The sequence below is a fragment of the Aptenodytes patagonicus genome, chromosome 1 (assembly GCF_965638725.1).
Source record: "Aptenodytes patagonicus chromosome 1, bAptPat1.pri.cur, whole genome shotgun sequence".
NCBI lineage: Eukaryota > Metazoa > Chordata > Aves > Sphenisciformes > Spheniscidae > Aptenodytes > Aptenodytes patagonicus.
The window spans coordinates 216,132,478-216,276,656 of NC_134949.1; the positions used below are offsets into that span (position 1 = coordinate 216,132,478).

Sequence of the window (144,179 nt, forward strand, 5' to 3'; positions counted from 1 at the left end):
GCACTCTCTTAGTTGTCCTTGCTACTTTCAGAAGCACAGACAGGAACAGAGGAAAATGCATGCTGCCAAGGTGAACTTACTCACAGGATTTATCCTATGAGTTCCTTACAAAACACAACGTAAAGTGCCGTAAGACGGTAGTTTGCACAAATACTGCAGTAGTGGCCAAATGAATGTGCACAGCTTTATCACTGCAAATGTGGTCCCAATCTCCTATACCTCACCATTTATGCAAAATTTATTTTGATAACAAAAGATTGCTAAGAGTCTGAAACACTTCTAGGATAAAGTAATGCTCCCAGTTCAGAAACAAGAATTTTCATGTCCCCTCTCTTCAGAGAGTTTTGTGGCTGCTGTGCCACAAACCTTTGTGTCTCTGCCAGACTTTTTTTGGGGGGACTTGAACAAACCAAACAAGGACCACTCCAACTCCTTCTGTAGTCAATGCGAACGACTCCAGTTGACTTCAGTAAGATTGGTTCAGGCCCTTAATCTCCCTGAACATACTTCCATTTGAACAAGCAGCAGACATTGATATTACAAGAGAAAAGGAGGGTGACATGAATCTATTTCCAAACAAAAGAGATTTACAGGCCAGTTGAAATTACAGCACATTCATTTTCTTTAAAGTTAATGAGCGGCATGATCCAATAATAATTGTATCTTACGCTTTTCATAAAGCTCTTAAGGCATTTCATAATGAATTAACAGCTCAAGCACGTCATCATTACAGAACATTTTGCAATAATCCATTAGGAATTAATGTAGAGTAAGCTTTCCATCATCACTAAACAAACCGCTACACAGCTAGAATCCATGCCAAGCAGACAGGCTTTGAATTTTCTAATGAAGATTATACATTCCCTGCAAACATATTGCCAGGACTTTCTATTCTCCTCCTCGCCACCACCTGCAATTTTTTTTATGTTTAGCCATTTCTCTGTACTCTGGTGAAATTATTAAAATCCAGTGTTTCTGTGCTGCATTACCTTTAATTCAGATATTTAGGACAAGATGGATCACAGAAAATGCAATATGGAGTAGTTATACTCATGGATTGAAAATCAGTCCTTAGAGTGACTTCATGTATTTCTGAAGTCTTTCTTAACAGCTCTGTGAGTAAGACTCCCAAATAAACTTTTGCTGCCTCTTCTTAAATCTTGCTACTCCTCCTATTTTTTCCTGTTAACAGTTCTGGACATATCCCTACCTCCTCAGATCAAACACAGCAAAGAGGGAGAGAACACCTATGTAGGTTTTTCCAAGCTATTGTCAGAGCTAGCAATTAAGTGCTTGGCTCTTACAGGTATTTTAGGGCAGCAGTAATGCAAGCAGGCTCCTTATATTCCAGAGATAATGTCTGGATATAAATTCAAGCTTGCACCTAAACAGCTCCCTCGCCTGGCAATAGCAGGCTACTCCCTCTCCACCTAAGGTATTTGTGGCTTTCCACACTCATCTGCCCAGCAACAGTTTGTCCCTTCCTACCTGCAGCAACAGTCTAATGTAAGCATCTTGCCCTGAGATCAGCAGGAGGAACTTACAGTATGATTTACAAGGAAAAAAAGCCTCTTCTTCAAAGATTAAAACTCCTTTAGATGTCTGACATTGGGCCCCCACGCTGACAGCATCACACAGGATGTAACTTTTAAGCCATTTAAGCGAGACATGTTTTTGTTTTACAAAGACAGCACACAGTCTATTATTAACATTTTGCATGAGAGACATGGCAGTTTCCCCACTGTTATGCCAGACAATATGGTTTGATTGCTTCTGCCTCCTGTCAAGTCTCCAACTGGAAATGTGTAATATGAAATGAAGTGCAGCAAAACAGATAAGGATGTGCTGAAGTAGTTAAAACAATACTGGGGTAATTAAGGATTGGTATCTAGACTAGAAACAAAATAAGCCACTGTTTGGATGGTTTGATTAACAGTGCAGGATTGTAAGGCTACCAATGACACATACTCTGTACAAAGTGGAAGGAGAAAAATCATCTTAAAATAGGGAAGTTTGACACTAAATGGTGCACACTGGGAATATTTAATTTATTTAAAGGTTTTCTGGAAAGATTCTCCTCCAAGCAGAAACAGGAATAGAAAATGGTTCTTGAGCAGCTATAGCAGCAAGTTATATAGTGAGAGGCCACTCTGATCTTTTTGCTAACATGTACTGCATTGTTATTATGCACTTAGACCTGTGGCAAATGTAGCAATAACGAAGGAGACTGAATGCCAGTGGCAGAAAAAACTAGCAGCAACTGACTACATAAAACATGAGGAATTCCTCCTGTGCATGCCACATTTCTTAAAAAAAGCCAAGAGCTCCTTCTTTCCCTGCACCAAAAAATGATGAAGTACTGCCTAGAAGAGCAGTGCTGAACTATGGATTGCTCTTATTAATGCTGTATCATGCAACTTCAAAAAACAAGCTGCTTTGCTCCGGAAGGCACCAGAATCCAAGCAATGGAGTGAAGCTTACTGCTAGGTATCTGATCCATAACTCCTGTTCTTTTGCAACTCTTTCAGATATTACATTTGCCCTCAGTACCCTGTAACCTTACAAGGATTGGTCCCCTCCTGTGTCCAGCTGCACTTCTTTGGCTATCAAAGATAGTCATTAATTCCCGAGTCTTTAATTCTATATTTACAAAGTAATCCCTCTTCTTTGGAGAAGAAATACAGTCTGTGCCAACTGTTAAGTTACACCCATAGCCATGCAGTGTATGCAGTGTATGTGGGAAAAGGGGAAAGGGTGGAAGCATAGATTCCCATTGGCTTCAAATGGGATATATAAGCAATAAAGGAAACAAACCCTCCTTCAAAAAGATCAAGGAAAAATGAATGAAACAATTCCTTCCAAAAGATATATTACCTCTCTTCTCCCTCCTGCTAATCATGCCTTGTCTTGTGCACAGTCATCATCTCTCTTTTTGATGAGGGAGATATTCATGCAGTGTAGCCTCGCTCAACCTGAGAATATTCCTACTTTATTTCCCAAAGTGAATGTATCAATTGAACCAACTTGTCAGCTGGAAATTGCTGTGCGTGAGCCAACCCCAGCTTTCTGTGTTGTCAACTGAATGATGCACATTGCTGACAGGCTCGACAAAACAGGCCGTTTCACAGTTGTGAACTGCAGAGTGATTGAGCCAATGTAGATTTCCAGTAGTATGCTTTCCTAAAGAGCTACTGCTTTGCGTGTGCGGTGTGACCAGGTGGATGATCTGCTCAGCCTGGTGGCAGAGCTGAAGGAGGAAGTGGAAAGGTTAAGGAGTCCGGGAGTGTGAGAGGGAGATAGATTGGTGGAGCCGCACCCTACTGTCCCTGAGGCAGAGGCAGCAGATGGAGGCTCCGCGAGAAGCAGAGGATCTCCTGCCCTCTTGCCACCAGGTAGAAAGAGGGGACCCAAGCGATGGGGGGGGGAATGGAAACAGGTCCCTGCTTGGGGTGCCAGGCGAACCCCCGCCTGGCCTCCCTCACCTTCTTGGTTGCCCTTACACAACAGATATGGGGCCCTGGAACTTGAGGGCCAGGCAAATGAGGATGTAGACGAAGGTCCATCCAGGAGGTTCCCTAGGGTGAGGCAGTCAGCCCCACACATTATGACTGCCGCTGCTAAGAAAAAAAGGAGAGTAATTGTTGCAGGCGATTCCCTTCTGAGGGGAACAGAGGGCCCGATATGCCGACCAGACCCATCCCACAGGGAAGTCTGCTGCCTCCCTGGAGCCCGGGTCAGAGACATTACTAGGAAACTCCCTGGTCTGGTACAGCCTTCTGACTACTACCCACTATTGGTTATACAGGCTGGCAGTGATGAGGTTCCAGAGAGAAGTCCTGCAGTGATCAAAAGGGACTTCAGGGCACTGGGGCGACTGGTTGAAGGATCGGGAGCACAGGTAGTGTCTTCCTCAATCCCTACAGTGGCAGGGAAGGATACTGAAAGGAACAGGAAAACACACCTGATCAACACGTGGCTCAGGGGCTGGTGCCATCAGAGGAATTTTGGCTTTTTTGATCGTGGGGAGGTTTACACGGCACCAGGCCTGCTGGCGACAGATGGAGTTCAGCTGTCTCACAGGGGGAAAAGGATCATCGCTCATGAATTGGCAGGGCTCATTGAGAGGGCTTTAAACTAGGTTTGAAGGGGGAAGGGGATAAAACCAGGCTCACTAGAGATGAGCCTAGGGGTAGCATGCCAATGCTGGGGGCAAAATCGATAGCCCAGCTCAAGTGCATCTACAACAGTGCACGCAGCATGGGCGGCAAACAGGAGGAACTGGAAGCCATTGCGCAGCGGGAGAGATATGACTTAGTCACCATCACAGAAACATGGTGGGGTGACTCTCACAATTGGAGTGCTGCAATGGATGGCTACAAACTCTTCAGAAGGGACAGGTGAGGAAGGAGAGGCGGTGGGGTGGCCCTGTACGTTAGGGAGTGTTTCGATTGTCTAGAGCTCAATGATTGTGATGATGAGACGGTCGAGTGTTTATGGGTAAGGATGAGGGGGAAGGCCAATGAGGCAGATATCCTGCTGGGAGTCTGTTACAGACCACCCAACCAGGATGAAGGGGTGGATGAAGCGTTCTACAAGCGGCTGGCAGAAGTCTCACAATCGCTAGCCCTTGTTCTCATGGGGGACTTCAACTTCCCGGATGTCTGCTGGAAATACAACACGGCAGAGAGGAAGCAGTCTAGGAGGTTCCTGGAGTGTGTGGAAGACAACTTCCTGACACAGCTGGTAAGTGAGCCTACCAGGGGAGGTGCCTTGCTCGACCTGCTCTTTACTAACAGAGAAGGACTGGTGGGAGATGTGGTGGTCGGAGGCCGTCTTGGGCGTAGCGACCATGAAATGGTGGAATTCTCAACTCTCGGTGAAGTAAGGAGGGGGGCCAGCAAAACCGCAACCATGGACTTCTGGAGGGCGGACTTTGGCCTGTTCAGGACGCTGGTTGAGAGAGTCCCTTGGGAGACGGTCCTGAAGGGCAAAGGGGTCCAGGAAGGCTGGACGTTCTTCAAGAAGGAAGTCTTAAAGGCGCAGGAGCAGGCTGTCCCCATATGCCGTAAGAAGAACGGGCGGGGAAGATGACTGGCCTGGCTGAACGGGGAGCTCTTGCTGGGACTCAGGAAAAAAAGGAGAGTTTACCACTTGTGGAAGAAGGGGCAGGCGACTCAAGAAGAGTACAGGGATCTCGTTAGGTCGTGCAGAGAGAAAATGAGAAAGGCAAAAGCCCAGCTAGAACGCAATCTGGCCGCTGTCATTAGAGACAACAAAAAATGTTTTTACAAGTATATTAATGACAAGAAGAGAGCCAAGGAGAATCTCCATCCTTTACTGCATGCGGGGGGAACATTGTCACCGAGGATGAGGAAAAGGCTGAGGTACTCAATGCCTTCTTTGCCTCAGCCTTTAACAGGCAGACCAGTTATCCTCAGGGTACTTGGCCCCCTGAGCTGGAAGACAGGGACAGCGAGCAGGATGAACCCCCCATAATCCAAGAGGAAGCAGTCAATGACCTGCTACGCCACCTGGACGCTCACAAGTCTATGGGGCCAGATGGGATCCACCCGAGAGTGCTGAGGGAGCTGGCGGAGGTGCTCGCCAAGCCACTCTCCATCATTTATCAGAGGTCCTGGTTAACGGGGGAGGTCCCAGATGACTGGAGGCTTGCCAATGTGACGCCCATCTACAAGAAGGGCCGGAAGGAGGATCCGGGGAACTACAGGCCTGTCAGCCTGACCTCGGTGCCGGGGAAGATTATGGAGCGGTTCATCTTGAGGGCCCTCACAAGGCACGTGCGGGACAACCAGGGGATCAGGCCCAGCCAGCACGGGTTCGTGAGAGGCAGGTCCTGCTTGACCAACCTGATCTCCTTCTATGACCAGGTGACCCGCCTCGTGGATGAGGGAAAGGCTAGATGTGGTCTACCTGGACTTCAGTAAGGCCTTTGACACCGTCTCCCACAGCATTCTCCTAGAGAAGCTGGCAGCTCACGGCTTAGACAGGTGTACTCTGCGCTGGGTAAAAAATCGGCTGGACGACCGGGCCCAGAGAGTTGTGGTGAATGGAGTTCAATCCAGTTGGCGGCCGGTCACGAGCGGTGTTCCCCAGGGCTCAGTTTTGGGGCCGGTCTTGTTCAATATCTTTATCAATGATCTGGATGAGGGGATTGAGTGCACCCTCAGTAAGTTTGCAGACGACACCAAGTTGGGCGGGAGTGTTGATGTGCTCGAGGGTAGGAAGGCTCTGCAGAGGGACCTGGACAGGCTGGATCGATGGGCCCAGGCCAACTGTATGAGGTTCAACAAGGCCAAGTGCCGGGTCCTGCACCTGGGTCACAACAACCCCATGCAGCACTACAGGCTTGGGGAAGAGTGGCTGGAAAGCTGCCTGTCGGAAAAGGACCTGGGGGTGCTGGTCAACAGCCGGCTGAACATGAGCCGGCAGTGTGCCCAGGCGGCCAAGAAGGCCAATGGCACCCTGGCCTGTATCAGAAATAGTGTGGCCAGCAGGAGTAGGGCAGTGATCGTGCCCCTGTACTCGGCACTGGTGAGGCCGCACCTCGAATCCTGTGTTCAGTTTTGGGCCCCTCACTACAAGGAGGACGTTGAGGTGCTGGAGCGTGTCCAGAGAAGGGCAACGAGGCTGGTGAGGGGTCTGGAGAACAAGTCTGATGAGGAGTGGCTGAGGGAACTGGGGTTGTTTAGCCTGGAGAAAAGAAGGCTCAGGGGAGACTTCATCGCTCTCTCCAACTACCTGAAAGGAGGTTGTAGTGAGGTGGGTGTCGGTCTCTTCTCCCAAGTAACAAGTGATAGGACGAGAGGAAATGGCCTCAAGTTGTGCCAGGGGAGGTTTAGATTGGACATGAGGAAAAATTTCTTTAGTGAAGGAGTGGTTAAACATTGGACCAGGCTGCCCAGGGAAGCGGTGGAGTCCCCATCCCTGGAGGTATTTAAAAGACGTGTAGATGCGGCACTTAGGGACATGGTTTAGTGGGCATGGTGGTGTTGGGTCGACGGTTGGACTCGATGATCTTAGAGGTCTTTTCCAACTTTAATGATTCTATGAGTCTATGATTTGCATTCCCCTCGTGACACAGCGAGCGTTAGGGACGGTCTACCCTCCTTCCTTCTGTGTGAAAAAGAAAATACTGCAGTGATTATTTCTAAATAACGATTAACACCAGAGGAAAGCATATTAATATCAGCAGTGGTCTTGCAACTAGTGCACTGCTAGGAGGCTGCTTAGATTAGGTTCAAGGCTAAGCTCTGCTAGGCCTGCTGGATGCTCCCAGTAAGTGTTTTACCTAACAGCTTGCTGATAAGGATCTGAGTTTGAATGCAGCCCGGGACACAAGTGCCCCAGTTGCTTCTTTTGCCTTAAAGGTTTGAGCTTGTTTTCCCATGAAAGTGACATAATGTCCAAGTTATAGAGCACTCTGAATGTCTCTCTTGGCCACCTGTGCTGAAGCTGTTCCACTCTGCGTAGAATAATTAATATTCACAGGGACCTGTGAGAGTATGGCTTGCAATTTGGTGATTAAGGTAGGCATCTGGAGAGGGGATAGGGTTTCTCGTCTGTTCTCCAGGAAGTATATGAGGTTTAATTTACTAAGTATGTGATTGAAAATTTAAGATGAATGATAGGCAGGCAATGCACAATGACACAGACTTAAATTTGGTTATAACGCTACTCAGAGACAAACTGCCGTGGTAAAGGAGCATCTTTACCACTTGCTTCTCCGATGTGGATCTCAGTTGGATTCTGGTGCCTTCTGAAGTGACTTCAAACTGTCATCAGTACAACACTCCAAGGTAATCCACATTTTTGTAGTACCAGATGCAACTGCACAGGTGTAGTGCAGTGGAGTAACTTCCTCAAACTACAACTAAAGGAGAGGAATCAGGCAGCTACATGCTCCTTGGGTGCACAGAGGGTTGTTCAATCATTTAAATCAGCTCCCATTACATTGCTGGGCAACAAAGTCAGGATATGGAAAGCTTCAGTAGGTCTCTAAGATGAAGAGAAACCTGTTGTCAGTTGTTGGGATTTTTTTTTTTGTAATGATCTTGACACACAACACTTAGCAAAAATGTTTGATTCAAGCTTCAGAAATTAGTAGAAGATTCCCATTGATTTCAGAGGGCGACAGAAATTACTCACTCCAAAACATCAGTCTTCACCTTTGAGAATCAGTGATAAACTAGACCAGTCACACTTTTTAATCTAAATGATTTTCTTTGGAAAGTGCCATTTCTACAGAAGTGGGGGTTTTATATGAAACTATCAATTTCAAAACAGTTTCTATTAGGAAATAGTGAAAATCTTCCTCCTTCAGTATTCTCCAAATGCGAAATGTTGATTTTTAAATTCAATACTGTTTGCCATTTAGTGACAAAGCTCATATAAAAGAAGTTTAAATTGAAACAAAATATTTGGAACAGATTAAGGTAAAACACAGGAACTCATCTAAAATTGATTTCTTTTTATTTAACAATTTAACAGAGACAATTCTCATCCCACTCATCTCCCTGCCCTCAAAAAAAGGAGAAGAAGCTTTTGTCCCACTTGGAATAATGAAAACTTCTGTCCCATTGGGAATAAGAAGAGCTTATTTCCGGATTTTCACAGACTGAAAAAAATATTTCCCAGCCAACTCTACCAAATAGACTACTGTGTCTCAGAGCTGTAAATACAGTTCGCAGATCTTGCATCTGGTTTTTGTTTGCAATGATGGTAAGATATCTGTATAGGTAAGTCAGGTTTTCCATGACAACAGTGTGTACTTCTACATTTCCAGCTAGTGGTGGTTCTTGAAAACACAAGAATAAGAGAATACAGAAAAAGAACCTTACAGAAAAAATAGCAAGAATCTAAAGAGGCAGAATTAGGTAATGCATAGAGTAGCTGAGCTTGTTCAAGTAGGTAATTGTATTAGTATTGACTCAGTGTAACCATCTCTCTTTCATAAACGAATGCTTTGCATGACTGGTTTTCTGTGAGTATAAATGCATTGGATTTTTTCTTGTTACTGAATTTTCTAGAAAAAAACCCAACTACATAGATGGAGGTGAAGAGAGCTAATCCCTAATATTTTATATGAGAGGAAGTATGAAACATACATAGCAGTGAATCCAAATGTAACTAGGGATTATTCAAACTGCTAGGGTGCATAATCATGCTTATCTCCACTGGAAAAAGGTCCGAAACCAGAACTCCAAATCTGAAGCCATCAGGAACGTACCATTTCAAATGCCCCCACCCCCGACTGTGAGCTTCCATGTGGGTCCAGTTTCAAAACAGAATTTCATGCCCACCTCACCTTTGTGATATTACTCCTGTAGGCCCTGCTCATGCTGAATAGCACCTTCTTATGCAAGTTATTAAACTGAAGGAGAAGGCAGTAAGAGTATCTCCCCCCTTCACTTCTCGCAACACTGCAAAAAAAGTGCAATATATACCTTTGCATTATAAATATAAAACCTTGGGGGAAAAAAAAAGAAAGGTTATGAACTTGGCCTCTGGGATCCACAGGACTGAATTGGTAAGAACGTCCACAGAGATAGTATTAGATATTATATCCATGGATACAGTGTGGAGAAAGACTTTGGAATTTAGCCCAGAAAGAACTGCCGATACAAGACAGAGTTCCTTATGCTTCTTCTAAAATCTCTAAGTCTGATATTAATAAATAAAAAGGTTTTTAGGCTGGAATTAAACTTGCATAGTTTTATGAGGGACAGGTCTTTCATAAAACTATGCAAGTTTAATTCCAGCCTAGTTCAATTTGCATGACAATATAACCCTCAGACTCTGCCCAAGCTTTTGAGAAATGTGGTAGTTGGGAAGGTCTCTACAGTCAAGTCACAAACTTAGAATCATAGAATCATTGAGGTTGGAAAAGACCTCTAAGATCATCGAGTCCAACCGTTGACCCAACACCACCATGCCCACTAAACCATGTCCCTAAGTGCCACATCTATACGTCTTTTAAATACTTCCAGGGATGGTGACTCAGAACTTCTTTTCAGTAGGGGTTAAACAGGAACCAAACATTCTCTTTTTATCATCTTATGTATGAAAATGTCTTATAGTGACATCATTAGTGATATCACTGGAGCCAGCCGACCTACAGCCAGAATCTACTCCACTCCTCCACCCAATTGTAAGCATAATCCCCCGACCCCTCCCTTCTGACATAAACACATATGTCCACCTTACAGTCCAAGCCTGACTGATCTCTCTTTCTAGGCCCAAAGCTGGCTTGTGAACAAGACATCCCAGCCAGCCAGCCTGAAATCTTCACCCTCTCCAGCCACCATTCCATGCAATCCAGCATCTCACTTTTGATGGTTTTGGTGGAGGAAAAGATAAATAGAAGTACATCTGTCCAGTTCTGCCCAGGCAAGTGAAGGGGCAAGGAAAACTTCCTAATCATTTCAGGAAATCATCTGAAGTCCTGAGAGATGAGATTTAATGACAGACATTGGCCTAATACAGAACTGCAAGTACTATGAGCAAAGCAAGGACTACAGACACAATTCTGCTCACTATGCCATGACCCATGAAGAAAGGAAACGCTTCACAGATTCATAGTTTCTGAGACTAAAAGGAACTGCAATGTCTCCAGCCCATAACCTCAGCACATGGGCTGTAAATTTCTTCCAGATGATTAATGCATATTTTGTAAAAAAGATATTAACTCCTACTTTTAAAAAACCTAAGTTATAATGATCTACTGCTTCCTTGTTAAGGCACCGTACTGTTTAATTATTCTCGCAGATTGCATTTTATTTCAAGGTTGAATCTATCCCACTCTGACTTAAAGCTTTTGGATTTTGCAATGTCATCAAATGTGAAGGCCCATCACAAAGAATTATAGTGATATCTATGTCAAAAAAGCACAGGACCCATCTCTCTTCTAAACATGCTAAGCACAAAGCTGGATAATACTGCTATGTGATTTTCTAATGTTATCTGGGGATACCTACACTGCCTTCCTATTACTTCCCTAGTCACTGTAAGGTGATCATCAGGGAAGCAGGAGGAAGCAGAAGGCTCCGTTATGTGTCAGAAAGAATAAAGGACATACTGTAAACAGTATCTATGTGCCAAATGCTACTGGCTCTTTCAACAGATCATTGAGCAGTCAACAGCTCCGGTCTGGAATTAGGCTGATTGTTTAGAGAAAAAGTCCTCAACTGAATCAGCCGTTTGGATATTTGGCTGCTATGACTTAGGAAAAATACAAAAGACCTCACAGCATTAGTATGTTTATATATATAAGGGAGGCAAATTATCTGCTGAAAGTCATGGAACTGCACATTTAACTTTTAAAACTAAAAGCTTTCTACACTTAAGTTTCTCCAAAACATTTTGTCCTCTAACACTGAAGATAACATCAACAGCAACAGAAGAAGTTGATGGCTGGTGTGAGAATCCTAAAGGAAGTGACAGTAGGTGTTTGCCAGTTAAGTATATTTTTATGTCAAGAAGAAAAAATAGAAAATGTCAAACTATACCTAAAAGTAACTACAAATGTGTAAGCTAATAGAATTAATTTGCACTTCATTCTTCAAAAGTCTCAGCTCTTCCTGTAAATAGTCAACTTCCTTCAATTCCTAAAAGATCAATAGGAGTTGAAAGCATTTTGTAACTTGCAGGAAGTTGCTCAGCACTACACCATGGTGTTCATAGTGCAGATTTTGAAAGTCTGGCTGGTATGACAGGTTCTTCAGAGAGAAAGACATCTTGAAGCAAAGAAAATCTTTTCTCAAGCGTATGTCTTCAGGGATTCACCAGAAGTCACATAACTGTTAATATATTTATGATGATTGAATGTGAAAATGTTATACATAGACATCAACTTTCAAAACGGTTGTGATTTAGAGAGCTGCAGGTGTTGCTTTTGTAAATTTCATATAGTTCAGTGCCAAAAGAGGAGACAGCATGAAAAATTATAAGCAGATCTACTAAAGCATTTATATCAATAGTCTGTACTGAAGAAAGCTTTGTCAATGTCTGTGACTTATCTTTCCACTTCTGTAAAACATGGTACTGATGTAACTGTCTAATCTGACTTTTAGTCACAATATTTAGCTACCTGAAAGATAAAGTATAATGTAACACTATACATTTCTGCTCTTTCAGTCTCTCTCAGCTTTGGAACTGTGAGCCTTTGAAAGCAGATGACATACTCAATTATTATCAAGTAAATTTTTTATCTGTCATTTGATCACTTGTGACAGCGAATGAAATGTAAAAAGAATAAATGTGCACTATAGAATTAGCCTGCAAAATATAATAGTTATTGTAGTATATCCAACATACAAAATGTAAATTATCTGTCAGAAGTTTCTGAATAATATTTTTATGCTTTTCAGATAAGATCAGCCAAAGTTCTGGTGATGTCACATTTCTACAGTATCTTTCAGAATATTATACATCCTGTCCTGCTGAAAAAGAAATTCTTATGTCCAAGAGTCCTGCTGGAGTTCTAGGGAAAAAGGATAGTGTCTTACTGTGTTTCAGTCTTAGCTTCAAATGTTCATAGATCAGAATTTCTCCTTGTGTAAATCAATGTAATTTCACTGACTTCAATGGAGCTGTACCAAGTTAATAGCAGCTGATGAAGCCAGTCTTTTGTTTTCTATCACAATTCACATTTTCTTCTAAAGGTTATTTTAGGCTCTACACTGAGCAAACCGTTGTGACTATGAAACTGTTATCCAGAGTTCAGAAGAAAAGAGTTCTGCAGGATGGTGACAGTGCAAACCATTTCTTTTACCTTGTCAATATGGACCAGCTTTCCGTTTGAAGAACTTATCCCATAGTTTGTAAAGTCAGAAGAAAGCCCTGTGATAATTTACTCTTGACTTTCTGTATACAGAGGTCATCACAACTTCTGGGCTCAATTCTTGTGTGAACTACAGCAATTTTTTTAGGAAAGCATCCTGTCTCAATTTAGACATTACCAGTATTGCCACTTTTAAAGTCATACTGGATGTATATTACTCTCCCTATTTATTTGCTTGCATGTTTTTAATCTCATTCTTAGTGTGAATATGTTGAGCTCTAACTTGCATCTGGGATCCTGAAGAGTCTGTTCCTGAAGTCTTGTTCCCCACATAGGTACTTCCAGTTCACAGCTGATTCGCTCCTTAAAGCATCTCTTTGATACACTTGTTCTACCATAGTTACATTGAGCTCCAAGAGTCTCCTCTCCAGAAGAGAAAGAGTAATATAGTCTCTGGGACAGTTCAGAGAGTGACACCTATCATGAAGTCATCTCTGAGAATACACTTTAAGAGCCAGGTGGATTTCTCATTTTTCAGGGACTACCAAACTACTTTCAGACAGTAACAACTAATGGTCACTTGTGTTCTGAGGTAGCTGCTGAGCTAGAAAAGAAGGCATTCGTTATCCATTACCTCAGGTACCATTGTTACCAGGACAAAAAATTTCTGGGCCTTATCTTTCAGTACTGAAATTACTCAGAGTTTGTCTTCGACTTCACTGGCAACAGAGAAGTCTCGTAAGATAGAATTCATTTCATCCCACTTTAAATGTCTAAATCTGATCTACTTTTTATAGTCAGTAAAAGATAAATAGGCATTTCCATAGCACATCCCTCCCATCCAAAACTTGACAGATGAGTATCACCTAGCTTGAGTGTTTCAGGTAACTCTACAGGAGATTTGCATGTTAAATCTCTCTAACATGAGCGAGAGACTGTGATGATGCGACTCAGGGGAGGTCCCACAGAAGTATGGTATGAACAGAGAATAAGGAAAACAAGAGCCCAGAGTAAATCTGAAGAAAGTGTGGAACCAAAAAAGAAATCAAAGAAGGGCAAAGGAGTTCTTGAAAAGCAAAGATATCAGCAAAACCCAGAGGTGGAACTGCACAGAGGTGGGAAGGATTTGCTCTAAGAGTGCTGTGGCTCCAGCACCCTTTGGAGAAAAAGAAGTCCAGAACTGCTGGAGTTTGTGAAAATAACAAATACAAAGAGACTCGACAAGCAACATTTGTTTCTTATTATCAGGAATATTTTGCCAGTTGGGAAAGATATCATCTGGAAAGTTTTGCCACTGTAAGTTCTCAGGGAAAGAAAAAATTCTCCAGGGAAAGGCCCTCATAGAGTATACATATATGCACCATTACAATTACATTTTGCATTTGAACTTGTAACTACTACCACAGTTATTGCACTTCAGTTACTGTTTATGTGTGATTTTTTCTCTCCATACACACACACATGTAAAAATATATGTATTTATTAAAAGACTAAGCTGCCACTGTAACACAAGTAGGATACAACAAAAGGAAAAAATACTGAATTCGGTAATAGCATTTTCCATCTTTTTACAGTACTACACATAAAATCTATAAATTCTGAGCAGGTTTAAGGGGAGATTACTGCACACTGATAGCTCAACATGAAAAGGCTTTTTTTCTAGATTCAAAATAAAATAATAAAGATTATTATATAATCCTGGCGTAGATTTTTACATCTACAGCCAAAAGACGTGCAGGTTTATTAAAGAACAGTGCAATGTCTTAAAATGTGAACCGAACCTTTTACTGAGCTGTACTGCAGACTCCACTGCTGCAATCAATACTCCAAACAGCCCTATTTTTCTTGGGCAAAAAACATACATATACCTGACATTTGAGGAAGCCAGGTGAATAAATCAATAGCTAAACAAAAATGTACTTAATCATATCTATTCTGGACAGATGCAGATTGGAAACTCCTATATGGTCCACGTATTGCCTTCTGCTTAAAGCTTAGAAATGAATCTGTGTTTCCTAAATGACAATGTCCTGTTGCTACAGCATTGCTGAAGCTAGAGTGATTACAGTAGCAATTAACTGTGTGCCAGCCAGCATGAGACAGATCTATTGTTCAAACTTAAGTTCAGGTATAGTTTGTTGTTAGAGTACTTTAGCACAAATACATAACTTAATAACCAACAAATTACGTACTTTATAAGTGTAACAGCTTTACTGGAATATGTAGGAAAGATTCACACATTCATTTTAACCTTAAATCTACTGGGCTGCATTTTCTTACCTAGAGCCAGCCCAAGGAGGAAATTAATATATACACATAGTTTATCTTTCCGTAATGGTTTTAAGCGGTGACCATTATTGGACATTTCTCATGGCGCTGCAGATGATCATTAAACATGCATAACAGCCCTACTAAATTATTATAGATAACTCTAATGCCAAAAATTTCTATGTTCCAAGGCATGTTTGTGCACAGAACGGCTGCTATGCTTAAAGGTGCTCCTTTACTTGACATTACTTCATAAAGCCCTTTGAGATAACCGCAGCGCGAGAGCTGTTTTAGAAAAACACAATTTTATTTCTTCTCTGCTTTAGCCCTAAGCGGTTCAGCATTATTTGAACATCAGCAACAGCCCTTCTTTACAACTTCAAAGTCAGATTCTAATCTCAAATTGGCAGTACACCTCGAGATTAAAAATCTGCCCACCGCTGGAAGAAATAGATGTTTTCAGCAGAAAGATGAGCAATAGGAGCTAACAACACAACAGTCTAATATGACTCAATTAGAAGGTATATTAAGATTACACTAAGGTGCCTGACATGAACGCTCTTACTGGAAACACTTTAAGAAAGGCATGAGGGAAAGGACAACACCATTAAGCTTTGGAAGAGTTTTGTGGCTGTTATTAACCTGGAAGAAGGGTGAGATTCCTCCCAACTGACCTTTTCAGCAAAAACCTCCGTGTCAGACGCTCTGCAACCATGAAGCCCAGGTAATGTATTTTAGTTTCAAAATGTGTAATCCTGAAAAGAAGAAAATGCAAATAGATGTCTGAGGTCTTTTATTTTCTACTGGTTACAGCTACTGTCTGTTTAGGAACACGGTGAGATGTCTCTTCTCCTCAGTAAGAAAGAAGAGTATCTCTGTGGTGGAGCCAGCCTAAACCATGGAAACTGGGAAGCAGCTACAGGTGTTTTGGGGTCCTGCCAGTACAGAGATAACAGCAGTTCGGGCTGGGTGCGACAGGGTCCCTCAAATTCAGTCCTCCCGCTGTCCCCAGTCAGCCCCTGTTCCTGGAGGATGTGGAGACTGCTCTCCATTTTTATTTTAGGCCCATTATTGCAGAGTTTGATCAACTCAACAAGCACTTCCATCCTGCTGATATGCAAGAAAGCAACTGCTGTTGTGATTTCACCGATTTTGGCATTCTCCTTTTTAATTCACCAATAAATGCAACATTGCATGGCTTGGAGTAATGCTTTCTGTGCAGCACCGTATGAGATTTGCACTTGGACTGCCAATGATTTCCACACTCACCTCTCTAACCCCCTCCCGCGCACCTGTCCCACACAGCCAGCGGGACGACACCTGAGGGGTCCCAGGCGGGAGGGGGGTCGGGTGTAACTCACCCAACTTCACGGACAGCCGGGGGTTCCCTTCAGGCGGGCACTGCTCGCCCCCCCTGCGGGCCGCCGGCTCTCGCCCGCCGCAGCGGCCGCTGAGGGGCGGCGGCGCCGGCGACTCCCTGCGCCTCGTCCCTCAGCTTCCCGCCCTCGCGGCTGAGCTCCCCTCAGCGCCCCGCGCCGCCACAAGGAGGAGGCGGGCCGCGTCCCCTCAGCGGCGGCAGCGCAGCCGCGGCTGAGGGGGACTCGGACGAGGCTTGGGGGCAGCGGGTCCCTCGGCGTGCGGCAGAGGGCGCCCCGCATTCCGCCAGAGCGGGGGCGGGAGGAGCCTCCGGCGCGGCGCGGCGCGGCTCGGCTCGGCTCGGCGCGGCGCGGCCGGGGAGGGAGCTGCCACGTCCTCTGCGCGGAGGGAAGCCAGCCCGCGCCTCAGCCCCACGTGTGGCGGAGCGGGGAAGTTGCCGGCAGCCAGCTCGGACTCTGCCCCTCTCCCGTCCCTTCCCGTCCCTCGGGTGAGCGCAACTCCAAGTAAGGGCGCGCGGCGGCCCGCTCCCGGCCGCTGTCCCGGGGGAGGCCGGCGGGGTGGTGGGTGCGGGCGGCAGCGGCGTGCTGGAGGCATTGGGAAGGGGGCGGCGGGCAGCTCTGAGGGGGCGCGGGTCGAGCCTGCGGTATCCCCGGGGGAGCCGCGGGACAGCGGGCTCGGCTCCCGGGCGGGCCAACTTCCTGCGGACTTTGGCTCCGAGCGCTCTTTCCCGGGGCAGCGGGAGCGGCCCGGGGTCCGGCGGCCGGGGCGCCGCGGTTAAAACCGGAAAGTTTTAAAAGCCCGTGTGCGGGCTGGGCGCCGTGGCGGAGAGCCGGGAGGCGAGAGTGGCTCGGCGGCGGCGGGCGGGGGAGAACCGCCGCCTCGGCGTGTGTGGCGAAGGGGGGGCCGCGGCCGGCGGGCGGCTCGGGGCGCCTTCCCGGCGTCTCTCCGCGGGGCGGCCCGGCTGGCGGCCGGCCCCGAGCCTTGAAGCAAAACCGCCTCGGGTAGAGACCCCGCCGCGGAGGAGGCCCGGGGGCGGCCCGGGCAGCGCCGGGGTCCCGCCGCTCTGGGCGGGGAGCTCAGGTGTGCCGCCGGCTTAGCGGAGCGGGAGGCGCGCCGCCGGGCCACGCCGTTGGGGTTGAACCGCAGCCCCTGAGAAGCACTGCTGAGAGATTAGTGAGGAAAATAACTCTTAAAAATACTCGCAGAAGACTTTCAGGTTCTGTGTTTTTGCTTTTTTTTTTTTTTTCTTCTCAATTTCGGTTCTCCAGTCGCGAGTACAATTGTGCTGAGAAACGACCGAGACCTGTGTTTAAGCAGCCTATTGAAAAAAAATCTCAGGAGAGCATTAAAAGGTGACCCAGGAAAAAAATCAAGATAATCCGTTCTGAATGTAAAAATGTGGCTTTTGTCTCTTTTTTTAAGCACCGTGTCTTCATTTGTGTGTGTTTTGTCCCTGCGATGTGCTGATGTGAGTTCGGTTCATAGCTTTTTGGTTTTTCTTATTGTTGGTTACCTAAAAAAAAAAATTAATATATTTTCTGTTATGTTTCTAAACCCGTTATGGTTCAAACCTTCTTTTAAAATAGTAGAGAAAATAAATGTTCTCATGTTACAGAGATTGGGATTTCGGGGTCCCGATCCTGCCTGAAATTTGTATGAGCTTTTTTTTAATTGGTCTGTGTGGTACCACCCTGGGCTGGGACCTCCTGGGGTTACCGTGTTTCTCTCAATTTTGGAAATGTGATTGTCAGTTATTTTTAGCTTTGTTAAAAATTTTCTCCTTTAAACGAACCAGAATTCTTGTAGGAATTCTCTGATGCCTGGTTAAAAAAAAGTGAAATGAGTTTCTCATTAGTACATTTTTAATAACTTTTTGCTCTCCCTCTCTCTCTTAACTGCCTTTTAGTGGCCTATTTATAACATACAGACCTCCTAGACTGAAGAAGAAAGCTGATTTTAGACTGTTCTCAACCTTTGTAGGTAGAAATTTCACTGATCTTTGTCAGATAAATGAACTGCTGCTTGTCACAGCAATTTTAGCTGCTGCTTTCCCTCATGCTTTGTGGGAAACGTAGAAGGGACATCTTCCAACAAGAATTTTGGGTGCAGCTGTCAAATATCCCTTATCGCTTGGGAAACTCTAGGAACTACCTGTTTCTTTAGTGTTTTTTCCAGCATGGACTTGCACAGGTCTCTTATTCTGCTCCTCGAGAGGGTTTTGGCAGAGCTGTTGACCATAAATGCAGGCTGATACAGAAAAGCATGGACAGCACTGGCAGGCATACAGAGATATAAAGACAAGCCATTTACAGAGCCGGACATCTTTGGACACTGCCAGGGTGGACATTGGAAAGCCTTCCTTCTAGGGAGTCCTTAGCTTGCTTAACACTGTTTTGGGATGTGATTGGTGTTCACAGACTGATGGGACTGCTTTGTGTGAGACATAAGAGATTTAGCAGTGGCCACATGCCCACACCTCCTGTCTGTGGAACACCACCTGAGCTTTGAAGCTACCCCAGAGTGTCAGTCTTCAGTGGAAATTGCCCTGAGTGAGGTGACAACCTTCAGTCACACTCCCTAGCTGACACTGGTTCATTGCTGCTTGTTTGGAGGTGTGTACAGTAACAGTGAGAGAGTGGACTGTTTCCTCGCCGCTTGCTGCTATATCTGTATGCTAGCAAAATAATTTCGATTTTTTTTTTTTTTTTAAATCTAATCGTGTTTTTCCATGCATTAAATAGACAGTGAAGTGCTTTTGTATATATATAAAGATGCTGATTAGGTGATATGAGCTGGCTTATTGGACAGTAGATAGACTATATACTAAATCTTTTGGCCATGGCACTTAATGTGTGATGTAATGCAGTTTCCTTTTCATTTTTGTTACAAATCTTCCTCCTCCCATCATCTTTCTCCCTTGCCTGTTACTTTGAAGCCCAACAAGGCTTGTCCCGATGGTGTGTGCGCTACCAAGAAGCAGTGGTGTTGAGCAGCTGAAAGAATTTCTCCATGAAGAGTCATAGGAGACCTGTGCCGACTCAGCAGGTAGCACTGCTGTCATGGGGACTGCACTCAGTGAGATACATGGATCTTTTACAGTGGTATCAGGGTTTGAGGGAACTGAGCACTAATTCTCTCTGCTGAATTGGGCTGGGTTTTGCTTTTACTGTTACAGCTGTGCCCCAGCTGCTCCCAAAGCCATCAGAGCCCTTCGAGAATGGATCTGGCATCTCTCGATTCAACTACTTTGGTCCAGGTGCTCCAGAATAAAATGATCTCTTTCTCCGTACTAGTCTCTCCATCATGCACTGGAAGAAGCCTCTATGGGTGGATTGATGTCCTTGATGTCCAATAGCAATTTCTGTTGCATGCCAATCTGTATGTCTGTTTTTTGACTGATTGTGGAAATTCTATCATGCTTGGAGAAATGTCCCGCAAAGAGATCTTGGCTGTTGTCTGGAGATCCCCTAAGGTTGATTGCTGTACAGGGCCACCAGAGTAATGGCAGGGCTGCTCTGTAAGACCACAAGTTCTGTAACCAGGTGGCATTTTTTTCATGAGGTAAGAGATCTTGAGGGGTCTCCATGATTGTGCTGTTCTGTGTTGCTCCCTTTTTGTTTTGTTTTGTTTTTTTAATTATTGCAGTATTAGCTTTCCAGTAAGTGCTCCGTAAAGCTGAGAAGTTACCTTCCTTTCTGCCCATTATGGGAAAGAGTTATGTTGACAGATGTGGGCTCTGCGAGGATTTGCTGAGCTCTTAATCCTGTTTGTGGCTAATAGGCCATGCTAATGTGGAAGGGCATCTCTTTCAGTACATAAAGGTCTTAACTGCTTGCTACCTTAGGGAAATGTGCTGTTAAAATGCTGTAATTGTCTTACCAGTAGTGGCAGGCCATGAGGCTGTCGATGTAAAACTGCAACAGTGCAGGCCTCCTCCCCCACTTTTTTTTTTTGAGAGAGATTTTTACTTGTTAAGACAAACCCTAAAATAATTGCTGTAGGCAATAGAGGAAGTAGGCTTTGTATGTTGAATGTGGCAAACAGCCAGAGATCAGATATTTGTGAGCCCTTTAGGCATATGTGTATCTTGAGGGGATGGGAATGTGCGATAATATTCTCTTTGCTGTCTTTTGCCCCACCACTAGTTTAGTTTCAGGGTTTTTTTTGTCTTTTCCATCCTACTTTGTTTGATTTCTTGTACACCGTTTTTAGTTGCAAAGAAGTTAGTCACTCCTTTCTCCCTTTAAAATGCAAGCTCTGTGCTTTTAGATGTCAATGTGACTAGAAGTTTCTGACCACTTTTGTCATTAGAAGTCTCGTAGAATTTCTCGAAGCATAGGGCATGCCCCAATCGAATTATTCTGTATTAAAGTTCTGAAAGTATAAGCATAATTTTAAGTATATTAGCAACTTGGCAGAGACTTCTCTGTCTAGTCCATCAGTATGCTGGTCAAAACTTAATATAAATAAATAGTGTGCAGTGATAGAACTTTCCCCTGCAGTTTCATGTGAGTGTAGAAAACACCACTTTCCACCCCATATAATTAATGTATGCTATTTAAGCAGCTACTTTATTAAAGATGGGGGCTACGTTCTTGGAATCAAAGGAGTTACGTTGTGTAGTTTGCTGGTGAAATTCTTCGGGTCTGAAAAGCTTCTGAGCAAAGTAACTGCTTGCGTTCCTGTTTGCTAAGATGCAATATTAAAGGCATGTGCAAGATGGGGACCTTAGTTCCATGTTAACCAAGTGTTTGTTGGAGGATGTTGATAAAACCAGAAATTGGAGCTGGGTTTGTGGATGCAAGACGGAGGGTAAGTGATTTGTGACGCTGACTTGCAGTATGTGAGACACTTGATTTCTGGGTTTCTCTTGAGCAGAGGTTGCTAACAGTGCCAAAATACTTGTATTTTCGCCTTTATATCAAGTCCTATCTATAGTAGCTGCAAGGGAAGGCTTCTTCTGTGTCCATAATGTATTCTTTCTCTAATTGACTTATAAAAATTAGATACAATAATAGGGAGACTCAGTGAAAGTGTCAATCTTGAGGAATTTTTTTTTTTTTTTAAACAGGTGGTAACCATAATGCTGGGCTTTTCTCAGTCCTTTGCAGGTGCCTGTGGACTTCCTGAGGTGAAGGGATGGAGAAAAGGAGTCTGACTGCATGCAGAGTGGGTGGGTTCTGGCCCACTCAGGTGGGTATTGACTTTCTGCATTATGGCAGAAGGTCAGAGGAGAGGAGTGTACAAGTTTTTGTGAAATGGCCAGATGTGCAGTAGCAGGAATGCTGAAGCTCATTATCGGACTTACCAATGCCTGTGAACCAGGCTAGAACGTGAGCTCGTGACTGGTGCCTTAAGCCTTAGTGCCAGCTAGCCTCTTATCTGCTCCTTTTCATGATTTTTATTTTATCTTGTTTGGATTGCACGTTTTCCATTAGACTTTTTCTAATGATCCTTTTCTTTGCACTATAGTTATCTGTATTTTTCTTTCCTTTTTACCCCCAGCTGTTCTTTGTCAGTTTGTCTGATTTTTTTTTTTTTAAATTACATCGTTAGATTTTTCTCCTTCTGTGCAAACCCCCCCCATGTTGTTTATATTTGTTCTTCCTTTATTCATCATCTTATATTTTTCCCTTTTTAACTCTTATCCTTAGAGGAACCAGTTTTACTCTTGGAGACCAGCCCTTTCTTATTGATTGCCAGCTGCTTTTATTGAAACTAATTTGCATTCTCTGCTCTTATTGTGCTAGACAGAGGACTAGTGATTTTGAGTAAAGCTCTTTCCCCAAAGGCTTTGCTCGGAAATTGTCTCTGTATTTCACAAAAAGAGTGGAAAATAAAGAGCAGCATCAGTGCAAAAGCTGCTTCTGCCTAAACCAATGTGTTTGTGTCTTTGTCACGTGAAGAGTAGAAATGTGGCCTGCCCTGCTGCAGGCACAGATGACTTCTGCAGGCTGAAATGAGCTGGTGGGGTGGGGGGAGTGCAGAATGATGTGGCCTTATATTTACTTATATGGGCAGTCCTTAGACACCGGCAGTAACAAACCCAATCCATTTTGATTGGGACTGTGTATTGCCTTGGTACCTCTGTTTACAAGCACTTGTGTAGCTGTGATTTTTTTTTTTTTTTTTTTTTTTTTTGCCATAGGCTACTCTAAAAAAAATTACTAAAGAGTAAAGATATACTACAGTTAAAGAGTTGAAGAGCTGTGGCTGTGTGATGGTAAACTTGGAAAAAAATTAAATCAGAACAGGTGGCTGGGGGGGCTTTAATGCTCGAAGTACTATCTGCCTTCAGATAGGCTCTTTGATAAGGGTCTTTAATAAGGCTCCTTGAGCCTTATTAATTGCTGTTGTGGTTTGACCTCAGCTGGCAACTGAGCACCACACAGCCGCTCGCTCACTCCCCCCACCCTGGTGGGATGGGGGAGAGAATTGGAAGAGTAAAAGTGGGAAAACTCATGGGTTGAGATAAGAACAGTTTAATAATTGAAATGAAATAAAGTAAAATAGTAATAGTAATAATAATAATACTAGCAGAATATACAAAGCAAGTGATGCACGATGCAGTTGCTCACCACCCACCGACCGATGTCCAGCCAGTCCCTGAGCAGCAGTCACCCAGCCGATTCCCCCCAGCTTATATACTGAGCATGACATCACATGGTACGCAATGTCCCTTTGGCCAGTTTGGGTCAGCTGTCCTGGCTGTGCCCCCTCCCAGCCTCTTCGCTGGCAGAGTATGGGAAGCTGAGAAGTCATTGACTTAGTATAAACACTGCTTAGCAACAACTAAAACACCAGTGTGTTATCACATTATTCTCATGCTAAATCCAAAACACAGCACTATGCCAGCTACTAGGAAGAAAATTAACTCCATCCCAGCCAAAACCAGGACAATTGCTAAATATAAAACCCTTGCGTTCAAGCTATGTTGATTTTGGGCTTTGTATCATGCTAGAGGTATGGATAATCATGATTTGGCTGTACCAAACCTCAGGGTGCGTATCTGTCTCCTTCTCAGACTGCTTTCTGTTTATAAATATGTCTCACTGCGTTTTCACCCAATGTCAGTTTGTTTTTGTTTGACACCTTGGCTCTGTTTGTACATTGGGAAAGGAGTTCTCTGACCATGGTACGGTGCTTAGTATCAGGTCTGGAGAGGAGATGTGCTGTATAAATCCGTTATTAAAACTCACTGAAGTGCTTTGCTTCTAAAATGTTTGTTCCTAGCAAGGCTGCTTACTGGTAGTTAGATGTCAATAGCATCTTACACTTTATGTAGCATTGTTGTGTCATGAAAGGTCTGTTGCTTGACTTTGACACCCAACTAGACGAATAACAAAAATAAGGAATTGTTCAGGTGAAGCTGCAGGATGCAGCTTTTAGTTACAAAAGTGCACCCTCAAACATAGCTTAGGTACATGGCTGTCATGATACAAGTAAGATTCAAGATCCCAGAGCCTTTTATTGGACCTTACTGGTGCCAGTATAAAATATGGCTCTGAGCCTGCAGCCGTGCCACAAGAAAGCTCAGGGAATTCACCAGTAGTTGTTTGTTTTTGCAAACTTATGTCTGCTTAGAAACCAATATGCTTATTGTACTGCGTCTTGCCATCAACCCACCACACCCACCAGCATGGTGCAGCCTACTTTGGATGGGAGAGCATACAGTTAAATTAGCATAGCTTAGGACAGAAACTAAAGGATAAATGTCTTAAATGGCTTGAGGGGTTTAGGTGGCTGTCCTGGTTTCGGCAGGGATAGAGTTAATTTCCTTTCTAGTAGCTGGTACAGTGTTTTGGATTTAGGATGAGAACAAAGTTGATAACACACCGGTGTTTTAGTTGTTGCTAGGTAATGCTTACACTAGCCAAGGACTTTTCAGCTTCCCATGCTCTACTGACTGAGGAGGCTGGAGGTGCACAAGAAGCTGGGAGGGGGCACAGCCAAACTGGCCAAAGGGACATTCCATACCATGTGACGTCATGCTCAGTACATAAACTGGGAAAAGCTGGCCGGGGGGGCCGCTGCTCGGGGACTGGCTGGGCATCGGTCAGCGGGTGGTGAGCAATTGTGCTGTGCATCACTTGTTTTGTGTATTATTATTATTATTATCATATTATTATTATCATTTTATTTCAATTATTAAACTGTTTTTATCTCAACCCACGAGTCTTTCTAACTTGTGCTCTTCCAATTCTCTCCCCCATCCCACCGGGTGGGGGGGAGTGAGCGAGCGGCTGCGTGGTGCTTAATTGCTGACTGAGATTAAACCACGACAGTGGCGATGCTGCATAGCATCAGAAAAACTCAAGTTTACTGAATTGATGCTGTTTAAAGGACTGGCTTGTAGTTTACACTATTTAATCCGTGAAGTATGTTTGAATGCTTGGAGACTTGGAGTTACTTGTGAAGGACTTTAGCATGGAGGAAAGGGGTGCATGTCAACTCCTTACCTAAATGTTTGGGTTTGATACCATTATTCAGAAGTCTTGATGCTGGTTCTTGCTGCTGAATTGAGATTATTTCAGTCTGCAGAGCGAGCCTTAGCCAGTTTCCCTCCATTGTTTAAGTCTTTCGCACAGTGGTAAGAGAAATATTTAACAGGATAGGAAACAGTTTCTGTAAAAGTAAGATTTGCTCTGAAGTCTGATTGCCTGAACTATTTTTAAGTGTTCTACATTTCTAAAAGTTGAAGCTGACTTACTTCTTTCTGTTGCTAATTTATTTAGCATGTTAACTCATTGTACAGTAATCTCCAACAAACACACTTTTGCTTTTTTTTAAATGACTTTATAAATTGGGGAAGAGAAACGGAAATATTTGTATACAATCATTTTATTGTTTTTTCCATGTCTCCCAGCTATAGCAGTCTCCCACTCAGCCTTCCTGAGTGGGAGAAAGTGAGACCTTTCTGTTCTGTGTCCAAACAGAACAAAATGCAGAAGCCAGTAGCAGAAGGAGTGAGAATCCATTTGACTTTTCAAATCCTTGCGTTTGTTAATAACAGGATGGGTTATTACTATTGAACATGATGATTTTTTTTAAAAAGAAAGTTATTACATTTAGTGTGTGCTTAAGAGGGAGCAAGGGGAGTTCCAAACACCCAAAGAAGCCTGTAGGAATAAATCTTTGGAGCAAATTCAGTAACAAGCAGAAATATTCAAGTTGGCCTGTATGTCTTAACATTGACTTTCTCCTGGACTAATTATGCCCCTCCTAACACTGATAGGGTGTAGCTATACAATGCCTGGCAGACTGACCTACACTTCTCTGCCCACGCTCAAATAATTAGACAGGAGTTGGATCTTCTCTGTAAGCCTTCTAGCTTTGTTACTTCGGTGCTGTGCTCAATTTAAAATGCAGTCCTGAGAGACTGGCCTTTTTTAGCTTAGACACAGTACCAGTCTAAGGAATCCCTGCAGTTTTTGAACTGGAGCTGGTTTGCATCTGATCTTCTCTGAACAGGTGTGAGGAAGATTGGGTCTGCCTGTGGTGTACCACCCGGTCATGCCCCATGACTGGTTCTGGTAAATCAAAGCTGTTGACAGCTGGCTTAGCTGTTTTTTCATGTTCCCTTCCTCATTCTCTGTGTATGCTCCTGAGATGCCCAACTGCCAGTGGGAGGTTAGTCTCAGCTGTCCTTTGTGACTTTGAAAAATTTCTGTGGGGTTTTTTGGGAGGGGGTAGTGGGGTTTTTTTGGTTGGTTTGGGGTTTTGGGGGGGGGGGGGTTGGAAGAAGGTATCTGTGCACTTGTTGCTTAAAATTTTAATATCTGGATGTGTTTCCTTGGCAAAGACTGGTTTTCCAGTGCCTCTTGCAACAGTGAAAAGAACCCACTGACCCCTAAAGCTTTTCTACTTAATGCGCTTCCTTGACCTTTTCAACCACTTCATGCTTTTGCAAGGACATAATCCTGGATATTTTACATATCCCATGTTGCTGAACTAAATCACAATTTGGGGGTTTTGAGGGGTATGAGCTTTGATGATAAATGCATACTTTTTCCCCGGTATAACTTTATCCTCTGTGCTGGGCACTCCTGAAGGAGAAATTCAGCGTGAAAGGTCTTCTGACAGTTTTGGCTTTAGCAACCCTTAGAAGCACAGGAGAGGAAGAATTAAAGGAAAGAGCTGCAGTGTGCAGAGTCTGAAGAATTAACGTCAGTATTTTCAGTCCCTTTTTTGTATAATGTAAGGAAAGAGGTAACTGGAGGAAGAAATCTTTCCCGTGGTAGTAGCAGAGAAGCACAGACAGTATTTGAGAGCCAGATAAGGCCCCACAAGCAGCAGAAGCATATTACACTGCAGAAGGTTTCTGGGCTGTGATCAGTGTTCTAAAATACAGTTTAAGAAACAGTCAACAAAATGTTTTCCAGGGGTTGAAAAGACTTCCAGGTAGTGATGCCTCTTCATCTGTAAGCTTCAAATGTATTTGATAATCCCCATATAATGCAATTCAAAAGTATTTTTAAGCTTAACTTTATTTTAATTAAAAAGAGGCATCACAGCAGGATATTCCACATTGCATGTTTGCTGAACAACGTATATTATCTGGATAAATGACTGAAAACTTTGCTATATGGAGTTTATTTGCTGCTGTCTTCTGTGCCAAATTTTAGTTGTTGCTGGTTTTTTTTCTGTTTTTGTGAAATGAATGGGTATGAATTTTTCTCTGACTATTTTCATTCTGTGAATGTTTTTATTGTCTGAAAATAATATGATGCTGTGCTACTAAAAATAAAGAAAATTTAGGTTGTAGGCATGTAGTGTAATGTAATCTGCTTTTTTTCCCCCCTGTAAGAATTACAGTAGATGCTGAAGGTTTGTTAAGCTTGGGGAGGGATATAGTTGCTTTTCAAAATAAATACTATTTATGAAAGTTTATTTCAGGTTATCTACCGGAGAGTGAACATGCAAGAAGGGGGTATATAATGCTTTCTTTGGAACATACCTTTGCTAAATATATTTTTAAAGGTTGCTAATCTGTTTCCTGCCTAGGAAACCAAGGAAGTTAAAGAGAGAAGGAGATTACGGACATATCTGTTACTTCAATGCTGTGGCGTTTCTATGACTTCCATCTCCTACGCAGTTACAAGCTCTGCAGGAAAGGGATATGCAACTTGTGTTGAAAACTTTCAGGTTTCCTGTTTCTCTGAGCAAGCTGGTTTCTGGCTGAGCCAGTTAACTTTTACTGCTGGGCAATCTCTCCCTATTTTCCATTGCCCTGGAAAATTTGTGGTCTCCACTGTTCCTGACCACCTTGGATAGGTAGTGATCTCTTCCCTCCAGACTCACAATACCAGCAGTGTAGTGGCATCAGCTATGTGCAAGTCCCTTTGAATTCTGCTGTCAGTTGTAGTTCTTGTGAATAAAGTGTTGCTGTTACGGAATTCCAGGGAGCCCTGAATATAAAGGTATCAATTACGTGTCAACACAACAGCATCTATCATTGAAATTGGGTATCATTTATTTGGCATCAGCATAGCAAAGATTTGGCTGACAGCCAGGGTAAAATATTCCAGCAGAAACGGCTGCAACAGGAGCCATCTCTGAAGTAATTCTCTGATATTCAGGTGCTCTAACATCATCTTTTAATAAATTCTTAAGACATTAGGGACCTTAAGCAAAAAGCCTTTCAGATTGCACGTTCTTGTCTACTTTTATTTCTTTTTCATGTCCAATTTTTTTTTTTTTTTGTTCCTGCTCTCGGAAGAGATACATACAAGGTTGTGGGGTGTATCTGTCCTGTGATTTAATACCCTTTTTTGGCTTTCCATTTCATATTCCAACACTTGTTTACATAAAAATTCCAAATGAATGCTTTCAGTGATGGCTTCTTTGGGGAAACTTTGCTTAACTGTGAAAGAGGCAAGGCTTTCAAAATAGGAGAGTAAGAAATTTATATCCCTTTTCTCTTAAAAGATATGTAGTTGTTTGGGTTTTTTCTATTCTTTCTTTTTCTCATTAACTTAGTCTCTCTAATCTTCCTTGCTTTTTCTTAGACCTTATCTAAATAAGTTCCCAGAGATGTGAGTCAAAACAGTAATTTCAGAAAGTTAGGAAAGTTCCGAGTTCCATAAGACACCCCGTTTGTCATGGGCATAATTGCTATGGTTCAGTAAATCTTTTAGAGTACCTGTGGGAAATCGGAAACTTAGATCACTTTGCTTTTATGGATGATCCTCATCATACTTGAAGGAGGTAAAGAAGTAACTCTTCTGTTTAATGGTATAGCTTGTAATAGTCAGCTAGTTGATTCTGTTGTAAACAACTTTTTAAAAATTAAAATGGGAAGATCAGAGCTGGAAAGCAGAAAATATGGCAGAAAGACTTGGGATCATGTAACATATCCAAATGTTTACCTCGTGTCTTTTCACTGACTAGGCTCCAGACAGTCCCTGTCCCTTCATCAAATTAAAGTTTTTCATTTGTGTGCTAAAGAAACTCTTTTCTAGGAAAGTGTTAAGAACAATAAAGAGATAAAAGTAGTTGGGAGAAAATATGCATTGGATTTTCAGTGCTGGAAGAAAAGCTTGTAGAATAAAGATGAGCTGGGTTTTTTTAAGGTTTTTGCTTTTGTTGGTGTTGTGTGTCGTGTCGTCGTCCCGTTCCCCCCCCTCCCCCCCCCCCCCCCCCCCCCGCAAGGTTCCCAAGGTTTGAAGTCCTGTGAAGTTCAGTTTCTCTCTGAGGGGAGAGAACAATGAAAGGGAGGGAGGTCTGTCATAATTCTCTGCCTTTTAAATGGGTTGGTTTCTCTTTGGGTAGAAAAGAAATAGTAAATTTGGATTAACTCTTAACTTCATAGTCTCAAAAGAAATCACAAATCTAGAGTTAAGTAATGAAACCTTGTTAGGAAAATCAATGCTACCTTTATCCAAGCTCAGTTTATTCAAAAGGTCAGCTTTGTTGCTGCCCTGGCATAGCTCTAATTTAATGATTAACCTCTTTGTGACTGTTCATGTAACTTCTGGCTTTCCATCTGGTACTTTATATAAGCATAAGCCAAGGTGATAACAGAATGCTGTAGTAGAGTGGTATGTGCTATTTTGGGAGAAATCTCCTTCCAAATCCTATATGCAGTATGCATCAGCCCCAGTGAAACTGAGAGAAGGCCATTAAGAAATCCGATTAGCTGTCTGCTCTCTAGATGAGTTAATATCTCTGTCCAGTGGTAATCAGTGATGTCTAACTGGTAGCTTATCTGGTAATAGTGCTGTCGCCTTTTATAGAGGTACCTTCTCTTGCAGTTCTGCCAGGCATGTGTATTCCATTTCAGCCACGTATAACATTGAGCATCGAAGTGATACCCTATAATAAATTTTAAAATCCTCTTCAGTGCTGAACCTGGCACTGCCTTGTTCTGTTGTGTTGCCCTTCCATTCAGCAGATTTCCTTGCAAGGTCTAAAAGTGTCATGTAAGCGGTAGCATACAAGAGGAGGGAGAGTATGCTTTGTGTGAAAGCAGCACTGAAAAGTGCAGCATTAGGTTCAAGGTTCAAAGCAAAGTATTGTCAAGTACTAGACAGTGCGCTTGCTCTAGCGGTAATCATCTCTGTAATTTTCTGCAGGTTAAAAAAAAAATCCATATAATTCTGGGAAGTAAATATGAAAAAGATTTCAAAAGTAGCTTTAGTTAATGTAATAGCCTGTAAAGTCTAAATTGTTTTCCTGTTAAAATGGAGAATGTAAGGAAGAGCAATTCTAGCAGTCTTTGATGTATTTATCTCCATAAAATACAGATCTGCTGTCTGTTCCATATCCATAGATGCTCATGTCCATGGAGAGACCTGGCTGAAACCTGTAGATCACTGTAGTAGCAACTGAGACAAGTTGCCAGATGGGAACTGAACTTCTCATCAGCTCTTGCCACTTGTACATAGTCCTGTATCTTTTTGAAGGTGTCTTCTGTTGGTAGTTGTTGCTTCCCATCAGTGTTTGTTCATCTTTCCTTTCACTTGAAGGAGGTGAATTTTGACTGCAGCTGTCCTGATGGGTTTTTTAAGTGCTGTACACTTTTGCTCTTGGGTTCTGTCAAGTTGCTGTGATCTTAGCCAGTGCTTTCTCCTGATTTTGTATTTCATTCTAAACTTGCTATTCTGAAATACATTAATATTGTGTCATTTCTGTCTAGAGGTTTATGAACAATTTTGACCCGTTGCTAGCATCCCCGGTTGATTGAAACTTTAGCGTGCACTCAAGGAAAGTGAGATGATATATATGGTACAGTACAGTAGATAAAAGGCAATGCTTCTCCTTTCCCCTTCTCAAAAATCTGTTTCGTGATTGTGGTTCTAGTTTCAAGGCTTGGTTAATTTGTGAAAAAAAATCTTGTTTCTCTGTTGGACAGAGGGGTAAACAATGGCTGATGGTCTGTATCATAGGAGGAGTAAGTGAATCTAGATATCTTCTGATATCTCTAGCCCTTTGTAGGAAAAAGGTGGTTCTCAGAGTCCTGCTGGAGGTGTTGTGTACTGTCTTCTCCTCCAAATGCACAGAATGTGCTTCTTGAGTCTCTTGGGTTTTGGAGAGCCCATGCTCGAGAGTATGGGTGCATTACACTTGGCTTTATTTAGAATATTCAGGTTCTGGACTGGTTCGTAAGAGACTCTGTTAAACCACTGCCTGGTTTTCTGTCCAGATATTTGGTTTATTTGCCTCTCTGTTGAACCTCCATCCCTTTTCTTAGTCTCCCCTCTTCCTCCCTGTTCAAATTAGTGGCAGTTTTTGAGGAAAATAACATTTTCCTTTTCCTTTATGCTTGCACTAGAAATTCAAGGGACAAAATGCCCCTTCTTCACTCTTAGGAGTGAAGTGCTATTTTATAGTATCCTCAGATTAAACACTGGGGTTGCTGAATCTACTTCTGGCAACCGCAGCTCTTGCATTGAGGAACAGCCTGTTTGGAGCACTGTTTGCAAAACCATTTCAGTACATCTCACTATTACCAAGTCAGTACTGCAACCTTATGTAAGCCAGTCTCCATCCACTTAACTCCAGGACATATTTGATGATTAATATTTATATAAAACTTTCATGTTTCCACAGTGAGAGTGTCTCACTCTCAAAAGAAAAGGTGGCTTTTTCCCTGTTGACTCGGTGTGAAAAAGCTTGCAAAGGCTTTCAGCAGCACTGCGTCTGAGACAGGCATCAGCAGAAAAACTAAGGTCGTCTTTAATTCGGTATTTCATTTTGTGAAATTGCCTACTCTGAGAGAAATAAAACATTTACATGTATATTAACCAATGTTTGCCAGCTCTTGGAATAAAGCCAGTTCTCTCAGGGCCAAACAAATGCTCTGAGCGAATGAGTAATAATCTGCTATTGTCACTCCTAATTTATGGATGGGTAGATAGAGCAATGTTTGCCATTTTAAGTTGTCCTATTCGTTTGAAAGACTAAAAATCATGATTAGCTATCAGCTTGGAATATCTATAGCATGTCTGTTTAAAGCTGATTTACTCGATATAGCTGTTGCAAAAGTTCAAAACTTCCCCACGTGATAAGAAGTAATTGTGGAAGAGGATGAGAATGCATGAAGGTTACAGATGTTTTGGGATAGTAATTTGGAAGCTGCAGCCAGAGGCTGAAAAGATATATGGCATCTCCTCTTTTTAAATTACATGTAAGGTCCCCGTGCCTCGTTTATTTTCTGAGGAAATCTGTATCATCTCTCTCATGTTAATAGAAAGTTAAGAATCTATGGATTCCCAAAATAATGGCTGTATTGAGCTTTTGTCGTTGATAGATAAGTAAGAGGAGGGCGTAATACTGAGTACCTTACAATGAAGTTTTCATAGAATCATTGAGGTTGGAAAAGACCTCTAAGATCATCGAGTCCAACCATCGACCCAACACCACCATGCCCACTAAACCATGTCCCTAAGTGCCTCATCTACATGTCTTTTAAATACTTCCAGGGATGGGGACTCAACCACTTCCCTGGGCAGCCTGTTCCAATGTTTAACCACTCTTTCAGTAAAGAAATTTTTCCTTACGTCCAATCTAAACCTCCCCTGGTGCAACTTGAGGCCATTTCCTCTCGTCCTATCGCTTGTTACTTGGGAGAAGAGACCGACACCCACCTCGCTACAACCTCCTTTCAGGGAGTTGTAGAGAGCAATGAGGTCTCCCCTCAGCCTCCTTTTCTCCAGGCTAAACAACCCCAGTTCCCTCAGCCGCTCCTCATAAGACTTGTTCTCCAGACCCCTCACCAGCCTCGTTGCCCTTCTCTGGACACGCTCCAGCACCTCAACGTCCTCCTTGTAGTGAGGGGCCCAAAACTGAACACAGGATTCGAGGTGCGGCCTCACCAGTGCCGAGTACAGGGGCACGATCACTTCCCTACTCCTGCTGGCCACACTAGTTCTGATACAGGCCAGGATGCCATTGGCCTTCTTGGCCGCCTGGGCACACTGCCGGCTCATGTTCAGCCGGCTGTCGACCAGCACCCCCAGGTCCTTTTCCGCCAGGCAGCTTTCCAGCCACTCTTCCCCAAGCCTGTAGCGCTGCATGGGGTTGTTGTGGCTGAAGTGCAGGACCCGGCACTTGGCCTTGTTGAACCTCATACAGTTGGCCTGGGCCCATCGATCCAGCCTGTCCAGGTCCCTCTGCAGAGCCTTCCTACCCTCGAGCAGATCAACACTCCCGCCCAACTTGGTGTCGTCTGCAAACTTACTGAGGGTGCACTCGATCCCCTCATCCAGATCATCGATAAAGATATTGAACAAGACCAGCCCCAAAACTGAGCCCTGGGGAACACCACCAACTGGATGTAACTCCATTCACCAGAACTCTCTGGGCCCAGCAAGAATATTCTCTTTTTGTTGAGAAAGATGTGTGTTTTTAAAGGGGGCGCTTAAAATCCCGCCCCTTTAAGGCCCATATTAAATGTTGCAGAGAGGCAAATAGCATGGCATCCCTCTGAAGTAGGAGTTTAAGGTGTTGAGAGTCTCTCTGGAGATGGAATTGTCCTCAGTATGTCCTGTGAAGTCTTCTGTGAGATCTCCTGGCAGGTTGTGGAGGAGTGTGCTATATATATCACGCCTAAATACATAGGTAGAAGACGGATGAGAAGTACAAACCTTGCTTGTCAGCCACTAAGAGTAAATAAACACAGTGCAGAGATGAGAACGATAATTGATGTCAGTCTTCTCCGATGGATTGACTCTTCCATCTGCTTCTTTTAGTCTTTATTTCACTTCCATGCAGCTTTTCTTCCATGTGGTGGTTTCTTTCCTTTTGTTTCCCTTCCTGTCTTGCACACTAAGGGGGCTTTCCTGCTCTTTCTCTCTGGGCTGCATTATCTCCCTTGCCTGCTTGTTTTGCTGCATTACAATTTTTAATTTTTTTTTTTCTTTCCCCCCACTGCATTAAACTTCCTATCTGTGGTCTTGTTAAATGAAATAACAGCAAGAGCGGTTGGTGCTGATGTTGCAGATACTAGGATGTCCAAAGCCCAGGGTGCAGCCATTAATATTCTGTCTGTAAGCTGTGGAAGACAGACTCTGAAGAGACGCCTAAGGACATGATTCCTCAGCCCCTCTGAAAGGTCAGACGTAGAACTTAACTTCTGTATTGTGCAGCCTTAGCTGTCACTTGGTGTTCACAGGCACTTAGAGAAGATTAAAAACTAATATATCCCCGGTTTGAGAGAAGGTTGAATAATATGTGATCCAAACCCTACGTCTACTGGATCACGGGCAGACGCCTTTAAATACCCATTCCCTGCGCACCCACAGTTCCCAAACCATCCATGGGCCCCAATGCTGACTTGACTTCCATTGTTATGGGTTCAGGGTACAACTTGAAGTGGTTTGATTGTTGAGTGCCTGCTGTTGCATTGACGAGGGATCTACTGAATGCACCAGAAGACATACTACCGAATTTGGCTGATGTGAACAATGAAGCAAAATGAGTAGTATTTTTAAGAGCTGGTCAGCAGCATCTTAATAAAAATGGGAGGTTGGGGGAGAAGCAACCACACCACAAAAGCAACAAAAAAACCCCCTAAAGACAAAAAAAAACCAAACCCAAAGACCAAAAAAACCCAACCAACCCACCCACCAGCTTGGAGCAATGGTTCTTGAAATTGCTCTAAAATATGAAACTATTAAGATTAATCTGAATTAATCTATACAAAGTAAGAAAGATGCCTGCTTAGATCTCAGCAGCAGCAGGTGCTTGCAGTATTATAAATGGAAAGCAATACAAATTGAGGTGCTTATTAAATTTGCCTTTATGATGCTTTGAAGAATTGCAGTGGAACAGAAAAGAAAAATTACCAAAGGCTCTGGCTTGGAAGGGTGACTTAAATAGCTGTGCTGCCAAAGGAAACGGAACATAAACTAGGATAAGTGATAGACTTGTTCAAAAAAGGTTATCTAACAGTGATTTGTCCCTGGCGTGGAGAGATTGGCCGAGAGCTTTGGAGGGATGTGATTGAACAGGGGAGGGCTTAATTTTTTTGGACAGTTTTAATATGGTATTGAATTTTAATATATTTTCCAGGAGATTGCACTGTAATCCTTTCTAGCACTTAGTTTTCTCAAGTTTTTCCTTGTTTCCCCTTTCCCCTTCCTCCAGCTGACAAAAACTAAGTCTGTGGGAAATGTTCATGTTTGGGAAATGGGCTCATTCAGAATTTTTGCTGCCTTTTTGGATGAGGCTTCGGTAAGGATCCTGTATGTCGTTCAGCATTTTCTAAAATTCTTGAAACACTGTAGGGCCTCTGCAGAGAGGTGGCTGAGCAGAGCAGCTAACAAATCATCGAGTAAACCAGATCAGAGCAGCAGGCTCAACTGGCAGAGAGACTATTAAAAGTGAATCAAAATCTGCAATGTTTTTTTCTTTACTAAGATAGTCAAATTGATTTAATTTGGCAGGGAACATACTAGGCAATCATAGCGTGGGAAAATCGGTACTTTGGGGAGCAGTGAATTGCTCTGCGTGAGATCCAAGATCCTACTTTTCAATGTACCAAAACGCAAGTACGCTTGCTGGTGGAGAGGTCTGTGGTGGCACAGTGTTGCTCCCGCACCCTTCTTGTCTCAGTTACTCTTTTGGAAAATGCCTGGCGTACAAACAGTGAAGGCATCTAGGTTAGAAATGGTGATAACACACGTGTGCATGCAGAACAGGCAGAGTCATTATCGCAGAGCTAAGGGGGAAAGGGAACGTGTGCGGACAACAGGACTCCTGGCATCTACTCCCAGATCTCCCGGGCACTGCACGTGTGGGCTTGCATAAGCTAAAGTGGCTTGTATGCCATACCAACCATTTAATATATTTTACCTGCGATTAGGAATTCAGTTGCATCCATATGCTTATGAGTTGCACGAAAAAGATGGTGTAAGCAGTGCACGAGCATGACTACCCTTGGAAAAGTTTGAATCTGTTCAGCAGGAGGTGAAGCTGGTATCTTGTGCTAAGCTGGCTGGGGTTAATGCACGATTGCGTATCATCAGTGACTCTCTGAGAGCACTGTGAATATAGCGGATTGCTTTAAAAACAACCCAAGTGGAAAGGAAGGCTGTACAAGAAGAAGTGAGACGGGAGAATGTGAATACTGTTACGTAGGGAGATGTAATGTTCTGGTCTTGATAAGTGCTTTAAAAGAAGGTCACTTGTACTTTACGGTGGTTGAACTACGGTACTGATCGATAGCTGTTTGCTGAACATTGTTGAGGAACTTCTGAGACATCCTTCTCTGACTGCCTGGGCTTGCTCGTAATGGACTTCGTTACATACACGGCTCCATAGCATTTGCTTTTGCTTCTGAGTTTTTAAGCCGGTGGAAAGTCCTGGCAGCAGGACCGTAAATAGGAGTGTACATAAATAGGTGGTGCAAGAACCAGTGTTGCAGAACTGATTAGGCAAAACCAGGCTTGTGTTTAGAGGGTGGCTTTGCTGGGAAACTCCCTTTGGTTAGACTGTGCAAAACTTTTTTTCTTTCTGTCCCTGTAATTTTATTAAGTCTTAATTAAACTTTCTGCAATTAAATTAGTTTACATTAATGTCACACTGTCTTATTATGTGTATATTGACAGACACTAACATGGATTTGATCAGCCTAATCCAGCTGTATGTAATTATGTGCCTTTTCCTTAAATAATTGCAAACAGAATCTATCAATCATGGCAGGAAAGCCTGCTGCTTTATTATAACGTGGGATTGTTTAGTGAAATGTAATAAGGTTTAATCTGGGAAGTAAACAGAATGAGATTTTAATGACACCAGTGATAGGAAGAAAAAACTCTCCCCACCCATCCTGTGTTGCAAGTCTCAGTTCTTATCTTCCCTTCCCCCCAGAAAAGGTGTCCTGATTGCATTGTTGTCATGCTGATGTTGAGAACATTTCTGTAATTTGAAAGGAATTTGGGAAAGGTGCAGATTTCTGCCTGCCAGAGGAAGAGCTCTAGCCTAAACCTGTGGTGCTGTTCCAATGTAAGGTGGAGGTTTTTATTTCATTCATTGATAACTTGATTACCCGGATTGAACGAGAGCGTGTAGAAGGCAACAGAGGTGGGAATGAAATCTGCCAAACCGCAGCACTGCACAAGCATTAAAACACTTGCCCTGCTTGGAAAACAAGTAAGGGAGTAACACAGGCACCCACTTCAATGACTGTATTTGGGTTGATTTCTGTGTGATTTAGTTACTCGCCAGTGTCATGCAGTCCTCCCCTGGCACGTGTACAAGCAGGGAGTGACAGGCACGGTGCCAGCAGTCTTTCCTCAGCCTCCTACTGGAAAACCATTTGTGCCAACAAAAGCTTGAAAAACCAGAACTTCAGACAAGCCCTGAAGGGCGTGAGTTTGAGATCTGAACCCCTCATTCAGCGTGCTCTGGCGTTGTATCCAGCTTGCTTTAAATCTACGAATACCTCCAAGTTACTTCATAAAATAAAATGGTAAGTGCCACTGTCAGTGAAGTGCTGTCCACTTTCCCCTGCAGGCCTGTCTCGGGAGGGTTTCAGGAGTCCAGGTACACACCTATCTTACTTTCTCCTATTGCAGGTAGTTCTGTATCTTGAGCTGGAAGAGGGAGATTTCCCTTTGTGCCTTCTGAAGAAACAAACCGTTTCACAAATAGTTTAAGTCCAGCATACACAGATTGTCTTGTGGTGAGGAGGCGCAGATGTTGTTTCTAGATGTTGCCCTGGTATCTTGGGAGCTGTTCTTTCAGCTTTTCTGTCGGTCACTCTCCATCGTTCCCCTCTCTGGTGCACACACATACACACACACACACAAGTACGCACACACCCCTGCTGCCTCAGGCTCATCCCTTGCCTTTGTGTTTTTTGTGGGTTTAGATTTAACAATCCGTTCTTGCTGTGGGCATGGATTTTTTTGTCTGCCAAGTTTTAGCCTGGCCCAAATTTTTCAGTGCCAGAATTTTAATGACAGTACAATTATAATGAAAAGCAGTGACAGTCCCTCAACTCTCCTGTTTGCATTACAAAACTGTAACATCAGGCTTCGGACTTGCTGGCATTCTGCCTGGCGTGTGTCTCAGGGATCTGTTTCAAACACGTTTATAGTGATGCTGCCTCACAGACTGACTGTACGAGACCGCATGCTGGATCGTAGGAAAGGAGTGTTTCCCACCTAGGTCATTATCAGCTCAGAGGATGAGCGCTGCTACCCTCTGGTGACAGTTCAGCTTGTGGTGTGAGTTAGCAGCGACAGTCCAGGTCTCAGTGGGCTTGTGACCCTGACAGAGCTGTACTGGAAAACAGAAATGTTATTTTCACACCGGATTCCTATTGCTGCACCTTCTTGCAGATGCCAAACGCTTGGGGTTGGTCTGGGCGAGCAGCACATTAATTTTGAGGAGCTCCAACACCAGCAACTCATTTATTTTTATTTATTTATTTAGTATAGCTATTTAGAAACTGACTGAATTTCCGTAAGTACAATGGAAAGATAAATGTTTTGTATCCAAAGGAGTCTTGTCAGGAACAGCTGAGAAAATTACTTTTTAAGAAAACAGCTGAGCAAACACATAATACCGAGTCATGTGCTAGGTGGTGTGGTTTACTGCATTTATGCGCAAGATCATCTGTAGCTGTATAGATGGCAAATGGCAAGCTCTTCTCTTACAGCCTCCCCTAGGAATTGAATTCATGCAGTGACAGAAATTACGTGTTTGTTGTTTTTGTGTTTTCAGTAAGCATTAGTCGTATTTCTTCATTGGACTGCGTATTGCAAAAGTTGTCTTGATGCTGGTTATCTACAAAGAAAAATACGAGTTATTTATCCACCTGTTCATGGAGCAAAAGGATTTGCCTTTTTTTTTAAATTGAATTCTGTTCTGTTTCTTTGCTGCATTCAGGGCAGATAGGATTGCACTGCAACACCGTATGCACCAAAAACACCGTCACCTCATCTCTGTGTAACAATGCCTTCCCAGATGCAGAGATCCATGGCTTTTTGTTTCTAATACAAATTACTTGCTATATCCAAGTCCTCAGAATTGTGAAAATGGTATTGAAATAGCTTTTTGCTTTGGCGGCCTTGCTCTTTCTGACTTTCTGGCAGCATTCAATGCTGGCTTTCATATTTCAAATGCTGTGAGTAGTTTGGAGACTCTCAAAGCTACATTTACAGTAAATGTGATGTAGTAACGATGGGTCAATTCAGATTTAGGTCTGTAATTTGGAAAAAAAGCCACCACCCCTCACTAAAAAATGTTAAACTGACTTCAAACAGAATCTTAATAGTTCCATATTGTTATGTGTGTAATTAAAAGCTTTTACCCTTGAAAACAGGATTGTTTTGATTTGCTAATCATAATTCCTTGCTACAGTCAAACAGACTGAGGTAAATTTTTACGATACTAAGAATTGGCCTCATGCTGTAATATGAAAATCCATTTTTCACAGAACAAAAAATTTTCTCTTAATGCTTTTCTTCATTTTTAGCACACTCTGAAATCATGACAGATAGTGTCACCGAAACATGAAGATCTCAAATTTAGCATTGCAAGCATTACCTTCAGCTATGCATCAATTCTGCTGCACAGCTTCTGTTTAAAAGAAATGAGCATTTGACAGTGCAGAAGCCAAAGTTACTTGTGTGGTTGTTCCTGCAGAGTCCTTGCTCGCTTAGGTTGCTCTTGTTTCGTTAGGGGGACGGCTTGTACAAATGAAAACTTTCTTTTTTAAGCAGGTCGTAATCATTTCCCCTTGTTAGTGGTCGCACAGAGCTGTGTTTTGGTACCTAAAGAACTGTCCCGCAAGTGGAATATTCACTTCATCGTGGGGCAGCTTTTGTGTTGCTGAAAGTGGGTTGGCTGGAGAGGTTTGGGGGGAGGGAGGGAGGATGTGACTGGGATTAAAGTGTTTTGTTAATCGGCTGGGCAGGCTTGCTCTTTAGGGTTCAGCTCTCTTAGTCAAGTTGGCAAATCTCTGCTCTATCCCTCTTTGTCACCCACACAAGTGATTACATGGAACATTTTGCTCCTTTAGAGCCTGTCAAATAATGAAGATTTTTTTAAACTATCATTTTACATTTAGTGCTTACAATGGAGTGTCGTAATTGTGCTTGAATGTGATGGAAATAGTGCTGGACAAGCACTACTGCAGTTGCATGAAAGCTGTTGCAATCAGGCTTCCCTCCCCGCCCCCCTCAAAAGCCCCTCCTCAGAGCCAGGGTTGCAAGGCATTAGGTGCCTAATGCATCTGACACAAACACGGGAGCAGATTTAGCTTCTGTCTCGGTGTGGGAGTTGGGTGCAAACTGGCCTAAGTGCTCATGTAAATCCTACCCAGGTAGCAGCCATCCGAAGGGATGAAGGCATTCTTCAAAAAAGATGTGAGGATTGTTATTTTTCTCTCTTATACCTGCCAAAACTGAAACACAAGGAAAAAAACAAATGGCGGAGTTGGACCTGTGTGGATGGAAAGGCTGCGTGCAGAACTGAGGTCTCTGGAGACCCCATCTGTGCGCAAGTATTCCTGTTTGTAAATCTGTCCCAAGCTCCTACTGAAATACTTTTTAAAATTCCCATTTAGCTGCATCTCTAGCTGGCCAGATCACCTTAGAAATTGGTGACCTTGCTGATGCTACTCGAGGAATGGCCAGACCTTACAGCTGCAGGAAAGAAAGTTCTCCATGCAAAATGTGTTATTTAATTTCAAGGTAAAATCAGTAATGGAGTAATGATTTAAAAAAAAAAAAAAAAAGTCTTCCATGGGGTAAAACAAGTCTTGTCCTTTATTAAATAGTACCCAGGATTTGCGTAACAGTATTACATGCAGTTCAATCATTTATTAAAAAAAAACCCCAAACATTTGCATGGTTTCAAAGGTAGGAGATAACATGTTACCTGTTGCTTAGACTCCACTTTAATTAAGGGTAGAAGCAAGAATTATTTTACTTCAGCCAGCTTGTTGGTCCCAGGCTCCCCATGCTGGCTGGGGCAGCACATCAAGTTTCCTTCTGCTCTGACAGGAGCTGCCATCTCCTTGCGGTGGCCACTGGCTCGGCCGCAGTGAAGTTGAAGTTGCACGAGGTAAGGGAGGATTAAAGCCTCATGTGTAGGAGACCCTGCACAGCTGCTCCTGGCTGCCCAGAGCTGCTGCGTCCATTCTGCTGGGGACCACGCAAGTGAAGCACTCTGTGCGTGTGGCCTGGGACTTCGGCAGCACTGCAAGGAACAATCCTCTTTCACTGGTGGGAAGGGTGGTCTCTATCACGAGACCAGGGAGTCCTCCTGTTTTAACAGCTGCTCAGTGTTTAGAATCATAGAATCATAGAATCATTGAGGTTGGAAAAGACCTCTAAGATCATCGAGTCCAACCGTCAACCCAACACCACCATGCCCACTAAACCATGTCCCTAAGCGCCTCATCTACACGTCTTTTAAATACCTCCAGGGATGGGGACTCCACCACTTCCCTGGGCAGCCTGTTCCAATGTTTAACCACTCTTTCAGTAAAGACATTTTTCCTTACATCCAATCTAAACCTCCCCTGCCGCAACTTGAGGCCATTTCCTCTCGTCCTATCGCTTGTTACTTCGGAGAAAAGACCAACACCCACCTCGCTACAACCTCCTTTCAGGTAGTTGTAGAGAGCGATGAGGTCTCCCCTCAGCCTCCTCTTCTCCAGGCTGAACAGTCCCAGTTCCCTCAGCCGCTCCTCATAAGACTTGTTCTCCAGACCCCTCACCAGCCTCGTTGCCCTTCTCTGGACACACTCCAGCACCTCAACGTCCTCCTTGTAGTGAGGGGCCCAAAACTGAACACAGGATTCGAGGTGCGGCCTCACCAGTGCCGAGTACAGGGGCACGATCACTTCTCTACTCCTACTGGCCACACTAGTTCTGATACAGGCCAGGATGCCATTGGCCTTCTTGGCCGCCTGGGCACACTGCCGGCTCATGTTCAGCCGGCTGTCGACCAACACCCCCAGGTCCTTCTCTGCTGGGCAGCTTTCCAGCCACTCTTCCCCAAGCCTGTAGCGCTGCATGGGGTTGTTGTGGCCAAAGTGCAGGACCCGGCACTTGGCCTTGTTGAACCTCATACAGTTGGCCTCGGCCCATCGATCCAGCCTGTCCAGGTCCCTCTGCAGAGCCTTCCTACCCTCGAGCAGATCAACACTCCCGCCCAACTTGGTGTCATCTGCAAACTGACTGAGGGTGCACTCAATCCCCTCATCCAGATCATCAATAAAGATATTGAACAAGACCAGCCCCAAAACTGAGCCCTGGGGAACACCGCTCGTGACCGGCCGTCAACTGGATGTAACTCCATTCACCACAACTCTCTGGGCCCGGCTGTCCAGCCAGTTTTTGACCCAGCGCAGAGTCCACCTGTCTAAGCCGTGAGCCGTGAGCCGTTTAGTACTGGTTCCCTGCTAACCAGGCTTCCTCTTGCCCCTTGGGTCCTCACCACCTCCTCCTCCTTCCATCTCTTGGACCTGACTCTTCTTCCAGCCTCCGTACAGCAGCTCTGGCTGCAGCACCCTAAAGTAATCAGCCCAGTAGCAGAAATAAGTAACAAGCTGATAAGATTGTTGGGTTTAGTTCTTCTTGACTCTGGTGCTGGTGTGTCCTGGTGATTGGGAACTACTGGTTTTGGGGCTTTTTAACGCTAAAATAATCTGAAGAGTATTGTCTGCTTAGGTGTCTTGTGTCCTTTTTCCCCACTGCTGGCAGGCAATTTGAATACAGTGTGTCCTGATTGTCTGCTGGTTTGTTGTCTGGTTTTGGGTTTTTTTTTTAATGTGTGAGTAACATCCATGGCCCTAGGGGAAAATTTAAATGATAGAAATTAATTCTTGTCAGATTGTTTGAGTTTCAAGATGTTTTGCTGTTTCAGAAATGTTACAGTATCAGGTTAGACCAGGTTAGTCCAAATTGGCTTGCAAACAATTGTAATTTTGGATTAGGAGAAAAATTATTCAGTTTAACATGGCTAATACATTCATGCTGGAAGGTTGGTGATAAGTTCTTTAGACGTCTAGACGTGCAATTACACTAAATGCAGATAAACTAAATCTTTTGTGCATGTAGAAGGAGATGCAATACTCGGCAAGTGCTGGTGTAGCCCAAGTCAGGGCTGGTTCCTGGTTCGCAGAAACAGCCGTGTATAGTGTGAGGAGCTTTTAATTGCTGATCACTAATGGTCAGGGTTAATTTTACAAAAAAAAGGAGGCAGCAGATTGCCATAAATTCTGGCTGGAAGATTGTTGATTTGTTTTGAAGGCTACCAGTCTCCACAAGTTTCACTACAGCCTTCTGGTACAAAATAATCCCTGCTTAACCGTAGTTGACTCACTTTAAGATGCTGGCAAATGCTTCAGCATTGGTATGAGTGACTTCAGCAGGTCCACTGATACATGCTTTTAGGTTTTGAGGTTAGCTCTGCAAAAACAGTTCAGAGTAACAACCCAGAAGGTAGAATGAAGAGCACTTTTATATAAAAAAAGCAGTTCGGGTGATGGGTTAGGAGGAATGTAACTTCTTTAGACGTCAAGCCAGGGTACTAAATTAGTGAATTTTTATTATGTTGAAGAATGGTGTCTTTAGGTTTGTCTTCGGTAGCTTGAACTTCTTAATGTTCTATTCTGCTTGAAACCTTAGCTTTTCAGTGTCAAGTTGGAGCACTGCAGTGTCAGAGAGAAGAGGTAGGCTCTGTGAAATGGATGTTTCAAACAAATATACCAAGTCAACACTCATTTTCTTGACTTGGCAGTCAAGATGGTTTCTTTCTAGCCTGCAGGTTCCTGCTTTTGGGGGAAACTTTGCTATAGTGAACTTAAAAATAATCTCATCACCCCATGCAATTTTATTACCAAATTTTAAATTGCAAAATTCATAAAAGGAAGGTGAAGTTACAGTCTGGCTAGTGCCAGACTTCTGTCATGCTGTTGTGGACTGCGGATATTCCACTTTTGCTAGAGTCTGTTAATCCTTTCTATGCTATTTCTACAAATGTCCCAGTTGAGGGAGTCGCTGACTTTCCAGTAAAGGCAGTAGTTGAACTAGTTTGGTGATCATTTCCAGCCTTGGCAGATGCTTGGGCCAGGTTGAGCAGTTAATAGAAACAGGAAGCAGCCCTAGGGGGATGCATACAGTCTGCAGCAGTGAGCCCTCTCCTGTTTGGGGGAAACTAGGAATGGAAAGGAGACTCTTGGCTTCCATTTGAGGAGAAAAAGCGAGTTTCCAGTTCTTCTGCAGCGTGAAGTTAGCTGGTCACGAAGGTTAGAGGTTTGCACAAGATTGAAGTAACTATGGGACATCACTTTCTTCACTTTTTTGTTGCCCTTCTGATAGTGACTTGCTCTGACATGTTTTAAATGGGCAGTGCTAACTAGACTGTTAATTACACCCATCCCAATGCTGTATTATTTCCTTCCTCTCTTCGCTTGAGCTTGACCTTGCCAGTGCGCAAACAGGATGATTATTGGCTGAAGGAGGACGTAGCTCAGTAATGTGAGATAGTTTGTTCTCATGGGCCGTGCATGCCGCAGGGAACAAGACCCTAACGTTGTAATCCTGGCTCTGGCACTGACTTGCTGTACTTTATGTATCTGTTTCTTCCTTTCCATAATTGTCAGTAGTCACCTGCATTCCAGTGGAGTCCATGGGTGGCCGGTAAGAGGCCTGGCAGTGGACGAGGGTAGCTGTGGCTCTCTTACTCCAGTTGCATGACATGGGCCGTAAAATTTTGTCTTATGCAACTGAGCATTGGTTTTTAAGTACTGTTTCATACCAACGTGAACATAGCAGCATGTACGACATCCCGGACCTTTTCCTGCAGGGGAGTGTTGTCTCTTGCAGCAACTGTCTAATACTGGCACTCATGTCTGGGCTCCGTAGCGGCAGCAGGGGCCTGGCAGCAACTTGCAGAGATTCACTGCATCTGTTTCATGCTTCAGTCAAGATGAACCCTAAGGCTCATCTCTCTGAAAACTGTGGGCCAGTTTCTGTGCAAGTCCGTCTCTGCCAGTAGTAAAGCCAAGTAACCCAGTCTACTGGAAACGTTTTTGGAGATTGATGCCAGATTCCCAAACTGGAGAGCATCAGCTTGCAATTCAAGTGGTGCTGACATTTGCGAGAAGGCTTTCTGTTCTAAGCCGTCAGATGTTAGCTAGTGTATGTAATTAACTTGGTATAATTTTGCTTCAGAATGAAATATTCATTCAAAAGAGACTTAAAAAAAAAAAACATCCTGATGTTTTTAATGTCTGGGTAGCAAGTGATGCTGCGTAGAGCAAGGCATACATTTATTGTTAGAGAGATTGGTTTCATGGCAACTCCTGTTTGTTACTATGGTACAGAGAAAGTCCCAAAGGCTTTTACTGTCCATCACTTCTTGGGTCTTGTGAGTAATACGGATACAAAACCCACTGACGTACATTAACAGTGGAGACAGAAAACAATATGAAAATACTGTAGCCTGAAATACTCTGGTTGTCTAGTTATCCCAAAGGGCAAATGTAAAACTTTATTTTGCATAGTAATTTTTCTAGAGTTTGGTAACAAAGCTTGTGACCAGAGCAGGAGGAGAACGGAACAGAAATGGAAGGGGTAAAACAGAGATTTCTTTTGCCTCAGAAGAAAGTCAAGAGTTCATTAGAGAAGTGATAAACAACAAAACCAAACCAGAAACCCATAGCCTGCAGAAGGTGGAATACCAAAGGTTCTGCCCTGAGTCAGTAAGAGAGCTGAGGATTTGCTGAGAAGAAAGAGTTATGAAAGTTTAGAAATGAGGTAGTCCCATTGGATTAAAAGACTGGAACAGGGTGTCGTGTGTAGTTGCTCCATCCAATTCCTATTTACTTCCCCATTATGAAGTTCACTGACCACTTCTGGTCTCTCTAAATCTGTTACATATTTCGATTCTAATGCTGCAGCTTGCAGAAGGAATTGGTTCTTTCTAAGACTTGAACTTTATTGTTTCCTCTTTTGAAAATAATTCCAGTCACCAAAATCTCCCTTTTATGCTTTATCAAAACTGAAATTAAGTGTTTGCCTTGGAGTCCAGGTTGAATTGGCAAAGATTATGATCAGAAGAAACAACTGCTTGAAAGATGTGTGTGCATGGGATGCAGAATCGGTGAATCCAGCTGAACACTGAGATCCTGTCACACTCAATGGCTTTTTTGTTGTTGGGGTTTTTTTGTTTGTTTGTTTTGTTTTTTAGATTGTATCCAGGAAGGACCACGTAAAGACAGAAATATTGACCCATTGATTTGCTCTTGGTTTCCCAGTACCACATGGTTGCTCTGATAGTCTGGTCACTTCCATAAGTTTCAGATAGTAGAGTTATTCGGCATTTTACCCTAATCGATGCAGTATCTCGCCAGCCTAATCGGCTGGATGAGATTCACAGCAGGCAGGTTGCTGCTGTTATGAGAAAGGATGAAAACTCCTTTGTAGCTGCACATAACCTATAGGTGGGGATTCTTGTTTTGTATGTAAGCATTTTATTTCGGTTTTGCTTCTGTGGTCACGCTGACAAATAAGGTTGAGTGCTAATACCAACAGAAAGCATCCCGCTTTCACTGAAAACCACTTCTCTTTTTAAAAGTAGTCCTAAGACAACTTGTAGCACTGACCAGAGATGACACATCAAGAGGAAATCATGTCTGTGGTGAACTGAGCGAGCTTTGCAGCTTTGCTTGTTGACACATGCTCCTCACCTACAGCAGCACGCTAAAATCATCTTCGTATTTTGATATAAAGAAGGAGGAAAGGAAAGAGGCAGTTACATTTTTAATGTAACTGTACATTACTAATTTCTTCGTATGTTTTCTTCTGAGTATGTTAGGGAGTGATGGAAAGACATCAGTTCATAGTTTACTTTCAATTCAACTCAATATTTGACACCAGTAATTGTTACCCTCCAACTTTGTGTTTAGATACGTCTGGCCTGTACCCAGCTATTGTGCCGCTGCAGAAATGGGGGATGTGGCAGAGGAAAGTAGCCAAACAGTTGGCATCTTCCCTCCTCCTCCCTGCACAGTCAGTGAATTACATAGCTGTAGGCAGCTTGGGGGCAAAAAACTGAGGGTATGGAAATATTAAGCACCTACTAATTCTCCTTATTTCAGAGAGGCTTTCATATCGTGCGGTGTTTTTGTTTATCACTTCGTAGATACTTCTGCTTTTAAAATTTGGTCTTGTAAATGCTTCAGAGTGACTACCTTATTAATGACTGCTTGTCTACAACAGTGATTTGTAAGCAGGCTGGTTATCATTTGGGACCTTTTTCTTATAAAAATGACAGCTGTAATAAGAGTGATAGCACAGTCATGTTATGATTTAGACTTTGTTCTATGGCAGCAGAGCCAGAAGTGTAAGTTAAGCAGCTCTTTCCTTAGAATACCCTTTATGCCAATAAATACCTGGTGAGGATGATAAACGCTTAATGCTTTTCCTTATGGCAGGGCGCGTGCTTGCCCCTCCTCGTTCTGTAGGTTTGTGGGGAGACACGGACCTTCAGCTGGGAGCCTGCTGCTGTTAGAAGAGGGGGCAGCGTCTGTGTTGACGCAAGACTAATTCATACTATTTTCATTAAGTCTTTAGCTGTGTTATCTTGTTCGCCTTAGAGGATAAAATGTGTGGTGCTGGGCTTTGTTTCTGGCTTAAGAGTGCAAGTTCAGTGCTTTTGGACAAACACGCACAGCGTGATGAACTGCTGTAGTTTTTACGGGGAAAGTGTTATCGACGAGCTGAGCAAGCGCACTGTGATTCTGTTTCCTTGAAAGAAGCTGCATAGATATTGGTGCCAGTTGGATAAAAGATTTACCAAGTGGAGCTGCAAAAGGTTTTAATAACTGGAATATGTGTAGATTTTGCTCAAAAGAATTTTTTTTTTCCCTTCTGTTCTAGTTTCTTGCACAGCCGACCACTTGAAGGAGAAGGAATTCTTCAACCTCTTGTTTCAAAAGACCTTGGACTATTTTCTGCTGCTCAACTCCCTTCATTCCCCCTTTTCAGTGAACAAAAGGTCCTAAGAGGAGGATGAGGCAGCTGAGAGGAAAACCCAAAAAAGAGACCTCCAAAGATAAAAAGGAGAGAAAACAGGCGATGCAAGAGGCCCGGCAACAAATCACCACGGTTGTGCTTCCCACGCTGGCTGTTGTAGTACTGCTGATTGTTGTGTTTGTTTATGTGGCGACTCGTCCAAATACAACTGAATGACGCAGCTTTTTAGACTTTCTAGCTTTGGGGTATTAATAATTTTATCAAGAGCCAAAAGGAACTCTCTGCCACTCTTTTAGTACTTTGCAAAGGAACTTGCTGGTATTTGCAGTCTTTCTCTTGGTTAGGGTCCCGCAGTTTCTCTTTAGGAATGTAACATAAAACGTATTAGTGAATGTGCCAGTACGTTTTATGGTCCGGTTCATGTGCCTTTCACACTTTTAAAATGGTGGTTTTCTTAAATCTGTTTGAAGCTCTATCTTGTAAAAGGTAATTGTGTTCTGCTATAAGTTTGTAACAAATCAGCTTTCAGCTTTTATCACTGTTATGGGTAACGTTGCTCCCATGAGCTCTTGTATGTCTATTCCAGAACTTCCAAAGAAGTACATTTCTTCTTTGTACTTACTGTCATATGAAGTGCTTTGATTCAGAAAGGATATATTTATTTTTTGAATAAAAGAGAGAAGTCTTACTTGGAAACTTTGAATTATTTTGCAAAAAATGTGACTTATTGTGAAAGCCTACATTGTGTGATAATTTTTTCATTAAACACTATATGGTTCACTCAAAAAGAATTTCTTTGTGCTGTGAGATGCCAACATGCAAAGTGAATACTTCAGGATCTGCCAGAAGGAATCTTACGGAAGTTGGAAAGGGCACTTCTACCAGTTTATGGTGAAGTAACTAATAACAAACTACATAAACACAGATAGTTGTTTATCTGAATGTTAAATATTTAAATCTGTATAAAGTAGCAATAAAAAGGTGATTTTGGATATAGCCCTTGATTTTTTTTAACCTTTTTTTTTTTTTTAAAGGAAGGAAAAGTACCATTAGTATAACTTAGGTCTCTAATCTGCTGTCCTGTGACATCCCCCTCTCCCCCTCACTTAAAGGAAGCTGTGAGCGCAGCTTAGGCAGTTTTATTCTAAGAAATCAAACTATAAACTGATCAAAATGGTTCAATAATCCTGTGTTCTTCTACAGCTCTTTATCATCCAGATAAATAAGGCACGCTCAGTAAGCATTAAGCTTCAGAAGACTTTGGGGAGGGAGTTTGAGAACTCTTAACTGCTGTTTAAATACAGGCCAAGCAAGGAAGAATGTGATGCTGCAGCGCGCTGAAGTGTAGCAGGAAGTATTTCTGTGACAAAAGTCAAGGACCCCTCGAATCTTCACTTCAGGTGCTGTCTTTTGGCATGGGGATAGTCCCAGGGAAGTCAGTGGGACTGTTCTTATGCGTGGCAGCCAAAGACCGTGCCTTGCTTCCTGCGTTAACCCTGTGTATTGTTCCTGTGCAGAACGCTACTGCCAACCAAAGTTGTGTCGCAAAAAAATAACTTGGGCAAGCACATGCAATTCCCTGCAGTAGACATTGCTCTAAGGCACGTGTTCCCAAAGCGCGGTGAGTCTATGGCCAGCTATGAACTAACCCGGTTCAGAATGAGCCAGATACCCAATGATGCTGGGATGGTCACAGCTAATGACGCTTGCTGTGCCACCGCTGTTGGTAGTGCCTAGAATTAAACTGGCCCTGCAGACTAAGATGTTTTTGAAATACAAAATTTGCTAAAAACTTGAAGAGTTTGGATGACCTGTTAGATTGGCTTTTTCTCTCCGCAACTTGCAGCACAGTTGGAATATATGCACAACAAACTACACAGACAATATGGTCATGGTGTAATGCCCAGAAGAGCGTGTGCCTACCGAGTGACCGGCGGGAAGGCTGCTGTGGAACCCCTGTGCTCACCGAGCCGTGCACAGAGACTGAAACTTATCTGTGCTTTAGGACTGAGAACGCTTCCTGCAGCTGGAGAGATCTGAAATGATGCATCTGTGAAAGTAATTGCTTAGTCTGTGTTGTCTCCCAGCTGTTTCTGTTCTCCCAGGCACCAAATCCTTTTTGTCCTATTTTTATTTTATCCTCAGTCAGGGGTGGCTGCGACAGAGCTCTGATCGTTGGCCCTCTTTTGAAAGGAGGTGTTCGGCTTGAATGAAATTTGTGCCTGAGGAAGTGAACAAAAGTGTGTGTTGTTTAAATACGGGCGTTCTGCAGGGTACTTGGCGTCTTGGGCATCTAGAATAGAAGCAAACTTTCCGCTAACCTCTCCCATAGATTCCTCTTGCTCATCTTCCTCTTCCATAGATCCTTAACCAAGGTTTTCCTGTCCCTGCTTGTTCTGTGATACTTTCTGATGGCTCTGACAAAGTCCCTGCCACTTTCCCATCTCTGAGGAGCGGATTTGTTTCCATCCGTTCCACCCGCAGGGCTTTTTTATCAGCCCAAGCAATAACTTCATAATTCGGAAAGCCTTCCCTGAAACTGTTCAGAGTCCTTATGTGAGGTTTTTTCCTCTTCATTTTCTGCAAGAGTTGAGTCTGTGACACGTAAGAGCAATTAACTGGCTGATAACAACTAAATAGGTAAAGGTCAGTTGGGTTAGGTAATATTTAAGATTGCTTCTCTAATGAGATGTTTCATTTCTGCTGCTTTTCCTTATGCCCTCCCTTTGCCTCTTGTCATCTGTGAATTCTTCAGGACACAATAATAATCTTTTCAGAGCCAAATGTTTATTAATACGAACCTATGGCTTAATGCTAATAAGAGACATTGTGTATTTCAATTCCCTGAAATGTGCAATTTTACTGAGTGCTAATTGAGAGGAAAATAGTGTTACGCATTCTGAATTGTTCCTTATGCAGAAGCTAGAATTGATTTCACAGTTTGAAGCTTTAAAAAAAATGTTTTCTTTTTTTTCTAGTAAACAATGAAGTTGGATTCTGACATTTTCTACCAAATTCCCTTTTACTAGTATCGGATGTGAGAATGCGCGTTTGGAAAAATGGTATGAGGCCTCTGTAGACAGAAACTGTCAAAAATGACTGGGAAATAATCGGGAAGTAAATTAATGGCAGTTGCCCAAATACCAACTCCTGTGAACTTCTCAGCCAAAGGTGTACTGTGTCTCTGTTTTTTTAACTGTATGTATTACTCCAAGTGTCAGTTGCCTTCAAAAATATTTTAGAAATAGGGTTTCAAACCTTTTCCCAGCATACAGTAGCTTGTGGGCAAAATTGAATGATTTATTACAAGCATTTTACCAGAAAACTCATGCTGAGATACTTATGATATGGTTTCCAAGAGTGCTTGTTATCAGGTGAAGTCATTAAAAACCTGCCATTGCCTTCTGATAAATCAAGTTATAGAAGCAATTTCTTAAAACCAGTTTTCCAAAGCATAAATCAAATGAGTCAAATACTTAAAGATCAAGGTTTGAATGGAGTTTTATAAATCTCTTCGAAAGTGCTAAGAAAATAAAGGAATCATGTCAAGTATTCTCGCAACGGGTAAATGCCCATCTGTGTTAGAAATGGCCCCAGCTCCCCAAAACCAAGCGAGAGAAGCCAGCGACACTGCCCGTGGTCTGAAGGAAGAACTACACATATTTCCAGAGCTCAGAGAAATTGGCTCTCGGTCTTCCGTTTCAATCCATCGACAAGAAAATGTTTACTTAGTCACACCTTGACGTTCAGAAAACAGCGCTTTTAAATACACGCGGCAGAGAAAATGCCCCATTCTTTTTTCAGATTATGCGTGTTCGGTGCCTGAGCGGTACGCATGCAGGTTTGAACATTCCCGTAGCTCTGGAAGATGTGAACTGGAGCCTGCACTTTCATTCTCTGGTTTGGATCTGCGTCACAGAGACGTCTCTTACCAGGAGAAGTTTCCTACCAGGGCAAGTAGTTCCAGTTCACGGGCTGTGCAGCAGTAAAGCAAAGTCCTGCCATCCATGTCCCAGCCGAGCGTCTTTGTCGTCACTACAGAGGGAGCTGTCAGCTAATGTTTTCTTCTATGCACCACCTTTATTTGGTTGAAAAGTTTCAACCAAAAAAATTCTTGTTACGGTGCTTACGTGGGATACCGAGGACCAGGACTTCTGTAGGATTCCTTGCTCCATCTGGGGTTGTAGAAGGGTTCACGTCAAGTAAATCCTACATCTGTCACAGGAAATTCAGTGGCGGGGTGGTTTAGGACTGTTCTTTGCAAGCAAACATGCTCGTAAGGTAGCTGGGCAAACACATTCTTGATAAATCTGTTTCAAAGCCCCTAGCAGTTTGGTTAAGAGTAGATTAGACGAACAAACCGATCGGTTTGTTGGTTTAGGAAGGGACACTGGAGCGCAGCGTATCAGTGTCTAGGGGCATTGCTCAATCCACTAGCCGAAATTTAGATGCAGTACATTAAATTACAGCCTACTTAGGGATTTGAGGGTGTCCATGTGATTTAATAGCAACTCAGACACAGTGAACTTTGAGTGAGGAAAAACCACCACACAGTTCCCACATTGGTTTGGCCAATTCAAGCGAGCTCTGCTATGAACAATCTTTAACCTAGCATTTTCCCAGCAGACTGCTGCATCCGAGGGGAAAAAAAACCTTCCCTCGCACAAGGCAGTCGGTGTAAAAGCTAGCGGATGGCTATTTTGCATAGAATTATATGGGAAAAAAAGTGATTGTGAATGATACAATTGGCTGTTGTAGGTTGTAAAGCCAGACGGGAACGTAACCCCACCACCCATGTAATACAGGGTAGGGACCTTCCCCCAGTGCCCTCCGCCTCCTTCCAGCTGTTTGCTCTCTGGGAGACCCACGGGCAGAAAGCAGCAGGACTGAATGGAGTTCAGCACGAACCTGAGCGGGCTGTGTAAATAAAACTGGTGACTGGCATGACGTAGCACGGATGTACAGTCACCTGGGGCTCATCTCATTAGACAGTCTGTTGATGACTTCTTTCTCATTCCCACTGGTGGTGGTTAGTCTAGTTTTGAATTATTAAGTGGTGGTGGGCTTGATTCTGTGTGCTATTGTACCGCCGTTAAATCAGGAATTCTAACCAGTTACACTACGATAAAGCCAGAACAGTGAGGCTGGGGATTTAGGCACTTTCTGTAGGGTCTCTGATCACAGCAGAGATTTATTAGCCTCGGAGTGGGTAAGCTAAAGCCATTGTTTAAGTCTACCCATCGGAAAAGCAAGAAAGCTGATTCTTCATAATGTTTGTCCATTTTTGTGTTCATTTGGCACTGTGTTTTGCTGCTGTTGTTTGCATTCCTCTCTGCATGGTTCAGAGTACCCGCCGTCTCTTTGACACTCTCCCATTCTTACACTCCTAAACTTCCCATACAAAAGGAGAGAGTAAGAAATGGTAGGAAGAAAATGCACTAAATACCCAACTTTCATGCGAGCCACTTTTAAATGTTTCTGTTCAGTTCCTGTCGTTTCACCGACAGCCCCATCAGCGTAAGTTTTGGGAAATGAATTGGACAGCAATGGTCTGGCAGCTCTTATACCACCACCGATTTCAAAATTACATCTCGATGAAACATGCTGGCAACTGTGTGTATATGACCTCTGTTTTTCCTTCGGTGGAAAAAGCTGGTGGCAGCCTGAACCATTGCTCTTTTTATTTAAAACAAGTCTTTCAACTGGGAGTGAAAAAAATGCTTTTTGGTAAAGCTTTGAAAAATCATAAAAGAAGTCCAGCAGCTTACAAGAATTTTCCATTGCCCAGCTACTCACAAAGTAGAATAGAAATTTTCTGTGTTTTGGCTAATCCTTAGCTCCCGAACATGGCACCTTGTCCTGTCAAATGAACTTATGATTAATAATTCACTTTTTTTCATTTTTATTGGTGCTTTCAGACATTTATAGCCTTGGACCTTTCTGATTATTCCTTTTTTTGACAATATACATACATCCCCGATCCCTGTTCATAAGGTATATCACTTCTCAGTCTTTATTATTTCTGCTGTCCATCATTCTTTAAACAGTTTTCCAAATAACTTGAAACGTGGTACATGCTGTACACACTATTTTTGGCACGATAACATCAGGAATATGTATTTTCCTTCAGAAACCTCTCACCAGTTCAATCAAGTTTCTACCTTTTAACGCGGTTAAAGTATTCAGAACCAGCGGCGTGGCTCTGACTGTATCGGGCAGCAACGGGCTCTTGCTTAAATCGGGGATCGTCAGATGAGGAACTTCTGCTGATTTTGGCTGGCGAAGAGACGGGTGACCTTTCAGGTAAGTATGTGTTAAAAAAATGGCACTTTGAGCCATACTGGCTCAGGACGTTTGTGGCATAATATGCTCTGAGCAGGAAATAACAGTAAACAAGTCGGCTGTTCAGATACAGGCACTTTGCAGTTTTCAGTGCTTTTCACGGGGAGTTTATTATACGGCGTTACACAAAAGCCCAGCTGAAACTAACTCTGTTGTTTCATTCGCCAAAGTTAGTAGCTTGGCCAGATCTTAAAAAGCTTTAGAAAAAAATCTTGCTCATTTTTTGATAATTTCATTCATTCGTTCTGTATCATCACACAGACCTGTGTCATGAGAGGGATCCTCAGGCCTGCACCGGACTCGGACACATACGTTTCTTTGAAGATCTGGAGCAAGCTGTCTTGCTGTATGTTTAAATCTTGCAGTAGGAAAAGAATCTGGCTAACTGGCTAATATCCCGTATTTTTCTTCTCTCGCCCTTCTGAAAGACAACATTTTGCTGTGTTTTTGCTTCTACAGATCTTTCTCAGCTTAGAATTTAGCTTTGTTTCCAGAGGTTCCTAAATGTCTTCATTAGTTCTTTTAAAACTCCCAGATACATCTCCCCTTGAGGATGCACATATATTTAGTTTGTTCAGATGTCCTTCCGTCATCTTTTTATTCAGTCCTCGTTCCTCCAGCTGAGTCTAGTAATTTTCCTGAATTTTCCTGTAAAAGGTTCTTTGATGTCCTCGTTTTCATTACTCATTTTATTGCAAACGGAGCCAAACCGGTATTTAAAATCTTGGTATTTTGTGTAAGTGTGATGTAGTGTACTTTGTCTTAATGGAAATATAGCTTCCAAAAACAATTTACATTTTTGCTGTGGTCTTGAATATTAACAAGACTTCTTTTACTCACAAACCGGAGCTGTTTGACAGTCTGGTATTATTTTTATCCAGATTCTTCCAGGAAGTTGGCAACAGTATATGCTGGAAAGCACTTCTACAGTATCTCTTTCACTGAAATTGGTGGTTCATCAACACTGTCTGTAATTTCTGTTTCGCTTGCACAGCAACAGAATTCAGTATGAATTGCAAATAAAAGGAATCTCAACATTATGCAGTTTCTCGGCACATGGAGTTGAATTAACTCTGCTCAGTTTTATAATGTTTTCTTAAGTTGTAGAAAAATAGAAATAATTTAGGCCCTTACCTCAAACAAGTTGGCTGAAGTTAAAGGTTTTTTCCCTATTCCAATGTAGTTAAACAATGAGCCAACATAGTATCGAAACATCAGTACCAAAACAGGTGCTTCTGAAGACAGGATTTAAAAATCGTAAAGCATTAATGTAAAGCATGTAAAGCACTCAAGATCAGGCTCTGCCCCAGGTGAAGTCTGTAGGTCTGGTAAAAGGAGCAATAGTGGCTTCAAAATACGTGCTTTGTCTATTCATGTTCCTCTTATGGACCCACATGGCTTAGAGCATAAGAAAGAGCGAGCTCAAACTTCTCATTTCAAGATGAGTCCCAAGGGCTATTTCTATAGCCAGGAATTGAAAGCATCTTTCTTAATTCACAGTGCTGCAACAGGGTCTCTGCTGCACACAATTTCACTATGCAAACCAACCTGTATATTTTAGAATATGTTTAGAGTACGATATTTTGTAATATAGTCAGGTTACAATACACCTAAATCCGTAGGATAATGATTATCTTATCGAAACCGTGGTGTTAAAAATACATGCTATTGGCAATGTGCCTAAATACATTAAGCAGCTAGTTTTAGTTTTAGTTTAGTTTAGTTTTAGTTTAGTTTTAGTTCTAAGAAACTCATGGGTGATTACTTGGTTTTATTTTCTTAATTGCGTGACTGGCTTAAGTATGCCTGCTTTGCTGTATCCTGGCATATTTTTTTAGAGTATTTTCAGAGTGTCTTTGCAGTTCTTCAAGGTGTGAATTCAAACGTTCTTCAAACTCTCTGGTATGTTTCTCCTCCTCTTGAAGGAACTTTTCTGTTGTTGCAAGGAAGGACATCTCAGGGGGAGACTGAGCAATGAATAGAAAATCACGGTTAGTAAAAGCCAGCAAGTACTACAACATGTTTGCATTATCAGCTTTTAGATTTGAAAAACATCTTCACCTATCGCAGCTAATAACGCTATAATGCTTTATATCTCTCCAAGAAAACATGAATTTGGGCATGCATTTTTAAAGGCATTCAGGTGCCTAAATGACGTAATGTGAACATGAAGATTGAATATCTGTGATATTCACAGCATTAGGATGTAGATTTGCCATTAAAAATTTAAATATCCCATTAGACAGAATTAAGCTGCTTCAGAACCTCCAAAATCTTTGGATCAGCTAAAGGTGATGTTCGTCACTCGTATAATTTAGACCAGGACCGAGGACAACAATCTGGTTTTTGGAAGTACAGAATATAACTAGTGTTGGGTACTGCTGATTGCCTCCTGTAATTTTAGCTCTCTGCTAATCTCTGTGATGCTTTCTGAGGAAAGGAAGAAAACCTATGCTCATTTCAGTACTATCAACTTCAAGCCCTGATATTCTGGAGAATGTGCTGAATTCTATTTGCTGCAAGTAGTTCACTGAAAAATCTTCTTTCCATTTAATGAGCATTTAGTAGTCTGAGACATAAACCATACCAAAATCAGTCTTAAAATGGTTGTCACGGGATGCAGAGTTGTGTAAAGCAAAGAACATGAGTGAGTCTTTGCTGGAACAAGTTCTAAATTTTTAAGCAGCAATTTTTGTTAATTCTCTTTGCTAATACTTAAGATGCATTCATGGCAATGTCTTGATCAAAAGAAATATGGAATAATTTTTCTTTGCCTAAAGATATTATGCTTGTTTAAATAAATTCAATGTTTATTTGTATAGAGAAATACAATTTTATGACATGAATTTTTAACAGTCGACTGAGAAAAAACCTAGCTGTAATACTGAGTAAGAGAAAGATAATTTTCTGTCTTTATATGATCATATATTGGGAAAGATGATTGACATTTATTAATTAAACCATATGTTAAATAGTTTTAATAACTGATTGAGTTATTAGTCTAGAATCTCTGGTTTTGTTTTTCCTAGAATGTAAAAAGGAGAGTTTATCTGTCAGCACATCAAATAGGAATGACTTCAAATGATTTAAATATTCAAATGTTTTGTGGAAAAGGCCAATACTATTACACCTGTACATTTTTATTCTAGGCTCCATTGTATCAGAACGGGGTATTCCCAGCTTCCACGGCAACTAGAGGCAGATTTGGTCTTTGCTTTCAGCCTGGTTTAAAACTGCCCTTTAGCAGCTTTTCAGGCCAAAAGATACTAACTAGAGAAATGCTTTAAAGCACTATTCTATTCAAACTCTTTGCGGCAGACCTTGAGATGAAATTTAGAGATTTCCTATAGGAAACCCCTTTTCTTTTCAAAGTACAGCAAGTAAGCGATAGCCAGAAATAAATTCTGAATGTAATACCATCCTTCTAGAGTGAGACAGGCTTTCTGATGTATAGAGCTCCTAAAATGAAATTCACAGATAAAGCAGAATCTTCCTTTTCTCAGTCCCTCCAAATTAGTGTTTTAACAGGGCAGAGAAGAAAATGTTACTTAATTTGCCATGTAGGAATAAAGAACCCAAAGGTATCGGATCACTTTGTGCCACAACACTCTTCTATTAATCCCTGCCCTAGCAGGGTTTATCTTCCAATTTTTGAGAAACTCTGGAGGGAGATCACCTGCCTTCTGTTTTTCCTCATAAACACATGCATGATTTCCCATCCATAAATCATCATTGTTTTCATATGAAGAGTTGTTCCTGAGATTTTGAATGCCATGGCTACATGCACATTTATTCCTTCATGGGCTAGGTCACAAACATATCTCCTTGTGACATCTGGATTCAATGATAGAGTTGGCAGTACTGTTTTGAAGTATTTGAAGAAGGCTTTTGTATTATGAAGAAGACACTGGATTTGGAGGCTTTACTTAAAGAATCGCCATGTGTTTCGCTTACTGAATACCAGCTCTGAAATCACTGGTTCAATACTGAGCAAATAAAATACTTCCAATGAGAAGCGTAAGAAACTGGGAAAATGTGAATCTGAAATATGAATTTAATAGGTGTCATCACCTAGAGAAAAAAAGTCATGTCGGGCTTTTCCATATGGACAGGAGATTTACGCAAGTGCTAGTCTTCAGAAATGTTATATCAAGTTATGAGAGATTCTCAGAGATTCATTATAATGTTTACAATTGCTGACTTGTCATTAGAAACATACTGGCCTCATGATCAAGCTATCTTCCTACAATGCTATTGTCCTTTGCTTCAACTGGTACTTACTTTGATGTGTTTTTTCTTGAAATACACTGTAAACTCCAAATGAGACATTCCTGAATTTCCTCAGAGTTGAGAGAAGAATGTTTACCACTTAGAATAAGCAGATCATGGTTTCCTACAGCTCCTTACCCGAGGGTCGGACATCACTGACTATCATTTTAGATAGGTCCCTAATGCACTGGTTTTTATGCACTTTGAGAGGAGGTTGTATCTAAACAAGTCTAAAAGGCAACATTTCTTGTTAGCAACTAAGCTTTGCTTTCGAAGTCTCTGGACTGTTCTTTCACTATGTTCTTTACGGTCTGTACTTTCAGTGCCTGAGGAAGAAAAACCGTAAAGAAACTGCTTTAATCCATGTCTCAGATGAGATTCATGGTCCCTAGTTTTGAATTTCTTTTCCTCAGATAACACTTCTTTTATGTCTTTTGGTTTTCTAACTGGAGCTGGATAGAGTTGTGTTCATTGGTAAGCTTTCAACCTAACTTGTTTGGGTAGTTAGGCAACAAGGACTCTACTTTTTCATTTCTACAGTGTCAGCTGATCCCATATTTCTTTGGTGTACACCAGTAATGAGAATCACCTTTTTGCCTCATCATTTCCTGGAAATGAAGGAGTGCACCTGATAGAGATGCATATTTCCACATAGGAAATATGTGCTAAATATGTCTTCTCCTTAAGCAAGAACTACCCAAAGTGCTTATGAATTAACTCTGGATTGCTGGGGAGAAGCACTTCAGGAAGCTAGGTCTATTCTCTCTCACAGACTGCCTAATTAATTTGCCTAGAGTTAATCTCTTTCTTGCCCCATGAGTTGTGCCAGCATTCTTGGATGCACCTTCAGCAGGGCAGCAAGAAAGCTTTAACACTTGGGATATTCTAACATTTCATGGTCAAATCATGAGTGGTCAAATCCCAGAGCGTTAAAGTCTTCTCATGTTTAGCCCCTTCTACTTTCCAGGAAAGTTCTTGTAACACCAAGACTAGAAATTGGTCTGGCTAATTTTAGTCTCGCTGTGACTAAATTTGGGGGCTTTTGGGGGTAGTTTCCTCTAATCTTACACTGCAGTACATCTTAGGCAGCAGGTACAGATGCCTGTCTTCAACATGCTTCTGCTCATATATGAAAAACAAAATTGAGATGCCTAGAAAAATGCTAAGCCATATAGGAAGGTTTTTAGAGTGCCTAAGTACCTAACCAGCTAGGTAATAGTAATACCTAAGAGTGAGAGGCACAGACCACAGCATGCCTCAGGGTAGGCTCAAGACTGTCAAAATCATTCCTAATAATGTCCAGTGGTAGAATTTCCACAACTTCCCAATGCAGTCTATTTATTAAGCAATTTCCCATCCTTAACGTTAGAAAGTTTCCTGATGCTTAATTTAAATTTTCCTTGCTACAGCTTAAGTCTTTCTTGCCTTTCTAAGTCTTGAAAGCAAGAACAGACAATGACTGTCCATCATCTGAAGATAAACATGAGAAGGTAATTGTGACTACAAGTTAAAGATCCAGATTGGGAAGCACAATGTACATTACTGCTTGCTCCAGCTGAAATGGAGAAATTGTGTAGAAATGGACTATTCTGAAGCAGCAAATAATCTTATTGCCTTATTTATTTATTTATTTATTTATTCATTTATTTTCTGTGGGAAAGATTAAACTTGAAGCTGGACATTGGACTGTTCTATGGAATAGTCTTCCCAGAGACTGGGGACGGCTCAGGCAACTATTTTCTGAAGTTGTTCATCTCAGAAAAAGAGCACACCGCAAAGTGCTGTTCAGAGAAAGAGTATTTCCCTAGGTTTGAAAAGCCTTGCAACAAGAATTTTTGGGGTTATGGGAATTTCCAGCAAATCCCAGCTGAGCCTTCTAGTTTATTCTAAGGCAGGAGTGACTTCCACACATGTAACCTCTAAGTCGGAACGTGAAAGGACAGAGGTTCCAGTGGAACATTTACTAAGGTTGGCTGAAGACTCTCTACTGGGAGGAGAGATACAAGTCTTTGTCTAAAGCCCTAGAGACTATTTTCTCTCTTCCCTAAATACCAACAGAGTAATTTTGGTAGGTATCAGGACATCACCTGCAATTCTGATGTTTTCAATTGGTGCCACAAATGTTCTTCAGAACAGTGGTCCATTATAACATCTTCAAAAGTTTTGAACATACTGGAGATTTCACTTTGGTGAAACATCAGTCCTGAAAACTCTGTCAAAGAACTCTGGTTTACAACCTATTGTATGTTTTTTTCCTCTTTCTCCTTGATGCAATGGCTTTCCATTTGAACACAGAGCTCTAGAGTAACAGACTGTTGAATCATCTCTGCACTAAAGCTGTGGTATCCAATGTCAGTCTGAGTGACAATTTAATTTTGGCAATCTTCTGAACTTGTACCTGCTTCAATGCCACTGATTTGGACTTAGACACTGTACTGGAATTATCCCTTGCTTAGTAGTTTCATTATGTACTTTGCCCACACACCAGCTGGAAAGTGTTTTTGTTATAATCTAGTCACCTGTCTTGGCATTGATCCTGTCCTGAGTGCCAGCTGGGAAACAGTTTCCCTGCAGCTTGCAAAAGTGTCTCAGAATGGACATTTTCCCTGAGCTGGCTGGAAACAGAAGCTTTGTGATCTGGTTTCTCTGTCTGACACTTCTGACAGAAGGGAGGAGGAGAATGGGTGTTTATCAGACTCTCCTGAAAAAGTCCAAACAATTCTTTTCACGATTAGCAGTTTAAAGAGGAAGACTCCCAAGCCATGAGAAACCAATAGCCATTTACTTAAAATTCCTGTGAAGCATAAGAATAGAAAAATGGAAGTGAGGTCAAACACCAAGGACTATGTGGTTCTCTCCCTGCTCTCTGACTACTGGGACACAGCTGCTGGAACCGTGGTCAGTGAAGGGCTGCACTGCAATCCCTGCTTCCCAGTGAGAAGTGGGATCTACAGTGAGATTCTGGACTATGAAGACAGTCTTCCAGCAGCCACGTCTCCAAGAGGAAAGGATGTGCGTCCATTTCTGAAGTGGACAGCAGAACTGGGGTATGACAACCAGAAACTGCTTGAAGATGATTGTTGCTGTCATGATGCCTCTTCTCTCCTACTTCAGGTGATGGGTGGCAAGAAAATTGCCTATTGGTTCCCCCCAGTAAATGCTGAAGTCTTCCCTCTTCTCTCTCTGCAGGCTCAGCCACACACCTGCCGTTCAGGGTCTCCTGGATACAAAGATGCACGTATCACAGCTGGACAGAGAGATGGCTACACTCTATTCCTTACTAATCTGTTAGTTCCATTATTTAATGTTGGTGTGGTTGCGTGGTTTGAGGTCTGGAAAATAAATGCTAAGTTTTCAAGTGGAAAAAAATGTTGGCCTGTAGTGGAGGCCTAAGGAAGAATAGAAGGTACTAAGGAAGAGGATAAAGATCAAATTTAAAGAGAGATCTAAAATCAAAGAATTATGGAAAGTTTTTCCTAAGAAGTTGCCCTCGGCAAAGTGGGATTTATCCCACTTGTCATGGAGGTTGGTAAACTCCAGCCTATGAAGACTGAAAGAAAGAATGCTGCACTATTACTCTTTCATTTCAAGAAAAATAAGGATTACAGCAGTTATCATTTCTGTTCCTTTTCAAATACAATAGCTAACACATAGAAAATAGTTGCTGCAATTCCTCTAATTTCATCCATCAATTGGATGCTGTAGAAACTTGATTTGTCTAACAGCACTTAAGGCAGTAAGTTTGCAGGCATTATGGAAATACACTTAAAGCAGAGTGCTCTTACAGAAGGCAATATGAAGCAGAGTGCCCCAATATAGAAGGCAATGAGCTAAAATGTAGAAATCTCTCTCACAGTCACATAATGGCAGGTAATTATCACCATCGTTATTAGTACAGAGGTATGGCCCAGTAGGGGATGTTTAATCTCCAGAAAAACTGCATTTATGTTAGGATAAGATATTTCCATTTTTGCTGGGCTGGCACTGTATAAATAATAATGACAACAGGGGTGATCTAATTTTTGGATCCTCCAAGGCTGCATTTGGTCCACAGACGGATCATTGAGAATATATGTGTTATAGGAAAATAGTTACTTACTGACAATTTGATTTCTTCTGCATTGTAAGCAGGGCTCAGTAAACTGCCTGTTCTGCCCTTTTCAGGAAGCGGCCCACCAAAGCCCAAAGGATTCCCCATTGGTGGTGATGGAGATTTATAACCTATTTTCTTTTCATGACCTCCATGAAGTGTATGAGAAGATAAAGTGCTATCACTTTTTGAACCAGTGATATTGCCTTGGCCATATAAAGCAGGACTACAGTTTCTGTGGTATTCACTGGCTGTGAGCATAGCAGTCTGTTGACATTCCATTTCCCGTACATCTTTCTTTTGGAAAGTTCTAAAAGAGGAAAAAAAAACAAAGTATGAAAACCAGTTAAAACTCTAAGCTATCACAGCAAAGCCAAGGGTTTTTTTTATTTTATTTGTTTGTGCAATTTTGTAAATGTCTGAGTGTGCACTCTCTGCCTGCTTCAGCTGTGACTTAAATCACACTAATTTAAACCCTTTCATTGGAGCTAAAGTTGAGCAACCCTGCTGTATAATTGTGGCAGGACAAGAGCTAAAACACAAACTCGATTCAGGTATTGAAGATACCAATACTCCTTAAGTGTTTGTTACCCATCCTTTGCCAAAGCTTATCCTCCCTTTAGCTTTTCAGTGGAAGAAGCTATGTAAGCACTCTTCAGCCATGTCTCGATAACTTAGCTTATAGTATGATAGGAACTAGAGTGAATTTAGCCACACAAATAGAGGAAATGAAATATGAAGGTGTGAGATAGGAAACAAAAACTGTTATTAGTGGTTGGATAATTAGTTGATTTTGATCTAATATCACCTTCAACAACTATGTTCAAATAGCTAGAATTTAGAATAAATGTTTAAATAAGTTAAATAAAAAAATAGTACAGGAACCTTTGATCCTGCATTTTTCCTGCAATACTAATTTTGCCACTGATTTAATGATAACACATTGGAGATTAATATGAGAAATAAAATTTTAAAATACACTTTTTTAAAAATGGTAAAAGAACATGCTTTTGTAACAATAAGTGAAATCTTCAAGCTTACAAAAGAATTTTTAAGTATTTTATTATGATGTTCCATAACTTTTGTATCCCACTTACAGTGATCAGAATAGATGTGAAAGCATATATGTGTATTCGTTTGTAGTTCTGTAGCAAAAACTATTATGGTTAACAGCAACAGAAAGCTATTTTCTTCCCATTCAAAATCTTCTTTTCCTGACAGTTAACTGAACAATTCTGAAACCATATTGATAAGAGCAGAGAATTTTGAGACTAGCTTGCTCAGATGTCTGCTGAATTAGACTAATTTTCAATTGCATCTTTACTTGTATTATATACCAAAACATGAAAAAAAAATTAAACTATTTCAGATTTTATTACATTTCTGTTACCATATTTCTGACTGAGGTAAAAATTTCCATTGTACTGAGGTCTGTGCTTATGAGAAAACTGAAATTTTAGTCTTCGGAGGTAACTACTATACTTAAACATGATAGCTGTTTGAAAAGATCCTACCATTGCAAATATCCTAAAACACTTTACTAATTTGAAATGCAGCTATAAAAGCTTTTAAAGATCAAGTTCTCTGCCACTAAAATATAATTATTATAAATATTCAAGAGTATGCAGTGCTGCTCAGATCCAAGGAAAACAGCTTTTTTTTTTTTTAAATAAAAAAGAAGAATTTGCCAAGCACAGGGAAAGGACAGTGTTTTCTGCAGAAAGATCACACCATCATTTTCTAATCTGAATTTAAATATTTGGTGTTGGGAGAGACTGGCTGTGCAGTCTTAATGGACCCTGCTTGTACATAAGCCCTGAAACATGAAACTGAGTACTCCATAAATGGACTGTGCGGAACAACTCAGAGAACTAATGAAGAACATATTTTTCTCTGATAATAAAAGAAGTAGTGATTAAGATACTCTGAATGCTACAGGAAAGCAAATTATAAGCATGATGCTATAATATTATTATTACTATAATATTATTATTTTACATTCTAACATAGAACTCTGAGAATATCCACCAAACCTTCCAGTTTTCTAAATCGCCTAAAATGGTTATCTTTATGGGGGCAGAGTTTTCTCCTTTCTTTCATGCTTTTCTTTAAATAAATACACTCTGCTCTCTGGGCACAGGAGAATACCTTTCTTCTTTTTTTCCCCCTTACTTTAAAGTCCATTCCCTCTATTGTTTGGATGAAGGGCACAATGAAAAAAACTGCCACAATTGAAGATAGATGGCATGAATAATAAAATCACAGATTTTTTTTTTCATCTTGTGTTCTGACCTTTTTGGAAGTAATTTCCTCCGTTAAACCCACAGTAAAGTCTATGTGATCTGTGTTCTTTTTTTCCCCCAGAACTGCTTCTCTGTGTATTTAATAACAGTTATTACTGTTATGTTATAGCTTACTTCACTAAGACCAGAATTTTCAGACTTGGGTGCCTACAGTTATGGTAGCTTTTAGATAGTGAAAACAGATAAACCCCCCCAAAAGGACTGATTTTTTAAAGGAACTCCACTTCCTACTATAATCCATAGGATTGCTGGGGCTGTTTGCTATCTTGGAAAAACATGACACCTACTTTCAGGTGCTTTGATATGGATACTATGCCTTCACTTCAGACAGATTTCACAGTTGGGGTTTAAATTTCTGCCAGTTCAGTGCAAAATAATACCTAAGAACAGAGTTCCACTTTGAATACAAAGGTAAAGGTAAGCAAATACCTGCAAATTTGTAAAAAACTGTCCATTTGTTAACACTGGCAAGCAATGCAAATACACTGTAACTGCAGTTGAATAACTTATGCTTTCAGTGGGTTTACTGTCATAGACTATTTAACACATACACATACTTCACAAAAATAAGATCACTGTTGACATCGCGACATATGGGACAAGAAGTGAAAGAACAATGTCCTCGCTAAGGGAATTTATATAGACAGGATCAATTTTTCCAGACTCATATATAAAATTAGCCTGGTCCCTATGCAATCAATAACTTCAGTGGTGCAAAACAAATTCCTTACACAGCTTGTGCTGGGTGACATACCTAGTCTAGAGAAAGAAAACAACAGATCTGAAATGACCGGAGTGTCTTCAGAATTCGTGTTGTTGCTTTTACCTTGCAAGTATAACTGCTAGCTTGATTTTAAAAATGGTTTAAAACTATTTTCCTGAAGAGACTGTTTTCACTGCTTCCAGTTTATTTATTGCAATAACTGATACAGTGGTGACTATGGCTAAGAATGTGTGACCTCCAAAGGGTAGTGAAAACCTCCTTAAGACAGATACTTCATTGTCAACATAGACCCTTTAAGCCATCCCCAGCTGCCTTAGCACGCATTCAGTCCTAGCCTTTACCCCGTCACTTTTGCCACACGATGAAAGTGCACTTTGGCTTGACCAACTACCTATTTTGTGTATATTTTTATAGTAAATAAGTAGCCTTTCATTTGGGAACTCACATGCATGTTTTAATTTTGGAAGAAAATACATCAGCTAAATACATCAGCTTCATCAGAGAAAGCCCTCTTCAACCATGCCAGAATTTAAACCAACTGTATGTGGCCAAGGTCTAAATAAAGGATTGAAATCTTGAGGGTGGGGAAAGCTTATGTAAATGGCAATTAGAAGTAAGTCAATTATCATATATAAGAACAGTAATTAATTAAAGTGGTTATAGGTAGGATGTGGCCACAGTCTTTTTTAGCAAAAAGATGCCACTCCTGCATATCTTACTTTGTAATATTTAGAAATTCACTGTATACTGAAAGAAAGAAGAAATCATGCCTCTTTCTACATTGCCAGTATAACTTCCTGCAATTTCCTGTATTTTCTCTAGAGGTCTCCTATCTAATTAATGACTCTGCCCATGCCTAGGATTCTAGTACTGATTGTGAGACATGACTGAAAAATACTATAGAATATACTTGGTTGAAGACTTTTTTTTTCATTGTGCAAACCTTTCTAGGTTTCTCAATGCAAACAGGAAAACCAAAAAGTACAGCTTCTGAAAATTACTATTTAAAACACAAACACACACACCCCCTTGCACAAACACCATGTTTTCTATTTTTTTACTATGTAAAAAAAGTCTTTGTGCCCTTTCTCCAGTGCCATAATTACCATGGAAACAGAACTGCAAGTTAAAACAGAAATAACATGGTTTATGCTCACAGTAAAATAAAACATACCCCAGAATTTTACTCAACCAACATCAATTGCCTGGTTTATCTGCATACATTTGATGGTTGAAAATTTAATTTTAGTTTTCTGAGAAAATCTTGAGGTAGTTCCCTGTTGGGGAACAGAGAACTGACAGTATAGAGAGGGCCCAATCTTAAAAAGACTGGCTGGCTGATGTGTATATACAGCACACGTGGAATTTGCACATTTTTTAAAATCTGTGTATGTGTTTATTTAGCTAAATAGCTTTTCATTTAGGAAATCAAATGCATGTTTTAGATCCTGAGAACCAGGCTCAGTATATCTGTTTCATCACATTAATTAGAATCATAATTTAAATTGTGTTCAGTAGTGTGTTTGAGATTTGTGTTGTGAGGAAGGTTAGCTCTCCCAGGTTTCTCTCTCCCAGTTTTGGTTCAACATTGGTCTTCAATGGCTATGAAATCAAAATCCTGCAAATCACCTGCATAGTTCTATTGTCTCTTACACTTAAATTCTCATGAATGAAATTTCACAGCTCCTCAGGTACAGCAAGTGTGAGTCCTGAGAAAATGGGGAAAAGTCTTACTTTTTCTCACTTAAGAAGAGTGGAAGCATAAGCAAAAATTGCGCTGACCAATTTTTGGTGAAATTATGAGACCTAGAGGTGCAGAATAGTCTGTATGTTGGTATGTAAATACTTGTTTCAGAAAAACCTTCAACATCATTTGAAACTTAGTACGAAAACAGCCATACCTGCCACGTCCATATATATGTATGTATTATGTATTATATATACGCATTATGTATATGTATGATATATAATATATATATTTACATACACATGAATACTACCTCCAACACTAAACATCATATTTAAAAGGAAATTTTAAGCAAGAATGTAGCTACATATAACGGGGTGCCCTTCTATTTTCCAGAAAGAAAATAACTTTAAATTTTGCCAATGACTGAATGTCGATTTGGCTCCAATCATTTAAACTTTGCTATACAGACCTGTTTTACATTAGCGCTATCATATAAGTTCTTTATTACAAATGATCAAAATATTTCGCTTCCTATTAATTTTTACTCTCCTGTACTGTGAAATATTGTTTAGTAGGGAGTTTAATTTTCTTTTTATTACTGCAACGCCATGATTATAACATGTTTGAAGGTAATTCAGTGATTCACTGAATACAGGGAATTAAGAAGGAAATCATCACTACAATATGTTTTCTATGAGTCTGAGTATTCTTAAGTCTCATTTTTACCTAACAAGGAGTTTATTGTAGTAATAATTTATTCAGGGCATCTGAAATTATGTTTCTTTTAAAAATCAGGTCACCCAAGAACACCAAAACTAGACAAGGCATTAAAATACATTTAATGAAACTTCCAACAAATGAAACTGGCGGGACACAAAGCTTTTCAGCAGGAGTTGCAGTTCAAACTGCTTATTAAGATAACCTCCTGTGGAGCAGTTTACCTCTCATGTTGGTTTTTATATCCTTTCCTTGTCTTGTTTTTATTTGGCAGTAAGAAGACATTCTGTCCTGTTTTGCAAAACCTGGGACTAAGAATAACTTAAGTAGCACTTAAAAAGTTTTTTAAGTTGTTGCATGTGACAAATATTAAAATAATGATCAAACATTTCTGGGACTTCATTCATTGCCAAATTCAGTTAGCCACCCAGAAAAATGTAGGAAATTCTTACAAGTATACTAACTAGGTCTGATGTTTATGTTGGTGGGAGTTCTGAACGAACACAAACAGAAAAAAAGCTTAACAGTTTGGCCCAGTTAGATGCTTCCAAAAAACTCACAGGAAGTTTCATATATGTGTACAATCTAAATATTACCTCTCTTCCTTTTCGTGCATCTTTGAATGGGTTTGGTAACTGTGCTCTGTTTCTCCATATGTATCCATGCGACCCAGTATTGATGTTTCTGTGTCATTTTGTAGTTTAACAAGACTATTTTGTAATCTTACAGTCTCATGTTCCAGTTTGTGAATGGAAGCTGTGAAATTTCCATGTTCTTTGTTAGATAAATCTATACTCTGTGAAAGGCGATAAAACCATCATTAAATAGTTATTTTTTCCACAATAAATGGATGTTTGTATTTTTAACAAGCAACACAAAACAATGTTCTATGCTAAAGAAAGACCTAGCTACCATATATAATCATGCAGAACTTATAGCAAACCAAGAGAATTGCCTCCAGAAAAAAAACACTGCAGATAAATGGAAAAAAAGGGATAAGAGCCTCTATAACACAATAAAACAAATTAAAATTTCTCAACAAACATGCATTCAACATATTATTGTTGTAAATTCATCGCTTGCTTTGTAAAACTTATGACATAAAAGCAACCATAACAGCTATAGCTGCAGACTGTATTGCTCCCTCCAGTAACAATTCCACCAAAAATAACATGAAAAATTATAGAAGTTCATTACTATACTAGATACAGGGTATGTCTACAAGCACAATTTAATATCTGTGTTGAGATACAGTCACCTTCAGTTTCAGAAGCAGTAAAGTAAAGCCACATTAGCACAGTGTTCTCCATCTGTGTTACTAAACCCCGCTTCTCAGTTGGGTTAGCCCACATGGTATACAAGTCAAAATACTGAAAGTGGAAGCAACACATGCACTGCGACCAGAGGCTAAAGAGACCCATCCACGAGGATATCAAGAGGGGAAAATGGAGATTAGCCCTGGAAGCTGACTAGCCAGGACACCCCATTCCTTTTTTGTCCTATCACTTATTCCACAAAGCCTATGCTGCACACCTGAGCTAGCTAATTTTACATCAGCCCATTACACCATACTGACTGAGGCTGGCACTAGTTTGAGGGGTCTGAGTAGTGCTCTACTGTACTGTACAAACACATCTGTAAAAAATCTCTCCAGTCCCTGCAATCTTAGTATCAAATACCTCACAATCTTTAATGTTTAGATCCTCACAATACACTAGTACAGTAGGAAAGAATTATTAAGTCCACAAACACATTGATATGTATAGTGATCTTGGTATATCTAGTAACTGGATTTTACTGTTAAAAGTTAACAAACATGGTATCTACAAGGATTCTTGTCAGACAGCTCTTCTCAATCTTTATGAAGAGTATCACCATAGAGAAGAGCTAGACATGCATATGCACATCCATCTATGTTTCCACAATAATATATCATATATACACATACATATATCCATAATATTGTACATGTATGTATAGGTAAATACATCACTGATTGATAGACATATATGCTCTTTTAAGGGTGTGGAAAAATGTGACATTCTCTCATGTATTTGTCAGTCTACAGTAAGACAATTAGCAGGCTACAAATCCCCCAAAGATGTATTTACAGCAGTATTTACAAGCAAGATTCCAGTGATTTTCTAGTGATGATAGATAAAATAATTGCAGATGTTCTGTAAGCAGGGGACGTTTTGAAGCTTTTTGTGGAAGACAGCGTATATAATATTTATTATATCCATATAAAGTATAGTTCCACATGATATTATGACACATTTTTTATGAATTAAACTTTAAATATCCCCTGTTTGGAGAGAAATAAATACTAAACGCTGAAAATAAGCTGGGTGGGGGCAAAATGTGTCAGTTTTTTACACAGTTATTTAAATATCATATGAACAAAGGGGTAAAATAGTAAAAAAGGGACATATTTTTATATCTGTGTGAACAATGACTGTTTAAAAATAAATATTTTCTGAAATAAGTGACATCACTTACAAAAAATAGGCTCCCAGAAACTGTTTAGTGTCTAGACAGTCACTGAAAAATTTAGCTTACTTCTAGTTTATTACAATTAAGGTCAAAATTATTCCTAGCTATACTCATCTTCAAGCTGTGTGTGAATACCACTTGGTTTTGATTATGTCACACACCTTATTTTTATTTATTTATTTTACGCAAGCCCGAAATCTCTAAATCTGCTATGATCTCAATCTACATTTACAATAAATACAAGTAACTGTTCTGCATATTGCATAGATTAAAAAAAATTACCATGGAACTTTTACACTCCTGGTTTTCCACCATCTCTTTTAGATGTGTGTTTTCAGATTTGATAACTTTGTATCGGAAATCCAACAACTAGGAAAAGATTCAATTCTTAGTTAAATACAAGAATATTACTGTTAACTTGAAATAACACTGAGTATAGATATATGTAAGTTTAATTTTCCAAAATATACATAAGGAATTATGAAACTAACTATATATATTTTTTTTAAAATACAGCAATACTAAAGCAGAAAGAAGTCTTAAACCATCTATAAAAGATACACAAACACAATGCCTCTGATTTTATTTACCTTTTTGAAAGAAGTAATCACTTAGGAAAATAAGGGAGTTCACATGCCGTTACGAGATACAAAGAGGGACAGATTTTGCAGGCCACTGAAACTGGATGAAATCCTAGTCATGAAGTCTAGGAACAACATCCACTCTTTTAGTGATACGATAGGGAATATGGCTAGGTAAAGAGTGCCATACAGTAGCAGACGTCTCTCATTTTCCCAACCCTAACTCTCCTATTGTCAAAAGTAAAGTACTACATTAATCACAATTTTCAATATGCAGTCACCCTCTCAGAAAACTCAGAGATACCCAGAAACCTCTAAATATGAAGGTTCTTTTGGTGTACAAAACTAAGTAATGAAGATAACATATTTGTTTTTAAAACTGAAATTTTTCATTAAAACACTGGTATCTTACAGTTTTCAGCTTTAAAATTACCAGAATTTTCTAAGCAGATTTGAAACATTCTTCAAAAAGCTTTAAAAAAACTTGAAAAATTAGGAAATGTTCTAGATAATCTAATAAATGGTTCTAATGATAAAGCGCATATAATAACAACAAACTGGAAGTTTTCAAGATCTTTTGCATGTTAAAATGGTAACTACATTTGATGGTCAGAATTAATTGCAATTTAGATGTACAGTTGACATTTACTGGTGCTTTCTTGTTCCAGTATCAATTTGGCTGCTTTAGTAATACTTCACAGATATTACAGGACTGGTGATGAAAGCTACAGCAAGAAATGTAATGTCTTTTTTTCACAGATAATGTATGTCATTATCAATAGTGTGGAGTAAAATGATCTAGGCTGGTTTTGCCTGCTTGCATACCTGTTGTTTTGCTAACAATTTGTCTTTTATCTCTAACTCCATTTTTAACTGTCTTTCCAGAAGACTAGCTTTCTCCATGATAGTTGCTATAGTGATCTCCTTCTGATGAAGCTCTTCTGTCAGGTCAGAGATTTCTGTCTTCATTCTTTCCTGCTCAGAGCGATGGGACTGCTCCTCTCGATAAAGATGGTTTCTTATCTGTAGCAAATATGTTTCAAAAAGAAAAAATGTTGTGCAGTAAATATGATTGCATCACTTACTACCTACTAGTGACATTTTTGCTGTTGCTTCCAAGGCACCAACTCTTCTAACCAAATCAGAGATTTTTGAGATTTTATAATAAAATGTCTTCATGACTCAGTGCACATAGCTTTATTCTCACATCTTTTTTCAATCCTTGTCTTGTGTTTTCATTTGCCTATTTAGTATTAGAAATGAACAAAATACAAGGCATTTAAATTAACATTTGAAAAGAATGTAATAAAAATTATGTTCATTTTAAGAATTGGAATTTATGGCGAAGAATATCCAAGGAAATATCCATTCAACAAATGTAAATATGATTTATTTAAATTGCTCCTAGGTTAAGTTAGGTTTAAAATAAGTTTAATGCAGCCTAAATTAACTTGGGAGCAATATAAAGAAATCAACCTAGACACTTTTTAATGAGAAACTATGTTAGAAATAGAGTATATATGGTAAATCACTTTATGAGAATCTTTCCTACCATTATATATAAAATTTAAGGTCAAACTTTCTGCACTATCTCCTGTGCAGGGTTCTCCAAAGAATCAACACAAAGACTGTTTTCATAATCTTTCTACTGTAACCAACAATTTAGTACTGATAGATATTTGTATTATGTAAGAAACAAAACTACAAAAGACAGCAGAACAACCTTTGAACCCATTTTAATAATTCCTCACAGTACTATACACAATCAGTAGCAGATGGCATTTCATTTTTATTTATGCAAACTACACAGAAATACTAGAATTGTAAACAAATAGATGTAGATGCGAAAAATCTAAGAGCTAGATCATGACTATCATCCAAAATTGCAGCATCCAAGTCAGCTGCATCCAATTAGAGATATTCCTGCTTACATTGCTACTCAGCAAAACCACAACATGCCTGTAAGAGGAGTTCTGAGCATCCTCTACTCCCAAAGTGTTTTGGCCTGCCAAGCCTTATGCCACTCCACAGTGCCATGCCACTACTGCTTGCACACAGCACTTCTGAAATGTGCAATGCAATGTGATGCATAGTTCAAACAAAAGAGCACTGCCCTAGACCGTGCAGCAGGTGACTGATTAAGCTTAGCCTTGTGTGGGTACCTGCCATAGTGACCTGTATCGGTTGATCTGTTAGCATATCTTACATCTGAAACCACCTGCAAACTACTACTTACCTTCTATAGCCTATGAATTACTCATAGCCTTGGAGGGTTTATTACTTGCAAGGTATTATCTGAATCACAGTGATGCTTAGGCAATGTCTCTTCCATTATTTCAATGAAGTAGCCTAGCTCTGTTGTTAGTGCACAAAATCAGAATGTCAGTTGTACAGCTATACAACTACCTCCAGAAATGCAACCATATATGAAAACTTTTTTGTATATGAAAACTTCATACTCTCCTAAAGCCACAATTTATCCTCCTACTCTCTTCTGCATATGCACATACCAGGTCAGTACTCTGCTCTCTTTTTAAAATCCCATATTGCAGTTAAGATCTAGAAATACTTAACAATGTGAAATACCTTGTTTAGCTCTTCTCGTTGGTGTTCTTGACTTTGTGCCAATAGTAATAAGTCAGTGTTTTTATTTTCTAGTTGCTCAGTAAGTTGTACACAAGATGATTGATGCCTTTAAATAAGAAATAAACAAAACATGAAACAAGCAGAATATTCAAGAACCTTTACCTTACAGTATCCTCTCCTCAGTGTAAAACTGTGGAAGACCAGCTCACTGATAAAAAAACCCCAAACAACCAAAAGATTTGGCCTAAACCAGGTTCGATCTTGGAAGATATCTAGAGATTAAGGACAATGCAAGTGTGTGCAGAAAGAATCCTGAAATGTCCTGTAGATTGGTATTTCATATAATCTCAAATAGCTATGGTAGATTAAATAAACCATAAAAAGATGAACATTTTACTCAAAGGAGGTTAGGGATGCTCTTAATCGCACCACTTCCAAAGTGTTTTAATGCTGAGAAAATGAAAGGCACTGTAAACATATAAATAGAAATAAATGAAATGCATTGATTTGTAAAGATCTAGGCAGCATCAAAGCCTTTTAACAGAGCTTGCATCTATTGCCTGCAATCTTGTCATCTATAATTGCTAATGAAAATGTTTGTTCTAAAATTGTTTAGAATCTGACATTTGAATCCAGAGTATCTTTTTAAACAGACTTAATTTAAATCAAATGTAAGAAAAGTTATTAGCTCAGAAGTACTTGTTAATTTCAATATTCTCTTCAACATACATACTTTATTTGAATTTCCTGCATATCTTTATACTCGCTGATTTTCAATAATTCTGTATGCAACTGTTGGCATTCCAGTTGTATCCTTCTCCAGAGAGCATCCCGTGACTGCAGCTCATTTCTCATTTCTGAAAAGCCTGCCTCCATGTTCTAAAGAAACAAGCAAATACATAGTTAAACAAAATGAGACAGTAGTAGCTCAAAATGCTGTATTTTAACACATAATTTTCGATACCTGTATAATTTGTAGGAAAGGACATACATGCTTTTATTTTGAGTTTCATTTCTGAAAAAGGCATTGCTTTCATGTCAGTTCCTTTCTCCAGAAATGTTATCTAAAAAATTAGATGCTGAATATTCTTTAGCTCTTGTAATGTTCGAATGCATGTCTCTGAAACTACCATAGGAAACATAATTCAGAAGTTCTTTATTGTACTAAATGCATCTAAAATACATAGCCTGCTTGTTTCAGCAGGTTCTGCACCCTAGAACATGCTTCACATGCAGGAATTAGTGCCCTAAGTAACTTGCATTTTCTATTTTCCTAACAGCATTTCCAAATTTACAAGCTTGAAAAGTACAAGGCTATAGAAAGGCAGGATTAGGTGCATGTCTTCATTAAACATTGCCTGGAAGCTTGGAGCAGATACATCTAGGCTTAAGTACTTAGATAAGGTGTGTGCTCAATCATCATCTCCAAAACTAGACCTAGCTGCATGGAGCTAATTGCTTATTTAAATGAACATCACAAAATTTTAAACAATCACTAAAAAATTTTTCTTAGGGACTCCACAAATCTTGTCTCTATTTTACCTTTAATTTCTGATTGATAACGTGATAGACAACCTGAAGATACATGTTATACTCGGCATCATAAAATCAGAATTCCCCAAAAAATCAGAATTCCCAAAAAATATACTGAAAACATACTAAAGATAAGAACTTGGAAATGTAACCCACAAATAACAAAAGTAGCAATAATAATCAGATTCTTGCAATAATAATATCCAGAGAATACTTATTTCCTCTCACCCAAGATTCAAAAGCGTGTTCCAGATAAAATAAAAAGGACTTTTCAAGGATGTTGATCCTTTGCCTTTAAAACTATTACACTAAAAACACTAGTATTTTTCATAATTTCTTCATTTTAATGTAGTTTCCATGTTTAAAAGCAAAAATAAAGCCTTTAAACTTTCAAAAAGCAACTGGAATCCAGAAATGACACCGCAAGCAAGGAACTTCAAAGGTTTATTTCCCTTAGAGCCTCATATTAGAATGACCTTCCTTCCAAGAAGCCTGTGGTTTTCCTCTGGCTGAAAGGGCTGCTGAAGACAGATACGAAGCGCTTTTACGTTTTTTATAGGGACTGTATATACAGATTCATTCATCTTATCCTTTGTTAAATTGAGGCTGAGAGCGCTTTTTTAAACCCTGAAATGCAAGTCTGGACATAGTCAAGTGAAATAAAGCTTAATGAATTGTTAAAATTGTCTGCAAGACTTGCTTATGATCATCTTCATGACTTCAACATTCAAGAAATGGCCACAATTATTTTATAATATATGAATTTGGGGGAGGGTTACCCCTCTGATTTCATTCTGGGGTGGATAAAGGGAATGAATGCTCCAAAATTTTGTGGTGGAATCTGTGGCAGACTGCAGTCATCATACATATTTACATAAGTTGTATTTTCTTCTGTGAATTATAATAATAGCAGGAACAACAGCAGCCACAATAATAACTGAACAGAATAACTGAAACAGAACTTCAGGTCAAGAGTTTCACACATCACTTCAAAAAAATCATTTAGATATGTACCACTTATTATTTTAGGAAATATCTATTGCATCTAGTTAAAACACCAAAATGAAAATTGATTTTGAACCAGAAAAATTCAGGGGTTTTTTAGAAAATATCTAATGAAATACAACTTTTTAAGAGTCTGTTTCAAGTTGAAAAATTTGCCAAATCCTCTCTTTTCTTCTGTGAAAAGTTTTGCTTCAACTAGCTTGCTGTGTTTGATATCAAAAGGAAGTCTCAAAAATTTCCTGATCAGCTTCTGTTCTAGTTCTACTCAAAGCTGTTCAACCTTTTTAATACAATTATATGCTGCATTTCTATGTAAATTAGTGTCCAGCAGCTGACTTAATGCAGACTTTCCAAGAACCAAGCTTCCTGTGTGATGTTTTCAGGCTGCCTCTCATGTATGGCTGCAATTAAGTTTGTCAGACCATTCACAAGGTAGAGAAATAGTCTGCAGTCTCAGTTTGGATCTTCTAAAGTTCATATTTTCTGTACAGCCAACAAATTGGTCTTACATACATTTCAGTTTATCACTGTTTCCTTGCTAATTAGTAGTATGAGAAAAATATTTAGAAGCAGACATGAAATGATCATAGGCATAGAAGATATATGAGGCACAATACCAGCCTTGCTGCCGTTGCCATCAGCCTTCTCCCCACCAAGATTCCCATCTACTCCTCCCTCCTTTACCCACATCAGGTCCAACTATTCCCATCCTCCACCTAGCACTCCTTCATGCAAACCTGCTTACTTCTTCTGGCTGACAACAGGCCTTGCACTTCCTTCTTTCTCACACAGACATTCCTAAAAAAATATTTTCTCTGAGCTACGTGTTTTCATCATACATTGACTTTACATCAGTGTTTCCCTTCTGCAGCTATTTGCAAATGCGGCTTTTCTAACTAACACAGCAGTATTCCACACCACCAGCACAGTTATTCTGCAACTTTCTGCCTTTTAGCTGATAATGTTATGTACATCTAGCTCCACTTCTACTTAAAATGTCTTCAGTGCTTCCTACAGCTCCTGTATTCTATTCACACGATTCCAAAAATCCTCTTGCTTGAAGATTTTCTTAAAAGGCTACAGCACAATGACATCTACTCTGTCGTACCGTATCTATCCACCTGCTCCAATTGCCATAAGACAGGATAGGATAGGATAGGATAGGATAGGATAGGATAGGATAGGATAGGCTAGGCTATTCCAGTTGGAAGGGACCTACAATGAGTATCTAGTCCAACTGCCTGACCACTTCAGGGCTGACCAAAAGTTAAAGCATGTTATTAAGGGCATTGTCCAAATGCCTCTTAAACACTGACAGGCTTGGGGCATCGACCACCTCTCTAGGAAGCCTCTTCCAGTGTTTGACCACTCTCTTGGTAAAGAAATGCTTCCTTATGTCCAGTTTAAACCTCCCCTGGAGCAGCTTTGAACCATTCCCATGCATCCTATCACTGGGTACCAGGGAGAAGAGATTAGCACCTCCCCCTCCACTTTGATTTGTTCCACTCCATATTCTAGTCCCAGTACTTTTCATGGCAGCCTTTTTAACAGGCCCCAAAACAGAGGTTTTTGCTTGTATACCAATAACTTTTATACAGGCAAATGACTCAGTGAACTAATGTGCAAATGAAATGTATAAACAACACGTGCTAAACTTGGCTGTTCTGACAATACCTGAAATTAACCTCCACCACATATATATATGTTAATTTCTATATAAGTATATTGCATATGAAGTTATAACTCTGCGAGGTTGTCTGTAAACAGAAGTAGATTATCTTTCTCCATAAAGAGTTGAAGTCACTGTAAGCCACTCAATATATTACTGAACCTTGAAGTGCTTAAATAAATAAGCAAAAGCATAATTTATATATGTTACCTGAAAAAAACAGCAACGAGAATCTCATTCCTGATCTGTTTCAAACATAGCTAATAAAAAAGGCTGTAAAGATCTTGTATTATCTCAATCTTGTCAGAACTCATATATCACTACCAAAGGAAGAGGCCCAAATGGCTGTCTTCATAGATCAGTGCTATGTTGAAAAACGTTACATTAGGGATAAGATAAAAACTGATGGTTCTTCAAATGGCTGGCAACTTAAAAATTCATTGGCTGCAAAATCTTCTCTCAATAATAAAGTATACCATACACTTTTCTACATACTTATTTACTAGCTATATGGCACAGTGTACAACAAGGTGTAAATCAGATAAAGAGATTTCATAGCAGTAATTTATATACAAGGAACCAAGTGAACAAGGCTAAGTTCCTGTAGATGCTACGGATATAGAAAAGTTATAAAACCCTAGATAAACAGACAAGAATAAAATATACTACTTACATATCAAACATATTTCTGTTTTCTCTTTAAGTGTTACTCAAAAAATTGTACTGTTCACAGCTCATTCTGTGTTCCTTCAAAGAATATACCTAACATTCAGATCTTTTATACAGGCATCTCAGTACAACTTTTTAAAGTATACTTCTAAGTAATTCATGCTCCAACATTAATTCCACAGTCATCATGAAAAAGAAAAACTATTACTACCTGGCACTGGTTTTGGTACATTTTTATATCCTCCCGGAGTTTCAGATTTTCCTCTTCTAGTTTATTCTTGTTTATTGCTATTTCATTCACAATTGCCTTTAGCTTTTCAATAATCACCTCGTCCTTTTCACTTTTGGGCTGGCCATAGGTAATTACCTCTTCTTGGTTTTGTTTCTTATTGCTTATTTGGAATTGATAATTCTGGGTCTGCTTCTATAAAACAAGAAAATCTTTTAAAATAAATTCAATAATTGTATGTAAATTGTTAGGACCAAACCATTACTACTAAAATCATGAAGCTATTTCCATTTTCACCAGTATTTGCTTAGAAAAGATGGCACAATTGGACCAGTTTGCATTACTTCTCTAAAGGATACTTCCACTTCCTTTTTTTAGTCTCAAGTTCTTTGCCCTCAGTAAGAGAAATGTTTCAGAAACTTTCAAGGGCACAGAATTTTTTCAAGGATTTTTCTCCTCTGCTGTGTATTTCCCTAGCACTTAATGTTAATTAGCCCCAAATGTGAAAAAGGTGATTATGATGACCTACTCAAAGCAGTTACCGATAAAAAATAATTTGAGAGAAATGTTCTTCTTTGGTTCATTGAACTCAGTAGGACTTGTGTGTGTGTGCCTCAGGATAGATATTAACCTTTGACTAGAGCACTAGCATTACATAGTTCATGTATAAACAGCTCAGTTACTACAGTAACTGTACTTCTTTGATATCATTATCCTTAAACCTGGGGAAGAATTATTCGCACATTCTGCAGAGTCCCACACTCCATTCAGTTTCTTGTACTAATTAAAATCCTAAAACCAAAACTTCAGAAAATTGGTATTGCCAGTATTTGTGAATTTACAAGCATCGTGAAGAAGCATAATTACTATGGTAACTGTTTTTGCTGTTTAAAAAATTATCCACATGGATCCCTCTACTGGGAGATTAACAAGCAGCAGTAATCTTTCAGAAGACTGAGAATTAGCTGGCAAATGACAACAAAATACAACCTGAAACCATGTATCATGTGCAGAGATCAAGTTGAGCAAGAAAATGTATATTAAAAATAAATAGGGTTACAAATACCATATTTCATTGATAAGGACTGCAAAAAGGCATGCTTTAGACAGTTTTTGACGTCATTGACTATGTTCCCATAATTTGTGTTGGCTGAACACCTAAGCAGAACTGACCACTGGCTACATATCAAATAAAAAGCCAAAGAAATTTGCAGGTAAGTTTAATTTCTATAGATAATAAATTAAGGTCCCTCTGACATCTAAGTTATGGAGTCTGACACACCAAAATGCCAAAGCATCCTGTGAAAAATATAGTGCAAGACTCCAGCTGGAAATCAAAGACCTCACAAAAGAGGAATTTGAGACAAAGACACAGGACCAATTAATGCTTTTGAAACAGTTAAGGGGTAACAGTCCATCAGACTTCTATTTAATAAACTAGTCGGTGTTATGTTACAGTTGTGAAGAAAATTGTCTTCAAAGAACGTTCGCTGATGGCAGTGATGTAAGCCTCAACAGAAAAATGTGGATTATCACCTTGAGTACTCTATTTTGACTTGTCTAACTACACAATCAACATGCATCAGTCAGTAGTTTTGTCTAGTCAAAGCCTTGCTTTTTTAACACATTTGTATGGAAGTTCAATAGTTGCAATATAATGCTTTCAGCATCTATAAACAAAACTTAACTGTCATCCTTGGAAACTCTGGATATGGGTAAAGAGTCTCAGAAGAATTGTTAAGAAAGTGTTTCACTAGATTAAGATCCAATGAGCTTAGTAACAGTGGAAAAGGGGATTACCAGTCAGCAACATAATTGGCGTCCCCTTACTTAATTTTCGAGCTGCCTTGTGGCCCGGTTAATTTGTAAATTATTTTCTAATTTTTTTTTAGAGTAGGATAGGTCATCAAGACATCATTAAATCAATATTTTGTTCTGGATTAGAAGGAATTAAAAAAATAAAAATATGCTAGATCAATAAGCAAATTGGCAAGTAAAAAAGAATCACAAAGTCAACCAAGGACTGAATGGTAACTTGAAAGCTGAAAAATATGATAAAAAAGGGATAAGTGATCCAACAAACAACTCCAAGTGTGATTTTGGAGTAGCATATAGAAATTCATTTTTCTGCATAAATTATATTCATATATATTTATGATCTTCAAAAAAATGAGGGCTATCAGATTTGAAGGAACTTTATAGTTGAATCAACATAGTAATGGCATGTATTACTTACTTGGTAAGATACTTTTCAATAACTTGTTATCACAATTAATTCCATATTAGTAAATAGCATAGAAGATAAAAGTATCTCCACAGTATACTTAAAAAAGTAAAAAGGAACATGCACTGCTTTTTGCAGTGTTTTTTAATCAGAAATATTGTGATTTTCATCATGATACTTATTCATTTTCTCATTTTCATGAGAAAAATAAAATTAAAATAACTGTATGTATCATTAGATCTTGCAGTATGGGTCTGCCTTACCTAAAGCAATGTATTCACTACCAATATATCCATGTATTGTCAGATGCGCTATAAGCTTCGTGGTGGTCAGATTTTTTACATAAAGTTAAAATAACTCTAGCTGAGCTAACAGCTCATTTTCTTCCTAAAGCAGGAAGGTAGGTATTTTACCTGAAATAAATTACATTTCTCGGACAATATTTTTTGTTGAGCATCTAAATAAACAAGATAATTTTGGCAGATTGTCCCCTTCTTATCCCATTCTCTTGATTTTGCCTTAAATTCCTGAAAAACAGCAAAACAAGGCTAGTAAACACAGGGAAAATAACTTTTTTCCTTAATCTAAATAACTTCATAATTTGTATAGTTCTAAGAAAAGTCTGTTTTTTTAATTAACACATAATCTTTCCCTAATTTTGGAAAGAGGAGAAACAGAACAAGGATGTAAGCCAGCCATCCAGCCACCCCACCCCCACCCCCCGAAAAAATCCAGTCTTAAGGGCTGTTAATCTGGAAAAATTGGGCAGTAAACATAATCATTGAATAAAAATGATAAAATATTTTAAATCACTTCCATTGCTGTAGATCTTAGCATTATGACTATAATACACCCATTTTATTAGAGGGTAGTTCCTGTGACTTTAAATTTCTATCAGTGTCAAGTAGAGTAATCAGCAGGGAATCAACTGAATTTGCTCTTAAATCATACCAGATCTTATATGTTCACAACTAGACTTTAAAGGCAGTACCCTACAAAATAAGTAGAACTCCAGTTACTAGAGTCGTTGCTCTTTTAGTTTGAAGAATTAGCAAAATAACAGTATACTGTTTTATATAGTGAAAACTATAATACTTATAAGCTGTTATGAGAACTTCCTTTTTCACAATGGAAATGTTGATAGATGATTTTTTATGATTATCCTAAACTGGCATATTCCCCAAATTTTAAAAAATAAGATTTTATTTGCTACTGAAACAAAATTGAATGCTTTCCAACATGGACTAATACAAATCTTCTCTTATAGCTTTCCTAATATCTGCTTTGGCATTTTAAACCAATAAACATCTTCCCATGTTATAAAATGTGATACAAATGGAGTTTCAGACTACTTAATGAGGACTGCAGGTTCAAGGCCTTACTAAAGCACTGCTGAGCTTAGTAGATTTTCAACACAGTAATTATTTCCTGAATACTAGAATTTGCTGAATATATTCCAAGCACTCATTTTTCATACTGCATAATTAATCAAATTATAGCATTGTGTTACATTATTTTCACATTTTATTCTTGAATAAGGTCATTCTCAAATTAGCTGGATCAGACAGTTTCACAGTAGTGATATATTTAGTCAACGATAGATGTATAATCCATTTATTATTCTTGTAGTAGCAGATGTTGGCAGCTATGCTGCAGTCCAAAGCATAGTAGCTTTTCTGATGGTAAGGACTCTTCCATATGGAAAAGACAGCAACATTGTGTAGAGCTAGGATGTGTCTAGGATGTGTCCTGTTATGTAGGAACAGTCAAAAGAAGGTCACAGAAGTTAGTCCTATATTTTACAGAATAACATAGAAGATAGGCAAGTCCAAAATAAAGATCCTAAAACCCTTCTTCATTGCAGCTTAAGTATGAAAGTACTTAAAATCTATTAGATCTTAAAGTTTTGGTTGTAAAGTTCTCAAAGTGTCTAAGTAATCTATATCTATATAAATCTACATCATAAGCCTGTAAGTCTTCACAATGCTTAGCATCTAGCTCACACTTTCAACTGGTATTCCTCTGCTTACTTTCCCTACAGGACCCAGTTTAGTAAACGCTTGAAGCACATACTACTTTATTATGCTTTTTACAAAGGATGGCCAGAGAAAATGTGACTTTTCTTGTGATCCTCCTATGCTTCATCAGACTAGTGGTTAGACTGTTCTCCCCATATGTGGAAGAGTCAGTTTAATAATCTTCTCTCCAGACAGAATCTGAACCAGAATCTTCCCATGTTAATTTTCTACCTAACAAACAAATGTTATTTTTCACAGGCTCTGGAATTCTTCCTTTTGAAGGTGTTTCACCTTGCACAGGATACCAGAAAATTTATTGGATAAAAAAAAAAAGAAGAAGCAAAAATCAGTACAGCTAGAGATTACATCACTTAGTTATAAGAAATGAGACTGGATATCAGTTTCTGCACCAGTGAATGTAGCCAGAAGAGTATTTGGGGAGAAGGAGGCACTTGGAGGCACACTCTCTATATGACAGTTCTCTGTGCTGGCTAACTCTCCTGTTGGCCCAATAAATATTTGATTATCCCACAGATCGTAAAGTAACTTCTAACTCTGAGAAGTCAAGGCTGGGAATTATAATCAGAAATCAGTATCTTCCTGTATCCAAGAATAAATTGGCTAAAATCCATTCTGTGTCCAGAGGGGTAGGGAATATGACTGAATCCTGTCCTTAGCATCTCATAGTATCTAGCCCCCACTCAGTATGCTGGATTCTATGAAAAGTATTTTTAAGTGCCTAATCCTTCCTCGTGTGTTACCTACGGAAACTAGGTACTGAGGTCAAGGTTGTGGATTGCCTCAGGCACATGGGTGCTGACAAGATATGTGTATAACAAACAGTTTTCCAATCTTAAATCCTTTTTCTGTCTAGCCCTACATGGTCAAAGTTGTCTATAAAACTTGAATTAATGGTAGGTACTAGATGACAGTATCCTGCATATGTAAAAGCTCTCATGCTTCAACAGATTATATTATCCAGTACACATATATTAATCAGGAAAAAAGTAAAAGTTATTTATAGTTACACTTATGAAGAAAATTATCTATATTAACCCATAAAACTACTAAAAACACTAATAAAACTTGGATAAAAGAACAAAACCTGAATATTAAACTATGCACCTTTTCTTGCCAGAGCACGAAAATTATATAATTTTTGTAGAATTACCAGGAAATTAAAGTTTACAACTGTAAACCACAAATTAGTTCTAAAGGCATATTAAAATTAGAATATAATAGTATTCTTACCTCCAGTTTCTTGTACAAATTGCTCAGTTCAGATGATGTCTCCAGGCTTTCCTCGTATTTTTCTCTACTTTCAAGCTTTTTTTGTTTTAACTGATGTGACTGTAGCTTTTCATAACTATGTGTCAACTTTGAAAACTAAAAATGAAAGCAGAGTTGAACATGCAGAATCTATCAAAGATGACCACATGGCCAAAGTTTTCTTTAAACTAGAATCGCCAACTGCGGCTTCAGCGTTCTAAATATTTAATCAATCTAACAAAGAATCAATTAATAAAGTTAATTTCTTAGAGATGAACAAGACTAAGCTCTCACATAAATGTTAACTAACTGTTCAGACAGATTCATTTGACAGCTACTTAATTCTGCTGAAATTCTTTATGGCACTGTTACCCATAGTGTCATTTCCTCTACAATGTTTATATGAAATGTTATATACTTGTTTACTGCCATCTTGTGTTGACATTATTAAAGGGTGCTTCACTAGCCAGAATGAAGGATTATCATTAACGTATTTTAAATTTGCGTGTTTCTTTTTTATCATGAAAATTATTGAAATGTTACGTATGCAATGATTGCATTCTTCCGGAATCATTAAGTACCAAAGAGTGCCTATGAGAATTACACACTAAATACTGTTGTGCCTATTGATCTTACCATGACAGCATGGCTTAGGAGTCAGAGGCAAAGGAGTTGGAGGCAGAGAAGGGAAAGTACCAGTAGAAGTACCAGCCTCTTCAGAAGGTACCAGCCTCTTCAGAAAAATGGCCACTCTGATCAACTGTTAGCTGTACTACACGAGCCAAGGGGCTAGTGGCCGTTAACAGGATTGATACAGCAAACTGACATTGTCTGGTAGAGATATGTACATCTGGTCTTGAAAAAAAAGGAAAACCAAGGATATTGACAAAGGAAACACTAGAAATATGGTCTTGAGGGAAGCCGAATGAAAGAACTTTGCGAAGGATGTTGAGTAGAAAAGAAGCTTACAACTATGAATACTGATCATGTCTCTTGTTGTTTTGTTCCTTTAAATTCAGGTATATATGATGGTTTACTTTCTCTGTAATAAATACAGCTTCACTCAAAAAATTCTGACTCTAACATAAAGTTCTTCGTCTAACCAAACAAAATCCATAAAATCTCAGATTTTTGTTAACTGTTCAAGTGAACTACTGTCTGGAAAAGAAATTACTTCCAAGGAAGTAATTGGAAATGGAATAGAATCCTATTGAACCAACCTGGAATGAGCAATTGAGGTCTGTGCAGATAACAAAGATGGCCAAAGAAGTCCAGAAAAGAAACAGAACAGAAACTGGAGTTAAAAAATCATCTGGAAACTTCCTAGAGGCATTTGAGATTATTTTGGGAAGTCATAATATGGAACAGCAAAAAAGAATTGAAAAGATGACCAGAAGATAGATTGTCCTAGACTAGAAAGTTTCATGAAATGAGGAGGTCCAGGGATAGATTTGACCAACTTGGAATTTCTGAATAGAAATCCTGTAACATGAACTTACAGAGCTGAGATATCACCTTCAACACGAAATCAAAAGTCTTGCACAGAAACTGCCTATATTTGAAATTGACCTTGCCGAAGAACACAGTTAAGATAAAATATTTTAAATGGGTCAGATTATCCAGGCTCAAACAACATGGAACTCATTGCCTTTGGAACAAAGATATCCTTTTTCAAATAACAGGAGTTTTGCTCTTGAATATATTATGGCATATGTGAACTGCCCGGTAAGAGCAAACTCAGATGAAGACAGGTATTAGACTGTTCATGCTAAGAAGGCTAGGAAATACAGGATCCAACACTTCAGCAAATCAGTCTAAAATGGAACAGAATGGCCAAAATGAGAAAATTTAGTTTGAATATTAGATTTATTTAATGAAAGTAGGATATTTCAGACAGATTATAGTCTGGATGTTATCATGACCGGAAACTAGACTAAAAGCCAGGAATCTTTCCATTTAATGCTAGATATTTGCTTTAAAAATAAGAGCTAAATTGTTCTATTTGCATGTTGTACAAGTAAAAAAAAAAAAAATGAGGCATTTTAGTGAGTTCTGGGGTAGAATTTATCTAAGTTTAGATTTCTGAAAGTTAGACATCCAAGTCTGAGCTACTCTGCATTAGAAAAAGCTGCCTCCAAATGCTTAGTCATTTCAGCTATCTTAAATTCTCATCATACACTGACATGAATAATATTCTAGGGGTGTCCATTTCCCTCCACTGATTCTATAGTGAGCCTGAGGTAGCTCAGGTGTAGCCATCTAGCTTTTAAATGTCTAAGTGAGGCGACTAGTTGCTAAAGTACTTAGAATAAGAATGGATTCTTGTTCTTTTGCTGAGGGATTTCTGTCATTTTCAAAATGAGAGTAACTACTAAACATTAATATAGAAAAAAACAAAGGAAGAAAGTAATGAAGATGAACCCCTAAAGTTTTTGCTATTTAACTATGACAAAATGTTGTACATTTGAGTGAGTGCAGCAGTGTGGCCTAAGAGTTTCAGGTTACAGAGTAGGAATTATTTCCCTAATACAAGAAAAATACAGGTTTTACTGCATTCGACAGGCACACAATCAATTCAGTGGGAATGTTGCTCATTAAACAGCTGCTTTTATCAACAGCAAGCGTAAAAAGCACTGAGGACCACAGAAGCAGTATATCAGAGAGAAATTTGTTCTGAATAGCCTAGCATTCTTAGAGCTAGAAAAAGCGATCCTTTCTATTTCTACCAAGATTAAGAAGGAACAAAAATTGGGAGGGATTTTAAGAATACCTCTGCAGAGAAAGATACAATGCTACTGGTAAATAGTAACACTCACACCATTTGTGCAAAACTAAATTGTAGCTCTTAAGATTATACAGTGTAGAAGGAGGTATAACTTTCAAGTGAGGATAAGACCAAAAGAAGGGAGACAAAGGAGATAAGGCAAAGATTAATATTGTCAGGGAAGCTCTATATTTTAGATATGAGTTTGTGCAGCTGAGAATCGGGACATTCAAGTCATTCTATTGTAGACACTGCAGCACTGTAATTTAAGAAAGAAACTCAATAAAGAGACGTAGTGAAAGCTAGAGGAGCAGAGTGGGATAGTCCTACTGTCAAGCATAGGTGCTTGGAATTGTTCTGACAGGCAAACTTTCTCTTTATCACTTACAGAATCTAGGCAGGCCTCCTAACTTAGGCACTTAGCAGTTTCCTTCTTCAGTCAATGGATACTGGAGGGGTTTGGTGAAAGGGGAGGAATGGGAATCGGAAAATAAAATGCAAATGGCATCAGTGCTGGAACCTTTGGTTAAATAAATAGTATGACTGAAAGAGAATGAAATGTTTGGAGGCATAGATTGGGAAAGTGATGTATATTCTTAAGAGCTAGAAATCCAAACTTGCTGCATAAAGATAAAAGGAGAAGCAATTAGGAAACTCAAAGAAAGGTTCAGTGGTCTGAGTGGTAACTAAAAAGGAGAATCTTGGCAAGAAGTACAACCAGGTTTACAGAGAGAAGCTTGCAGGTTAGGAACTGACAGATTCTTTAAAAAAACACAAAGAGAAAACAGATTGTATTTGCCCATGTGTACTGGGTTTGTGTGGCAAGGTTTTGGTAGTGGGGGGGCTACAGGGGTGGCTTCTGTGAGAAGCTGCTAGAAGCTTCCCCCATGTCCAACAGAGCCAATGCCAACCAGCTCCAAGATGGACCCACTGCTGGCCAAGGCAGAGCCAACCAGTGATGGTGGTAGTGCCTCTGGGATAACATATTTAAGAAGGGGGGGAAAAAAGCCTGTGCAACAGCAGCCAGGAGAGAGGAGTGAGAATATGTGAGAGAAACAACTCTACAGACATCAAGGTCTGTGAAGAAGGAGGAGGAGGAGGTGCTCCAGGCGCTGGAGCAGAGATTCCCCTGCAGCCCGTGATGAAGACCATGGTGAGGCAGGCTGTCCCCCTGCAGCCCATGGAGGTCCACGGTGGAGCAGATATCCACCTGCAGCCCATGGAGGACCCCATGCCAGAGCAGGTGGATGTGCCCGAAGGAGGCTGTGACCCTGTGGGAAGCCTGCACTGGAGCAGGCTCCTGGCAGGACCTGTGGACTCATGGAGAGAGAGGAGCCCACGCTGGAGCAGGTTTTCTGGCAGGACTTGTGACCCTGTGGGGGACCCACGCTGGAGCAGTCTGTTCCTGAAGGACTGCACCCCGTGGAAGGGACCCATGCTGGAGCAGTTAGTGAAGAACTGCAGCCCGTGGGAAGGACTCACATTGGAGAAGTTTGTGGAGGACTGTCTCCTGTGGGAGGGACCCCACGCTGGAGCAGGGGAAGAGTGTGAGGAGTCCTCCCTCTGAGGAAGAAGGAGCGGCAGAGACAATGTGTGATGAACTGACCGCAACCCCCATTCCCCGTTGCCCTGTGCTGCTCGGGAGGAGGAGGTAGAGAAAATCAGGAGTGAATTAAGCCCAGGAAGAAGGGGGGGATGGAGGGAAGGCGTTTTAAGATTTGGGTTTATTTCTCATTACCCTACTCTCATTTGATTGGCAATAGAGTGAGTTAATTTCCCCAAGTAGAGTCTGTTTTGCCCGTGACGGTAATTGCTGAGTGATCTCTCCCTGTCCTTATCTCGACCCATGAGCCTTTCGTCATAATTTTCTCTCCCCTGTCCAGCTGAGGAGGGGAGTGATAGAGCAGCTTTGGTGGGCACCTGCAGTCCAGCCAGGGTCAACCCACCACACCATGGAAAGCACTTGTAGGGTAATTAACAACTTCAAAATAAAAATCTTTATGAAAAATGACCTGGAGTTTCAGTTTCAGAAAGTTCAATTTCAGTGAAGTTCTTAGCCACAACATGTAACATAAAACCAGTCATTTTTAGCATGTGATAAAAAAAATTAAGAAGTGAAAAATATTGCAGGAAATGTGAAAAAGAATGAGAAAAGAGAGATCTGCTATATTTTGGGGGATAGTTCTTCATTGCTAAAGGTACCTTACAACTTATACATAAAAAGTCACATCGTTTTTCATTGTATTATGTTTATCTTCTCAATAATCATGCTAAGATGTTGTTTCTTCTTCTGTAATTTGTGTGAATTATAAAAGTTTTTGTTTCTAGCTACTTTCCCAAATGATTAAAAGTGTTAATTAAATAACAACCAAAACATTCTCTGCTTACTCTCAGAACTGTTTGCCAAATCAATTTCCATACCTAAAAGAAAAAATAAATTAAAGACAACATAACCTATACATTTATTGGTTTGATGGATTTGGGTGGTAAGTGAAAATGATACCCAATTTATGCAATCCAAGATGATTCTACAATAAGTGTGATAATTGGAATTTTTTTATTACTTCCAAGGAAGTAATTGGAAATTGAATGGAATCCTAAATCTCTGTTAGGAGAATCCAATGAAGGAAACAGTAGAATAGCAGGAAAAACAATGTAGAATTGTGTATGTTAACTTGTTAAAATCTGAGAAACAGAGTAGACTTAAGTTCACTAAGAATTTAGATTCATGATTGAAGTGGAAAATAATGAAGAAAGAAAAGTACAGGCACAGAGCAAACACAGCCAAATAGAATCATAGAATCATAGAACCATAGAATGGTTTGAGTTGGAAGGGACCTTTAAAGATCATCTATTCCAACCCCCCTGCCATGGGCAGGGACATCTTTTACTAGATCAGGCTGCTCAGCCCTGTCCAGCCTGACCTTGAACACTTCCAATGATGGGGCATCCACAGCTTCTCTGGGCAACCTGTTTCACCACCCTCATAAAAAAAAAAAATTCTTCCTTACGTCCAATCTAAATCTACTCTCTTTCAGTTTAAAACCCTTGTCCCTTCTCCTGTCACTACAGGCCCTGGTAAAAAGTCTCTCTCCATCTTTCCTGTAGGCCCCCTTTAAGTACTGGAAGGCTGCTATAAGGTCTCCCCAGAGCCTTCTCTTCTCCAGGCTGAACAACCCCAACTCTCTCAGCCTTTCTTCACAGGGTAGGTGCTCCAGCCCTCTAATCATTTTTGTGGCCCTCCTCTGCACCCGCTCCAACAGGTCCATGTCCTTCCTGGGGTCCCAGAGCTGGACGCAGTACTCCAGGTGGGGTCTCATGAGAGCGGAGTAGAGGGGGAGAATCACCTCCCTCGCCCTGCTGGCCACGCTTCTTTTGATGCAGCCAGGATATGACTGGCTTTCTGGGCTGCAATTGCACACTGAAATAAATAAAGCCAAAACAAATTCCCAATGTCAATAATCCAGGTTACTCTAGTTTTGATACTATGTTCCCTTATGGCAAGCTATTGGACCACTTTAATAATCCCTGTAAATTAGGCAAACTAAAAGCAGAAAAAATTACAGCAAAGACATGACGACAACAGTTTCAGTCTTAAAATTACTAATGTGCATCAGAGTCTTACCAGCACGAATCTAATTATCTATTTTCTTCATTCACCGAGGTTTTAGGTTATTAGTCCAAAGTCAGGAAATCGAGTATCTGTCTTCATAACAGATGTCACAATCACATCAAAATCCATCCAAAGAGTTTGGAAATGTCAGTACAGAAATGATAATAGAGCCTGGCAGGAAGCTGTAGTCATCATCATTTGTATGACAAAATTCATCTTTCCCAAATCCATAAAGGTACATCTATACCATCAGGCATGTATAAGCTCTTTATACTGCAATCATAAAGTAATGAAACTGACATTTTTCTTACTTGAGATTTCAGTGCCTGAAGCTGAGTTTCATAATTCTGAGCCATTTCGTATTTAGTTTTCTGTAAGTCTTCCAGTTTCTGTCGAAGTAGTCCCACCTACAGTTAGAATAAGCATTCAAATTTACCTTTTCTGAAGTGTTCCAAAATATGTCATTTTTTGAATAGTCATTTGAAACTTTGAAAGAAGACTTAGAAGATCTATCTAAGAAGATAGACATTAAAAATATATATTCATTCAGTAACAATAATAAAACTGAATACCACAAACCCAGATTGTATCAACATCAAGTTAGGGATTTTATAGTAAAAAATCTCATTGTATACTTATGTTATGATTTAATGATAATACTGTATGACTCTGTCATGAAAGACCATTTAATGAAAGCACTTCTGACCCAACTATACGAATGAACTGCTGTGCCCCGTTGTGAAAATTTTGCTTGAATGGCTTATATGATCATATAAATGACTTTCAACTACTTATGTAAAATTATCAGGAGACACTGTAGACTCATTTCAGCTCCCTAAGTACAGTGCCATTTGAGATATCTTGAATTATCTGAGAGTTTCACAGAGATCTGAGAAATATGACAAAGAGCATACATGACACCTATGTTTTTCTGGAGAGGCAGCTGGAAGCTAGGTGAGATATGCTAAAATATTTCAGATAACATCTCTGCACAGGCAAATAAATTGATGCTTTAAGGATTGACCAGCCCAATTACTGTCTTGGCTTCTCTGACTGCAATGACTAAGGGCAAGTTCCTAATTGCTCATTAGGGAGAGTTACTTCATTTTCAAAACTCCCACTGGCAGTTTGGACACCTAGCTAACACAAGGATGCCCATGTGTAAACACCTAACTTCAGATGTCTTGAACTACAACTGAATGCTGTGCTAAGATTTACTGATGCTTCTGAATGAATATTCAGCAGACAAGACTGTGAAGTATGGACAACATCAGGTACACCAGGGCTTTCAGTTTGATAAGTAAGTTTAAGTGGTAATACAATTAGAATCTTCACTATTAATAATAAAATGATCATACAAAGACAGTATATCATGTAAAATAATAAAAATCAGGTATAAAAAGGAATTACAAAGACATAATTTTGTGAAACTTTTTGAACTGTACATTTCCATTTAAAATTTCTGATGAAACTAGAAGTGTTGGCATTTAGAAAAAACATCAAATTATCTTTTTACAGTTAAACTGAGAGTATTTAATTTAGACTTTAGGGAAATAGAAGAAATATGAGACTTTCAATGACATTTTTACAATCGCTTTTCAGAACAGAAGCACACTTTAAAGCAAAACACTAGGATAATTAATGACCTTTAAAGGGTGTTTGATGTTTTACATGATAGAACAAACAGGTCTCCTTATAGAGCATTTAGAGCATACTATTAACTAACTCCCAGAATAATACTTTCTTTATAGAATGTGATATTCTTAAATACCTCTTGACCTTTTTGATCCAGTTTGCTTTGGGCACTTGCTAATTCTTTATCCTGGATATCCATCTTTGCTTCTAAAGTTTTCATCTTCCTTTCCCATTCCACTTTCTTGCTGTTTACCATGATGTCAATTTGATGCACTAATTCCTGAAGTTCAGCTTCACATGGAGAAGCTCTAGACATATAAAAAAAAGAGATTTATTTTTTAAAATAAAGAATAAGGGAGAAAACAAATTTTTATTTACATTGCTAAGATTTTATTTTAATTCTGATGTAAATAACCAGAAAGAAAGAAATGGGAAAGCTAAATGATGCCTTCACATGTAGGTGGAATCTCATTTCATCTACCTTAAGTTTGCCTGAAGTCAAAATCAAGAGTATTTAGCATATTCTGGACTTTTTGCCTAGCTTAAATGCTGTTTGATATCCTCTCACTCTTTCAGGGGTGAACTGTCAAATGAGCATAAGTTGAGCTGAAAGTATCCGGGCCCAAACCTCAGTGGACAAGAGTAGGAGAAGATGAATATTATTAAGTTGCTTATAGGCACAGGACTTCCCACTAAGGGCACATAATGATGGAAGCAGAGTTTGTTTGAGGAAGTTATTAAACAGCTGGCTTGAAAGCTAGCCACAATTCTTAATTGCTAGTTCAACTTTTACACTCTGTTTTCCCATTCTCTTTGTGGAAAATGGACTTAAATAACAAGGCAACTTGTATTATTACAAGAAGTGAGTGTATTTTGAAAAAGAACTTGTCTTTGGGGGACCATGTGCTGGATTTTATAGAGACTTGTACAATACCTGCAACATAAACATTAGATTTTTTCCCAAACTTCTGAGGTTAAATTTGGAATACATCCCTTACACTATGACTTCATTGTCAGTAATAGACAATGTTTTACACTGTTGCTTTAGGAATATGACGTGTCCTAAGTAGCAAAATAATGACATATGGTTAGTTTATGGTATGTTAGAAGGGCCATCAGAAACTGAAAGCAGTCAAAGCTGCCCTCTTAGTTGCCCTCTTATACAGCCCCTTATATAGGAGCAGTATAGTAATTTAAAAAAATGAAACTTTGTCTGGACAGTGTCAAACAATGTTTAAATCAGCTGATGTACACCATTTAGCAGATATATACAAAGTATCTGAACTTTCGTACGGAGATTTCTTTATTCCATATCCATTCCAACCTTGTATTTGATGTTGAATATAAGAAAAATTTGAAATAAGAATGATATAGATTATAGAAAATTTGGCTGTGGATACTTTTTTATGCAAGAAATTGCATAATTCTTTCTACACTCTAAAACTTTTTACTTGTAGAAATTACTATTTCACATCAAAATTATACAGTCCTTCTAGGGTATATGAGATTTTTTTCTTGAAGTATTTTGGAGAGTTTATTGTCCAGTTAACCTCGATTGTTTTATGAACTGATAGCTTCTCTCAATCTGTAAATTTACAGCTGGTATTTCAGATTTGCAATGATTTATTTGAAAGTCAGAATCTTTCTAGAACTCATGAATCTTTTCAACTTTCAGAGAAACATTCCAGTTAGAAAAAAAATTTATATCATAATTAAATAAAAGTGTTTATTGAAATGTTCCTGAACATTTTATTTTCCTGACTTACTGCCTCTTATCCACTTAACCTAGGATTCTAGGCTTTGAGAAAAAGATAAAGGAGACGATGTACACTCCTGCCTAATTCCTCCCCATAAAATAAAGAAGGGGAATTTTATTCCATTAGCTGCTTTTGGACTGTTACAAAGAAGTGTTAGCTATTGAACAAATTGCTTAACTATGTATATGAGCCCATACATTTTCTATAAAATTTAACTTTCATCAAGTCATATGGAAAAAAATATCAGACTGTTTTCTATCACTATGATTAATTACACATCACCAAAAAAAATCTGTCATTTGTCAACCATTAAAGACTTAAATTTGATCTCAGTTTACTTAAATTGAGATATGAGATCAGAATTAGTTAAGACAGTATTTTTGAGAAAGCCTTTAGCAGACTTACCACTGTAATGCTTGCTTTGTGTCATTTATTGAAATAAAATTATTTTTATCAAGAACTTTTTTTTTTTTAAATACCACAACTTCTAAGCATTTTTAGTATGTTCAGAGCTCATAGAATGTTTGATGTAGATATTTTTATACTAAGTACCAAAAGAGGCATGTATCTCACTGGAGTGAAGGAAAACCTTTCACTGACTGTTCTTAGGCAGTGGAATAATGTGTTGAATTTTTAACTTTGGAGGACTAGCAACTCTTTCATTTCACTTTCTGTAAACATTTACTTTCCACACAATTTTTTTAGTGGCATCTGTTATCTGCATATCCTGTTCTCATATGAGTTAACTGTTGGTAAACTTTTCTACTACTTTTCCACTTCTTTTTTAGAGCTTTTTTTATACCTTTCTTGTTTCCTGTTCCAGTTTTAATTGCTTTACATTTTTTTCTAAATAAGAGATTCTATTTATAAATTACTCTAATATACAGCTTTATTACTTTCTTTAGAAAACATACTTTTATCTTATCTTTATCATATATTGGAATGTATTGAAATGTGTCATCTTTAGTTGTTGCAACTTTATCTTGGCCATGAAAAAAAAATCTCAGTTAACATCTTCAAATTATTCTTTTCAATGGTATGATCTATCATTGTGAAAATTTCTGTATTTTTCCCTCTGCAACGATTTAGAGATTAGTGTATTCAATTACTGCTATATGTAAATGAAGGTACAAATAAAACCAATGTTGTTTCTCCACTGTCAACTCCCTCTCCCTTATCTCAACCAGTTATACTGTTAGTAAACTGTTAGTGGTACACCTGCTTTCTCTTCACTGTTTTCATCTGTCATAGTGACTATTCATTGTACAACTGAAGTTTAATCTGCATTTAATTTCCATTTCCTCATACTGTTGCATAATTTTCAAGTCTCTTCTTTCTTTTTTTGGTTTTGACTAGAAGCCTATATTGAATTTCCTGTTGATAAAACCAGCAATTGTATTCTTTCATAGGTTTGTTAACTATCCCTCCTGATATATAAACTGATGCAAAAAATGTATTGTAACCTATTACTTTTCATGATAATAAATTTAGCCTCCTGATAAACAAGTTTTGTCACTAAAGATACTCTAAGAATGCTGTGACATTGTTTTGAGTTATGACATGTTCCAATTTCCTTTTAATAATATTATTTATCTCACTGACGTTTTCCCTAAAAGTGATAGCCACTGGTTATAATTTAATTGGTTCTTTAATTTATAAAAATTTAAAAGCTATGTGTTCTCTTGGCTGCTGATGGTACACACCTCTGTGTGCACCTCTGTGTGCATATAAAGTGCCTTTATGATCGCTAATCATTTGCAGTCATTCTAATATCTCTATGGCATGATGGTTTGTTAAAATGAGCATACCTATTTCCTTAAAATGAGCATAGCTATTATTTTATGAAATAATTGCCATAGAGACAGTCACACAGAGACAAAAGATGGTGCAGCATCTGAATAACGTAGCAGCAACCTACAAAAGGGTTAATGATAAAAAGCACAGCAGTATGCCTGTAACCGCTCCATCCTAGGAAGTGTTGGAGAGGATTTCAATACCCAAAATTAGCACAGAATGCCATTTTGTGTCACGAACATTACAATCTGGCATATGTTTTTGGGGGACATTGCAACCAAGAATGTGCCAAGCAATTAGGAACTCTACCTTAGCAGAACTGCACTTAACCAAACACAAACTGAGCCATGCACTCAGAGGTAATATCCCTATTGCCAGTAAGCCTTCAACTACTGAGCGTGCTGCCAGCACATTGCTGAAGAACAGTAAGCTAACTAACATGCTCCTCTTATGTAAATGACTGTGCAAATGAAGCCTGAATGTAAGCAGATGCTTTTATTCCTGGTAGTTGATACCACCATCTTGTGTGAATGCTAGCATGAAAATGCTTCCTTTCTTTTCTGGTAATCTTTCACATCCCAGCTGTTCAGCCAACTCTCCGAATGTCTGCCCTCCTAGTGCCCTGAAGTCCCCTGTCTGTAGGTTGTGCTCTGGGTCAAGTGCTGGTCTCACACACTCTGCGTTTCACATCCTGCACGCTCACCTTCTGACTGCACTACACTAACAAAAGAGTTCCTTAACATAGAATCATAGACTAGTTTGGGTTGGAAGGGACCTTTAAAGGTCATCTAGTGGATGGATGGATATGTGTTTATTGAATATCTTTTTTTTGGTGCTTAAATGGTGCATATCTCTTGTTTGGATAATTATTACAGGAAATTGGAGCAAATTTGTTAGATTTACAATATCATAATTAAAACTCAACATGTTTTTTTAAAGTAAAATTCTTTAAAACTTTTTTTATATCGACAAATGCTTGAAACTTTAACATTATCAATGTTAAGCCTGGAAAGGCTTTTTAAATACACACATAAATCTTAATGCCTTTTTAATGTTAAAACTGTTAGCAATGCCATTTTAAAATTTAATGAGTCATAGAATGATAATAACCAAAGTGCAAGCAAGTAGTACACTGTGATGTACATATCACAAAACAAAAATACCCCCCCTCGCAAGTGCCTGAAACTCATCTCAAAATAGCATTAATGATGCAGCAAACTTTGATTCTTTCTGGGTGGAATATAAAATGGGATTTTAAAAACAGAAGATGAAGCGATATTGCATCAGGACTACCTTTTCTTTCATATTGCTATAAGGACCTGTGCCCTTCCAGCCTCATGTAATGTCAGGTGGCAACACTTTGGTGAACCACCAGCAATGACTCAGCTATCTGATTTTAGCCTTCAGAAATACTTACTTTCTTTATTCTGTGTCACATGGATCATCTAAATATTGTTATGCAAGTGCAAATGCAACCTCTAGCCTGGATCATCAGGTTACCCTTTCAGATCCACCATGGCTCACATCTTTCCCTCTTACATTTCACCTGTCTCTTTCAGATCATCCCCCACAAGGCAAGTTCTGCAGCTGTTGCTGGAAAATTTTCTCTTGACAGTTCTTGCATGTTTTTCGAACTTAGAACCACCAATAGATAAAAGGGAGCTGTTGAAGGAAAAATCCCTTCTGAAACAGCTTCTCAGTCTATCTCCACCTTCTCTGTCTACTTCCTTACCTAGATCTTCTAGGTACACCTGCAGCTGAAAAAGGAAAGCTGTACCTGAAGCTGTAGATTACTGCTGCTGTTCTACTACCAGAACTACTCCATGTCATGGCTGTGGCATTACAAACAGATCTGCATAAAGATGTATTTGGCAGTTATCCCCACCTACTAGCATAGGGGTATTACTAGCTGCTGTAACTATTATTTTAGTCCCTTCAGTGTTTTGAAAAGAGTGCTAACTATCCCCCTCAGAATATGGCCAATCATACGGCATCACAATCATGAGAATTTATTTTGATCACTGGATGTGGAATGCAAAAAACTCTGGTATCTTTTGTTTAATATGCCATCAGGTAAACAAACACACAAAGAACAAGTTTTCCCATAAAACGAAGAAGTATACATATGGTTTTTTTATCCATATGCATTCAGCATTCCCACTTCGCTGACTGCATACATCAAATGGATTCTTCATACATGGAAGTAATGACTTGTACTTAAGCAAGTGGCAGCTATTTTTTTTGGTTGCATTTACCTTGAAACAGCTCAAAACACTTAAAAGTATCTCATTTTTAAAGTGAAGTAGGCAAGCTCTTAGTCTTCTTTTATTCTATTTCCATATTGGTGAAAATAGAGATGATTCATATTCTGCTGTCATTAATAACTATTTATCTTCATGTAAAACCTAGATGTTTCCAAATTTAGACAAACGAAAATCCAGATATTAAGTTTTACCAACTCCAGGCCTTTATCTTTGTCACAAATGATTTTTGCACTAGTTAGACCTTTCTAGCTCTATTCATCTGCCTTTTGCTTTGGAGTTCTGCACAGATCTGTATTTTTCTGATTGTTTCCTAATAGACATAGAAAGAACACTATTGTCCATATAATTTAGAATATAGTTATAATTTAGAAACTGGCATTTTAAGAAATGATTGGTTCATATTGTCAGTCTCTACTTCATGCCTTCTTCTCTTATTACTCAGGTTTGCTGACAAATAGGAAAATATCATAGAATCATAGAATAGTTTGGGTTGGAAGGGACTTCTAAAGGTCATCTAGTTCAACCCCCCTGCCGTGGGCAGGGACACCTTCCACTAGATCAAGTTGCTCAGAGCCCCGTCCAACCTGACCTGGAATGTTTCCAGGGATGGGGCATCCACCACCTCTCTGGGCAACCTGTGCCAGTGGTTCACCACCCTCAGCATAAAACATTTCTTCCTTCCTTATATCTAGTCTAAATCTACGCCCCTTTAGTTTAAAGCCATTCCCCCTTGTCCTGTCGCAACAGGCCCTGCTAAAAAGTCTGCCGCCATCTTTTTTATAAGCCCCCTTGAAATACTGATAGGCTGCAAGAAGGTCTCCCCAAAGCCTTCTCTTCTCTAGGCTGAACAACCCCAACTCTCTCAGTCTGTCTTCATAGGAGAGGTGTTCCATCCCCCTGATCATTTCCGTGGCCCTCCTCTGGACCCGCTCGAACAGGTCCATGTCTTTCTTGTGCCAAGGGCTCCAGAGCTGGACGCAGTACTGCAGGTGGGGTCTCACCAGAGCAGAGGAGAGGGGCAGAATCACCTCCCTCGACCTGCTGGCCATGCTTCTTTTGATGCAGCCCAGGATACGCTTGGCCTTCTGGGCTGCGAGCGCACATTGCTGGCTCATGTCCAGCTTTTCATCCACCAGTACCCCCAAGTCCTTCTCAGCAGGGCTGCTCTCAATCCCTTCATCCCCCAGCCTGTATTAATACTGGGGGTTGCCCCAACCCAGGTGCAGGATCTTGCCCTTGGCCTTGTTAAACCTCATGAGGTTCACACAGGCCCACTTCTCGAGCTTGTCCAGGTCTCTCTGGATGGCATCCTGTCCCTCTGGCGTGTCGACCACACCACTCAGCTTGATGTCATCTGCAATCTTGCTGACGGAGCATTCGATCCCACTGTCTATGTCATTGATGAAGATATTAAACAGTACCGGTCCCAATACGGACCCCTGCGGGACGCCACTTGTCAGCAGTCTCCATCTGGACATTGAGCTGTTGACCACTACCCTCTGGATGTGACCATCTAACCAATTCCTCATCCACCAAACAGTCCACCCATCAAATCCATACCTCTCCAGTTTAGAGAGAAGGATGTTGTGGGGTGTCCTGGTTTCGGCAAGGATAGAGTTAATTTCCTTTCTAGTAGCTGGTACAGTGCTGTGTTTTGGATTTAGGATGAGAACAAAGTTGATAACGCACCGATGTTTTAGTTGTTGCTAGGTAATGCCTACACTAGCCAAGGACTTTTTAGTTTTCCATGCTCTACTGACTGAGAAGGCTGGAGGTGCGCAAGAAGCTGGGAGGGGGCACAGCCAGGACAGCTGACCCCAACTGGCCAAAGGGACATTCCATACCATGGGACGTCATGCTCAGTACATAAACTGGGGAAAGCTGGCCGGGGGGGCCACTGCTCGGGGACTGGCTGGGCATCGGTTGGCGGGTGGTGAGCAATTGTACTGTGCATCACTTGCTTTGTGTATTATTATTATTATCATATTATTATTATTATCATTTTATTTCAATTATTAAACTGTTTTTATCTCAACCCACAAGTTTTTCTCACTTGTGCTCTTCCAATTCTCTCCCCCATCCCACTGGGTGGGGGGAGCGAGTGAGCAGCTGTGTGGTGCTCAGTTGCTGACTGAGGTTAAACCACGACATGGGGGACTGTGTCAAAGGCCTTACAGAGGTCCAGATAGACGACATCTGTAGCCCTTCCCATGTCCACTGATATAGTCACTCCATCATAGAAGGCCACTAGGTTGGTCAGGCAGGACTTGCCCTCGGTGAAGCCATGCTGGCTGTCTCAAATCTCCTCCCTGTCCTCCATGCGCCTTAGCATAGCTTCCAGAAGGATCTGTTCTGTGACCTTCCCAGGCACAGAGGTGAGACTGACTGGCCTGTAGTTCCCCGGGTCTTCCTTTTTTCCCTTTTTAAAAATGGGGGTTATGTTTCCCCTTTTCCAGTCAGTGGGAACTTCACCGGACTGCCACGACTTCTCAAATATGATGGATAGTGGCTTAGCAACTTCATCCGCCAGTTCCCTCAGGACCCACGGATGGATCTCATCGGGTCCCATGGACTTGTGCACCTTCAGGTGCCTTAGATGGTCTCGAACCTGATGTTCTCCCACAGCGGGTGGCTCTTCATTTTCCCAGTCCCCGCCTTTGCCTTCTGCGGCTTGGGCGGTGAGGCTCGAGCACTTGCCGGTGAAGACCGAGGCAATGACCGTATTTATGCAAACACAAGCAAAACCTATGCAGAACAATGTTAACGAAGATTTCCATCTTACATAGTACATTCATTAGTTTGTGATCCTTAACCCAGCTTCTAGAGTCAATATTAATTCCTTTTCTCTTCTTAAAACTTGCTTTAAAAATAGGAAATATATAAACCAGTTGTGATACAATAGTCCATTAGAATCTTCTACCCCAAAGTTCCATTATATGAACTACAACTACTTTATTTAACAATTTTCAGCCATACAGAATCATACACATCTGTGGAGGGATAATTTGTGATTTATGAGTTCTTGCAGCTGGGATGTAATAGTCATGATTTCTACCACCATTATTCAGCTGTCTTCCCAAATTTTAAAGCTTTCTGCATTATTTCTGGAATACTGTCAGCATAGACTGAAACAAATGTCTCCTATCATTGGATGTGTATTCTAAACTACTCTTCCAGATTCTTTGTATAGTTAACGGAAATAAATAGCTACCTGGAATACCTGGTTTATGATGGGACAAATCACTCTCTAGATTCATCTGCAATAGCCTGAAATTTCACATACGTCGATTACAACAAAGGCCAGGCAGGATGTGAACTCTTGAGATAAGCTTCTGATTTGTTAAAAAAGTGTCCAAAGAATAGCAATATTTTGATTTTTTTTAAATTCAAGTTTTTATATGAACATATTTACCAGTCATATCACTAACAAAAAGAATGCCCCTCAAAGCAAAAAAAAAGGGCCACATTGTTCAGAATATAATATCTTAACGCAGCAATTTTTTTTCTATCATGAAAAGTGCACACATTATTCTTCAGTACAACAGAGCACACTTCCAGATCCTATTAAAAATTTACTGGGCTAGCATATGTGTGTTTCTGTTATTTTAAGAAATACTTTTACACTTAATATGCATCATATTACCTTGAACTGCTTCTTGGTAATAATGATAAAAGAAGCTGTTTTATATGAAAAATAGGTAATAAGTTTATTTACAAATTATGATAAATATTCTATTTAGCTCATTATATGGGGAAGTACTTTATATTGCTGTGTTCCTTGAACAGGCTGGATGGGATGAGGTCCTACATCAAATCTCACCCTGAACTCATGTAAACTCATGTTTACACTTCTTTAGAAAGCTTTTGTGCTGTACTAATATTTTTAGATTAACACTAAAAGAACTAAGCTTGGATTATGTCAAAAAAAGATGATTGTTTTGTGATGAAAAGTGCACTTAATACTTGGTAAGAACAATTGTGGTTATTACCAGTGCAAAATAAGACTAAGGCTTTAGCAATTAATAGCCTTGTGAGTTTTGAATGTTTTAAGACCTGTGATATATAAGTTTATACTGCTGTAGCCTAGCAACTTCAACTATTTTTTTAAAACAGTTTAAAATAACATCTCTTAACATTTTAATAAAATCCCACATAGCTTTCATTTTTTCCCCTTTTGTTCAGGTATGAAGATTTTAAAAATTTAAATAACTAACAGAAACAGTCAGTAGATTATTAGCTAAAGCAATAAGATGTGTTGTCTTAATTATCAGTAACCTATCCAGTCTGCACAGAGGGCAGCAGAAGAAATTGAGAAAGAATCACGTTTGCTTCTAAAATCATTAATATTTTGTTTCACATTTTTAATAAACCCACATAATTTAATTCCATTATATATTCAACTCCCAGACAGTAAGTCATTACTTACTTAGTGACAGCTTGCTCCTGAAACACTTCTAAGTCCTGCTCCATATTACTGATTGTCGTTTTAACCTGCTGAAACAACAAAATTTCAATAATTCATATTCTTAAATGCGTGCATTTACACAGCCAAGTAGTGCATACCGGATAGTTCTATGCTTTCCTTTCAACTTCTGTAATTCTTCCATCGCAAACAACAGGGGCAGGGGAATGTAGCTCTAATTACAGGCTGGAGTGGGCAAGACAAAATCTTCTGGAGTAAGCTCAGCAGCTCTCGCACTTGGTGTAGCACTGAGGTTACTAGAGGTGGTGCTAGCTTGAGGATAGCCCTGGATTTCCCTGAGGAACAGTTTGTTTTGGATCATTCCCTGTTGTGTGATGCCAATGATTTGCCAAGACACTCTAAGACACATAAACCTAAATTTGTCATAGATCCATGGCTGCATTCATCAACCATTTCTCATACCTTCACACACCCTAATTAACCTATACCCAGGCTATAATTGCTCTCAAACACAATTTTGGACTCCCATTGACTATTGGCTCCCTTGCTTAGCAGATGTGGTGCTGAGACACACAGCCATCAAGTACCTCGGCAGAAAGATCAGAACAAGACTGTTCTTGGGACCAGTCTGGTTCTGTGGGTCCAGCAGGACACAGGACGTGGGGCAAGCCTGTCTGCATGCAAGAACAGGAACCAGCCACATTAAGTGTGACAGGGTGGCATGAAACAGCCCTAATTCCTCGTGGGGGTGAGCAGTGGGTCTCTCCAGGGCATGGGTACCAGTACATACAGATGTGCAGATACTGGAGACGCTACATGGCACTGCAGCCTTGGCTCCACAGGGACCACGCACCTGAGGTGACACTGCCACAGGGGCACTGGCTCCACAGGAGACCGGCAGCTGAGGTGACACTGCCACAGGACCAGCACCCTTGGCTCCACAGGGGACTGACACCTGAGGTGACACTGCCACAGGACCACCACCCTTGGCTCCAAGGTGCCGCGGCCGCCCTGTCCCCGACCGTTACCTGCCGCGCTCCCCCCGTCGCTCCTTTCGCACCCGATGTCGCTGTGGTGGCGGCATAAGCTCCGCAGCCCCGTCACTCCCGCTCTCCCATCCCGCCCCAGCTCCCGCCCGTCGCAGTCCCCGCCCGCCGCGCCCAGCGGCCGTTGCGGACAAGGCCGGGCGGCTTCTCCCGTCGCCGCGGTAACGCGAAGGGCGGCAGGGCGAGGCGGGAAGGCGGGCGGCCGGCTGGGCGGCCGGGGGCCGCGGGGTGGGGGCGGGACGGCCGCTGGGGCAAGGCAGGCGGTGAGGCAAGGGGCGAGGCCGGGGCGGTGGCCCGAGGGGCAGACACCGGCTCCGGCTGGGTGCTGGAGGGGGCGGCGGGGAGCTGCCGGAGAGCTGAGGGGAGGGCGGCGGGGCTGGGGCAGAGCCTGGCGGGTTCGGGCGTGACAGGGCTGTCGCTGCTTTCTGCGAAGGGAGGGAGGGTGCGAAGAAGCCCCGCGGGGCCGCCACGGAGCTGCCGTGGCGCAGGGGGAGCGGCGCGGGCATCCCGGTGTCACTCGTGTCTTTTGCAGGGCCCTGTAGCCTCCAGTAGCCGCCCATCGATTTGAAGGAAGCTGGAGTGAATTTCACCTCAGGCAATATCACCCGGGATAAAGAACATTTACTTTTGCTTTAACATAATTTAAGAAATCAGTAAGCAGGGTGGGGTTTTTTTCTTTTTTTTTTTTTTTCTCCTTTAATATGCTATTACTACTAGACAATGAAAAGGCTGAACATTGCCCTTTTCTTTCTGAATGGCTAATTACGCTTTTGTAAAATGACTTCAAATGTTTTTCAGATTATTGTGCAAACGACCTAGATTTGGATGACACTTCTCTTTACATTTTTGTGGACTTCAGTCTGTTTTATTCATCAGCAAAACACTTTAAGAATCACAGCTATTTCAACTTTTTACAGTAATAATTTGTACTTCCAAACTTAGGGTTTATAGATCTCTTCAAACACCAGGGAATTTTTCTACCAGGACAGTACAATTCAGTTTGTATTTATTGTCCTGAAATTGCATGGAGCATTTTCGGGAACCATTAGTCTATGTATGTACACTAAATTTCGAGCTTTTGGTTTGTTTTGCTTGGACTGTTTACTTAAATTAGCCAAGAGAACTGCATTTTTAATATCAGTTCTAAGGAATAATCTGTTTCATTTGTTTCCTACCTACTGTGCTAAGGCAGATGGTTTTCATGTCAGCAGAAATACCGTTTCAAGCTATGAATTATGAAAAGTATTTTTTAAAATGAAAAATTAAAATTACATGCAGAGTTTCAGGAAAGTTCCTGATAAAGTTTGCTTACTCACTCTAGAAAATAACTGACAATTTTCCTTTGTAGTTTTCTTAAAGATTACTAAAAAACGTTTTTATTTTTGCTTTACACTTTTTTCATGGCTGTATTTAATTTCAGGAATATCCCAGGAACACTTTAGATCTTTATTTGTCAGGCAGCAGCAGGAGCAGCTGCTGGGTGAGGGCAGGCAAGCCCAGAGCTGAGGGTAATGGTACAGGGTAATGGTAAAGGTGCAGGGCAGAGCTCTCCCCAACACAGCACAGTCCCACAGCACCCAGCTGGAAGAGCAGAGTGGGGACAGGGATGGTGACCGGGGTCCACCACAGCCAAGGGATGGCCAGACAAGCCCACAGCAATGGGCAGATCTGAGGTGACTCTGGAAGGCAAGTCAGCAAAATTAGGAGCAGCGAGGTGCGGTGCTGAGCACAGGCACAGCTACAGCGTTGTTCAGACAGGGCCCAGGGGCATGGCCCTGAGCTAAAACGCTGCCCCTGAGCTGAGGGCACAGGCCCCCAGCACAGCATCTCACGGCTCTGTCTTGTAGCAGCCTTGACCCCAGGTTATGGCTGCACCATGTCAGAGCTGGCCTTGAGGACAGGCAGCCAAACCCTTGGGGAAGAGGGGAGGAAGTTGCGGGACCTGTTGCTGCACTCAGAGCCCTGAAAACATTTTCTTCATTACACTTCTGTAATTACACTTTTCTTCATTATTTACTTACTGTAATAGAATTAATGTGAAGAAATCACAGTGAAACATTTGATTTTTAATACCTGAAAAGTTTCAAATATAATTTCTTCTAATTGAAATACTGGTTTAAGATTTTTTTTTTTTTTAAATAGTGAAATTTAGGATGATTTATTTTAAATACTTAAATTTAGGATGATTTAAAGTATTATGTACTAGAAATATTTTTTCATGTAACTGCCAGCAAGTTTCCATTTGTTCATCTGGAGCAACTGAAGTGAACTTTTCAGCCATATTCCCAGTGCATACATTTTAATTTCCTCCCTGTCTCTCAGTGGTAATCAGTTATTCAGAAATTTAACTTCCATCTGTCATGCCCAAATAGAATTGGGGGAGGGGGGCAACTTAAAAATATACAGAAAAATAATTTTAAAATTACATATCAACATTTTCAAAGTTTTTTAGAAGGACAGTTCCCACTGCCATTAGCCAGAGTTGTGTTTCTAACTCCCTGATGTGCCTTTAAATATGTCATTCACTATATTAAGAAAATCCCATATCAAATTGTTGACATTTTCTATTCGCTTTTGGTCATCCACATCATCTCTTGACTAGAGCTTGTCTTACAAGACCCAAAACTTTTACTTGTTGACTTTAAAGAACATGCTTTACAAATTATGATAGCCAGCAAAAAAAAGGAAACTACTTTCAAATCAGTTTATAGATTAAAATTAATGGAAAGCTATAAGCACATTTCTGCAGAAAAAAAGGAGGTAGATCAGGGCAGGGACACAACAGGGTATGACCAAATGTCAAACAAGACAAGGTACAACATTGATATTTGTAGAAAGGCAAGGGGAATTAGCTAGGAAGATACCCACTGTCACAACTAGCTGGTAACGAGAGAGTATAGGGAAAGCCAAGTAATGATCCAGGGGGTATAATGTACTATACTTCAACAGCGTGCCCCTTGCTCACCCTGGTCCTGGGATGCATGCACCAACGTGAGATTAACAGCTCCAGTAGAAAAATTGGAAGAAATAGTGTAAAGAGAAATGTTGGTATTTCAGTATCTGCAATTCTGAATTTATTTTCCGCTTTTTCTCTTTTATGTTGCATCACAACACATTATTCACAGGTATCCTGTCACCAACAGAGTATATGCCACAGATATTCCTGTTTTGGAGAGAACCATGGAAAGTGAGTCTTGTCGTACAAGATGTCTTTTGTCACTGGTGTGGGCTTTACATGAAGTTGTCAAGCTCTTGTCAATAATATTTGTGAAGCACATACCTATTTTAACAGTCTTTACTGAAAGGGAGGAAACGTTAATTCTGTTAACAAATCCATTCCACCTCCAAATTGTAATATGAGATTTTAAAGAAGTCCTAAGTAAAGCAAAATGCTTTTAGTCTAATTATCATTCTGAGAATTTGGTACATTTCTAATAATAATAATAATGTACAATTCAATATAGCATAGTTCCAGAGCAGAATACAAGAAGTGGTGTTAAGGGAGTAGCATAACTGAGTTGTAATTTAAGTGGAAATTATTATATACCTACTGGTTATCCTTCCTAGATATTTGTCACTTAAATTCTTCAAGATGTGTTATTTTTGTAGTGTAATATGTGATGGTAGGTAAAAGCTAAGTGCATTTGTGTATTTAACTTTAAATACAGTTTTTATTTACAGGATATATTCACACCTTACCTTTCAATCTCAGATGACAAATTTGAACATTTTGTTGCAGCGTAGCTCTCATAAGAAACACTGTCATTTCTTTAGCATAGAAATCACATGGGTTTAGTAATATTTATGTGATGGATTCATAGCAGGTCTATAATAGTTTAATAATTACATTCTGTGTGTTAGTTTGGATGTTTATGAATACACCAGCTTAATTTACAGAAGCTCTGTTAGAAGTGACAAACAGAAAGGAAAAGGAATAGCTCAGTATAAGCCATCCATCAACAAATATGCAGAAGTCACTGAGAGACAATAAAACCTACAAAAAAATCCCTAAGACATAAGCAATAAGAGAAGAATGACATTTAAAAAAGAACCTTTACAAGAGGGATTTCTGTTTGTGAAAATTAGACAGGCATAAAATCTGCCTGAGGATTCTGAAGGTGCCTAACTTACTGGCAGGAGGTGATAAATCCTGACATAATACAGACACAGAGTTGTTTCTAAATATTTTGTTTCTAGTTTAAACTGAAAACTACTCTTTTCTTAAGCAGCTTATGAGATCACTGAAGGGAAGAACAGAAGGAGCTTGGATTTAGTTGATTTGCCAGGTAAACCAATTGATAAGTCATACTGTAGGCTGGAACCTAGTCTAAAAGTGGAGAATTGTAAGAATTTATCCTGTAATAGGAAACCTGAAAATTAAGGGTAGTGCTCTGAGAGAATGCAGAAAGGGGATAAAGGTGCCATTAGGCCTGTTGCTGTGAGAATTACAAGTTAATCTTTCTGTGTCATTCTTTAATGATGACAAAAATAATCACAGAATCATTTAGGTTGGAAAAGACCCTTAAGATCATCGAGTCCCACCGTTAACCTAACGCTGCCAAGTCCACCACTGAACCATGTCCCTAAGTGCCACATCTACACGTCTTTTAAAATACCTCCAGGGATGGTGACTCAACCACTTCCCTGGGCAGCCTGGTCCAGTGCTTGACAACCCTTTCAGTGAGGAAATTTTTCCTCACGTCCAATCTAAACCTCTCCTGGTGCAACTTGAGGCCATTTCCTCTTGTCCCATCGCTTGTTACTTGTTACTTGGGAGAAGAGACTGACACCCAACCTCCTTTCAGGTAGTTGTAGAGAGCGATAAGGTCTCCCCTGAGCTTCTTTTTCTCTAGGCTAAACAACCCCAGTTCCCTCAGCCGCTCCTCATAAGACTTGTGCTCTAGACCCTTCACCAGCTTCGTTACCTTTGTTTGGACACGCTCCAGCACCTCAATGTCTTTCTTGTCGTGAGGGGCCCAAAACTGAACACAGGATTCGAGGTGCGGCCTCACCAGGGCCGAGTACAGGGGCACAATCACTGCCCTACTCCTGCTGGCCACACTAGTTCTGATACAGGCCAGGATGCCATTGGCCTTCTTGGCCACCTGGGCACACTGCCGGCTCATGTTCAGCCGGCTGTCGACCAGCACCCCCAGGTCCTTTTCCGCCAGGCAGCTTTCCAGCCACTCTTCCCCAAGCCTGTAGCGCTGCATGGGGTTGTTGTGGCCGAAGTGCAGGACCCGGCACTTGGCCTTGTTGAATCTCATCTAATGGTAGCTAATGTATGCACAAAAGGAAAATCTTTTTTAAAGCTTTCTGCTTATGTTTTTCTGGAAACTCATAATAATGTTTAGCATTACTGCAACATCTTTTAGCATGGCATAGTCTTTCCTTTGTAGCTATTGCTACTGCAGCATAAAAATAATACTTTATGGTTTAGCAGCATGGGGATGGTTTCTAGTGCTCTATAGACAAGAATACTTCTTGGTTAACTTGTTTTTACTTATAAATATAAAATGAAATAGTCTTTTGTTTGTGATCTTGTCTGCAATTAAAAAAAGATAAAAGACTGGTAAACTTCATATCGTGCATTTCATCCATTGCTATATATCATGCCACAGTTGCTTCAGTTGCTATATTGTGCAACACTGACACAAGGATTTATTAAAAATTATTCTAGTTAAAATAGGCAAGTTACATAAAAGTATAAGCTCTCTAAAGCATAAATTTGAGTTTGTACTGTCTGAAGGGATTACAGGAAACAAATTGTGCATTTTATTCATCTTAAATTTAAATTATTTTATGATATCTCTACAATTTAATTTTCAGTGGCACAAAATGTGGTAAGGATTGTAGAAGCTGCTTTTGGTCACATTTAAGTTTGACAACTGAAGGGTGGATAATTGGAACTTCTGTAATCTTGCAGAGATTTAAGATTTACTTTTTTGACTCAAGCACATTAAGTGAATATTCTGTTGAAATAACTTGTAGAGAAATAATTAACAGTGCTGACATTTAAGTTGTCATTCAGGGTTTCAGAGTTAGCAATTGAGGAGATGACATGGGAGTTCACATTGCTCACTTGCATGAGAATGTATTCATATAGAATGCAACACTATATTGGTTATATTAAGATGGTATTTTCAGGTTATGCTTGGATGATCATGTACTCTGCCCTAACTAATTTTATTTCTTTTATTTTTGGGTTCACTGTTTAGTTTTCTAATGATCTGAATGTTGTTATTTTTAGAATTAGTATTGGGGTACAGTGGTAGAGCAATTAGAATGTATTGCTTTGTTGCCTTCTACAGAAGTTCATTATGAGGCCTGAGCTATTTGGCTTGTCTGGCAAAGTTAAGCCCCCATTTGACTTGACTGTAAAGGGGTGTTGGTCAGTCAGATTGGGGACTCAGAGGCAGGCAGATATGATATTGGCTATGTCACTCTCTTGCTTTTCTCTAGAAACAGAAAACTGCTTTTTAACAATATAACATCTAAACTCAACCTTCTGACCCTGAGAGTTGTCATTCTATTTAGAGTGCAAATAACAGTAACACCACATTTGCTTACTTTCTTTGCCTTCTGCAGGCTCTTGATTGTTTACATGCTTAAGGCCGAGTTTGGGCTGAGCAAACACTGCACCTACTTGAACATCAAGTTCTGCTTAACAGTTGGCAGTTCACAGTGATGAAACTTCAGTTAGTATGAGTGCTCCTTGCAGGGCCACCTGCGTTCAGATATATAACAGCAACAGCAGCAATGGAAACTTTGCTTCAGCTTGCTGGAAAAAGCAAAAGCAAGCAAGACTTTTCTGTAGAATATGAGCTAACAGAAATACTCTACGTTTTCTAAAAGCTGAAAATGAGGGTTGGAGTGCTCTCCCACTCTTCAGCGGAGGAACCAGATGACTTCTAAGGGTGGAGCCTTAGTCCTTTTCTTTCCCTCCCAACCTGGACATCACCACATCATAAGACCGCATTACAACTTTATCACAGGCATCACTAATTATTATATTGTAAGCATTATGCTGTTATCCAAAAGAGTAACTGGTCAGATATAAGCCACAGTCAATTTAGTTTATATTGAGAGTAGCTGATCAAATTAGAGGGGAAAAATGTGCAGGACCCATGGGGAAACACACAGACACACACATGTATGCAAACACACACAAACACAAATGTGCACTCTGAATCTTACACCTGTTCTGGGTGATTGACTGGCCAGGGCAAAAGATTCTTGGAGAGGCATGGCTCTTGAAGCATCCAATCTCCCAACTCAGTAGGTGTGGCAAGAAAAATACTACAGCTGACTCTGACCTCTGCCCTTTCATAGCTTTGGGGTTGCTTGGCGAAGTTGCTTCTGGACATTTCTGGGGCATTAGGCAGAGTTCTCCTCAAAGCAACTGCTCTTGCTGACCTCCCTGGCCAAACTTGGCTGAGCACTCTTGGGTTTGAGGTTGTGTTTTTCCTCACTGGTACATTCAAACCTACCTTCTGCTAACTTGCTGGTTCCAACCTGACCTTGACCAGGTCTCAAGGCAAAGCAATGAAGACACCAACAGCAAAGACAGTGTATATCCAGGGAATGGTTCTCTGATATCAAAGGCTGATTTTACCTGGACATTGTCAAATTTTGTGTTTTTCTTGTGAATAACTGGCCAGGGTTTGAGCCAGTTTTTCAACAGCATGAGAAGGAGCATTACTGTTGAATTCCAAGAACTTCAACCTCTGATTAGACACCTTTTCCATTGCCCTTCCTAGGAAACAGCAATTAGATCTGTTTTTCCTTTGTGTGCATACTTTAGAAGCTGATACCATTACTGCAAAGTGGTGACAAGAAAGTAGGAAAGAAGTCAGCTCTGGTTTTATTTCTCTCTCTGGCCTTTGAGCAAAGGGATTTACTTTCTGCTTCCTTCTTTCTATCTGAAACACAAGACTTGAGAAAGAAGATGGTCCTGTAGCAGCCCTCACAGACTTCAGCGTGGTGTGTGAAAAACATCAGGATTAAGGGAGGAGCTGAGAAAGGCTGAGGAAGGACTGGGTAGATGAAAGAATAAGGGGAATGGGAGCAGTGCTGGTGCAGGCAGGGTAGATACAGAGCACATGTGTGAAGGGAGTTGGGAGAACAGTAGTTTGCTGTAAAGTAAGAGAAATGAGATTCTGCCAGTACAGACCAAAATCACCTTTGTATATTTGGGGCTGTTTGGGATGCTACTTGCTAGCTATACACACACTGGTGCTGGGTAAAGGAGCATTCAAAAGACGAGTTGTATCCATAATACAACATTTATGCTTTTTGGTCCAATTTTATGATGTACCTGTGTTATGTAATTGTCGAGTCCATCATGCATGCAAGCACACTGCCTTTCATGGCTCCATTGCTGCTGGAGCAGGAAAGGATTACAGGTCAGCTGAAACAGAGGACTGAACAAATAGGAAATGGAGAATCAATCCTCCGTTCAAACTTTTGCAACAGGTATGAAGGAGAAAGTTTGAGTGGTGAATATAGTTTTATTTCCAGAACTTCATTAGCTACTCTCATAACGTTCCATTAGAACCAGATATACTGTGGACATAGGTCTGCAGAGAAGGTCTTTGTTCAGTAAGAACTTGTTTGTTTTCTAAATAACTAAATAACATGGTTATTTAGTAACATGAGAGCCACCATGGTATTGTTCTATAGTGATCCTTTCACAATCTTGAATATTCTTCCTCTGCCTTAAAACAATTCCAGTTCCATCTCTTTAAAATCTTCCATATCAATCCTTCACAGCTATCTTGCACATTCTTGTTTAGGAACATTCAGATAAAAAATTACCATTGACTAGAAATGCTGTATTCCGCATCCTCTACCATCTCAGGAAAGGCTCCACTTTTGTTTCCTTTCTGGTGCCACTTACTTTTCAAATCTAACTGTAGAATAATTAAGTTATTGACTTTAAGGGTTGTCTAATCATACGCTGTAAGCACAGGGGTTTGCATATAAGATCAGTGTCCAAAATGCCCTTGCTTAGTCTCTTCTTCTAACTGGTTTTGTATTCCTGACTAATACCTGATTGCTGCAATCTATGATTGAGTGAATATACTTTTCTTTATGAATAGCTTGTCAATGTCCTAGGATCCTCTGGGACAAAGGCAGCTGCATACATATAAGGTGATATTAGTATTTTCCATCTTATCAGAAAAAGTCCACAGCTGGGGAGATATTAAAGCAATATTTTCAGCTCTCCACATTCCCAGTAGTTTAAATTGAAAAACCAAATATAAAATTGCTGACTAAAAATAGCTTTCCCCCCTCGATTCATAGTATTATAAAGAACCTCCTGCATTACCTACTTCTCTCAAGGCCGTAATGATCTTTAAAGGCCAATTCTAATGAACTTTATATCCAGGCTAGATTTTATTGACTGAAGCAGTGGCACTCTTCTGGAGATTTTCAACAGGCAGATAGAGCTCACTGGTGTAAGTATTCTTTGGGTCTTTGCACAAGATTTTCTTTTACTTAGTTTCACTTCTTCCACCCCAAAAATTCCTCTTCCTACATAATGTATAGACCAGTGAGATGGGGTCAGCCACACCTACATTTCAGCAATTTTCCTGAAGCATTTCATGCTTCATGCCAAAACCATGCACTTATGTCAATGGAACTATTCAGTAGGATAACTGATCACCTGAAGTATCAGAGGATGCTTGAAAGCAGTCAGTCTGTGTGGATTTTAGGGCTTCTTATATATGGTTATTGCAAAAAAAGAAACTATGAAGGCCAGATTTATACAGTCATAACCTTTAGAAAATAGAGAAGGAGGGTGGTTCTGTGAACTCATGAGTTCTGGACTCAACTCTGAACTTTGTCATAGGCTTCATATGCTTTTCAGCAAACCATTTGGATTAATTTCCAGATATGGAAAATGGATATAATATTAATTACATTCTCATTTGTCTATCTATCCTTTATCTTTGGCTGTTGCAGCAATGACCATTTCCTATTGATTGTACATGCAATATTTAGGAAACAGAGTCCTGGCTCGGTTAGCAAGTCTTCCCATTACATCCAATAGTTCTCTTGGCTGGGATTCAATAACTCAGTGGCCATGGCATTAATTATTCATATACATTCTTCATTCACAGATTGTTCTTCTTACTCACTTCAGCAAAAGTAGTTTAATGAAATTTCATCTTGCCTGATAGAGGAAGATAAATCTAAGCCAAACTAACGTTTCTGTTGATATGCTGTAATGAAAAGGCGTTCTGCATTCTCATCCTGTTTTCCAGTGTGGTTCAACACATTTCATTGATCATTTTACAAAATGACTGTTAGAGGTGTATTGAAATCAGAGGAATTGCATTCAGATTGTCAGAATCAGTGGGATATTGGAAGTTTTTATATGGCCTTTAAGCATTACCACATGTGGAAATTAGGTTTTTAATATGCTTTTCAATTTCTTTATTTAAATAATAGTTTATTTGTATAGAAACATTGTATTTAGGTCTTTGTTGCAGTTTAGCATCTTTGTGCTAAAAAGCAGCCAGTTTCGACCATTTAAGATTAAGTACTTTGATGGTTCTTGTTACAGGGTGTAAAGGGTTTTTCCCACAGACTTTTCTGCTGGAAAAATTCCACAGATCAAAGCATCAACTGACATGCGGATAAAGATTTTTTTGTGTTCTCTTTGCATTTTTTCAAACCTTGGGAAAAAAAGCTTGCATTCTTTTGAGGTGTTGAATTCTTTATCAGTGCATAGGGAATAACCATATTTGCAAATTTACAGTGTGCTTTCCAAAAAGATTCACAACAATGCTCTCCTTAAGATTTGGGAAGTGAATATTACTCTTTTTTTTAAGAGCACTCCCAAGCCACATGGCTAGTCATCTGTTACTGCCACATGGAGCCAAATCTGTGAACGTTTCTGTTTCTGCCTCCTGCATCTTTTCAGGGTCTAGTAGGTTGGTTTTCATAGTCATAAAACTTGACATGTGTTGTACAAATGGATTTGGAGATATCTTCTATCACTTTTAGTGTGTACTCAGGCTTATAATTCTGCATCCTTCTTACTGTCTGGAAAGCCAGTTATTGTTGGTATATGTTTGGTATGTGCATAGTTTGGTAAGGTATAGTGTGCATAGCTGGTGTAATACAAAGTGAGGCGGCCTAAGGTGAAATCTTTGACTCAAGAAGAGGATTTTACTCAACTGTATTTGAAAAAATGCCTAAAGAAATCACTGGTCAATTGATAATACATTATCTCCTTATTAAGCGATTCCCTGTTACAAGTCCCTTTTTGTTATCTTTCATTTTGCACATATAACCCCTGTACTATTAGCTGCAGTAAAGACAGATTGCCTGTTGCAACTAAGGATTTTCCCCAGGCCTTATCATCCTTTGTACCTCAATAATACCTTGCAGTGAGATCCATGAAAAAATAATTTTGTAGCTGTTTAACTTACACAAGCCCAAGCATAGATTTTAAAACTATTTTATAGTTCTTTGGAGCCAATTGTGTAAGCATTTTTTATTTCAGTCAAGTCAGGTTCAATTGCATTATTTTTATTTCATTAAATATCTTTCATATAGCAGTAGGTTCTGGGTGCCAAGTTGTGTTCTAGACTTTTTAACGTTACTGTCTAGCAGCTGGTCCATAGTATAGCAGCTGTTTCATAGTAATTTCACATTTTTGTGTTCTTGATATGCAACAAATGGGAAGTAATTTAAGCTGGTTTAGCCCTCAATTAAGGAAGCTTCTGGTAAGAGATTCCTCCCATAGAAATTTTATAATTTAAGAAGACAAATCATAGAATCATTGAATAGTTTGGATTGGAAGGGACCTTTAAAAGTCATCTAGTCCAACCCCCCTGCAACGAGCAAGGACATCTTCAACTAGATGAAGATGAAGATGATGATGAAGATGAAGAACAGGCAAAGGAGGAAAATAAGAGATTGCAGTGATAATAGGCTTGCCATATATTCCATTATTTTTCCACTGTCTTTTTGAACCCAAGAAAAATGATATGTAGGAAGTAAAGAGGAATACAGACAAACTATGTGCAATTTTTTCACTTACATTATATCAATTTTATAATATATGTATTGCATAAAACCATATTTGGTACATATGTGTGTTTAAGGTACCTATACCTTTAAAGTCTCAGTTAACATAAATACCTAGATGTCATTTAGATATGCAACAGATTCCTCAAAATCTAGTTAAAAATAATGCTTCTTTTCTATTATTCTAGGTCAAATGAAGTTAATCAAAGTCTCAAGACCGTAAAGGTCTACATAGTAGTTGTCTACAGCTGAAATTTCTGACTTTCTGTCCCTTGACAGTCCATGAGAAGAGACAAGCATTTCTAGGCCCAGTTCAGCTCTTCCTAATGTATATATCTAAAATGAGGTTGATGAAATTTGCCCTCAGAGTCCCTGTTTCTGTCCAATAACTATAAAGGGAAGTTAGGATGCCTAGTTCACATATAAAACTGTATATTATATGTCTAAAGCTAAGTGAACTGAATCTTAAACTCAGGAAACACTTTTCACATCGATGTGATACTTTCCGTCTAAAGTACTTAGAATAGGAGCAAATACTGCACAGGCAGTTTGAGTATATAGTCCTATTACTTAATGTGACATTCCTTTCTCTGAAAATGCTGCTGCTAATGAAATGATATAGGGAAGCTTGTCAAAACAATGTCTCGGGAAGTGAAAAATGTGATTTAATAGAATTTTGATTCCTTGACTTGCCGTTTTATTTTTTTTTAAAGACTGCTTTTTGAATGCAGTTTTGAATGCAGGGGAACAGGAAGTGATAAGTACTTAATCCCAGCTTGAAAAGTAACCTTGTGACATTTCTAAGAGTAAGTTATTCAAGTATTGTTTATTTGGTTTAACTGTAGACGACTGTAACCTCTCAGAGGACCCCAAAGCCAGATGATTATTGACATTTTATTTCTACACATTTTCTTTTGAGATATAAAACATTATATTGGAGTGTTTCTAAACAACGTATAATGAAGGAGAAGATTTCCCCACTTGAAGTTATTTTTAGAGGCATTACGCATAACTAATTCTGATTAAGAAGATAGTGCTGCAGTTAGGGTTGTGTTACTTTTTCGGGTATTTTTTACATTATCATTTTCACACTCTTTTCTGATACTTTCAGAATGTGTTGCTACTTAGATGTGGAGTGTTTGGCAAACTTGGTATTGGTTGCTTTGGATGGTATGGATCATATTCAGACATCCGTGTTTCTAGAATAACATTTATCCTCCGAGAACAGTCGTTTGTGAAGACAGTGAGCTCTATCTGTTGAAATTTTCTTCACTCTGAGTCATGCATTCTCTTTAAGTAAAAATAACTTTCAGCTTTTTTATCCATTATACTTCACTTTGGAAGCTGAAGGTTTTTATTCTTATTTTATAATTTTTGAATACTTTTAATGAAAGGAAATATTGAAACAAACCCATCAGAGAGTTCTACAGTTCATTGCTCTGTGTATGTCTTTACTTGTGAATTTTCAATAATAACTTTGCTGGTAGGGTCACTAAGTCACACTCTTTCTGTTGTATTATTGGCAGATCTTTTGCCAAGGTTGCAGTCATACCAATAATCAGTAGCTTAGATAATTCTGTCCTAATCCGTAGCTTCCATTTCAAGAATTTATATGTTATGAGTGAGTATTGTTCTAACATCTTGAACAATCATTCTCTTCTACAATATTATGGATTAGCTTTTACTTTTGGCACAAAGTTAATGTGAGTATATGCTGCTTTTTTAGATGATTATTCCTCTGTGATTGCCCTGCTTATTGAAATCTAAGGAGATTTGTGTTATTTTTTGAAGCTCTGTAACTACCAATAATGCAATGGTATGTGCCACTAAATGATTTCTTTCTCATCTGGACGTGTTCCTCTGCCTATGATTGTCTTCCTCTCTGTCTCATATATGCTAGCAGATATCGCAGTTTCCTTATGGTGTCTACTCTGGTACCAGACATCAGTGCTTAGACACCCAAACCCTACTTTTTTTCTCTGCTTGTCCTCAGCAAACAGAACCAATTGATTTTTGCTCTTTTGGAAATGGAATAGAAAGATCACTTTGGCCTTCTGATTTATGGCCTCTACAGCTCCATGGTTTACCTGGATGTTCCAGCATGCTATGGCTTCCTTGAAGCTCGTGCACCAGCCTTCCATTCCTTTTCCTTTTCCATCCAGAAAGACTGACTATGCTTTATAACACCCTTTCCTCGAGGCAAGGGTGTTATAAAGAGACAAGAAAGCTGTCTATCTTCATAACAGTAAATTATGAATTGTCTTAGATATGTAATATTTTTTAGAGATTTTTTCCTGACATTTATTTTCACCTAGAAAGTCTGTGATTAACTTACATAAATTTTATTTCTATTATTTTTTTTCTATCTCTTTTTCATCTTGTCCCCTCCATGCTATACTTATTTATTTGCATTGTAGTGACTCCTACAGGATACACACAGGATCTGAAGCCTCATTTATCAGACATTATACAGAGATCCCTGCTCTAAAACTTTAAATCAAGAAACAGAGAAAACAGAATCAGAAGGCATGGACTTTATTCCTAGTTCAAAATTCAGAATTTTTTTACTTTGCTTATCTATGACAAACATCGTAGGAAGTATGATATATTAAATATGTCTACTTTTTTAGCAGACTGTTCAACCTGACCATCTTCATTTGGCAGTTACCGTAGATATCTTTTGCTTCAATAATAATACTTTCTGTAAGCTTTGAATTTTCTTAAGGCTTTCTTAAACGAGAAAGCAAGGCTTTTAAAAGAGAGCAGAATTTGTATTTCCTTTGATTTAACAGTCCGTTATCTTTCCTCACAATAATATGTTCTAATGTGATTCAAGATGACTGATACTCATAATTCTACAGAGGATTTCGGTTTCCAGAGCTACATACTGCTTCTGTAGAAACATTGTGCTTTTATTTCAGTCCTTTGTGATACTAGGTTTTCTGTAACACCAAATTGCTATTTTATTTCCTGAGAATGAGGCATTCAGCATGTTTTACTATGTCTTAATTTGTGAACACAGTCACTTTTGGAGAAATTAGTTGATTTTTCATTGCTGTTTTGTCACAGAATCACAGAATCGTTTAGGTTGGAAAGGACCTCTTTAGATCATCAAGTCCAATCACCCTGCTCAAGCAGAATGAGTGAGAGCAGATGGAATTTCATGTTTTTTAATTTGTGCCTATTACCTCTTGTGCCCTCAGTGGGTACTACTGTGGAGTCTGGCTGTCTCTTCTTCATTCCCTCCCACCAGGTATTTATACACATTGATGAGATCTCCCTGAGCCATCTCTTCTCCAGGCTGAACAGTCCCATCTTTCTCAGCCTCTCCTGGTATGAAACAAGTTCCAGTCCCTTAATCGTCTTTGTGGCCCTGCTCTGGACTCACTCCAGTAAGTTCATATCTGTCTTGTACGGGGGAGCACTGGACTCCGTACTCCGGATGTGGCCTCACCAGTGCTGAGTAGACCCTCAGCCTGCTGGCAGCACTCTCCCTAATGCAGCCCAGGAAGCTGCTGACCTTTTTTGCCATGACAGCACATTTCCTGGATCATGGTCAGCATTGTTGTCCACCAGAACCTCCAGGTCCTTGTCTGCCAAGCTGCTTTTCAGTCAGTCAGTCCCAGCATGTACTGGTGCCTGGTCTTATTCCTTCCCAGGGGCAGGACTTTGCATTTCCCTCTTTTGAACTTCATGAGGTTACTCTCATTCGATCTCTCCAGTCTGTCCTAGTTCATCTCAATGACAGCACACCAATCTGGTCTATCAGCCAGTCCTCCCAGTTTTGTATTATTTGTGAACTTCTTGAAGGTGCACTCTGTCCCATCATCCAGGTCATTAATGAAGAGGCTAAAAAGCGTAGGCCCCAGTGTCGACTTCTGGAGCACACCACTAGTGACTTGCTTCCAACTGGAATTTTTGCAGCTGATCACAACCTTCTGGACCCAGCTGTTCAGCCAGTTTTCAATCCACCTTGCTGTACACTTATCTAACCTGTACTTTGTTAGCTTGTCGATGGGGATGTTATGGGAGACAGTCAGTGTCAAAAGCCTTACTAAAGTTGAGCTAAGCAACATCCACTCTTCTCACCTCATCCACCAAGCTAGTGACCTTGTTATAGGTAGCTATCAGGTTGGCTAAGCATGATTTCCCTTTTGTAAATCCATGCTGACTAGTCCCAGTCACTTTCTTGTCCTTCATGTGTTTGGAAGTGTTTTCCAGGCTTATTTTTTCCCTCACCTTCCCAGGGACTGAGGTGAGCCTGACGGCCAACAGTTCCCTGGATCTTTCTCCTTGCCCTTCTTGAAGATAGGAGTGACATTTGCTCTCTTACAGTCTTCAGGAAGCTCTCCCAGCTGCCATAACCTTTCAGAGATAATCAAGAGTGGCCTTGCAGTGACATCAGCCAGCTCCTTCAGCACTTGTGGGTGCAACCCATCAGGCCCCATGGACTTCTGTATGTCCAGCTTGTTTATGTGCTCCCTCACCTGGTCCTCCTCCTCTGAAGGTATGTCTTCCCTCTGGTCTCAGACTTTCCCTCTGGTCTCAGAGGCCTGGGATTATAGAATCATAGAATCATAGAGGTTGGAAAAGACCTCTAAGATCATCGAGTCCAACCGTCAACCCAACACCACCATGCCCACTAAACCATGTCCCTAAGCGCCACATCTACACGTCTTTTAAATACCTCCAGGGATGGTGGCTCAACCACTTCCCTGGGCAACCTGTTCCAATGTTTAACCACTCTTTCAGTAAAGAAATTTTTCCTCATGTCCAAGATTCCCGAAGGCCAGGTGTCGTGGTTTAACCTCAGCCGGCAACTAAGCACCACACAGCCGCTCACTCACTCTCCCCAAGCGGGATGGGGGAGAGAATTGGAAGGGGAAAAGTGAGAAAACTCGTGGGTTGAGATAAAGGCAGTTTAATAGGTAAAGCAAAAGCCGCGCACGCAAGCAAAGCAAAACAAGGAATTCATTCACTGCTTCCCATCGGCAGGCAGGTGTTCAGCCATCTCCAGGAAAGCAGGGCTCCATCACGCGTAACGGTTACTTGGGAAGACAAACGCCATCACTCCGAACGTCCCCCCCTTCCTCCTTCTTCCCCCAGCTTTATATGCCGAGCACGACGTCACACGGCACGGAATATCCCCCCGGCCGGCTTGGGTCAGCTGTCCTGGCTGTGCCCCCCTCCCAGCCCCCCGCACACCCGCAGCCCCCTCAGTCGGTAGAGGATGAGAAGCTGAAAAGTCCCCGACCAGTGCAAGCACCACCCAGCAACAACCAAAACATCGGTGTGCCATCAACACTGTTCTCACCCCAAATCCAAAACACAGCACTGCACCAGCTACCAGGAAGGAAACCAACTCTATCCCTGCCAAAACCAGGACAGTATCCACCCCTTATTCTATACCATCTACGTCATGCTCAAGTCCCATATTTTCCAGTACAACCTCATTAACCACCCGCCCCACTTTCCATCCTTTGATATAACACACAGATATCATTCCCTTAGTCTATGGACCACCCTTGTGGAATGTCTGTAAAACGTCCAGAAATATCCACGAAATATCCATTGAGTTCATTTAGTCCGTGACTTTGGGCTCCATCTGTGATGGTGGTCACTCAGGCCAGGAGAGGTGGTGTGTTGCGTGGAGTTACTGGGCACCAAAGCCAGCTCAGGTCGGGTCTCTGCTGCACTTGCACTGCTTCTTGTAAGGCTTGTCCTCCATTGGTTTAGGTAATTCCTATAACACGCAACTCAAATCATGGGTTACAACAATTTAAAGGTATTTCCATTACAATCTCCACCCCTCATCCTTTTTGGCACCCAACGTGGGGCTCGAAGGGTTCGAGATAATGACAGGTTTGATTGGAATGTGCTAGATCGAATTTATACCTGTTACAGCTGTTTAGCTATTAATTGGCAGGGTCCTGTGCTTGCCATGGGGTTTGCTTGCCTTACTGTATATTAGAGTTGAGTGCTCGTTAGTGGCTGTTTTTTGCTTTCACTGCTTGCTGTACTGCTGTACTGCTTATCATCGTACTCTACTGTGCCTGGGAACATTCTGATATCAGCAGTGGCCATGCGCCTGGGCTGGCAGATGGCCAGGGCATCGCTGCTGTTTCTGTGCTGCTGTACTGGACAGGCTGGAACTCCAGTGTGAACTCGAGTCGAAGGGACTGTGACCTGTGGATGAGTCCATGAGGGAGCAGGACACCCCAAAGTGTCTGTGGCCGTGCATAAGCCCATGCCAGAGCAGGTACATCTCGAAGCGTCTGTAGCTGTGGTTACGTTTGTGCTACAGCAGGTTTACTTCTGAAGGGACTGTGGCTGTGGGTAAGGCCACGCTGGAGCAGGTGTATCTCTGAAGGCATTGTGGCCCACGGAGAAGGCCATGCTGGAACAGGTGCATCTCAAAGTGACTGTGGATAAGTCTATGCTGCAGCAGGTATACTGCTGGAGAGACTGTAGCTCATAGATAAGGCTCCACTTGGAGCAGGTACTACCCTAAGGGACTGCAGTCTGTGGATAAGTCCAAGCCGGAGCAGGGGCAAGGGGAGGAGTTCATTGCAATGTTAAACCCTATGGTCTGGTCCAAAGGGACGAGGGGTGGAGATTGTAATGGAAATACCTTTAAATTGTTGTAACCCGGGATTTGAGTTGCGTGTTATAGGAATTACTATAGCAGGAACCACCTAAACCAATGGAGGACAAGCCTTACAAGAAGCAGTGCAAGTGCAGCAGTGACCCGACCTGAGCTGGCTTTGGTGCCCAGTAACTCCACGCAACACACCACCTCTCCTGGCCTGAGTGACCACCATCACAGATGGAGCCCAAAGTCACGGACTAAATGAACTCAATGGATATTTCGTGGATATTTCTGGACGTTTTACAGACATTCCACAAGGGTGGTCCATAGACTAAGGGAATGATATCTGTGTGTTATATCAAAGGATGGAAAGTGGGGCGGGTGGTTAATGAGGTTGTACTGGAAAATATGGGACTTGAGCATGACGTAGATGGTATAGAATAAGGGGTGGATACTGTCCTGGTTTTGGCAGGGATAGAGTTGGTTTCCTTCCTGGTAGCTGGTGCAGTGCTGTGTTTTGGATTTGGGGTGAGAACAGTGTTGATGGCACACCGATGTTTTGGTTGTTGCTGGGTGGTGCTTGCACTGGTCGGGGACTTTTCAGCTTCTCATCCTCTACCGACTGAGGGGGCTGCGGGTGTGCGGGGGGCTGGGAGGGGGGCACAGCCAGGACAGCTGACCCAAGCCGGCCGGGGGGATATTCCGTGCCGTGTGACGTCGTGCTCGGCATATAAAGCTGGGGGAAGAAGGAGGAAGGGGGGGACGTTCGGAGTGATGGCGTTTGTCTTCCCAAGTAACCGTTACGCGTGATGGAGCCCTGCTTTCCTGGAGATGGCTGAACACCTGCCTGCCGATGGGAAGCAGTGAATGAATTCCTTGTTTTGCTTTGCTTGCGTGCGCGGCTTTTGCTTTACCTATTAAACTGCCTTTATCTCAACCCACGAGTTTTCTCACTTTTCCCCTTCCAATTCTCTCCCCCATCCCGCTTGGGGAGAGTGAGTGAGCGGCTGTGTGGTGCTTAGTTGCCGGCTGAGGTTAAACCACAACACCAGGCTTATCAGTAAAGACTGAGGCAAAGAAGGCATTGAGAACCTCATCCTTTCCCATGTCATTTGTCAACAGTTCTGCTGCTCCATTCAGCAGTGGGCCCATGTTTTCCCTAGTTTTCCTTTTGCTGCTAACGTATTTGTCGAAACCTTTCTTGTTGCCCTTCACATCCCTCACCAGATTCAGCTCCAGGTTGGCCTTAGCTTTCCTAACCCACCCCTGCTTCTTCCTCTTGTACACTTCTTTTTACGTCTGGGTTCAGTTAGGAGCTCCTTCCTCACCTGTGCAGGCCTCCTGCCACCTTTGCTTGATTTCCAACTTGTTGGGATGGATCTGTCCTGAGCTTGGAGGTGGTGATCCTTGAATATCAACCAGCTCTGTTGGGCCCCTTTTCTCTCCAGGGCCATACCCCATGGGATATGGCCCATTGTCACATCTTTGTGTTCAATGGCTGCCACATTTTTACCTCATTTTGAAGCTTTTGGTTATAGTTTATTGTCTCCTATTTCTGATGAAGAAATTCTATATACAAAAAGACTGATATAAAGATTAGAGGATTTTAGAAGTATTTTAAAATTATCACAGTTTATTTAATGTTGCTATTATTTTCCTGTCTTCACTACCAGAAGTATTAACATGAAAATTCTCTAACACTGCTCCTTTATGTTGCACTGACAGTCTTCTGACTTTACGTGTCATATTGAAGGGCCCAACTGGAAAAAGCAATAGGAAACACAAGATGCAGAGCTGTATTTGAGCTGGAACCTGGCTTTACCAGAGTGTGTGTCTTTTATGTCTGATTCCTATGTCTTTCAGGAGTCAGAGCACCAAATGTTGGAATTTGACAGTAATGGTGTGAGGTATTTCTGGCACCACATCCTTGTCGTTAGAAAATTTTAGAAGAAAACAAATTTGCAAAATTGATCTTACCCTTCCACAGTCTAGAGGATCTCTGGTAGGGTGTACTTTCTGTCACTTTTATTGGAGCTTGATCAAGCTACTGTGTGTAGAAGAATTCAAGATTAATGAGACCAGAGGAAAAAAATTAGAGCGAGCTGGATTCTGCAGACTGGTGAGAAGAGGACGTGCTCTAATGAGAGGAAAGGAGGAAAGGAGTCTTGTATCCTGATCCTTGCTGTTTTCATATATTTTATATGACTTAAAGACTAAATGACTTCCAAAAAACTTATCATTGGATTACAAAGCCTGGAATATAAGCATACCTATATAAAGAAGAGACAGTCTAATGGCACAGTGCAATCTAAATAGGTGGGTTAGACAAAGGCTTGAAAGAAAATCATAGCTAATTAGTATGATGGTTACCTGGTGCCTGCTGGTTTTAGCTCCTGTTTCATCCACCTTTGAATAAACTTTTTTCTAAAAAGGCTGTCTGGATTTCTTGATGTTACTTGGGGAAAGTGGAAAAATTATAGGTAAATGTGTTTGAATGTGTGGGGAATATTTCTTTGTTACAAGTCATTAGTCTCTCTGGTCTATATTGCCACCCAGCTGTGATCAAAAAACGTAAGACGTTACAGGGTTTGAATATTTTGCTTTTGGTTCTGTACAAGAAACAGATTACAGGGTATTCTTTATTTGCAGTAGGAGAGGGTATGAACAGACTACAACACAAAAAATGGAAACAGGGCATTTTTAGCATTAGTAGTCACAGTCTGAACTTGTAAAGAAAGAGAATTCCCTCAAAGGACCCAGGCGCTGTGGGGATCCTTATCCTATATGACATTGTGCTTGAACACGACAGTTGTCTTTTGCTGCCTATGATAGCTCCTCTCTTCTCCCCTTTTCTTTGAAACATCTAAGCTCAGGCCCATAACTTTAGTATGCATTTACATTTTAGTTTCACTAAGTCCAAAAAGCATCAAAATATTCAAGTGCTTTGTTCACTGTGGTTTATAGTGGATCAAACTGTGTATCAGTACATCTAACTGTGTTCAGCACAGAAGTAGGACTGGAAGGAAAAAATGAACATATGTATATGATGACATGCATACTAATCACTATGCAAATAAGAATATTGTAAAACTTGCATCCAGTTTCCAGGTTTATGAACATACAGGCTTAGAGGGTATAGAGAAAAAAATCATTACCCATATTTGATGAGTAGATAAAGGAATACAAAATAAAGACAATTATGCATCCATGTTTTACTTACATTTTTTTCTTTCAGTTTTTTAGTTTTGTTGAAGCTACAAAGAAAAAATAAGAATTTGCTGTAGATTTTATCATAGCTGCAGAGTAGAAATTGTCTTGCCACACAGGTATGTAAGATGTAGTACCTATATAAAGGTAGCCAAATTGCAGAAGTGTATTTGCTACCTTGCTAGCTGCATTATCTTGTCATGTGTTGAACCAACTATCATCTTCTATTAAGATAAAATTAAAAAATAATGATGTCCTTGTGACATCAAATTCCATGATCACAAGCTCCAGTGTTAGTGGCTCATTTTTGCACAGTTTCTTTCAGATCACCTGCACTTTTCAATCAAGTGCTTTTTTCTATTTGTTCTTTCAGGCTCTCTTCAGAGTTTATCCACAGAGTTTATCTTACCATGTTAAGTTTGTTGTACGGCAAGCTGATTTCCTTTTCCAAATTAACTGTATATTGACTCTGAGATTAGTAGCTCTTGTGTTGTGATATGCCACATTCTCCAGCACAGGAAAATGAGTCACGCTGGTTCAGAATGTGTCCAGTGCAATATAGAGAGTAATTCATCAAGGAGCTGCGAAGTTTGAAAGTGAATGCAAATGGTAACCATGAGCTGAGTTTTTCCAGAGGAACATTGACTCTTTTTATATACGTTTGTGACAATTTCACCTGAAAAATCACTTAAATGTTGTGGGAAATATGTGCAGGTAGATTTCTAGACCACATAATTTTGAGTCTTCCTCGAGTTTAATTTCTTAAAAGCAGAATATGAGTTTATAATTAACAAAGGATTGAAACTAATATTTCTGATGATCTACTTTTCAATGTGACCATTAGAGCATTGTGTCCTCAGCGGGCTGAATGCATCTGTGTCAAGGACTACTCTGAAAGTACAGTGAAAGTCAGAAAAGTGGACAAAATAGAATGGTTACAGTTGTGTGAATTCAGAAGTACAAAATATAGGAACCACGCTGAGTGTTTCATAGCACTTTCTGGACATGTAACATTGATAATGTTCTTTCACTCGTACTTCTGTGAGTGCTGCACAGCAAGAGGCATTCCATTTCTTTACTGCCACCGATAAATGAGTTGAATTATTAGGACTGAAGACATCAGAAACAGAAAGAACTTGGCATGATTATCAAATCAATCTGCAGCAAGTTTTAGGACAAATAACAGTGTGGTCTTTCAAATATGCCAAAGTAAACAGCTTGCATTACAGGCACCAAGGAGACAATAAAAGGTGCATCCATACAGTGCCATTTGAGGTTTCTTTTCAGAATATTAGTTTTCAGAATATTACTGCCCTTCAAACATTATGACCATACTCACAATTCAGAGATGAATTGTGAAAGCACCAGAGGGCAGATGATATTGGATATGAAAAGAAATGTGAATTCCTGAAAACAGTAAAGCCAGTGAAGTTCTATTACAACAGGGACTTTTAGGGATTCAAGGGTCTGTTCATGCCCTTAAGGAGATCACAGTATCCAAATACCAAGCTGGTTATGAAGAACTGGGAGTGCATGGACATCTGGCAATTAAAATCACAATATAGGGTAGAAGGAGTCTACAAATGTGTTGAAGACTCTGTGTCTGCTTTGCTATAAACCCTCCTGCCTGCAGAAGAGGAAGAGGATTCACACTCCAGGATGCACTGCCTTTTCCAGACTGGCCTGTTCATATTTTGGAGAAGAGAGCATCTTGTTTGTAATTACATATACAGAGTAGCTCACCTACCTGTCACCAGAATTACGTTCGTTGTCTATGCTTTCCCCTCTGTAATAAATTTGGCGTAAAATATTTCCTATTATTAGTTTGCACTTCCTCTCATTTATTTGTCATATCCATTGTTTCCTCTTTTTTTCCTTGAGAACAGGTTCAGTTATTTGCTATGTGTTGCTGGAGTGCCTAACAGGATGAAGCTGAGGCACTGCAGTGTTCCTGCAGTACAACTAATGACTAATAATAGTGCTGATAGTAATAGAAGGACTGGTTTGTTTAATACATTTAGAAGGGAACTGGTATAGCTGACTTAGAGTGGAGTGAATGCTGCCTGAACATTTTCCAGGGAGACGTTAGTTGTATTGTCTTCCTAGAAAAAGTAAGCAAAATAAGAGAAAAAAAAGAACTACAGACTAGTTAGTGCGCTTGGGCAGAGATAATATATAGCTCCTGCTGTGAAAAGGTACAGGAGACCAGAGTGCACAGAGATGTTAAATGGCTATTAGATATTAGAGGCTGTCATAATAATGAACTGTTCTGGGCACCTCGATATCAAAAAGAGGTTGTGAAGAATTCAGAAATGAAATAACAAACACCATTATGGGCTTAAAGATACACATTTTTTGAAAAATATCACAGAGCTAACTCACTTCTTTTGATTGATTTGTTACATTTTCCTTTGCAAAGGAATATATGGATCCAATTTAATAATAATGGTTTTCAGTTGAAAACTTTTAACTGAAGCAAATTTAAGACATTTGAGATCTATTTGCTTAACTACATTAAGTGGGCCTCTGAGAAGCAGTACAGAGACGCCCAGGTGAGCACCCAATGAAAGCCACTGATCTAATAAAATAACTATATCAAACTACTTTGCACATTAATTGATGTCAACAGATGTAAAGCAGAGATGGGCAAAACCTACTGCGTATATTCTGCTAAGTGGGCAAAAAGCTTTCGGTTGCCACTGAAGAACCAGGGTCTGTTCCCACCCTCTGTAGATCTGTTCTCATCTGCAGTTATCTGAAGGGCTTAATACATAGGATGGAGCATAATGGTTCAGTGTCATCAAGACAGGGGACAGGACATGATCAGCTGAATCTGAAGAAACCCCGATATAGCTTATAAGGTATATCTTAAACTATCAGCAAAAATGTTAACAATGAAATCTCCTGTAGTGAAATTTTGGCCGAAGAGTTGGTGTATGCTCATTGTTAGGGTAACGTGGAACTGGAGTTGTCCAAGCATTCAAAAACACCCCCTAAGAATCACTCCTGAATGACAACTGGAGGCTTGCCAATGTGATGCCCATCTGCAAGAAGGGCCGGAAGGAGGATCCAGGGAACTACAGGCCTGTCAGCCTGACCTCGGTGCCGGGGAAGATTATGGAGCGGTTCATCTTGAGGGCGCTCACAAGGCATGAGCGGGACAACCAGGGGATCAGGCCCAGCCAGCACGGGTTCGTGAGAGGCAGGTCCTGCTTGACCAACCTAATCTCCTTCTATGACCAGGTGACCCGCCTAGTGGATGAGGGAAAGGCTGTGGATGTGGTCTACCTGGACTTCAGTAAGGCCTTTGACACCGTCTTCCACAGCATCCTCCTAGAGAAGCTGGCGGCTCACGGCTTAGACAGGTGTACTCTGCGCTGGGTCAAAAACTGGCTGGACGGCCGGGCCCAGAGAGTTGTGGTGAATGGAGTCAAATCCAGTTGGCGGCCGGTCACGAGCGGTGTTCCCCAGGGCTCAGTTTTGGGGCCAGTCTTGTTCAATATCTTTATCGATGATCTGGATGAGGGGACCAAGTGCACCCTCAGTAAGTTTGCAGACGACACCAAGTTGGGCGGGAGTGTTGATCTGCTCAAGGGTAGGAAGGCTCTGCAGAGGGACCTGGACAGGCTGGATCGATGGGCCCAGGCCAATTGTATGAGGTTCAACAAGGCCAAGTGCCGGGTCCTGCACTTCGGCCACAACAACCCCATGCAGCGCTACAGGCTTGGGGAAGAGGGGCTGGAAAGCTGCCTGTTGGAAAAGGACCTGGGGGTGCTGGTCGACAGCCGGCTGAACATGAGCCAGCAGTGTGCCCAGGCGGCCAAGAAGGCCAATGGCACCCTGGCCTGGATCAGAACTAGTGTGGCCAGCAGGAGTAGGGAAGTGATCGTGCCCCTGTACTCGGCACTGGTGAGGCTGCACCTCAAATCCTGTGTTCAGTTTTGGGCCCCTCACTACAAGAAGGACGTTGAGGTGCTGGAGCGTGTCCAGAGAAGGGCAACGAGGCTGGTGAGGGGTCTGGAGCACAAGTCTTATGAGGAGCGGCTGAGGGAACTGGGGTTGTTTAGCCTGGAGAAGAGGAGGCTGAGGGGAGACCTCATCGCTCTCTACAACTCCCTGAAAGGAGGTTGTAGCGAGGTGGGTGTCGGTCTCTTCTCCCAAGTAACAAGCGATAGGACGAGAGGAAATGGCCTCAAGTTGTGCCAGGGGAGGTTTAGATTGGACGTAAGGAAAAATGTCTTTACTGAAAGAGTGGTGAAACATTGGACCAGGCTGCCCAGGGAAGTGGTTGAGTCCCCATCCCTGGAAGTATTTAAAAGACATGTAGATGTGGTGCTTAGGGACATGGTTTAGTGGACATGGTGGTGTTGGGTTGCTGGTTGGACTCGATGATCTTAGAGGTCTTTTCCAACCTTAATGATTCTATGATTCTATGACAAAGAAGAATTAGACTTACTGAATGACAAATAGAAGCTTTATGCTTTTTTTTTTAATCTTCAATTTCTTTGCTGTAATAGGTATGGATGATGTCTAGCAATAGTAATTCAGGAACCTAATATAGTTTTAAAACTGTTCAAGAGACAAAAAGATATTGAAGTCAGCTAAATGTAAACTTAGCAAAGATTGATTCACTAGGATTCACCAAAATGAAACTGTGGCTGATATGGTTTCATTTCTATAAACCTATTTGAGAGCAACCTTGAAGACTGTTTTGAGAAAACTATTTTCTACTCTGTCATTCAGAAAGCTTTGTATGTCTAGACTGACGGTGTAACATCCCAGGCAGTAACTGAGCACATTAATAAAAACATTCAACGTGGTGTTTTATCTTCGGCGTGGAATCTAATGAGACAGCCAAAGAAGTCAAACTTGCAAATCACTGTCTCTGAAAAGGCTCTTTGCCATAATGAGTTTTCTACTCAACCTGTAGATAAACCATTGTTATTTTTCTAAATATACGCAGGCGAACAGCAATTAAATAATTTTAAAATCCTTTCTATTCCTTAATTTTAACTAAAGAATCAGGTACCTCATTTAATGAAGTAATTACATTACTGAAAGACGGTATTAGCACAATGAGGTTTCTGTACTGTTACCTTCTCAAATGGAGATCCATCCTCTTATGGCACTGCACAAATAATATCATTTCCACATGCAGTTTAGAAAGCAAAATATCTTGCAGCTGACCTTCTACCGCTTCCATTGAGTCCAGCTCTCCCTAGTGAGGAATTCCACTTTCAGCTTCAGTGAATTGGATGCTCGGGAAGCTTGATCTGATCAGACACTATTATGAAACACCAAATTTGTGTCTTACAATTGAGACAAAGGGCAAGTGACAACAGAAGTAGAAATGCCACACTTGCTGGGCCAGATTCTCATTTTATTTCCGTCAGTTATTGCAATGTAGTGGAATTACTTCAGCACAATTCTGCCATAAATAAAGAGTCATGATGTTATCACTGTTAGAGAGGAAGCGCTACCTAGTGAATTGAAAAGAATTATTATTTAATCTGCTCTAATGATAGCCACTTATTTTCTGCATGATCTCGAGAAAGTGACTTGGTCTTTGTCATTCTATTTGGACATGAGGAAAAATTTCTTTACTGAAAGAGTGTTTAAACATTGGACCAGGCTGCCCAGGGAAGTGGTTGAGTCCCCATCCCTGGAGGTATTTAAAAGACGTGTAGATGAGGCGCTTAGGGACATGGTTTAGTGGGCATGGTGGTGTTGGGTTAATGGTTGGACTCAATGATCTTAGAGGTCTTTTCCAACCTTAATGATTCTATGATTCTATGATTCTATGATTTTCTTGTGGTTTAAATAGGTCACACTAACACTTCGCTACCTTGTTGGATTGTTGTGAGAATAATTAAAGTTTCTCAAGCACTTTGATACCTCCAGGTAAAAGGAGTAAATAAATGTAACTACATGATTTTGCTAGGTTGGATTAAAAAGAGGAGTTGCAATTGGCAGAAGTTTATTTGTAATTTCGGTGGTTGGCATACTGAGCCCTTTACATCAAAGTCTTGTAATGCAACTGGTTGTGTGAAACTTGTGATTGAGTGAATAAATTAGATCTTAATGTCTTAAATGGGACTGGGTTAGTGTGGTTCAAAAAGAGACTGATTAATTTTTTTTTAATTGAATGGGAATGATGGGATAGTTCCTCTAGGATGTGGGAAATCCTGCATTATGGATTCATTACAATAAAATGTACACTTGAAGGGTATGGAAAAAGCAGATCTAAGTCACCACTTACTTTCCACTTTTCTGCCTTCTTGATCTTTTCACTTTCCATAAATCAAAGAATCTAGGTAATTATGCAGATTTACACTTGAATGCCTTATTCTTTTTTCTGTTACCAAGAACATAAAGAATATCCTCTGTACAAAACCTCTTTTTCCCTAATACACATTCAGTGGTAGGGATTGTGAGGGACAGGTCAAAGGGCTATTATAAAACCATACCAAATTACATTTACTAGTATCTAACTTAAATGATCCTTCCTGCAGTTTAATCCTGTGACTTCTCATCCTGTCCATCACAGGAATGCAGAATGAGTTAGTCCTTTCCACTTTTTGGCAATATTTTATATAAATGCATACAAACATGCTCTCTTTTCTTTCATTTAGGCTAATCAGTCCTGGTTCTTTCAACTTCTTATGGCAGGCCATATTTTCTGAATCTCTTACCATTGCTGCTGCTCTCTTTTTGAGTGATTCTGCTAAACTGACTCATTCGGGGGTTCCAATCTTTTTTGAGACCAGTATGTATCTCACGAGGGGGATAAAGGGACTGCCAATAACATAAGAAAAATTGTCTCACAAACCAAATTCTACTTTCAACCCCAAAATTACATTGATTAACATAGCATAAATGAGAATATAATCATATAATGATATAATGAGAATATAATAAGACCCTAAGTGATGCAAGCATAGCCTTTTTGTATCCTTAACAGTAGCTCAGTGCTGCTAAATCCTAATAGTTCCAATATCTATGATTTGGGATAAAAAACCCTACAGATTTAATTGATCCTTTTGTTAGCTGTTTGGGTTTTGTCCCTTGGCATGCTGCTTTCTCTTTAGCTCTAGGGATTAGAAACTTAATTTGGCTTCCAGTGAAACCTGGAATTACTACGTTATAACTGTATTCAAAGAACCTGGAACTACAGGAAAAGCACTAAATATCACAAAATTTATGATTGAATTTAGAAAATTGGCAACATTAGTCATTTTCCTAAAGAACATCATTCTGACAGCCATTGATTCATTAAGTAAGTCTATTTGTATATAATTGTTGGTAATCTACAGAAACATTTTAAACTCAACTAAAAATAGCTTTCTCTCATACAGTTTCAGACAGCAATGCTTTCTTTGTCTTTTCTATTTCATTCAGAATGTTGAAACTATAAGGTATATTTTTTACCGACTTTCCCACTTGCTTTCAGGCTGCTGTGTTTCAAGTTGAAATAGCCTATATGTAAAATGCAGAAAACAAAAGATAAAACATGAAGAATATTTATTTCTGTATGCAGATTCGCCTGCATATGCAGTTTCACACATCAGAAATAGGTTTGTAACTTCCATAGGGTAGTTTTCCAACTGTAGGAGATATAAACCAATGAAGGATGATTGAGATTGCTTTTTGTAGTATTTTCTATTTATTATTAATCTGTTTATGATTCTGAAAGACTTGTTCCAAAGTCTATTAAAATAAGTGGCAGACTTCCACAGGCTTTGGATCCATCCTTAAATAACTAATAACATTGATGATGTATTTTCACTTGAAAGCATAAGGTTGGCATAGTATTTTTTGTTTCTCATATGGGTGAAGCTGTTGACTGAGAATTGCAGTTTGTCTAAGCCAGCTCAATTTTAATAGAAAAATTAAATTTGTGACTTACAGCTCCTCCAAGGCTGATATGTTTCTGTTGCTCAGCACTGGCCAAAATCTGTCTTGATTTACAGCCTATGAATTCTCAGTAAAATACTGAGATCCTACTGTGTTTATGTCAAGGAAGAATTTGGCCCAATATTCTAAAGTTTATTTATGTGTGTTCTGAAAGACCAGTTTCCATTCATGCATGGAAAACCACACATGCATTTTTTAGAAAACAGTGATAATTTACTAACAATTTGACAATAATTTTGCATTTTAAATACCTTCTACGCTCTAAAGCACAACCGTAGAACATCAATAATTCTCATAATATATAAAGACTAAGAAAACCTCTAATCTAGGGAGCATTTTCCTCTGTTGCAGAGTATTTGCCATAGAGGCAATAACAGTAACTTCACAAATGTTTGTTTTCAATATACAGAATGCAAAAGCACATTTGTAATCAGTGGAACTAGATGTCTATACGCCTTTTTGAAAATCCTGTTAAGTACCCTAGCTGCAATTTTGCACATCTAAAAACCTGCAAATCTTGCAGCATGGCATCAAACAAATATAAAAACTCTAGTGAGCTGTGAGATGTCTACTGAGATGTATAGTAACATCTGTTAGTGCAAGGTGCCTAGTTCACAGCTTGCTGAAAAAGCAAATTCTATATCTGTGAAAAATAGTTTTGAGAATTGGGACCAGAAGTTAATACCCCAGAAATTTTAACGGAGCCAAAATTCCTCAATATTTAGCTGCAGATACACTCCAGGGATCTGGAGGGTTCCTGTTTCACAATACCCTGCTGGTAGCCTGTGATAGAGTCTGAGAGCTTTGGAGTTGGAGGTCCAACAGGCTTTCTTGTTTGGGACAGGATGAAGCCCTTAAGAACCTGAATGTAGAGGTAACTACTCAAGTACATGCTCTTTCATTAGTCAGCCAGCAATTTTCTGAAGAAATAGTGAATTTAGCTGTCATGTTGAATCCTCTGTAGTCACAGAGCTGAAAAGCTGAGGAATCTGAAGTTTTTTCGGGTCTCTTGGGGGCTGCTGAGGAAGCAGGCAAGCTAGCATGAAGCCAGGCAAGTATCCATCAAAAAAGTAATGATGTGAATGAAAGACTCCAGTACAACAATTTGTTACAGAAAATTTCTGACCAGATCAGGTGTCATTTACAGATTCTTGGTATGAATGAAAAGCACAATCAAAAATAGTCTGCCTGTACTGATGTATAAGATTATTAGGCACTAGAAATTCAGATGCTCAAATTTGGTCATGAAAGAGAAGAAAAACTATGCAGAAATGCATTTCTCGTCCATCTCATCTTGCTGTCTAAGGTGTTATACTTATGTGATAATGAAGAAAACCATGTTCTGCTGCTCTCCAAGCATACAGTGTGGTAATTCTGAGAGCTGAAATGGAAGAACAGGAAAAAACAAGACCCTCCCAAGTAAATGTCTTCAAAGTGTTTGGTAATATTTCAAGCTACTTGAATTATTTTCATGATGTAATTGAAATTATTTGCAGTTATGTTTAAACACTGTGAAAAGACCAGACATCAGTAAGAGTTTCTTGGTAATATACGATAGTACAATCAACTGGTAGATGGAAGCTAGGGCAAGGAGTCCATGAAAAAAATTAGGGCGAACAGGCGAATGAATAATTTAATCTGAGCAAGCCATGCTAATTCCTAACCTTAATGTTTAGAAAAGTCTTGGGGTTGATCTTCTTTTACATGATTAAATTTTGGCACATAGTACAAAAATATCTTCTGCGCTTACTTAAGAGTCAGTTATCTTTGAGATCTATTTTTAAAATGGGAGGACTTGCCCTTCATTGTCCATAGGGCCACAAGAGACACATGTTTATATTAGATTGGTAAGGTTAGGTGAAATTCATCCTATCTTTAAGAAAAAGCAGCTTAAAAACAAGATTGCAGTTGGTTTTTATTCACCAAGTTATGAATATATTTCATTACTGGTTCTTGAACAAGTAGTAAGTCTGTTTTCTTTAAGCTGTATACACACACACACACACACACACACACACACAATCAATTCCTTTAAAATCACTTTTAAATTGAGTTGCAAACAACAAATAATTAGAGAAGTTCTTTGCTTGTTGGTACTCTAAAGCTATGTACTGATCTTCATTTCTCCAGTATGGACAAATATTTTAAATGAACCTCATGTCATGTATGACAAGTTAAACCAGCAGATGTTAAGCATTGCTCCAGTTATCAAAGAAACACACAGATGTTGGTGAGTAAACAGCTTCTAGGTGTGTTTCTCAAAGGACTGTCCATCAGAGAGCTTTGATATGATCAGGAAATAATGTCTGAAGTTTATGACACTGCTACATTTCCATCTGTCCCCAAAACTGATGGTGGCACGTGTGTCTATCCATGTGCCATTTCGTAACAAGCTGAAGTTTAGAACCATAAATCATTCTGTTGCCGCAGTAGTGACAGGTGCAGGATAACAGATGCAGTCTCCAATATATTAAGAGAATGCCATGATTTATTTGCATTAAGGCGGTCTGGGGTTAGCAATCTGCTTGAAACTAGATAACCATATGGTGCATGGCTGCTAGATGAGAATATTTGCCCGTAATAATGTACTGCATTAAAATGCAAGCTCCAATGTTTAGCCTTGGAAAGTGTCTCTTGACACCTGTGTCAGCTCCTTGAGATGCCTGAAGACTACGTTTTGTGAGCTAAAGTGCAGAATGTCACTAATCTTGTGACAGCAAGCTTGGCAACTGGGTGCAAGTGTCCAACAGAGTGAAGTGTTTAAACATACAAATTTTCCCACTGGCCTCCAAGTTAGGCATGTACCTAACAGCCTAACTGCATGAGGATCTACAGAAAGAAGTTTTCTGATGAAGCATTAATTGTCGTTGTGCTTCTCAGTTGTCAGTAAAGACGATGACACTGAACATAAGTGCAAAGGCAGGACAGCTCTGTGATTAAGAATATAGAAATAAAAATTACCAGAACTGAGGTGCACACAAAAAAATCAGAGAGCTTGATGAGTTCAGGTCAGGAAGAGAGTGTCATCTCCGTTACAGATTTCTCTGTAAAGAGTCCTGAGAATACACGAAGCAATCGGTCCAATAGCAGTACTTCCAACACAGATCTCAAGTCAGGGAGGGCATGAAAATGCAGTGATGTTATTTAAGGACGGTTAAAAGTGGTATTTATGTAACTACAGGCCCGTTATTCTGATCTCAAAAGTATGAGAAGTTTAAGAACATACTGTTGCGGTTCCTGGAGGAGCTGTAAGGGATGGGTGGAGGCCTCAGGCAAGGCTGGTCAGGGCAATTAAGGCCTATTAGTGCCCTCAGGGCCCTGAAACATATTTTGATGGAAAAAGAAACCAAAGACAATGAAAAAATGGAGAATGAGATAAATTGCAGCTTGGGTTTACTGAATGTGAATCGCATTTGAATAGCCTGACATCCTTCTTTGCTAACTCATTTTCTAGACAAAAGAAATGCCATTGATGTCATCTGTCTGGCCTACCATGCCATATGGGAAATTGGAGAAGATGCAAACTAGCAGAAGAAATTTCAGGTGAATAAGGAATTAGTTAGAGGAGAGACAGCGCTAGGTGCTTTTGAAGGGGAATATACTGGGTGGAGGAAAGTCAAGAGTGGAGTTCCTCAAGGAGTAGCCTACTGACTGATTTCTTAAATATTTTCACATCATTTTAATGTGGAAATGTGATGACAAAACTTGCTTATGACATTGTGTTATGGGAAGTGATTAATATAGAGGAGGTTCAGGATATCACACAAGAAAGAAATAGATGATCTTTAGATTCAAAGTGCTGGAAATGGGAAAAAAAATCAACAGCATAAAATGTCAAATCATGAATTTAAGGAATAATAGAAAGAATTTTTGCAGCCACCCAAGAGGACATCTCTTGAAAACAACTGAGAAGGATTTCAGCAGACTACTTTTTCACAAAAAGATTATGAGCAACCAAAAAAATGCAACTACAAAACTGTACATATAATGCTAAGACATTGCAGTTGCAGTATGCTTAGTAGATAAGGTACCAGATAAAGATGCCATTGTGCAGGGTAGTGTCCTAACAGTTGGATGGACTGCTCTTCAAGGAATCTGTCTCTCTTCCTCTCAACTATAGCAGGAAATTAGAAGTCTGAATTAGACTCCTGCTTTCTAGATGAGTAAAACAGGTGAAATAAGTCACACTCCTAATAATTAGCTGGGAATCAGGAATGTTTCATTTGCACTGATTGTATAAAAGAACAGTAGCAGAACCTGACTGGGCACCTCTCCACGCAGCTTCCAGCAGCTTCCCTCCTGTGCTGTCACCAAGTTGCTAGATTTGGTGAAATGAAATAAGCTGACCTCACAATGGTCTAATTTTAGGAACTATTTGTTCATAAAGGTTTAATTGTCAACAATCTGGCTCTAACAAAACCCACTCATACTTAACTAAATCCCTTCTCATCTCTAGAGTCCAAGTACTTTGCAGACAAGAGTGAGAACCTAGTATCAATGCTCTCTTTACCACAGATAAAGAAACTAAAGCACAGAGGTGGAATAACTTGCCAAAGACCACAGAAAAGTGAGTCATGCAGACAGGAATAGACCCCAGCAGTCTTGAGTCTTAGTACACTGCCTTGTCTACTGGTGCATGCTGCCTCCCACTGTAGCCTTGGTAAAGTATAGCAGGATCTTGAGGTGATATTAAAAATGCCAAGATTGCAGTTTTACAAGTATACATGATAAAGACTTCCACCCCATTTTTCATCATCTGAAGATGCTGTAACGAGTTATTCTGAAACCTTATGCTTAAAGTCCTATGGGTAATAAAACAGTATGCAGAGATGACCAGGAGTGCTCCTGACACGGTAACTATCCAGTAGGTATTCTTCCAGGCAGTTAGATGAACATGAGAGAGGCATAGAGGAGTTTTTTGAAAGAAGAAATGTTTGGCCTAGAGAGAAAGATACAGCATTTTGTGGATGAGAGTTCTTAAATGCAAAAAAACAGACGAGAAGAAGCAAGACCTTTTAGGCTAGTTAGGCATTAATTCAGAGGAAATTGTTACAAACCTAAAAGTGGAAACCCTAGGCACCAGCAATAAATCACTGAAGTGACTGATTACCCAGCTGTTTTATCCAACAACATCCACGTGGATGTTTTACAGAGAGTGTGTCTGGATATAACTGATGATATAAAGAACCAAGGGACATCAGCTCTGGTGGGAATGGCTACTTTCAAGGAAAGACTAAAAATACCACAAATTTAAGAAAGGGGAAAAGAGAAAATGGGAAAGGGAAAAGGAAATGGGAAAGGAAAAAAGGAAGGAGAAAAGGGATATGAGAAAGGCAAAAGGGAAAGGGAAAGAGAAAAGGGAATTTTCCATGGCAACTAGCTGGGAGGTGAAGCCGTGGTGGTGGTGGTGGTGGTGCTGGTGCTGGTGGTGTGCATTCCCAGACAGTCTTCTTCTCCAGTGCAGCTGGTGATCCCTCCCAGATATTCTTCCTACAGTAACTATATGGTTTCACCTTGATGCACTCCACCTCTTTATTAGCCACTCTTACTCATTATGCTAATCATACTGCTCAGAGCATGTTTTAATTGCATATGCATTGCCCATGCTAACTGGCTCCTCAGCTTTTTGCAAATGTATTACTGGGCAATGCTTGTTGGCTACTAAAACGCTGCTATCTCCTATTGGCAGCTACTAGATGCTACATGTTTCCTAATGTAATGTTATACACTAAAAGCCACAAAACAAAGGGTGAAGAGGGAGAGAAAGCCAGAAAGGGTGGTTCACACATTGGTAGCGATTGCTTCTCATGAGAAATCCAATGCACCAGCCATGGCTGTGGTCCAGAACTGGGAGTGCAAAGCTGGGAGGATGACAGCATTTTGGATAGAGGGGTATAAAACTCTGCCCCAGCATCCTCGGGGTATGAAGGTGCACAGCTGCACAGAAAAGTGACCGGCAGACTGCAGTGTTGCGAGGGAAAAGCAGCAGAGGTGCAAATGGAAAGCCCTTGGCATCGCACAAGTTGCAGACTCCTCTGATCAAGGCTGCAGCAAGGCAATAAACCCCCTCTGACCCTCCAGGGAAGCAGCTGGTTTCTGCAGTCAGGGAGAAACCTGGGCTGCTTTCCCTAACGCCGATGCCTGAGCACCGAGAGATGACTTCCCAACAACCTCCACTCTCTCTGCCTGTCACCCTTCCCATCCGTCTTGGCTTTTGGAAAACCATTCCTTCTCCTACATCCTCCCTAAGGGGCACTTACATTTTGCTCCCTACCTCGTGGAAGATCTTTTCATGTTAGTATGTGCTCAAAACTTTGTGATTAAGGAATTGTTTCATTCGAAGGTGCCCCTTCCTTCTTCTGTGTCTTGTGATGGGAGTAAAACCAGGGCTCACGTTCTGCAGTCACTGTTGCTGTTCATGTCCTGACAGAGCTGTGAGAGCTACAGGATTTATGTGAGATCCATAGTTTGGAAAGAAGGATTTGATAAAAATAAAAGAACCAGGGCCTAGTCGTATTCCCACTTTTATCATGTGCTGGTAGCAGCATAGCTGCAATTCTGCACACATATCCCAAGTTCACAGATTCCAAATAGGTCATCCAGAGGGTAGCAACAACTCACAAAGTCTCTGGCATATGATTACAAACTCTTTGAAGATGTGCAAGTGGGCAGATAGAGAAGAAGAACATTGTCTTTTTAATACTTCAGGAAACATAAAGAGGATCATGGTATGAATGACAAGCAGTTGGCTTTGCACAAGTGTCATCTGGTATTCATAGATTCACAGAGTTTAAGGCCAGGAAGAAGTCTTAAGTCATTTTTATTAACTCACTGCCTGTTAGAGGTTAATATGTTTCACCCAGAGAAGTGAGCAATTTCTTCTTTCAGGCTACAATGAATGCCATTGAAATACCTTTGCCCACTATAGTTTCAGGTGCTGCTAAAGCTATTTTTCTTGCACCAAGTTTATCTGAGATCCTTCTGTTTATAATTCCTACAGGAAACTAAAAGCAATAGTGAAATATGTTTGACCTTTTGATCCTTTGGCTAGCTGGGCTTTTTTTCAGCTCTCATAAACATTCCATCTTCTCTTGTTAGGACAATTTTTTTAATACAAATTTCTGCCATTGCACTAACACAGTGTTCATTACATTTCCATTATTGTTTTTAATTAGACCCTAGAAATGTGTTACTGGCTCTGACTTCACATACCATGGGATTCTACATAATGTTTGAATCTCAGTGGCATCCCATTAGCCATCATCGTTTTGGCTTGGCTTAATTGTGGTCACCTTCAGGGACAGAATATAAACGTGATCATCAAATATTCTTCTGTGTCCAGCCAAGCTGAGTAATGAGAGTTTCCTTTGCTGTCCATTTATTTTACAGTTACTGCTGACCCCAAAGGGCTCTTTCATCGCTGCATAGCAATGCACAAAGTGCCTGGCTTTGGAAAGTGTCCAGTTTCCCTGAAATAATGATGGGCAGCAGAAAATTAGCATTCACTCTCTTTTTTCTAAGTCATCTTCTTTTCTTTCAACATCTCTGCTAAGGACTGTCGTCCTCTTGTGTTCCTGTGTCATGTGAACCTGGATTTTTTTGTCTTGTAGCATTCTCACAATCATCGTATTAATAAGACTACTTACTATTATTGTAAGGACATTTTTTTAGGGTGCAACTTGCTTTGTCTCCTAGGAGAACACAAATTCCTGTATACACCTGTATGCACCTTTGTTACACAAGACTTTTGATATTGGTTACATAGGACTGTGTACAGGAAAATGAATAGAACAAACATGATTCAAGTTAGGGCACTATGATCTGGATGGGGGTAGAACTAAATGAGTAAAAACTGGTTGCATGATTTGGCTCAAAGGGTCACATTTAATGGGTCACACTCTACCTTGGAGGCCATTAACAAGTAGGATACCACAGGGGTCTGTCCTGGGACCTGTCCCGTTTAGCATCTTTATGAACAATCTGGAGGAGGTGACAGGGCGTGCCCTCTTGTCAAATTTGCAGAGGCCACTGAACTGGGGGGAAATGGCAAAGGAGAACATTTTTAAAGAGAAATAGGGTGCAGGAGAACATCATTGAGGTTCTTTTGAAACTCTAAAATACCCTCAATGAGAGACACTCTGGCAAAGAGAGAGTTATAATGACAGAGGGGGGTGGGTGTGCGTGTGCAAGTGCATGCATGTGTGTGTGTCTGTTTGTATATGTATGTGTACATATGAGAAAAACTTAGATGGATTCATCAACCCTACCGTTGTACTTGTGAGCTACCTGGTGCACAAAGCTACAATGAAGCAACTAGTAATTTCAATGCCCAATATACTTACTGAGATACAAATCTCTGAAGTATTTGATAGTACCTTAACAAAAAGGTACTTTCAAAAAAGTGCATCTTACCGTATGCAAAGACCTACTGCATATTTTAGATCAATTAAGGAGTGAATGCTCTATCATTTAGTGATCTGAGATCTCTCTGATGTGTGTTACACAGTCAGAAGTAAATGAATGTTATTAAAATTGCAAGACTAGCACTAAAAAATGAAACATTGCACAATCCTAAGTCAGACTTCTTGTCCAGCTACATTATTACATAGTTTTTAATTATCACATGCATTACCAAATACTTTTTCTTTCTCTGCAGGACCTCTTTCATCAGCAGCTATACGTCTTGCTTTTCCCTCATTCAGTGAATGACCCCCATTTCTTATTGCTGTAAAACTTTAAAAACCTGCTCTGAAAACAAAAATTATTAATTACCTTTTGAGATTTTCCACATGGCTTTCTATACTGCTTCATTTCATGCAGTCATTTCAGAATATCCAGGCATTTATTTACTGTCACAACATTCTTTAGGATGGAGGGGAGCTATTGTCATTTTACAGAATGAGAATTGAGGAACAGAGATGAAACAAGGGACCTTCACCTGGTGAAACAAGGGACCCACCTAGAAGCCACTGCTGTGTCCGTACGACCCTCCCCTTCAGAGTAAACCACCAGGATCGGCTTCCCAGTTGCTGCTCCAACACCCGACTTATTTTAGACCTCTTCTTTAGGATGAAAGCGAATCCCACCCTTGCTGGGGGATGTCCAGTCTAAGTGGCTGGCACTGCATGGGAGCACTGGGGTAAAGGCAAGGGTAGACTACTGCAGTGCAGGGCAGTGGTGGGCTTCCTTCGTCCTGAGCCCATCCTTTCTCTTGGCTGCCCCCTTCCCTGGCACCTTCCCCATGAACAGTGGCCACCTCTCTTCTTTCCCCACACCTACCTGCCTCTCTCTATTCCTCTAACAGTAGCATCTTTCTGTGACATAAATGCTCATGGCTGCATGTCATTCTCCATCGTTTTTCTCCACCCTGATTTTTCTTCCTCATTTTCCCTCCCTTCATGCAGTAGCATGCACTGAGTTGAAGAACTATGCCCAAGTACTTCAGCAGTGTGTTTTGTGTCTCATTGGACACATTTCCAAGTGTTTTGTAGCTGTAATTGGGGCCACAAATTTAAGTGAGCTCAGTAGCTCTCAATATGACACTTCCGGCCCTGATTAATATTTAATTAACATAGTCCTTAAGCAATGAGTCACTGCATAATGTTTCTTTTGCAACCTTACCCTGCCTTTTGTTGTGTGATTCATGTAATCTTTTGTGAACTCTGTCACCCCTTTTACCATCATGGACAATAAAGTCCCAATTACAGTATTGCACCGTTCCAGTAACAAAATCAGCAGCTGTTGACAGAGAAAATAGTATTTTGACAGTATTGAATATTTGCAGTTTTTAATGCAGCTGGGAATCAGAAGAAGGTATTGACTGTGTTTTTTTACCTCTACAAACTTCTAGCAAGTGATCCATGAACCAAGGCTTGAGAACCTCCTTCACTTTTTCTTTGGGAAGACACTTAATATGCTTCTGAAAGTGGCAAAAATAATTATTATTTTGAGTAATAATTAATGAAGAAGCTGTTACAGGGGTTATGAAAACAGGGATTTCTGCTGCTTAGGCCGATTCTTCTTGCAGTGCTCCACGCACTGGCTCTTCAACTCCACTGACTGTGATTTCCATGTGGTGCTTATGTATCACAGAGCAGATTTTCAAGTACTTTTTCAAGCCTAGGTCTTCAAGTGAGACCAACAGCTGTCACCATGATGCTTAAGAACCCAACTAAAGGACTGAGGCTTCAAAAAAAGTTTAATCAGTTTAATTTTCTCTCTGCTCATTTTAGAAGAGAAAACAGAATAATGCTGCCAGCCCATTCTGTAAAGGATGCAATGAAATCAGCATTGAGTGAGGAGAGCTGGGTTTGAGGAGCAGCTTCACCCCCATGCTGTGCTAAATGTTTCTGCAGAGTGAAGGGAAATACAAAGTATTGGTGTTTGATGGGCTTAAAGCTATTGAGTTAATGTCTAAATGAGGTTATATTAGTTTTTCCCCTCTCCACTTCTGTTCTTTTGCTTTAAGATCTTAGCAGGTTGCCTTCTGCTTATTTATTAACACTGCTCTTTTCAACAGATCTGAATCCCTACATAAGAAGAAATAAAGTAGACTAGTGTGATACAGTAAACAGTTTGATTGGACAAGCTACCAATAGGGAAATAAAACAGGTAATATCTGGGTTGTTAAAGCCTCCCAGAAGGGCAGCTGCTCACTTTTCAGTATGAACTCAGAATAGCATTGCAGACATCAAATGTGACATTTTTAATAGGGTTTGTACCGTTGAAACACAGCTGTGCTCAACAGGCAGAGCAGCCAAGCTTGGTTCTTTCGTTAATTCTGTTTCTTTGCGTTATTTGCACTAACGCGCTTCAGAACAGACAAGTG

General features: G+C 40.3%; 1 protein-coding gene and 1 long non-coding RNA gene across 2 annotated transcripts; one reads left to right on the forward strand and one right to left on the reverse strand.

Annotated features, from left to right (window-relative positions):
- The first annotated feature begins 16,789 nt into the window (after nucleotides 1-16,789).
- On the forward strand, nucleotides 16,790-48,577 carry LOC143155490 (uncharacterized). Its single transcript, XR_012994425.1, has 2 exons — nucleotides 16,790-16,931; nucleotides 47,794-48,577. It is a non-coding gene; the product is annotated as an uncharacterized LOC143155490 (long non-coding RNA).
- A 7,450-nt stretch (nucleotides 48,578-56,027) lies between these two features.
- On the reverse strand, nucleotides 56,028-102,609 carry DEUP1 (deuterosome assembly protein 1). Its single transcript, XM_076328316.1, has 15 exons — nucleotides 102,554-102,609; nucleotides 92,449-92,620; nucleotides 90,989-91,084; nucleotides 84,283-84,417; nucleotides 81,427-81,540; nucleotides 78,772-78,984; nucleotides 74,418-74,563; nucleotides 73,685-73,790; nucleotides 71,924-72,121; nucleotides 70,800-70,886; nucleotides 68,621-68,820; nucleotides 68,249-68,250; nucleotides 62,600-62,739; nucleotides 57,649-57,690; nucleotides 56,028-56,198 (listed from the first exon to the last, which is right to left on the reverse strand). Exons 1-15 carry the CDS (start codon nucleotides 102,595-102,597, stop codon nucleotides 56,028-56,030), a joined length of 1,866 nt encoding a protein of 621 aa, XP_076184431.1. The 5' UTR covers nucleotides 102,598-102,609.
- Between the last annotated feature and the right edge of the window lie 41,570 nt (nucleotides 102,610-144,179).

Coding starts and splice junctions, on each gene's coding strand:
- DEUP1 (XM_076328316.1), bottom strand. CDS start 102,597: ATGGAGCAGGACTTAGAAGTGTTTCAGGAGCAAGCTGTCACTAA. Junction 70,887..71,923: donor AATTGTTAGCAAAACAACAG/GTATGCAAGCAG, acceptor ATCTTTTCCTAG/TTGTTGGATTTCCGATACAA. Junction 57,691..62,599: donor CAGAAGAAATCAAATTGTCA/GTAAGTAACTAT, acceptor ATTTCATTTTAG/GAGCTCTATACATCAGAAAG.